The 144,179-nt window shown below is 44.9% G+C and overlaps 3 protein-coding genes across 3 annotated transcripts; 2 read left to right on the top strand and 1 right to left on the bottom strand.

The window, feature by feature from the left end:
- The first annotated feature begins 39,789 nt into the window (after positions 1-39,789).
- LOC144103414 (uncharacterized) lies at positions 39,790-41,692 on the top strand. The gene is made up of 2 exons (XM_077636136.1): positions 39,790-40,167; positions 41,125-41,692. The coding sequence occupies exons 1-2, from the start codon at positions 39,790-39,792 to the stop codon at positions 41,545-41,547; spliced, it is 801 nt and encodes a 266-aa protein (XP_077492262.1). The 3' UTR covers positions 41,548-41,692.
- A 24,370-nt stretch (positions 41,693-66,062) lies between these two features.
- On the bottom strand, positions 66,063-88,222 carry LOC144103413 (uncharacterized). The gene is made up of 6 exons (XM_077636135.1): positions 88,000-88,222; positions 79,110-79,421; positions 76,225-76,545; positions 72,643-72,954; positions 69,326-69,646; positions 66,063-66,376 (listed from the first exon to the last, which is right to left on the bottom strand). The coding sequence occupies exons 1-6, from the start codon at positions 88,220-88,222 to the stop codon at positions 66,063-66,065; spliced, it is 1,803 nt and encodes a 600-aa protein (XP_077492261.1).
- A 4,683-nt stretch (positions 88,223-92,905) lies between these two features.
- LOC144105267 (tenascin-like) lies at positions 92,906-118,273 on the top strand. Its single transcript, XM_077638413.1, has 9 exons — positions 92,906-93,430; positions 95,398-95,440; positions 99,896-100,219; positions 102,208-102,519; positions 104,738-105,058; positions 108,334-108,645; positions 111,608-111,928; positions 114,874-115,179; positions 118,124-118,273. Coding segments are annotated over exons 1-9 (2,169 nt in total). The 5' UTR covers positions 92,906-93,202; the 3' UTR covers positions 118,126-118,273.
- The last annotated feature ends 25,906 nt before the right edge of the window (positions 118,274-144,179 follow it).

The following is a 144,179-nucleotide window of genomic DNA, read 5'->3' as shown; positions in this document are numbered from 1 at the left end:
AGGCAGTCATAACGAATCAGCGAATTCCGCACAGCTGGAAACAGAGTAAAATGAATTTGATTTATAAAGGAAAATGCACTAAGACGAACATAAAATCCTTCCGACTGATTACGATAACATCAGTTACATACACGCTGGCGATGCAGGCGGTGAAAATAAAAATGCAGTCATGGGTAGAAAGTAATAGAATACTCGGGGAACATCAGAAAGGGTTCAGAAGTGGTAGGCGCTTAGATGATTTCCTGTTCGTGCTTACCCAGTGCATAGAAATAGCTAGGGCGGAAAACAGACCTCTGTATTTAGCCTTCTTGGACATAAGCGGTGCATACGACAACGTGAACAGGGAACTCCTGTGGAACATATTAAAAGGTGAAGGTGTCTGTCATGAGGTAATTAATTTTCGACAGGAAATATATCGAGAAAATGAAGTTGAAATAACATGTGAAGGAATTAAGAGTACAACAACTATCCAGATATACAAAGGATTAAGGCAAGATTGTCCTCTATCACCGCTGCTGTTCATGTTTTATATAAGTATGGAAAGAAGGCTACAAGGAAGCAATCTAGGTTATGATCTGTCATACACATTAGGCGGAAAGGTTGTTGAGCAGCGACTACCGGGTGTAATGTATGCGGACGATATTGTACTGTTAGCAGAAAGCCAGGAAGATTTGCAAACTTTGGTGAATTGCCGTGGAGACGAAGGAGACAGTCTAGGTTTCAGTTTTAGCGCAACTAAGTCAGGTGTGATGGTTTTCAACGGCACAACTGATCAGGAGCTTACAATACAAGGCCATGAAATACCCCGAGTGGCCGAATACAAATATCTCGGGGTATGGGTAAACAACACGAAAAAGCACGAACAGTCCCTCATAGCAAAAGGGCGAAGATATGCCGAGATAATGAAACATAGGGCATTGTGGGGGTACAACAGGTATGAAGTCCTCAGAGGTATTTGGAAAGGAATAATGGTGCCGGGGCTTACTATCGGGAATGCGGCTCTATGCTTAAGGGCTGCAGTTCAGTCGCGATTAGAAGTAAATCAGAGAACTGTCGGAAGATTAGCACTAGGTGCCCACGGGAAACCCGCAAACGAGGCAGTACAGGGGGATATGGGCTGGGCAACGTTCGATGCACGGGAAGCTCAGAGTAAAGTACTATACGAAGAACGCCTGAGGAAATTAGATGATAACAGGTGAGCATCTAAGGTATTTAAATACCTGTACAGAAAGAGCTTTGACACACAGCGGCGGAAATGAACTAAAAATCTGGTCAGTAAGTTTGCCAGAGACGAGGAAGGAGAAAGAAAGAGCATTAAACCACAGGTTAAAAACGTCGAAGGTAAAAATTGGTTAGATTCAATGGAAAAGAAGCATAGTGTAGAACTATATTGATGCTGGAAAGGGCAGATCAGGAAGGAAACGTTTTATGATAACTCAAGAGGCAGTGCCCTCCTCTTTGAAGCTAGGTCAGGGTGTCTTAGAACGCGCAGCTGCGGAAAAAAAATGAACGAAGAAGATGACGCATGTGCTGTGTGTGGTAAATCTGAAGAAACAATAGAACACCTAATCCTAAAATGCGATGGTATCCATCCCGATGTCGATGCAGGCACAGTCACTCTTCCTGAGGCCTTAGGGTTTAGAGATAACTTCACTTCACTTCACTTTATTACCTTAAAGACCCCACTTTGGGGGTGTTACATAAGGGGTGGGAGTACAAATATGGGTTGAATATGATTGCTTACATGATATTTATGAAATGCATATTTAAATTGTTCACAAAACTTGATTGGCAGGTGATGGCATCAACGTCGTGGGGAAGGCCATTCCAGCCTTTAGCAGTGCGAAGAAAAAAGGATGCGGAAAAAGTGACGGTGCGTGTGCGTTGGCATGACACTTGCAGCGGATGGCCGGTGCGATGAGATATGCGAGCGGGCGGTGTGATGTAGGGTGGTTGTTCGAGGGAACTGTAAAAAAACTTATGAAACAGACTAAGAGAAGCAATGCGACGACGATGGGCAAGAGTTGATAAACCTGATTGTCGTTTAAGTGACGATACACTGATGTCGTATGAATAGGCAGAATGAATGAACCTCGTGGCGCGATTTTGGACAGATTCTAGTGAACTGATGAGATATGCTTGTTGCGGGCTCCAGATAGCAGATGCGTATTCTAGTTTTGGTCGAATGAGTGATTGGTAGGCGAGAAGTTTAATACTTTGAGGGGCGTGCCGTAGATGACGTTTCAAAAAACCCAATGACCGGTTAGCTGATGCGACGATGTTAGTTACATGAGAGCGCCAGGAGAGATCCTGGCCAAAGGTGACACCTAGGTACTTGTATGAGTATACAGATTCTAGTGGAACGTTAGTAACGGAGTAAGAGAAAATATGGGGGTTACGCCGGCGGTGAAAAGATACGAGTTTACATTTATTAGGATTATGCGACATTAGCCAGTCATCGCACCAGGCATGCACTGTGTCAATGTCGTTTTGCAGCTGTGATTGGTCAAAGGTGTTGGAAATCGTGTGGTAAATAACGCAGTCGTCTGCAAACAGACGAACATTGCAAACCAGGTTTGAGGGTAAGTCGTTTATGTAGATTAAGAATAGGAGGGGAGCAAGTACAGAACCTTGGGGTACGCCTGATGTTACTGGAAGAGTGTTGGAACTCTGGCTGTTAACGAGAACAAACTGGGAGCGCTTAGAAAGGAATTCTTCGATCCACAATAATACGTTAGGATGCAGTTTTAGCATGTAAATAAATCTGCGGTGGAAATTAGAAAGAAGCGATTGGAGGATTGGTGGCACAAAAGCAGAGAGGTGACCTAAGTTTTAAAGTGTAGGAAGACGTTTTTTAAAGGAAATGGCTAATTGTATTAACAACTTACTGCAGAGTAAACCAAAATAGAGGAAAAAAACTGAGCATAGTGGCAACACCCACTGCCCCGTTTCAAAGGGGACGCGCCTACCTTCCATCCATCCATCCATCGGCACGCACTTGAGCATCCCTATCATGTTTGCTAACGACAGTACATAGTGGCCAGCAGAAGGCTGTGGGGGTACTTGACAGCAGGCTTTGGCTCTTCGAGATTGCTCTGACTGACTGGACGTTGCAGATAGCATGACGCTTAGGGAAGAACATAGATTTTTTGGCCACTAACAAGAGATAAAGCTTGCGGCGCAAAGCGTGTGGGGAAAACGTGGCTTAGGATTGACATCTGCTGGTTTGTTGATTGCTTTACAGATTAGATTTTAGGGTGGTTCCGTTTTGTTTTCATTGATGTTTTGTGAGCTTCGTGGTAGTGTATTTATACACCAACGCAGACAGTTCGTTTGAGTTACGAAGCCCCCGAAGCCGCTTGTCTCAGAAGCACCTGAGCACAGTGCACAGTGTCTACTGGGTCCAAACGTTTTTTTTTTTTATTTGCCTGTACAGTGGATCAAAGTCCTTCATCTGGCCTCTTTCAGAGGTACGCTTCATGCATGTGCAAAGTTTAGAAAACTGCGATGGTAACCTCCATCATTCGCTGAGTTGTTCCGCGCGGAGTAATCGACAAATCTGCTTGGTCACTGGCCTGCCGCGATAGATGGCAAGAATTTCCACGGTCCCCTAAGCTCTCGCGCTCCTTATATCGCATCGTATATAGCCACTTATCACATGAATGTTACAGCGCGCAGCCTACAGGTGCTCCCTAGACGTCGTTAATGTTAAGGCTTCCCCAAAGAAGTACAATGGGTCGCAGGTGCTTTGCTGCTCCATATCATCATATTCATAGCACAAGAGGCTAGTACGACTAGACAGGGCGCAGGGTTTTGTAACGCTGCGGGCCACAAATATGCGTTCTTTGTTATGTTACAATAAGAAACAGTTTTTTCTCGCTCATCGCAGTCAAAGGTAACAGTCATCGTTGATTCCTTTTTTTTTTTGCTCCGGGTTCAATCATAACTGAGATAGTGGTTGTACAATCTTCTCAAAATCTCGTACGGAGTGCTTAGATATTGACGATGAAATTTCAGTGTTGAACAGTCCGACAAAATGCAGAACTTAATACTCTGTGCACGCTGGCGTCGCAAAGCTCACCACCAAAACGTATACGCTATTTTAGGATTATTTTTTTAAATATATTAGCGCAACCCAATTTTCAGGCGTCCCGTGGATCGCCACACATCTTGCGATTTACGGAGCTTTTGACAAAAGAATTCAGAAATTTCGTGATGAGCAGACATTTTGAATGTAATGACTCAGAAACATCACGAGAACAGCACAAATGAAATATCTAAAAGTCAACCAGAAAAAATGTACTGTGTGCGCTTCGGAAGATAAGTCCGCTATATCTTTTCCGTAGCCGACTAGAAGATGCACAGTCTCACCCGCTCATCTTGATCTTAAAAAACTCCCTCCCGAAGCCGAATTTATTCACCCGAAAGCTGGCCTTAATTTTTCATGAAAACTCAACTTAGCGCTTTCGTCGCTACAATTATACGCCTGCATTAAAGCACGACTAATACTGTTTGCAGAGTCTCCCGAAGTATCCAAGCTCACCCTAGCAGCCGTTGGTGCGGACTCCTTCACTGTTACCTGGGAGCAACCAGATAGTCCTTTCGACTACTACCGGGTCGAATTGACGGCCGGCCCCAGTGGGGACAGTGGTACGCCTCAACTACATAGAGCTGGTTCGCGCGCAACTGGCAGAATTCTGCACCCAAACCAGACGCGCGTCACTTGTGACCATCTGCAAGCCTGCACCAACGTGACCTTCACGGTGAAGACTCACCGTAACGGACCGCATCAAAGCACATCTTCAGGCACCACACTCTGGGACATCTTCATCCCTGGCAAAGGTAAGCTTTGTTCCTATTGTGGCTACTTTCAAATCGATGCTAATTGTGGCACGAGACTAAACCAAGAGCGAATACTTTCAATTCAAAATATAAATCAAGAAATCAACAAGTGTCAGGAGTAAATGTATAGCGCATACGTTTAGAGCCAGAAACGAGCACGTTTTACGCTTTAAAAAAAACGAACTATGACATCCTGATAGAGAAGTAGTTAGTTGTACTATATATTGGTATGTACGTTAAAGAACCCCAGGTGGTCGAAATTTCCGGAGCCCTTCACTACGGCGTCCCTCATAGCCTGAGTCGCTTTGGGACGTTAAACATTCATAAAATCATAATTTGGTATTACTGGCCCAGCACAATCACGCGTTCTAAATGATAAACTGAAAATTTATTGGCTTGTGCTTGTGATAACAAGGAAGGAAACCAAAATTTTCGGTAATAAGCGTCTCATTTACGCGTATGTTGTGTATTGCAGTCTAACAATTCCGTGTTCCAAAATGACTGTAACAGCAATATAGTGAATGGTCAGACGTTTCTGTGATTAACTGCATATTCGTGGAGGCGGAGGAGAGAGATTTTAATGAAACAGGAGAGGTCTGCCTGGTTGTTGACCTGGCATGCTACTCCAGCATATTCGTGGTTAGTTCTGTTATGGTGATGATCGTGTTTGGTACCTAATGTGTTATTCCGGTCTGCTAAAACGGTGCCGAGAAAACCGGTAGTTCTAAAGCTACATCAAAAAATCATGAATGGTCTTTCTTCCTGGCTTATCCTGCTGAAACTGGGAACACTCCAAAGAACTATACCCCTGGGAGCTGTCACTAGTAGTAAATGCAAGTTTTTCTTTCTGGGAAGGTAAAAAATACGGAGACGTTAGTACTTCTCTCGACCGATATATCCATGTTATTCAGTTCCGTGCATGCATAATAAACCCCAGTACTTCACTCGCACTACGAGCCACATGTCCGGTGGGGTCACAAAGGTTCATAATGACTGGCTGCATGTTTCAAACCCAGAAGCTGTTATGGAGCTGTTCCGCCTATCGTACACTGCTGCTCAGATCAACGCAGCAAAAACTTCATTCTCGAGCAGAATTTGAACTGCGGATGACGCAAGTAGGGCAGCCTTGTTTCCCGTTGCCATAGACAGTTCGACCATGGCCGCAGCCTCAAAGCAGGTGCATAGACGCCGGCTCTCGCTGAACAAAATACCAGAAAACTGTGCGTTGATGCAGAATAAGAGTAAAGGAAAACAGTATTTATTTATTTATTTATTATTTTATTTATTTATTTGTTTGTTTGTTTATTTATTCAAATACCCTAAACGGCCTCCGGGGGAGGGGGTATTACATGGGGGGGGGGGCACACGAAGCACTTTGACAACACTTTGCTCGAAACAGAAAAGGGAGAGAAAAAATACAGACATCATTTTGAAGTACAGTAATAAACATTAACAACAACACTATAGCGCAAATAGAGAGCGTAAAAATTCAAGCAACTCGGATTAAGGATACAAAAACAACGCAGAAAGAAAAAAGAATGGAAAAGAAACATCTGGAAGAAGGTAGTAGAATTCGAGGGAGCACAAAAGAAGGATTACTAACTCTATAAAAGTAGAGTGGTGCACAGGTGCGTACTAGAAACTTATTACATGCAAATGCTGAAGCTCATTTTGACACATTGTTCTGTGCGCTCTAAGTATGAGAAGCGAATGCTTGAAATCCAGGTACTCTTCGTTTTTCAACATACGTTCTCCAGTCACCTGGTACGCTGGAAGAGTTAAAACCAGAAATAACTGAACTTTCCTGCCCAGGAACAGGACTAAAGGCGTCAGCGGCAGCAAGAGACTGCTGTGCATGAAGACAAACGCGAACAGAACAGTCTTTTGGGGCCTGTAACTTAAACAGGGACTTTTTTTTCTTTCAGTACCGGATTCACCCATGGACATTACGATAGTCGGTGAATCACCCTCTCGCAGCCTGCTCAAGTGGGCGGGTCCTAAGGAGTGGTCTGCCGTCCTTAGTACTTACGCAGTGATGGTCTGCACCTCCTTCAACGCGTGCGATGCAAAGGCTGGTGACATGGACTGCACGAACTACGAGACGCCAGTCATGAAGCTGCCGTTTGACAGCACCGCTGACACAGCCTACTGCGTTATGGTGACGGCGACGACCCGTTGCGGCGGCGACGTCATCCTGAGCAGACCAGCCGCGGCAGTTGTCAGGACTCCTGCGTTCCGTAAGTTTCCGCTTTCTCATTCTATTGCCTCCAGGAAACCTATGTAACGCAAACCATTGGCACTTTTTTAATGAACTCTATGTCGCTTATGTTCCATGGCATGTTTTACTCTCTCACTGAGCTGCGCCCTTAATTTCACTTACTCGTACGGCTCAGCAGTGTGTTCTAACCGGCGAACACCGCGATTAAGACCCTTTCTGATATCAATGAGTTTTTTCAAGAACACTGAACTCGCCGTTCAGTCCTGTAACTAGTACGTGGCCAGTTATCTTTAAAAGAAAATTGCTTTTGTGTTCTCAGCATACGATGCTATCGCTACCATGGGGCACGGCAAGGCCGCTTTGCAAAGCGTTTTCCTTTTTTTCCAGTCCTCGACTAGCAATTTTTCGTTCTAACATTCAACAGGAGGCTTCCTTGTTTTCACTAAACGTGATATCTTGGTGTACTGCAACGCTGTTTTCGTCCATTAAGACAACAACATTTTCACCGTTGTATATGTTCTCGGGGATAAGGCAATTTTTCTGAAGGCAAAATTTTATCTGCGTCTTAGAAGCAGGGAGCTGAGTTCCTGCGCCGTACTAGGTGTGACACTTTCCTGTAGAAACTCTCTGCGCTTCTTTCTTTCATTTACACTCTGTGGCATGCGGTCGTTCCCCTTCTTAGTATGAATGCAACTCATATCATTTAGTTTGTGCGACGTTCATGCTAGTGTTAGTGAAATATTTGCTCACACGCCTTCCTAAAATTTTGGTACAACAATCACTGAAATGTGGAGTCAAGTGGAATAAAATATCAATGTGCAAGGACAAAATGCAGTTGTTATAGATAAGTAGTTACTAAATGGTGAGTAACCAGAAAAACAGTTGTAGTCTACAACAAAAACAATAAATCAACAACGTAGTTCGTAGGTCTGCAGTCATGGTTTTATGTGGCAAACAGCTACAATTGGCTACTGAACAGTTTTGAGCATGAATTATTTGTCGCTTACAGTATATGTAGTAGGAAAACGTGAGTGCGACAAAACGACAGACGCAAATCACTTTCTATATCACGCTCGTCGTGTCGATTGAATCAGCCATATGTAAGTACGAACCGCTGGAAATTTAGTTTTTAGGGGTGTGCTCTTTCTGCATGTAGTTCGATAAAGGAATAAAAGTCTTAACATGTAGGCACAGAATTACAATCGTTGTTCTCAGAAATTTTTTATGGATTTCGGCTGTTCATAATTCAACATGCATTTTCAGATATTCTTTTCAAATTGGTTATCCAACGTCCGATGCATAAACTTTAGATGCAGAAGCTTGGTCCAACATGTGCGTTAAAATTCTGGCGTGTTGCAGTAATCTTACAGGCCAATCTGCTATCTCGAGTCTGGTAAACTGGTTTCAGCGCCTTACTTAACAATCCATAAACTTAATTGGGGCAGTGTATGTAAACTAAACAAAGACGGTATAGGAAAAATATGCGAAATATTTTGGAGCCAGATAATTTATATTTTATGGCGGAGGTACGAAAAATTTGAGGCGTTAACTATACATGTTTTATTGCTGTTAATGCGAGAGCAATCATATAGCAGTAGATTTCAAATGTCAAGTTAGTAAACTGTAATGAACAGAGACTTCTGCAGCTAAATAAAAGTAAAAAAAATATGTTTTTCAAAGCATGCTCAAGTATCAGTACCTGTCACGATATGGATATAAAACCTGATTTTTTAAGGTTAGATCTAGCCCGCAATTGTTCGCACCTTAACCCTCCGCTCTTCAGGAAACTTGTTATTGAATATTTTTACGGCTTTAAATCTGGAGAGCACTGTAGGTAAATAGATCACCTAATATTTTTATGCTGAAATACTTTACTTCTAGAGATGTTAAATAGATATTGGTTATTAATTCAAAAGGCTTTATTTAAACTTAAACAATGCTCAAATAAGAATCATAGCAAGTTGTTGGGTGATTTGGTCTGTCATCTCTAAGAAAGAAGCAACACAGAAAAAATACATGGACAACATACAATGGGACAAGAGTGCGCCTCTTCCGTGTTGTCTCGTCCTTGAGTTTGTTTGCGTAGTTTGTTTAGTTAAAAATGAAGGACGATGATTTTTGGGCTTAACCAGATGCAGCCTTAGCTGTCGAAGATCCCCCTCTTTTATTCCTACCAAGCCATTCTTGAGTTCCGCAAGCATGTTCAGCTTAAAGTTGATGAAGCAAGCACTGTTTACAGGTCCTCCTGATGTCTCTCAGGTAAAGGTGACGGCCGTGGGAAACGACTCTTTCACTGTGAGCTGGCAGCGACCCGAGGGCCAGTTCGACTACTACTGGATGGAAGTCACAGACAGCAACGCTGTTCTAGGCAGCTCTGAACATCGCCACGTGGGTTCGTGCGTCAGCGGCACATTGCTTCGGCCGCACCAGACGCAAGTCAGCTGCAGCCAGGTGAAGAGCTGCACCAACGCCAGCCTGACTATTTACACTCATGTGAATGGTCCACCAGAACAAACCTCCCACGGAGTCACCGTGGAGGGCATATTTATACCAGGGAAAGGTATGTCACACGATTGTCTAGACATGCTGTACAGGTGAACATGGATCACTGAACGTGCCAGGAACATGACTCATTCGGCATAGCCCTCGTTTACGTGTCGTTAGCTGTACTTCATGCGAGTGTGGTCGTTGTTATAATTATCTTTACTACTTCTCGGGGGCAAGCGAAAGGCTCTGATTTTTTTACCCCCTCCTCTAGTGTACGCGTATTATGGTGCTGCGTTTCTGCTCAACGTGTCGGCCGCAGCCAAAACGTTATCGACACGGCAGTCACGTGACCACGCCGTGCATGGGTAGAAGGCGCTTTGTTGTCTCCGTGTTAACTACAGCGTCCTTCTAGGCCATACCGCGGAAGCAATTCGCAAAGCACGCTGCAATAAACTGCGCGTTTTTTTCACTCTGAATCTTTTTCACATAACCGTTCCACTCTCGTTTGAAAAAAGGCGATTTGTATTCTCTTTTTTAAACAAATTTATGGTATTCATTCGTTTCTCATACAGCACCGAAAAAAGGACCTCAGTTATAAACTTCTTTCACTGCCTCTCGTTTTTCTGAACTCTAAGTGCACAGGAATTATCGGCAGACTTCTATGCGCCTTCGCCTAGCGGTCAAACATGGGCCGTTCTAAAAAGCTCCACTGATATTTTTACCGGTTGGGCACTCTCGCCAGCTTATATTTTAAAGCTCTTTATTTTCATCAACTGTGAGCATGCCGTCAAACTTTGCCCTCCGCAGGAGGCAAAGTAAACACTCACTCGTCTCAGCTGCTTATACTTTCTATTTCTAAGGACTAAATATTTACTCCATCTAGGGTCAGCAACGCACGCATGCGGTCGCATTTACTTCGTTCGAGCAAAAAACGCGCTACTCGTTGGCCCTAATGACTGCTTTCCTTCCGCGGGTAGTAATGTGGGCTAAGATGTCGAGGGCATAAAATAGTGCTAGTCAAAGCAAGAAAATATTTCGGCACTAGTGGTGTCAGCTGATTCCACAACACCATTCTTCAGCCATCGCCTCCATAGAGAAAGACTTAATTTTTACTGCTATTCATTGTTATAATTGTTCTCGCGATTCCACTGAGCTGTACATTCTAACGAAGAAGAAGCAACAGCAGCAATTCACGATTGGGGCTACACTTTTGCCGTCATCTTCCATAGAAACTTCTTTGTTTATTCAACTACACCTTGGCCAATCCCCCCGCGTGGGTATGTGGCATATACCTGGGGCGAAGAAGAAGAAGACGAAGAAAAAACATGGATGAGAAAGCCGAGCTTTGGAGAAACTTTTTAAATTGTATATCATTAGCTATTCGTTATTTTCCGCTGAAAGTTTTAAATGTATTGTGAAATTCCATCCTCAATCATAGCCGCCTCATAATATGACTGAACTCTTAGAGGCTTTGTTGTGCCACGTTTTTAACATAATAAATTTTAAACCACCAGGGCTTAACATTTTTCAGCAGAAGCCATTGATTTCTGATGGGTAACGTTTCTAGAACGTGTGCTCAATTTTTCTGCAGATGCACTTGTAGTGATGAGTTTGTTAGCACTGTTGACATCGACAGTAGTCATTGCAGGAATTAAATCAAACGGTAAATTGGCTTTTTGAAGCAACGTAAAATCACATTTTTTACTACCATGGAAAGCCAGTGTTTGGAGAGAGACAAGCAATTAAAATGCGAATATTGGTGAACCGCAACCGAAGGAAATGAATGGCGAAAATAAAAGGGCTCCTGATGTTGCGCTTGTATCTTCTCTTGCCACTATCTTCCTCATGCGAGCACCTGCTAGCCAGCAGCTGGAAGCGACTGGGGCATGCATGCTGCAGCATCATCGCTCATGAACCACGTGTGCCCCCCCCCCCCCCTTCCCACTGGACAATTCTGCTTGTTTGGCTAATAATAATTGGTTTTTTAGGGAAATGAAATGGCGCAGTATCTGTCTCATATACCGTTGGACACCTGAACCGCGCTGTAAGGGAAGGAATAAAGGAGAGAGTGAAAGAAGAAAGGAATAGGTGCCATAGTGGAGGGCTCCGGAATAATTTCGACCACCTGGGGATCTTTAACGTGCGCTTTCTTCATAATGCGTATATGACACGGTCCTAAGCGCGTTCTCTTTTCTTCTTGGGCAACAGCTGCCAGCCCTGCAAAGGGCTATGGATGAGACTGAATCTCTTCTCGCTTGTACTTAACCGTATTTGGTCAAAATGTAAATACTAGAGGTTATATTCCATTTCATGATCTCGTCAGCGGGGACACCTGGTTTGAAAACAGTCACGAGCCAGATGCATTCTGCCTCGTGCTTGCTGAGCACTTCACCGCAAAGCGTCACTGAAGCGCTTTATAAAACTTGACAGAAGAGCCCAGTACTGATGTGGGGACCACTCTCAGCTTCTATGCTGTGGCCTTCTGGCATGGTTAAGCAACTTTTTAACTTGTGCGGTTAACATGGTGCACTGTTAGCAGGTAAACTCACCTACTGACGAGAAATAATGCATTACGGAAAGGCGAACAGGAGAGAGCGGCATCTTTTGTGGGAAGACAAACAGCGATCAATCCCTTACTAAGTACAAGCACTACTTTTTAGTCATCCCGGCTCCTAAATCAGGCACCCTTCGGTTAACTTCTTTGTTTTGAATCGTAATTAAAGCTGCTCCTTTCGCATTCCATGCTTACTGAGCCCTGATGTCCTATTTTGACAGCGTTCCTCTCGATACATAATTTATTCCACCCCGAGCTTTAATTTTTCTTGCACAACTATGCTACCTTATACGTTTCAAAAACAAAGAGGAAAAAATTTGCTATGAAAATAATAATTCCAGGGTGAAAGGGTTAAACGCAGTTGAGGCACAGATGAAAGTCCACATCAAATTCATAATCCACACGAACCCACATCAACAGCAGTAGTTGCATAGTGGCCGCCGAAACACTACATCGGCTCCCGTTCGTTTATGTATATAGACAAGTGAGCAAGAAGTAAAGAAAAATTTGTATTAAAAATTGCGACACCGGGCTTCCACCTGCAATCACTGTCGGTTCGCCTGGCGAAGATACAAGAGGCCCAATTATTTGATGGACGCTAACATGCTGTACGCTTTCAGATTTCGTAGGTAGAGGCGGCTAGAGTTTGTCATCGATTATGGGGCTCTCTATTTCACGTGCATAAAGCACATACCGATGCTGTAATTCTTCGTTAATTAAACAAAAGGAATTATGAATCACGCGCGTGATTAATTTAACAGTACAGTACATTACTGCACTCGTTTTTACCGCAGATCTGCACACACCGAGGAACATCACTTTCACGTGGAAATCCACTACCCTGACGCGAGTGCAATGGAATCCCTCAGCAGCACCCTGGGCCCCTGCTCGTCTCTACATCGTTGAAATTTGCGACGCCTACAGCGTTTGCGATGCAAGCGAACAAGACAGGAGCTGCTCACACCACGCAACGTCGAAGACGTGGCTGGATTTCGAGAGCATCGCCGACACTGAGTACTGCGTCCTGGTGACGTCGGGTGCGCGATGTGGCAGTGGCATCGTGAGAAGCACTCCGGCATCAGCGACATTTATGACACCCACTTTTGGTAAATCTGACAGTTTGCGTTTGTCTTATTAACGAAATTAATATATTTAATTAATTTATATGCTCTTAGAAGGAGGAGAGGAAGGGGCCAAAAATTCTTGCCATTTGTTTTGGCTAGGTTGTCTTCACCTCTAGGTTTTGGCTAGGTTGTCTTCACCTCTGGGTTTTGGCTATAGGTTGTCTTCACCTCTGGGTTTTGGCTATAGGTTGTCTTCACCTCTGGGTTTTGGCTATAGGTTGTCTTCACCGCTGGGCTTTGGCTCAACCTGGTTGTCTTCATCGCTGGTCTCTAGATGGGTTGTCTTCACTGCTAGTCTTTAGCACGGTTGTCTTCACTGCTAGGCTTTAGCACAGTTGTCTTCACTGCTAGGCTTTAGCACAATTGTCCTCACTGCTAGGATTTGCTAGGTTTTGCTGCATGGAATATCGGGTCAGGAGATCCATGACCACCCTCAAGCACACCCAACGTTCGCCTTGTTGCGCTGTTTCACAGCTCGATATACTGAATGGTTGGGAGCAAAATTCTAGTTTGGTATATAGCGCAACTTCACTGTTAAATGGGTTTTTCAAGATTATAATCTGTGTTTGATATTGCCAATAATTCAAAAGATCTTGGTTTGATATATCGAGGCTTGGCTGTATGCCTAGGGTTTATTTAGGCTTTGCCATAAACTGGTAAAGATCTGTTTTTGATTCATTTCGGTTTTTGAGATTCTGACGAACGTTACTGGTTGGTACTATTGAGGTTCAAAGTGTTAATACAAGTACATGACAGATGCACTATTTTCACAAGTGTGCAATTTTAAAATACCACCACTAAGGCTGGATTCTCTACCTTACTGTTATTCTAATGCCTCCGATGCTTGTTTTTGTTCATGCTCTAAATTTGAGATCAAATTTTCTCACAAGTAGTGCACTCAGCTCATCTACCTGCTGTCACGCCCTGTATATGGGAAGCTGCCATAGAGATCTGTGATTTCTCGTTACCCACACCTAAAGGTGTGCCGTCCTAAGACCTATCTTATATTTTTTGTTGCCACCAAGGTGCTAACGTTTGGTTTGTAGAAGAGGTGTGTATTTTTAATGAGTGGTATTTTTAATGTACAAGAGCAGCAGTGTGAAAGACACCGGAAACAAAGGCACATTAAAAGCGTGGAAAGGTGCCTGAAGGTTGTGTGCCTAGAGGTTCCGCCATTGTCGTTTGCCATACGCGCCTTTGAACGAGAGAAGTTAATTCAGCGTTCATTAAGAGGAGTTAACCATCGTTGTTTAACCTGCTGAGCGTATATAAATGAATTATTCCTCTGCATGGCTGCATTCTAGTCCAAATTCATCGTGGCATGGCTGGACCTGTTCTAGCTGTTTTGTAAATAAGCCGAAAGAATGATTTGCTGTATCCTGGATTTGTGAAGAGTACTTGCTTGCTTCGGCAAGCAGCATGACAACCATAACAAATTTACATAATTTTCATGCTCCGCATCGCCCTTTGTGTACCAAAAAAAATTGTCAGGCTCTCGCTGTCGATATGCTCGTGCCATTCGAATTTGCTTAGCAGCAAACGAATCGTGCACTTGAAGCAGATGTACGACGCTTGCGCCACGTCCACTCTGCTCAGCGTCACCGAAAGATGAGACGTTAAGCGAGTGCGACGCGTGCCGTCAGATGGAGTGGCGATCGGACGAAAGCGAAACGAGGGTTCATACGTTGCAAAAAGAAACAACGTGCACTGCACACGCATTGTCTTTCTGTCAGCATGGTTTGCTCTGTGTATAATGTACATTTTTTTTCTTTGGCTCCCCAAGTGTGGTGAGCGTGTTCTGCTGGTTCGGAATTCCTTGCGCTAATCTGCTTTGTAAAAAAGCTGCTGCTTCATTACCATTTATTTTAAATGGCTTGTTGATATGTTAGGGTGCGAAAGGAATGTTTTTAAAATAAAGACTGTTCTTACCACTCAATATCTTGTGTGCTTTTCATTAGTTATGCAAGCACGATTGGAAAATTGTACATGTATCTACTATACTCGAGACTGCCTAAAACCAGTCCCCTGTTTTGCTCAGCTTGATTTTTCTTCTTGCGTAACTTACCTCACCAAACTTAGTGCATGCAGACTATTTTTTGGTGTGCACAATAATTCAGTGTTGTTTCATCCTGTAATGCCAGGTTGTTGAAAACATCGACTGGAAGTTAAGAACTTCCAGCATATCATTGCAAATTACCTTGTCATTCCAGGAATCGAAGATTAAAAAAGACATGATTGCTACATAATATATTTAGGTTATTGAATATCAAACTATTGCTCTACTCTCCCATAGTGGTCATAATCACCGGCCCATTGTGGTTGGCTCAGTAGTTAGGGTGCTGGGCTACTGAGCTGCAGTACCCAGGTTTGAACCCGGCCGCGGTGGGCGCGTTTTGATAGAGGCGAATCTGAAGAGGCACCAGTGTGCTGGGAGCTGTCAAAGCACTTGAAATATCCCCAGGTGGTCGAAATTATTCCGGAGCCCTCGGCACCTCTCTCCTTCCTTTCACTCTTCCCTTCCCACATGGTGCGGTAGACAAGCCAGACAGTTATCGCGCCTTTTAAATCCTAATAACCAATGAATCATGGAAATGCAGCTGCATTTTAGCATACATCATTCAGAAAGCCCCCCTCACGCTGAGATCTTGATAGCCGGAAGGGTGGGGCACCTATTGCAAATAATGTCATTCATGCAATACCTCGGAAAAGCTAATTATGAAAGTGCTTGGTAGAGTAGTAGATTTAATGATTCTTTGCTAGTAATAGGTTCCATTTACAGATGACTGACAGAGCCTGAAAATTGAAAATGCAGGACTTCATAGTTAATGATCGCACTAAACTGACGATTTAGGCCTCCTGAAATTGATTGCAGTGCATTGGCTAATGGCGGTAAAGAAGTGCATAGCTGTGACCGCGGCTCCTGCATATAATGTTCAGAGTCTCTGACCCAGATTGTTAACGAACCTACTCGAGTGCTAAGAAACTCTATCTTGCCATCCTGTCGGGCTCACTGAACTCATTAATTACTGTAGAAAGCATCTCTGATCACAAGATGCTTGTATTAAAGTTCCCAATTTTAACATAAATACTGAACTCTTCTAAATGATTCCAATTAGAGAGACAACCCCGAAATAGCTTTAGACAGTTTTTTCCACTGCAGCATCACAATGCATTAATAGCCTGTGGATAAAATTAACCGATGAACTTGTGCATTGCAAAACCAACTTTATTCTGAAAAGATATAAAACGATGAAACATAGAAGTCCATGGGTAACAGGTTCGATAATTCTTCTAGAAAGGAAATTTATTAGATGGAGAAAAAGCAATACCCCAGAGGTTCTTATACCGGCTCATCAACTGAAGTTTGAAATTAATACAGCGATGCATACATTTTTACTGACACATTGGGAACTTTTTGGCAACTCGGCCCCAAGTGTTCTTATGCTGTCTGACAGAGCCAAAAGACACCTATAAACTGGAAATTGCTGGAATGATCGTCGTGGATGAACACAAAGGAGCAGATTCATTCGCCCAATGTTTCCAACCTGTTTTAACGGGAACAAATGCCGTAATTAAGCATAAAAAAGTTCGAACCGGGCTATATATCTAATGTGTCTCTAAAGCGATATGCCGAGCAGATACACTTTTTCTGCACACAGTATTTGGTGAGTCAAAACGGCCGCACTTCGTGCTGAATGAATGAATGAAAAACTTCATTGGAAAGGAGGATTCTCGCGGTGTAGGTGGGTCCCTCGATCAGGTCACGGCCCCAGTGGCCTTTGCAGTTTTGCGAGCCCGGTCAATCAGCTTGAGCTGTTCTTCAGGCTTCGAGCAGGACAGCGCAGCCTACCACTGCTCCGGTGTTCGTGTGTTGTTTATCGGCGCTGCCTGCGTTTTCTGACAGGCCCATGTAATGTACGTAATAAAGCATTGAGTATTCCCCGCAGAGCGGGCATTTGCTGTCATATGCTGAGGGATAGATTTTGCTTAGTAAACTGAGATTGGGGTGTGTATTAGTGTGCAGTTGTCTCCAGGCAACCATCTGCTCTCTACTAAGGTTTTTGTTTGGAGGGGGTAGGTCCTCCTGAGGGCTCGTTGGTGTTCCAAGATGGCTCCATACCAACTAGAGGCTGCATCCAACGTTTATAGTCTATCTATAAGCGTTGGCCAACGTTTATAGTCTATCTATAAACGTTGGCTGCGTCCAGTTCCCCTTCCGTGTGTGCCTTCCGGTGGGCATGTGCTCGGGCATACGCCCACATTGTACTTCCTGCTGACTGGCTTAGTGTAAAGATGAACCGCATTTATAAAGAAGGAAACAAAATGCTAATTTACAGCCGCAGACAAGTACATCTTACAAGGGGTTGTTTCAAGCTTATGAAGCACATTTTTATGGCAATTTTGAAATAATTAGAAGAAAGCAGCAAAGAAAACAAGCAACACAGTTTCCAATAAGGCTTTTCAGCAGTAACGCAGTTCTTGGAAACAACACTTCACAAAAGTAATAAATTCCCGAAGAAGTTGATATGGTATATTGATCGCTGCAAACTTATGACTGCGTCGTGTACTGCAAATTAATTCACAAATTAAATCTCATCCGCATTTATTCCAAAGTATCTTAAAAACTCGCCTATATAATACAAGATTTTTTCCAGATTTTTTTATTCAGTTACCTGCAGCACCACAAGGGCATTATTGCGGGGAGGACATTGTACAAAAACATATGCTGAAAATTAGCTGGTAGCAACAAAGCGTACAGCAATTTAGCACTGAAAAGGCGCAAAACAGCAGGCTTGCAAGCGGCTTAATAAAAAAAAAATTACACTACAGCAGGAGAATAATGGCACTCTATCCAGTGAAACTTCGATGCGGCATAAAAGGAAAAAAGTGAAAGGGATATGTTTCTACGACAAATTGGGACGATAGGAGGCACTGAAACTCTGCACACGTGTAGCGGAAGTACGCGGAGAAAATGAATTGCGGCAAACATATCAGTGAGACTGCGCATTTCAAGAAGCTTCAACTCATGATCACATCGTTAAGAGCTGGTGAGATGTACAAGTGCTTGTTTATTCCTGTAAGACCAGAGTAAATTCGGAAAAAAAGGTTCTAATCTTTAGCCGATTCCAGCCGAAGTTTTCTTTCATTAATGTAATACAATTGCGGAAGTTATAGATTCCAGAAGCAAAATCTGGTAGCACGGTTTTGGATGCATTCCAAGTTATTTTAGCTGTAAGAGGTTTGAGGGTCCCATCCCGCGCAAGCGAGTATTGGGCGAACATTTTTTTTGTAAAGGTGTACTTTTACTCTTTTTGAGGCATTATAAAAATTTTATCTAATTAATGAGGTTAAGTGTTCTAGATGATTTTAAGGTCAATTATTCAATATGTCTCTTCCATGTTAGGTTTTCTGAGGCATAGACCCCAAGATATTTGTTACGTTAACTTACAAATTCCTTGAAAAGGCTCGATTCAACCTTTTCAAGTGGTAGTCCTTTCAAATTTTAGTCTGATTTCACCGGAAGACGTTTTCGGTTAAATGATACGAATTGACACTTAGCACTGTTCAGGGGCAGGAATAATTTCGACCGCCTGCGGATCTTTACCGTGCACTGACATCGCACTGCACACGGACGTTGTTTCGATGGAGGCGAAACGCGAAAGGCGTCCGTGTGCTGTGCGATGTCAGTGCACGGTAAAGATCACCAGGTGATCTAAATTATTCCAGAGATCTGCACTACGGCACCTCTTCCTTTCTTCCCTCACTCCCACCTTTATCCCTTCGCTTACGGCGTGGTTCAGGTGTCCGCTAAGATGTGAGACAGATACTGCGCCGTTTCCTTTCCCCAACATCCTATTTTCATTTAATTTTCACTGTTCACTGATATCATTTTTCACGCCAACCCTGAATTGTATATAAACATTCTGTAACATCACAGTCATTGTGAGTTTTCTGGTAAATGGCACAGTACTCTGCATATACCCGCATAATAATCGCACTTTGAACTAAAGGCCTTTTACAATATCATTGATCAATATTATAAATAATAAATGCCCCAGAACAGACCCACTTCAGACATGTAGATCCGTTGATCAAAACATGCTTTGTTCGCTTGAAGTAATTTCTATTCGAAGCGATTATCGTAGGGTGTATAAAGAGACAAGATAATTCATCTAATAGAAGGCATGAGGAATGGTATTAAAGGCATTCAGAAGGTCTAAAAATGTATGCAGCCTACCTGAAATCCAATGTCGAAAGAATAAAACAGGTCGCAGAATTCCACCAGTTAAGTAGCCCAAGATGAGCCAGGTCTAAATCCCTGTTGGGCATTTGAAAATAAAAAAAATAGTGTTTTGAAGGTGTTTCATCACAGCACTATAGATAATGCTTACAACTGTTTTGCAGCATATGCAGGTACGAGAGATGGACCGCTTTTATGATTAGGAACGACGTTTACTACTTTCCACTGCGCAGGTAATGATATTGCTACATAATGATTTGTTAAACAAAAGGACTAAGATACACTATATTTTGAGATCAAGCTTTTATTACCTGGGATGGGATACCATCGACCCTCAGCAGATTAATCTTTTAGATTAGAAAGCAGTTTGAGAACATCGTTATATGTGACAGGTACACCATGGGCATGTTCTAGTACGCTAATATATGCCAGGCGTCTCACTAGTGTATGCAACAAGAGGGATTTAAAATAGGAATTCAGACAGCAAGAATTCTCATAATCACTGAAAAGATTTTTCCCCATCAACTAATAAACTAGGGGTCACCTCTTTGCTCTTAATTTTATAAAAAAATTCCAAATTTTTTTACTTTGTTTCTTTAGCATTGTCAAGCAATGAAATTTAAATTTAAGTTGTTTATTGACCTTGATTTCTTCCTTAATTTTATAGCTTACGTAGCGAATTTCTTTAAAACACGTTGTTCGTGATTTCTTTACCATTCAGCATACAGGCGGTGTTTCTTGTTAATTAGCGCTAGAATTTTCTCATTCACTCATGGTTTATCGCTTCCTTTTCTGCATGTTAATAGTGTGACAGTGTGCTGCGAGTCTGGAGGGCTGCTATGTCCGGCTACATCTTTCCTTTGTGAGACCCCAGTGGCGCTTGAGTAAGAGACAGTGACCTCAGGAATCGTCGGGTGTCGGGGTCCAGTGTTCATTAGGGGTCCGAATGCCGACAGTGGCCCCGGGTACCACTGCTGTAGGCTATACTCCAGGGTTGGCCGATGAGTTGTCGTTGAAGGGGAAGTTGTGTGTGAGCTGCAGCGTGGAGTCACGCGGAGGGGCGAGAGCTACAGCACCACGCTAAAGGGAGCACGGCACAGCGAGGAAAGGTAGGGCAACAGGAAACGAATAAGGTGAAGAAATAATATAAATGTTTTGCAATTCGCTCCAAGTATGGGATCTTGAGGACAGCTTTAATGGCGGCTGCAAAGAAGCCTTCCTTGCTCGTATTTTGAACCTGCCGAAGTGTTACATCCATGTGCTCAGAATGCAAAAGCATGCAGTAGGGAAGAGCAGAACAGCTGGCTCTGTCAATTAAGGGCCCTCTCCTTTGTGGCGTCCCGTTCTGAATTGAATTGAATTGGCTGTTGGGGAACGGAAATTGAGCAGTATCTGTCTCACATATCGGCGGACACTTGAACCGCGCCGTAAGGGAAGGGATAAAGAAGGGACTGAGAGAAGAAGAGACGGTAGTGGAGGGCTCCGGAATAATTTAGACCACTTGGGGATCTTTAACGTGCACTGACACCGCACACCTCACGGGTGCCTTTGCGTTTCGCCTCCATCGAAAGAGCCACCGCGGTCGGGTTTGAGCCCGGGTATTCGCTCAGACCACAAAATATGTATAGCATCGCTTCGCAAGCAGCGAAACCGGTTAGTCGAAGTTCGGGCCGAGCTTGGCTCAAGTGTTTGCATGTTGCCTCACCATGCTGCATTGATGAATACTGGCTGCAAAAAAAAAATTGACTGACAACCTATGAACATCAGACGTGTGTTACAGGGTAACGACGCTAATTGAGATTCGTCAGTTTTTTCATGGCGTATACAACATTCAATGCAACACCAATTTCAAGCAAAAGTCGCGTTATCAAACGGGTTTCGCTACAGGATACTGCCTAGAATTTTCTAGGGCTACACAGGGGCAAACCATGGTTGAAAGTTACTGAGGTCGGTGACACGTTGGCTGTACACGTTGGTCCGAGATCGTTTGCTGATGAATGGTCTATGTTTGGCAAGTGTAAATGCCCAACCAAGGGCGAAAATGGCCGGCTGAGCTCGGCCCCAAATTCGACTAACCAGTTTCGCTGCTTGCGAAGCGACGCTATAAATAAAAAAATAATGGCCGATTTGCGTAGTTACGCCAAATGCGAATTAGGCGTGCTAGCAGTTCGGTTTTCTCTCCGGTTCTGGTGTTCAGATCCAGCGTTCACAGAAGGCAGTCGTTCGGATAACGGCAATGGCTTAATGTCCATATATGCGGAATTGGTCATTCTCTCCATTCATAGATCCCTGCGAGTCTTCCTACCACTCCTGGCACTGTGGCGCAGCGGCCAAGCGATGCACCACTGCCCTGCTATATGGCAGGTACGGCCATTGGTGGAACTTGGGTTGCTTGGGCTGGGCAGCGACCCAGGTTGGCCTTACTGAGCATCCTCTCACGATTAAATGAGCTGCCGCCTGACACGGTGGGCAGGTTGCTAAAGAAGGAGCACATTTGTGCGAAAGACGAACCTGCGCTTCAGCAGCAGGCTCATCTTCGTCTTTCGGTTATGGTTGAGCAGCCTGCCACAAAGCCGGCTCAGACAAACAGGTAGACAAACACGCAGACAACCAGCGGCTAAATACAGGGAATGTCTATTAAGTGCTAGCGCACTAAAACGCAAAAATGGGCACCTGAGACACACTTCAGAGCAGAAATATAAGAACTCGTGCGAATTTGGGAGAACTGAACGAAGAACTCACGCAAAACTTACAACGAAAAAAAAATCTAGCCACATCAGAGACAGTATTCAAATTACAAGAAAACGAAGCGACGTGGCTGCGATTGCACTCTGGCGCGCGACATTAGGTGGAGAACGAAGAAGAAGAGACGGAGGCTTTCCTTGCGGAAGCTTTTGGATCCAGCTCCATTATTCGAAGTCTAGAGAGCTTTTGCTTCAACAGAAGACACCTCTTCGCGTACACAATGGACCATGAGGAGCAGCAGAAGGTGGGAGTCATCCGCAAGCGCAAGAGGTCTTCTCTCGTCAAGGACAGGAAGCAGTCCGCGGCTAGCACAGGCACCTCTGGGCCCTCTGCAGTGCCCATGGCAGAGATGCAGGGCGTCGGCTCTTCTCTGCAGAAGCCAAGTCTGACCGGTGGTGCCGATGCCAACTTGCTTCCTATTGCTGGGCCGGGTGTCGCTTTGGCCAAGCCATCGAAGGCGTCCTCATCTCGCCGCTCCGCACGAAGCAAGAAGCGGCGAAAGCAGGGCTCGAGAACGTCGTCTTCGTCATCCTCTGCGTCGAGCCAGCGGTCGGAAAAAGAAGCTGTCGCAGATTCAAGCAAAGCAACGGCTCCCAACCCTCCTGAATTTAAACGAAGCTACGATCCACCCGGGTGAGTACGTCTCTGTGCGTAAGAATTATGAGAGTCGTTGAAATATAACGCGGGCTTTTGAGGTACCAGGCGACTTCTCGCATGTCTCGGCTGTAAAAAAAAAATTGCTCTTTGCCAACGTTGACGCTCTAAATATTGCGTGAACAGTTCCAGCAATTCTCAATGTTTTATTTGCGAAGTTCGCATTTTTAATGCGTGGTTGTAGTCAGTATCAGAGACGGTGGATTATGTTGTTTTTCTCTTCTGGTTTACGTCTTGACTGACGACATTGTTGGCCAAATTTGTACAGAGCGTATAATTTGTCGTTGCGTCGAAAGAACTTCGAGCTCTTTCTTTAAAGACAGCACTATCAACTTGGTGACTATTGGTATGGGCTGGCGAACTCTTGCCTTTCGCACTCTTACGTTGCTGGCCATTCAAGAGATGCGATAAGTAAGAAGGGCAGCTTATGACGTTCAAAGTACTGTAAACTGTGCAACCTACCAGCCCGTTTCCTATGTTATGGCGTTTTCTTAAGATTAGCAAAGGGTCAATGAAGCTGTGTTTTCTCCCCCTCGTATAATATTGAAGCGAAAATCTTCACTACGCTAGGTAAAGCCGTCTTCGCGTAGGCCTGATACTGACCTTGAACGACCTTTAGCCCAACCAAGGATAGCCGTGTATGACCATATATGGTACCGTTATAGTGTCGAACTCTTGACCTCTGACCTTTAGTTGACCTTTGACATTGGGTGACCTTTGGGTTGACCTTTGGCCTTAAGAACATTCGATGGGGTGATGTGAAGCCACGTGATGACATCCGATAGGGGTGTCGTAAGAACATGTGGTACCAAGTCGTAGCCACGTGATCGTGTGGGTATATATGGAACGGCTGTCGCGATTGTGTAGCGGAGCTGCCATGGACGCGCCTCAGACGCTCAGCAAGCGTCCTTACTTTGCGTTGAATTCCAGGGTTCGCGAAGTTAAGCAACTGCCAATTTTTGAACGGAAAGGGTAGATCCAACTGGCTATCCGACGTTTAAAGCGAATTTTTCATGGGGCTCCGGCATTGTTTACTACTACGGGCAAAGCGCTGAAAGGCCTAAACAACTGTCTAAGAATACTGACCTAAACAATTACGTTGTCACCTACTGCAGCCGCAAGGATTCACGTGAAGAGGTCGCTGTTGATGGCTGCCCCGAGAAGAAAACAACGGAAGCCGCATCGGCCGCCGGAACAGTTGGCTTCTCGTCAAGCTCTCACGAGCGTCAGACTTCGTCCTTGGCGACCGGTGCCTCCAGCTCATTGCTAGCGCAGTTGGCAAGCGCTGCTACCTCAGCGGTATTTCAACAGCCAAGTGAGAATAATAAGCCGCAGCACGACAAGACGGCCACTGAGCCGTCCACCGACTCAGCGGCTACTCACGCAGGGCAGCAAGATTATTCCTTCGCTCAGCCAGCTGATGCAATAGCGTCCAGTGGGAAAGCCACACAAGAGGCGGAGCAGGAAAGCAAGGACACCGGAAGGACCACCGCTGTCTCGGCTAGCTGCCATGGGCACGCTGGTTCCTCACCTGCAGAGCCGGCAGTCGTCACCGCTGTGGTAGAGTACCATTCCCAGGTCCTAGCAGAAATGCCTCTCGACAATAAGAGCACCCAAGCAGTGGAAGCAGTGCCACTAAACTCCGAAGACCTCCGAGCTTCTGCGTCGCCAACGCCAAAGGGCAACGACGCCTCTGCTTTGAAGCAGGGCCAGGATCCAGAGCAAACGGCGCATTTCGAAGATGGTGCCGTCAGAGAGGATCAGCAGCTTCAGCCATCAGCTCTTCCGGACGCGTCACAGCCACTGCCAGCGGACGAACTCGAAGTCAGTGGCGGGCGCGGGAAGCAGGACAGGAGAGGCCATAAGCACGAGAGGGCTGACGACAGCAAGCTCGTTTCCGGCGCCGGTAGCGAAGCGCAAGCTGAGGACGCTGAACGGCAGACTGGCCTCGGCTCAACAGTCAACTGGTCCTTCTATCGTGAGTCTATACTGCCTTTCTTAGGAGAGGCATTACTGTTAACGGCAGGTGAAATGCGCTGACTGACTTCTCCAGCGAGTGGCCTTTCACCACAACGCGCAGGGACGAGGTGATAAGCGCATCAGCGTTCCTTTTCCAATACTGCATGCCAAGCCCGTCCAAGATTTCGCATAAACTTTAGGCAACCCTTGTTCCGGAACTTGCAGTTTCATTTCAAGAATTCGCCAATAGAGTTCAAATGCGCATTGAAGAGAGGGACTGTTTACACATTACCGAATAATTTTACTGTAGTGTGCAAGAATTTATTTATGACAAAATACTGTACAGTAACCGGTCCCAACACGCGCCGTGAACTCCGGTATGAAGAGCCCAGCGAGAAATGTCGTTGCATATGGCTCCGTTTGAATATATATTAAGATATCAAATGTTGTTAAGAATTTTTCTGTCTATTCTATCAACAAACAACAACAAAATACAGAGTAATTGTACCCCGCGGTGCTGTAAGCAGAGTTCGTGGTCCGTTTTATAGAACGTTGCTTGTCTTGTCGTTCCCTCTGACGCCAGGTCTATGAGAAGTCTATGAGGTCTATGAAGGGTCTAAGAAGTCTACGGGTATGGGTATCTTTCTAACGCCTTTCACAGTGGCGCCTGCCGTACCGGATTTATAGTACCCATGTACAATATCTTGCTACTACACTCTTTAAAATAAAGGTAGTAAAAAGGTGGAAAGTGCACCAGTTACTGACTCTGACTGACTGACTGACTCTGATTGCGTTCTGCTACTTTTAACTAAATATTTACTGCCCTCTTCAAGGTAGTTAGCAAAAGTAGGCCCTTCCTACCATTTTACTATCTATAGTGAAGAAAGAGTTGCGAGCGTATACACATGCACCTTTATGTACGCTGCCTATATAAGGGACATTTATCCGAATAAAACCAGTTGATAGTTAGCGCTCTTTCCGTCTTCATCGTATTTCCTGCGTTCGGTCTTTATGTATGCGCAACTCGTTCTTAACAATAGCCATGCACCAATTCGTCCAGCAAGAGGTTGTTCTAAATTACTACCTATGGTCAGCAGCTAGTACCAGGTTAGCAGCCGTTCCTTTAACACTAAAATAAAGTCGTAGAAGATAACTAACACATACTGCGCGTGATTAAAATGGTTTTGTAATCAAACATTTGTATTGCATCGTGCTATTACGTGGACTAACCTGTTCATACAATCGCAACTTCATAATTCTGGCTAGTATCTTAGTTCAACGGTTTAGAGCCACTAGCCCGCAACTGAGAGTCAGATGTACGCTGTATTTAAAAGGGAGAAATATTTATTCATGCACGCGCAGTGCGCGTGTCGCACTCGTGTGATGGTCATTTGTGCTTTTATTGCATTCTGAAACTTTCAGTGTTGCCATACGCTTGTTTGATGTCATGGCCGCACATCATTTGTTCCTGTAATGCCATATATATTAAGCCTGATACCCCTGTCGCACGGGCTCGTAAGGCTTGTGCTGGTTTCTACTATACTGGAGCACGGTTGTGCTGATTTCTAGTTAGCAGTATGTTTCACTTATTGCGGATGGATGGAAAGTAGGAGCGTCCCCTTTGAAACGGGGTGATGGCAGTTGCCACCATGCTCAGCTTTTTTCCCTTCATTTTTGTTTAACTGTGTTGTAAGTTATTAAAATTCGTCTAAAATACGTCTTCTTACACTTTTAGCCTTATGTCACCTCTGTGCTTTTGAGCCACCAATCTTCCAATCGCGTTTTGCTAATTTCCACCGCAGTTTAATTTACATGACTATTGTTATCTCTAAACCCTAGGGCCTCAGGAAGAGTGACTGTGCCTACATCGACATCGGGATGGATACCATCACATTTTAGTATGAGGTGTTCCATTGTTTCTACTGATTTACCACACACAGCACATGTGTCATTTTCCGTGTTAAATTTCTTTTTGTAGCTGCGCGTTCTAAGACGCCCCGACCAAGCTGCCTTTTCCACTATTGATATAGTTCTACACTATGCTTCTTTTCCATTGAATCTATCCAATTTTTACCTTCCGCGTTTTTAACCTGTCATTTAATGCTCTGTCTTTCTCTGGCCTTGTGTCTGGCATACTTACTGGTTAGCTTCCTTGTTCTTTTCGTTATTGTGAGTCAACGCTCTTTCTTTATAGGTATTTAAATACCTTAGCTGCCATCCTGTCATCGTCCAATGCCTCAATCGTTCTTCGTGTAACATTTTACTCTGAGCTTCCCGTGCTTTGAACGATGCACAGCCCATATCTCCCTGCACTGCCTCGTTAGACTAACCTGTTCCTACAATCGCAGCTTCATAATTCAGGCTAGTATCTTAGTTCAACAGATTAGAGCCACTAGCCCGCAACTGAGAGTCAGATGTATGCTGTATTTAAAAAGGAGATTTACCCATGCACGCGCAATGCCGTGTCGCACTCGTGTGATGGTCATTTCTGCTTTTATTGCATTCTTAAACTTTCAGTGTTGCCATAGGGTTGTTTGATGTCACGGCCGCACATCATTTGTTCCCGTAATGCCATATGCCGTAATGCCGTTTTCTATTGTGCTGTCCTGCGTTGTTCCCTCATTTGGGGCGATTACCCTATCTTCTTTCCTAAATGACTCAGCTATAACTGATGCAATGTAGTTCACAGCGTCATTACCCTCTAAAAATTTTCCCTCGGCATCGTGAATCTGTTCCTGCTTTCTGTGATTCGCTTTACGCAGCCAGCTTATATGATACCAGAATTTTCTTGCACACCCCCCCCCCCCCTTAGTTGCATCGCGAACTTCTGCGAGCCAGCGATCAGAGGACTGCTTTATTTTAGCCCGGACGAGGACCTGCACTTGTTGTTTCTTTTGTCGACAAGATTCCCATTCTGGACTATTTCCTCTTCAGATCTCCATCTCCAAGAAGTTTTCGGACTGCTACAAGAGTCCCCCCCCCCCCCCCTCAGCCATACACGGAGTAGGCCGGGGCCAGACCATTGTGGCCCCACCAGCTGTGGCCTCGTTGTAGAGCACCCGCCTCGGCTTCGGGAGGTGGTTGGGTTCGAATCCCACTGCCGGCCGGTTACCCACCGGTTTTCTCAAAATGGGTACAAGCTGTAACTCGGCCTGGTGCTCGGCTTGCTAGGGAACATGGCTTGGCAAAGGAACCTGGTCATTCAAATCCTGTTTGTGGGCTTGGAAAAAAAGGGCCACAAGTGGGCTTCTACCGCACAAGGCGGATTTAACATTGTTGACGGCGGAACTTATCGCTGATCCATCAGAGCAACTGTCTCACAAAGTCGGACAGCCGGAAAAACCGAACTTGCCCAGGACCGCAGTGATACTCTGAAGCGCTTCTGACGAAGGACATTAGTGTTGAACTTGACGCTGGTTAGAGCGTACGAGCCTTGAGTCGAACTCTTCACTTGGGGGTGAAACACGAACCACCTTTGCAGGCTGAGTTTTTCGAAACTGGGTTTGCCCCCGAAGGGGCGCAGCGGGATTTGCGGAGCCTCCTCCAAGCACACACCCCTGAAGAAGCCGGGCGCCGGGCCGGGGGTGGCTTGTACCCATTTTTACCGGTGGGTGTCCGGCGGTGGGTTTCAAACCAACCACCTCTCGCAGCCGAAGCGGACGCCCAGACCACTAGGCCACGTGGCCATGCGCAGGAGGTCCCTGGAAAGCAACCTAGGATGCAGCTGGGCCAACTAGGTCACGTGATCTTGCGGCGTCATCACAACCTGCCCATCGAATAATGAGCGAACTGCCCTCCGTGGCAGGTGGCAGTTAAATTAATGGTTGGTCCCTCGGGAAGAGCAACCTTGGCCTCACCTGCACCTACCATTGCAGTGCAGTGGCGCATCGCTTAACCGCTGCACCACAGCGCCATGAGGGCTATGAGGACTTCCCGCGAGATGTGAAAGTAGAGAATGATCTGCATATGTGGGAATTAACACACAAACCGGCTTGGTGATCACTGCGCGAGAGCACTAGGCTATCGCCGCAGACGAACAAGCTTTGTGTTAAATTGCAACACACTGTCGCGCTGTGCATTGCACATCGTCGTCTTCACCCACTAATACTACTATCAAACTATGATTCGCGCTTTGTGGTATGTGGCGGTATTGACTGAGAGATGCGCGCTGTATGCGTTTGAGTGGACAACGTTGTGGCAGAAACAAGTCACTAGAGCAATACGCGGTGGCGCTGACAACATTTCTGCAGAAACGCGCCACTGGAGCATAGACCGCTTGCGTACATTAGGTAAATTGGCATTCACGGTGAAACAGACATACGTAACTGGCTCCCTTGGTAAGTGGACACCTCAATTGCAGTTTCATGTACATGGCGGTGGATGTCCAGCTGCAAAAAAAAAATGTGTTCCTTTTCTGTGTCTCCGTCCGTGGCGCTGGTTTTTTTCTTTCTGCAATCATGTACCGACTCGCCCAGCTCTCCACTCTACTGCAAAAAACTGTGGTCTCGCACAATATTTCGTGCTTCGCAGTGAGAAAACATCAGCCATTTTTTATATTTCGAAACTCTGTGGCGGCAAAAGAGCCTATTTTTTTCGTCTTAGGTACTGGACACTCGTTAATAGAACTCGCTTAATTAGATCGTTCAGTTCGTTAGTACTAGCATTTTGGTAGCGTAAATATAACCGTTAATGAGGTACCGTTAATTAGAATTTCGCAATAATGGAACAATTTTAGTAATTATGATCTCATGCTTACTGTCGATTTTCACGCTCAAGGGCGGGGGCGCCTAACTGATCCAATATGGCGGTGATATGGAGGGCTTCTTCTGAGAGCAGCCTGGGTACAAAGCGTTCTTTTTTGGTTCACGACAAACTCGCGGTTGTTTGTCGATTTATTTAATCGCATGCGAGCCGAACAACGTTTTTTTTTTTCTGGTGGGGGGGGGAGGGTTAAATAAACGAGAGGCGAGGAAAAAATCGCTTCATTGCATTGTTTAGCGAGTTTTAGTTTGTATGAAGATGTCTATTTTTGTTCCGTGGCTTTTGTTTTTGATTTTATTTGTTTTTTTTCTGCTATCATCTTTGTCGTTTGTTTTTAAACGATTGCATATGAACCCACTGCTAGGTCCATACATGGTACGCAGTATTTAAAATAAGTAAATAAATAAATAAATTTGCATGCGACTGGCTTGAAAGCGAAGCGGTAGTTTGCAGAGATGGGCATCCTAACGAGGGCGAGCCCTCATGAGCGCGTCCTCACCCTCACCTCATGAGGATTTCGCTCGGTGAGGTGAGGGTGGGGGAGGATGGGAGCATAAAAATTCGTGAGGTGATGGCGAGGAAGGGAACACATGATGAGGTGAGGGCGAGGGAGGTGGCACTCGTGGCTAACATTTTTTGACTTTGGAGCCCGTTATGAATTCCCGCTCTTGTTCTTGGGATGAAGGTTCCCTGGGAAGACGTACTTTATGCAGGCTGGAGGTACACGAGGCGAACACGAAACGTTGGGGTCGCACACCTTCTCCGTCGCCGCGATGTGCTACACCGCTGACAATGCTATGCCGAAAAAAACGCACTTCTAACTTAAAAAGCCTATATTTAAAAACTGTGTAAAGTTTTAGGTGAAGCACCCTGTATAGAGTGCTAACAACTTGCCGGGCCTCGCGGGTGGCCGCCGGTCCAACAGGAACCGTAGTCAACATTTTCATTAACAGCCCCGAGTCTGTCAGAAGATCGAGTGGGGAGTAAGACATGTAGAAATTATACCTAGTAAGGCGGTTGAATGTCCATGTTCTAAGTCTTGTTTTCAGGAACGAAGTCTGATTTCAGCTCACCGAGGTTTAGAAGAAAAGGCTGCGACGCAAAAAATCCTTCTATGAAATTCCACTGTCAAATCAGAGCCTGTTGGCGGCGTTGGTATGGAATTTTTTCATTCACACTGTGAGCAGTTCAGTACAGTCATATCATCTTTCTGTTTTCGCTGGAATTGCAGTATAGGAAAGCGGTGCCGCAATGAGGTGGGCAAAGCCAGCCACTGTAGTCTTAGCATGGAAATGAAACAGCAGCTGAATCATCGCCCGCTCGGCCTTGCATTGTACGATGTGCTAAAAAAGAAAAAGTTGCACTGCTCTCCAAATAACAGGAACATCGCTTGGTATATTTATTTCCCTGGTACGACCTGTGGCCGCGTAATCGCGCGCCTGATTTTATGAACCAAATTTCTTGCAGGCATGGAAGAGAATTGACACTCAGAGTTTGGATAACGCGTAGACGTGCAAGCAAAAAAATCACTGGCAGTTCAGTTTGGAGTTAACCACGAATTATCGCACTCTAGCACCGTTAGCCCTGGGTTTGCATGGTTTATCGTCACTTTCTATGATTTTGCTGGACCTGAACTAGCTTACTTTTGTTGATATATCAAATGATTTAAGTTTTCATGATATTGCAACATTTTCGACTTCTACTGCAGTAAAATTGGTCATTCTCTACATTCACAGATACTTGGGAGTCCTGATTGCGCTCCAGGCGCATGGTGCAGCGGTTAAGCTACGTGCCACTGCTCTGCGATTGGAGGCGCTGCCATTTGTGGTGCTTGTGAGACCTATGTTGTTCCTGACGAATCTCTCGCAACTAACCATTAACTTGAACTGGCACGGTGGGCAGTTTGCTCAGAATCCGATGGGCAGCTTGTGATGCCGTCACAACGACACATGACCATGGTAGGCCCACGCGCTAGAAGCAGGCTTCGCACAGACAGACAACCACTTTTCGGCGGATTGGAAGCGCTAGAGCACTAAAATAGCAACCGCAGGATTTGTTCATTCGAGACTCGATGAGTTACTGATTACCATTATTGAGCTCAGATGCTGCATTTTAGCGACCCGCATGATTTTGAAGTGACCTGAATAATGTTTTACTTTAAGCGACAGCATACGGGCCTCTGCCGCGGAAAGCCGGCACCACACTGGGGGATGGCTCTAAAGAATTAAAAAAAAAAACTTCATAGCCTGGGGAGTGGGAGGCTAAAGCGCGGCGGCCGCGGTTTAGCCTCCCACTCCCCAGCCTCTCACTTAGTTGCGCTGGCCGCTGCTTCAGACCACTACGCCATCACCGCAGCTTAAGCATGGTATTTATTACATTGAAAATATAGTCTATGTACATTAAATAACGTATTTACAAAAACTTCTAGGAAACGCCACGAAACACATCGTAAAAAGACAGAGCAACAGAGCACTAGACACGAGGTAAGGCTGAGCGAATCGCCAAGAGGAGGTGCCACTCTGGTTTAAAGTAGGTCGTTTCATACACTTTCCTCAGATGAAAATTCAGTTTGGAAAATCTTAACATCCTTCCTGAACGAACTGCCAAGCTCTCATGCTGTGCTTGCGATGTCGTGTTCTTCGTCACGTGCCCACGTTCCCGCGTGTTAAACTGCCAGTCTCTCATGCTGTAGTATGAAAGCGTCGTCTTCGTCACCTGTCATCCTTGCGCGTGGGAGTGTCATCAAACGATCATGCAGCAAACCGCGCGAAATGGCGGGAGATTAGATGCAGTGAAATTCAGAACACCCAGTGCAATATCATCGGTTATTGTTAATTAAGCGGCCTATCAACTTTCCTTGTGAGTCTATTCTGTACTTAGCACTTATTGTAATTGTCGTGGTAAATGCTGCTGCAGTGTTTCTAAATGTTCTTGGCGTACATTTGTTTTTTGTACACAGACACAACAGCGCACTGACTCATTTGAGCAGTGGATACAGATAACACTGAAATGTTATAAGTGCAGGGCACATGCATGCACGCAGTGCATGCCAGAAGTAAAGGCAGATTTATATTTTAGGGCTCAATTCGTAACTGTCTAGGTATTGTCTCACCTGCTAGCTCAAAACGACACTACACCCACACGTACACACACAAGAGTATAAGCATCGAGCCTCTCGCCCAATAGTTACTTGATGTCTTGTCTTATATGTTTATTACTCATTAATATTGCCAGAAGTTGCCGAGTACAAAAATAACTCGAGTTTTAAAGCGAACGTTAGTGAGGGTGAGGGAGGGCAAGCAAATTTTTGGAAGTGAGGGAGGGTCGGATAGCTTTTCAAAATGAGGGCGAGGGTGAGGGAGGGCCATGGATTCAAAATTGAGGGTGAGGGAGGAAAACTGAAAATGAGGGCATTTGCCCATTTCTGGTAGTCGCTCTACGTGCGCTTTGGAGAGAATTAAAAATCTATGAGATGGTCGATAAAGACTCCCATACAGCAGGCGAATGACAACATCAGAAGGTCAGGAGGTGAGTCATATATGGTCATTTGTAAACCTACTTCGAAAAAAATTGACCAGAAAAGTGAGCTTTTTCCTATTGCTTGAGTGAGCTATAGCGTATAAAGCTAAGTCTTTTGATGCTTTTTCCTGCTCATAAGTTTCATTGTCCATGCGCTACTTAAAACACGATATGGTTATGACCGCCTGTGGAGGTAGGAAACCCAAAACAATAAGGCTTGTTTACACGCGTACTGTCTCCTCGACGCAATAGCAGCTCCTTGTGCAGTCAGTTTGTTCGTAAGCAGTCAGTGGAAGGTATGGAGTGAAGGTAAAGCCGCTGTGACAAAATTCTACTCGCGCTTTTCGAAACGATCCTTGCCAGCCGTCGTTATGTCTGATTCCAGTGACAGCGTAACCATTAATAACAAAAACATTTTGTAGTACAGTAGCAGAGTTTTGAGTAGTTTACTAGAGAAAAGTGCTACTGAACTGCAGTCTACAGAAAAAGTACTAACCAAAAAGCAACTATACTGCAGGCAAATTAAAAAAAAAACTCTCGTTAAGACAAAACGAGATAACGTTTTGTGTGGTTTTTTGGACGATTATCTCGTTTATTTTTGGACTGGGGAAGGGGAAATTAAAACCCAAAAACTCAGAGTGAAATAAAATTGGCATAATTATATTGCCCTACCCCACCGCTCAGTGAATAAAAAAGCGCGCTATCAGAATACGCGCATGCCGTAATAAGGCCCTTAATGAAATCAGACAGTCCTGCACAAAACGCTTTTACTATATGCTTATCCAATAATATTTCATAGGAAACAACTGTGCGTGCTTTTCTAGTCGAGGCAAATCGACTTTATAGAAATACAGACTGAGTGCCTGATAAGAACTGCCCTGTCCTGGTCCTCGAAGGGATCCACTAACACGTGGAAACACCTTGTTGCCGTGGTCTCTATGTGGTAATGGCAGCAATGAACGCACACAATGGCGCTTAGGGGTTTTTCTATCTTGTTATAGTGTGCAGAACATCCACGTAACAGCGTCCCTTAAGGTTATTTTTTACACCACAACTGTTGACAGCATGTGTGACTATGCCAGCGGAGCAAACCACGTTGTTCCGCGCGCCGATCCACCTATTTAGCGGTCACGCCGCACAGTGGCGAGGGTGTCGTGAAAATCTGCAATACAGATTCCGCTCCATATGGAATGCCCTTTCAATAAAAGATGCTTCTCTGTCGTTACAGCTCGGTTATCTGTCAATATACGCTAACTTCATTTGTCCAGAGTGGTTGATTAGGTGAAACCTGGTTTGCGAATGCAACTGAGTGCCGTGCAGTTTGCCGTCTCTTAACGGTAGCTCCTGCGTCGCCGCAAAACACTGCAGCTCTGAACGTCACGTTCGTGACCGAGTTGGACAGCCGCGACGAACGACTCTTGTTTGGAGCCATGGTAACCCTGGTCTCCCTGCTCTGCTCTCTGCTGATCGCGGGTCTCATGCTGCTGATGTACGGAAAACGCGTTCCGTCACCGTTGGCCTGCGTCACTCCGGAGTGCATAGCGGCGCGCGACTACCTGGTGAGCCTCCTCAACACGAGCAAGGACGCGTGCAGCGACTTCTACGGCTACGTGTGCGACTCGTGGCTGGCGCGTGGACCGGAAGGCGGCAGCTTCCACGGGGACAGCGTCGCTGCTTCACTCGCAAGAATCAACGAGTCACTCTGGGGCCAGGCAGGAGAGAACGGTATGAGAGCCAGAACGCTGTGCGGAAGTTTTTGAGCATATAGATGGATTGCCTTTCGCCATAGTGGTCGCTGCGTTTCCCGTGTAGCTCTCGCCCAAAACTCAGAATTCAAAGACCTTGCAGAGATACTGGAAGTGGAATTCAGAGCCGAAGTGCGAAGTTTATAGTTGAAACGGTAACCGTCCGTAAGGTGGTTACCGCGAATGGAAGGGGGGTGTCCTGGAAGGGGTGAAATCCCAAAGCGGGGGACGGTTACAGTGGAAGAGGGCGGGTACAGCAAGAGTGTGGGAACGAGCAGTCGGTGCCTAATTTGCATGGGAACCAACTGGAAGGTCGTTTCCCTAGAAGGACAAGGAGGTTTGTGTGGAAAGGAGAGCGGTGACAGTGTAGGAAAGCGTACCATGGTATCCATCCGGAACATGATTACCCTGGAAAGAGGAGGGAAGGTATGGTGAGAGCGGAGGAATGTGGCACGGTCCATGTGCAGCAGCTGCTGAAAAAACGGACCGCTCGAAGAGATCATCGGCCGCGCTGCGCTTCTAGAGAGGCAGACTGGAGAGGAGACCTACACGAAAAACGACTATGAATCGAAAACTAAAAGCACTTCCCCAGAACTATGCAGATGTGAGATCACTCTCATATTCTCTACCCCAACATATCGCAAATTATCATTACGTTAACAGCTGTCGCTGAATCTCGGTTAACCAGTGGTGATGCTCCTGTCAATTTTTTTTGCAAGGTATATAGTACCAAAATAACCGATATTACAATTGGATCAGCTTATATTTCATTAAATGAAATGACCTGGCTGGCTTTCGCAAAGGGTGCTCAAATATGGACCACGTGCGCTCCACTAACAAGGTGGTAGAGAAGAGAGCAAAATGTAGCCATAATATATAATATATATATATATATATATATATATATTATATATATATATATATATATATATATATATATATATATATATATATATATAGCCTTCATAGACAAGGAGCTAGCAGTTGACTGAGTGGAAACCTCAGCAGCCATAGAGGCAATGACTAATAGGTGTCTAAAAGAGGCGTACTTAAAAGCTCTGGAAGATACCGCGGTTGCCTCGCGACCTCCCGCAGCGACCCTTCATAGGGAAGTGACAAAACTGCGGCCAGGAAAGGCGTTAGGAAAGGAGACACGGTCACCCCGGTACCATTGACTGCATGTTTACAGGAGGTATGCAGTGAACTGAATTGGGCAGAGTTAGGGATAAAAGGCAGTCTGGAATACCTTAATACTTGTCGATTAGGTGACGAGATCACCTTATTAACTCAGGCTCAGGTAAAGAATTTCAAAGCATGATCTAGAAAGCAGGCAGGCAAAGCAATTTTGTAGAAAGCAAAATAATGTTAAACAATCTCTCAACGGAGCAGCAGTTTACGGAAGGCAGCGAAGTGGAGAAAGTGATAAAGGAACTCATCTACACAGGGTAGGTAGTGAGTGAAGATCCGGGCCACGAGTCTGAAATAATTAGGAGAATAATGAATTTGATCGAGTGCTTTAAATAGGAATTCTCTCGTGTGATGAACAGCAGTTTACAAATGCCTCTGAAGAGGAAGCTATATAGCCCCTGTATCTTACTGGTTTAGCCTAAGGGGCAGAAAAGGGGAAGGGAAACAAAAAGGCCGAACTGAAACGCGTAAAAAAGGCAACGAGGTGCGAAAAAGAAAATGATATACGAAACGCTAAAAAAATCCGAAGGGAGAAGAGTGGATAAGGAAACAAAGGTGAGTATTGAAGTCCCAGTGGTAGTCAAGAAGAAATGGGCTTAGACACGGCAGGACGCCCAGGGTCGGTAGTAGGAGCGACGCTTGCGTCATGAGGCAGGCGGTCGACGCAGATCGACGGGACGGGACGGGTAGCGGACGGGACTCCAAGAGAAGGGAAGTGCAGCAGGAGGCTTCAGAAATTCAGGTGGGTGGTTAGATTATAAAATTTCTGGAATAAGGTGGCTGCAGCAGGCACAGAACAGGCATAATTGGAGGGGGCACGGGGGAGGCTTTTTTGCTGCTGGGGACTGATGATGATATTGATCAAGGAAGAGTGGTGATGGCAGAAAGAAGCCGCTCTAGGAGGCAGCTAATATAGAGAGGCGAATAGAAACGATATATGAATATTGCTTCATAGCAGCAGGTGGGCTAATCACTGTAGTTTTAATTCTCCTCTAGAACTTTCCATTCTACTACTAATACAGAATGTCCACAAATGGCAATCGGTTTTCTTTTGCACAGCCGTTACTTAGAATGTTAAATAAAGTTCACTTAGTTTTTGAAATGGCGTAACCTACTACTTATACAGAATGTCCACAAATGGCAATCGGTTTTCTTTTGCACAGCCGTTACTTAGTATGTTAAATAAAGTTCACTTAGTTATTGAAATGGCGTAACCTACTACTTATACAGAATGTCCACAAATGGCAATCGGTTTTCTTTTGCACAGCCGTTACTTAGAATGTTAAAAAAAGTTCACTTAGTTTTTGAAATGGCGTAACACATGGCTATATATTACTGCTTCATAGCTTTTTGTAACTTTATGATCGTGGGACTTTAAGTTAGTAGTTTGGTTTTTGAGCGACGGCTGTTCTGCAGAAGATTTCACGATATAACCGCTTTGCCTCTGTGGTCATATGTCATATGAGCGAAATGTCATTTTCACTTCTTGGCCAATTCATTGTGGTAGGTGGGGGCTTTAGGAGCGTTAGGACCTGGCAAATGGGTGCTCTACAGAAGGGGCCACCTTTGACCATAAGATGTAGATGGTCCTTGGAATCGACGTTTTTGGAATAACGACGTGGTGGTGGTTTAGTTTAATCATTCATGTACTTCCTCGCCTGTGGGGACGGTGAGATGTCTTACAGCTTTTAACAGCAGAGAAAACCTCTTCAACAGTTCATTCAGAAAGCACCCGCTTACAAAATTGGCGTTCCAAGGTGACATCTTTATTCCGATTTATTTGTTGCAAAGATTAGCACGGAATGGAACCACCTTTCCGCCTCCGTCGTGTCCATCACTGTGCCCGACGCTTTCAAGTCTGCTGTATATTCATCTTAATTGATATGCCTACTGCAGATGTATTTTTTTTTAGTCAGCCACTCCTCTCTGTAACGCCGCTAGGCCCTGAGAGTAAATAAATGAAATGGGGGGGGGGGGGGGGGGCATGTACACACCCTGAAGGGTTTCAGCTAACTTACCGTGCGGAAATGGTTAAGGGTTCCTTACACGCATTAGTTTCTGGAATTTCTGACGCAGATGAATTGGAAGACACCCGCTTGGTGCGTCTCGTTTACCGGGAGTGCCACCGTTACGCATCCGACAGGACAATGCTATCTTCAGTCAAGGAAGCTCTGCAGTCTGCACGGAGGCAGCTCAACTGGGCTAAAATGGCCGGCTGCCGTGACTACCCAGAACTTGCCAAACTTCTGGTACAGACATCTCTGCTGGTCGGGTTACACACAGTTCTGGTCCTAGAAATCCTCAGTGAAGATGGCCGCGCTGTCATGCGTCTTTCCCGCGGTAGGTCGCTGCACCAGAAGCTCACGAGCACGGGCGATCATCGCGGAAAGGTGGAGACAATTTTTCGAAGCGTAATGGACGAAGAAGCAAAAGACTTGCCCAAAATTCTCGAGATTGACGTCCTCGCCATGCGCGATCTGGGCGTTGCTGACTCCACAGGGACTGATCCAAGCCAGGAAGCGCGTGGGCTGCTGGAGGAGTTTCTCGATGGTCTTTCTCCTGTCGTTAAGGCTACCGACTGGCTAGCGGCAGTTAATGATGTTCTTATGCCGTTGAATATGTACATCATGCGGCTCTCGGACCTAGCCCTGGCGTCTGGCGTAGATAATATCCGCAGCGTGTTCAAGGACATTACCGCTAAAGGCAGCATTGGTGACGTCGCTCTGTATTTAGCATCTCATTTGGACGCCGAGGTGCTGTCTCTCGAACTGTCGAGAAAGCAGGCGTCATCCGACCACGTGAAGACCGCAGACTTCTGCCTGGAGCTGGCGCAGAGGTCCCATGGCATCATGTGGCCGCAACTCGTTTCCATGCTTCTGAAGCCACGCGAGGGCGCAGATGTCCTCGAGGTGATGTACAGCCAGCTTCAAGATGCATCTAAAGGCACCATCATGCTCACGTGGCTACCCAAGGCGGTGCGACCGTATGCCGAGGAAAAGGTGAAGAAAGTGGCGCTGTCGGTCGTTTCTGAATCCATCGCGGTGAGTGCCACATCGTCGCTCTAGTGAAGGCATGCTTTGTATTCATCCAGGGGCGAAGCTCCAAACAGAGTTTGGGGTAGAGAAGCTCTACTCAGATTTCACTGTTTTTGATCGCTTCATGCACGACATGTAAGATGCCCGTATTGTGGAAAGACTTGAAGCCGTGAAGTAGTTTAGAACTTCTCGCTGGTCTATTTAGTGCGTGGCGGTTTTTATTAGCGAGTGGCGCACATATAAATTACATACCTAGGAAAACGATGAGGACTGAAAGAGCGCTCTTTCCGTCTTCATCGTTTTCCTGCGTTCGTGTTTTATGTATTCGAAACATGGTTTTAAGAGTTGAAGCTATCATCCTTGTTGAAACATCTCTAAGTTAGCCACCATTCTGACCACAGTGACAGAATCCAGCTTCTAGCCAGGCGTGGTAACACGGGCAATAAGACGGCAATTTTTCTTTACAGAAGAAATATTCATGTGCGTAACTACCCGTCAGGATTTCCCAGGGGTTAAGCATTCGTCTTGAACGTTAAGCCACATATACCAGATACCATACCGTCGGTTGCCTGAATATGAAGGGTCCTCTGAAATTAGTTACGCCTAGAGAGGAATTCCTGACCGCTCACGCTTGGGGGAAGGAAGGATGGACGGCTTTAATAAAACATGCTTCGGTGGCAGCTTCAGTGCATCTGTTGGATAATAGAGAAGAGGTCAATGTTCACAGTGTCCTCATTGCTGCAGCCTAAGGCAGCCTGGATGGACGAGGAATACCAGGAAGTCATGGACACCAGCAATGAGAGTGACATGAATTTCATCGAGCTCTACCTCAAGGTACTGAGCCTGGCGCACAAAAAGCGCCTCCGGAGTCCTCCAACGTTAGCCCGCTTCGCCATCTCGCTGCTTGAGCGGCACAGCGAGTTGGCGTACTCGAGGACAACGCAGTCCGTGGTGGTGCCGACAGTGTACCAGAGCTCGCCGTATTTGTACGTGACTGGCGTGCCGTCTTACTTCAACTACGCCACAGTTGGGACACTTCTGGCGTCGAGCATCGCAGATATCTTTGGGCCGGCTGTCTCTTTTCCGCCTGAGGCGGTAAGGCTCCATTGCTTATCTACAAGGAAATAAAAAAAATTAAGCTCTGTTCTGACGACGTGTCGCAAAATAAGGCGTCTAAGACAGAGTGTGCGGTAGTGTTCCTGAGGTGGTAGTTCTTTTAAAGTACATGATTATGGTGAATTCCTGGAGACAGCACAGTGCAACCGGACAGTGCTCGCAATAAATACCGTAAAAGAGCACGAAATTTTCCTAACGTTTGCATCAGTATATATAACGGTCGGTTAGTGTATCTGTTGAAAAACCTAGAATGGGGTGGCCGAGTGTCAAATGGACGGGTGAAGCTAGAAGGTTTTATGTTATAGGGTTGCCGGACCTTGCGCAGGGCAGTTATTTGATGTTCATCGGCAGAGGCTTTCGTCGTGCAGTGTGTGTACTTAGGTTGAAGCTGCTGGTGCTGCTGAAAAGCTGGCTTAAGTAGTGATCCATTTCGTAGAGCCAACATTAATTAGTCTAATTAAACAAGCGTCCTATACGTGCCTCCGACAACTCCTTTATCACTGTTTACATACTTATTTACTCGCTGACATAACCCATTTGTTTGTACCATGCCGCAGCTAGCAGCTCAGAGTGCACGGATTTGACACAGAAGAGCACTGAAACACGCGTTAAAAGCAGATAGCTTAGTTGCAGTTACGAAATTCTGATTTATGGAAGGAGGAACCACATGTTTTGGCCGTTTCAAGGGTTTTTAAAAAAATTTTTCAAGGCATTTATCTCGTGTCTCTATATCTTTATAATGCATCGCATAGTGCCATATATGACCTGTAACAGCAAATATGCGATAGCAACTTACATAGTACGCTGTGCTACTTCCTTATAAGAGTTGAGTGCCACATATCTTATGCACCTTGTAAATAAGATCTTTATAATACCTCAGAGCAATATATTTGATACCCCTTAATACCTCGCAAGTTTTTCTTTTACACCTTCCAGGGGAACCGTGGGCTCAACGACGTCTGGTGGACACCGGAAGCGATCAGCGAGTACAACGGCACAGCCTTGTGCCTGCATGGACTGCTCGAGCGTCTGGGTCTGCAGCGCCAACTGAACGGCAGCACTGAGCTTCTACGGCGCGAACTGTTCCTCCGTGCCCAGGGACTACGGCTGGCGTACGATGGCCTGGTGGCCAGCTTCGGCACCGCGGTGGGCAGCCGCGGGTTTTTGAAGTTGTGGGCCGAGGCACAGGCGGCCTTCTTCGCCCGCTTCTGCCTGCTGTCGTGCGACGCCGACCAGACGCCGAAGCCCCTGTCACCTCGCGCCAACTGCCTACTGCCCCTACACAACATGCCGGAGTTCGGCGCAGTGTTCGAATGCGTCAGCCGGGAGGACTTCGTCGCGCACCAGTGCCTGTCGTAGCACTAGGTGGACCGTAGATTGCCGTTTTAATGCCACATGCCGCAGTCGTGGGCAGGACCATGTGCCGTGAAGTTTCATTTACATAGCAAATATCGCTCTCACTGATGATTACCAAGATATAAGCGGTGCGTTCCTCAGCGACATTGGCCCCCATCGATTGAGCGCACCGTAGCTCACATTTTGATCTGACTTTGCTGTGCAGTGTGAAGTCAAGCAAGTTCCGCGCAGCCTGAGTCATAACGTTGTTAAAAACGATTTCCTTTTTACGTAGTCTGCTGCTCTGGCATTAGTTGTTCGTTTATAATATTTTACCTATGCTGTGCTGTGCTACTAATTTTTTCCTTCTGCTATAAAGGGAAAGTATCAGGCTTGAAGTATAGGAAGCAAAAGTCATGAGAGATATTTTTCTTTTTCTAACGGTCCTCAACATTTTAAGGAGAATGTAACGTTTGCAACTTCCGCACATATATTTCACATCTATGCCTACATAGTGATGCCCTTTCGCATCGGGCAAGGGAATTTAACTTCATATTTTAAGCAAGCCGTGAAGCTCACACGCACAGTTTAACCTCATGTCATCAACTAGAGTGTTCTTTTGTCAGATCCTTCAACGAATTCAGTCATAACGCAATATCTTTTTATGTGGTTTTCTAGTACATTTTGTGCACGGGTACTCGTTCGTTTTTCTTCTCTGTGTGTGACTTTGTTGTTTCGAGAAGACCTCTAGTTGCAGAGCGGCTACTGGGTTTTTCCTACCGAGAGACTGAGAGTATGCGTGTTAATAGCATCGAAAAGCCTTTTTCTCGAGGATGAGTGTTTTGCTGCCGATGAAGTGGCAATGCCGACGCACAGAATAAAATTTATGGCGTCCAGGCCTCCAAAAGCAGTTTGCAGCGTTGTCTGCCTATACACTGATCTTGACTGTCCACTGGCACTGAAGGTGTGCGTCAGTAATCAAACGCTTCTCCCTTGCGTCGAATGATTTGTGAGGTTTTAGAAGGCCAGATATAGCCTCTCTGCGACGCATTGGCTGGCGCCAGAACAACTGTGCGCACTTTCGCAACAGCTGGAAGTGAAACCCGGCTGTGTCTGTAATGTTTCGCACCTTCCTGTGAAGTACATCGAATCTGGCGGAATGACGAGCTTCATGATATTGTCGGGGTCCGAGTGCAGGAGAATTAAAGCATCGGTCAAGTCGAGTGCTTCTGCGCATACAGAGTTGCTACATTTATATGCGGCCGCTTACTCTGGCACTGCGCAAGTGCGGCAGGCGGCGGGCCAGTTAACATGATTGTGTTCTGTCGGTGATTTAGCCCCTTAGGACGGATGTATTGATATTAAGAGATTTTAACCTTTGAAACGGGTTGGTGGCGGGCGCCATCATGGCTCGACTTTTTATTTTGTTTGTTTTTCCAACTTAACCATTTGATGTTCGCTGCCATACATGTTTGGTGGCGCGGGCGTTTCCCACATGGTCACTGCCTTATATGTACGACGGATATCGGGAGTTCGCAATATCTTAAAATGATGATAAAAGGTACTGAAGGCAATCACTTTCGCTCACTTGGACGCCCCTCTTAAGGCTTATAGAAACTATTTATAGAAACTGTTCTTGCCATGTTCAAAATGCGCAGGGTTTGCGATGAGGCGCTCGTCTAGTATCGGTTCCTCTGCGCGCATCCTGTACTGTTATGGAGAAGCGCGAAAGCTGAATTTTTTGTTGATTAGCGCTTTGTTCGGTTTATTTATAGCACGAGGCGTTTTTAATCACCACGCGGTTTACTTACATCGAGGTGATCAGATGCCCGCTGTCGTTTCATTATGGTTGCGCGCGCCGTCATGACAGTGGCCGCACTGCGCTCTGATGGTACGGGGCGGCATCGACGTTATCTTCTTCGGTAACTTTAGGCAGAATGGCGACTAGCGTGGTCGTGGCCTCCATGCCATGAATAAGCCTAAAAGGCGTCATCTGGGGCGTCTTCTGCACAGCGGCTTTTTAGGCGAAGTCGACGTAAGGCAGGATGACGTCCCAGGTCTTGTGCTCGGCATCTCATACATGGCGAGCATGTCAGCGATGGTTTTGTTTAGGCGCGCGCTCAGTCCGTTGGTCTTCGGATGGTAGGCAGTTGTCCTCCGGTGGTTGGTTTGGCTGTAGCGCAGGATGGCTTGCGTCACTGAGTTTAGCCGTGAACGCTATTCCTCTGTCCGTGATGACCACATTGGGGCCGCCGTGTCACAGAAAAATGCACTTCAGAAAAATTTGACGACTTCTGCTGCTGTTCCGTTCGGTAGGCTTTTGCCTCTGCGTAGCGGCTGAGGTAGTCGGTCGCTATGATGATCGACTTATTTCCAGACGGTGACATCGAAAAAGGGCCAAGCAGGTCCATGCCGATCTGCTGGAAGGGCTTTGAGGGAGGTTTAATAGGGCGCAGAAATACTGCTGGTAAGGTGGGAGGGTTCTTTCGTCGCTGACAATCTCGGCAGGTTTTGACATAATGTGCGACATCGGCAGACAGTCGGGGGCAGTAGTACTTGTCTTGAATGCGGCGGAGGATGCGAGAAAACCAGAGATATCCAGCTGTCGGCTCGTCATGCTAGCTAGCATTTGGTAGCCGCCTCGGTTAGCTCATTTGGTAGAGTGGCTGCTCCTGTGAAGCGGTGGTTCTGGGTTCGAATCCCGGACCAAAACGAATTTTTCTTGAACTACGAAGTTTCTGTGGAAGCTGTATAGCCTTTCATTGTAGCCGCATGTCTGTGCTTGGGTAGAAACCAATGGGTAATTCCTTATCACAAATCTTCTCTTCCTTATGGGATCCCCTTAAAACATTTCACCTTCACTGTTCCCACTTCGAGTTACTGATCAATTCGCTCTCTCCCTGCCATATGCTAGCCGTCTCTGTTAGCTCAGTTGTAGAGCGATTACTCCGTTGAAGCGGTGGTCCAGATTTCGAACTCCGGACCAGGAAGAGTTTTTCCTTAACTACGATGTTTTTACGAATGCTGTATAGTTTTCCTTTGCAGCCGTATGGCTGCGCTTGGGTGGATGCCGATGAGTAATTACTCCCTTATTGCTCGTTTCTTTCCCCAGTTTTATCTGCTACCTCCGCTACGCCTTCTTCTCACCTTGCCTGGATCTCTGTGCCTTGATACCATGGACTTCGTTTTTGTCTTTTTTTCTTCCCTGCTTTTCCTTCAAATCGTGTTTCTGGTTTAATTTTGAACGTTTATCTCCTTTGCTTTTGTCTTGCATAGGGCTTTAAGCCCAGAAAAGCGTTGCTGGACCTTGCTATTTCTTTTTTATTTTGTGGTTTCGAAGTATTTTTCCGAGAGTAGAGATAAAAGCATGAAAGGGACGTTCGCCTTTCTAGGAAGAAATACACGCAACCGGTTATTACTGCGATCTTGGTGTTCGCGTGGTCGACGTGACTGCACTCAGTGGAGAGAAAAATTATATCTGTCCTCATTCTTTTTCATTTTTACACGAGGCATGTTTTCTGAGAAAAAAATTCGTCCCTCGAAGGGTTTAAAATACCCTCCGGAAATTCACACGTTTTTAACTTTAACCAACATTTGTGATACATCACCTTTGGATCCTGAACTTTTTTAACATGGATGGATGACAGATGGGAGCGTCCCCTTTGAAACGACGTGGTGGTAGTTGCCATCATGATGGCTTTTTTCCTTTATACTTTTTGAACGATTTGGAAAATCAGTGTTTAAATTCCTCATTTTCTTTATTACATTTTTAATCTCACACTGGTAACCTTATATCACCTCCGTCGTTTTCAGCCACCATCTTCCAATCGCTTTTTCCTAACTTCAACCGCTGATTCAATCACATGACCATTGTTGCCTCTAAACCCTAAGGACTCGGGAGCGTGACTGTGCCTGCATCGACATCCGGATGGACATCCCTGCATTTGAGTATAAGAAGTTCAATTTTTTCTCACGATTTACCATAGTCTGCACACGTGTTATCTTCTTGGTTGAATTTATAACTCTTCGCGTCCTAAAACACCCTGGTCTAGCTGCAAAGTGAACGCTCTTAGTCATGTCCTAGATAACGTCCTGAAGATAAGTCGTACTCTCCGGCATCCCGGATAATTATCGACTTATAAGCGGCGTTGATCACCTTCTATGATCAAACCAATTCTAAGCGACGTTGAAAGAAGGGCTATGCGTGACAAAGTTCTATACGGCATGAAAAAAATAAAGGGCCGCATATAAACGGTGATAAGAGTGTGGCACGCTATTATGCGGCTGAAATCTGAAAGATGGTGTCCTGCTGATACAGCTCAACTTCCACCCCACCGCTGCTACCAGCTGATACGACTCCCTAGCTAGTAGCGTGCTTTATCAGGCATCGGGTACAGGAACATCGCCGCTGTGCCGATAGTCAAAGAACGTGGGTCGGAGACGGAGGTAGGAGAAGCGGGAGGAAACTATATTCACATATTTACAACATTTCTTGCAAACAAATACAAACAAATTAAGAACTGGGAAGATGTTTCAGGGAATCGCTGCTGGATGAGCGTTCTGGGTCTGAATCTCACTATAAAGTCACTTTTGCGAACTTTGGAAGCAATTTTCTTAAAAAATACGGTGCTTAACTATTTAACATTACTCTGTGCATCAATTGTAGTAACAGGTCAAATCAGGAAAAGTTAATGTAGCTGGGATGCTAACGATGGTTATTTAGAAATAACTTGTTAAAAAGCCTCACTTGTTACTTATTTTGCTGAAAGAAGAAAGAGCGGGAAATTTTTGCATTACTTCATTATTGAAGTCAGACGGATGAATAACGAAGGTGAAATATTCCAGAATAAGTTTGTGATTGTACCTTGTTTCATGTTTGATTTAAAAATTTTTCTTCAACCAACTTTTCCTCTTTTCGCCGAAAGTTGAAAGAACGCTCACGTGAGCAAAATTTTTTAAAAACACCTCGTAGGAACTCAAGTCACATAATCGCACACTAGCTCAATTTTGTGCGAAGGAATCTGCCGTGGACGCTTTTGCGGTCTGGGACGTTTCCCGTGCAGCGATGACGGCAGCTGTCGCCGCCGGAGACAGTCCGGCAGCAAGGCTGCCTCTGCTAATCCGAAAGCGATTGCCTTGCTTTCAGCGTGCACACGTTGATGAACAAGCTAGACGCGCCAGTCGCACACGGTAAGGGTGTTACAGCGCGAGCTAAATTCTGAATTCAAAGTATTTTGGGTACCTCTTCTGTTTGCGGAGGCTATATAACCGCTTTTGTAGAGGGATGTGTTTCGTCTTTCGACATAAAAGGCATCTTGAGGGGCGGCTGCCACTACGGAGACAACTGTGAGTGTGACGGTTTTCCCGGTCTACAGACGGTTATCACCTATCGCCTGCACTTTAACAGTACTCCTGGCACACTTAATACGAACAAAGCCCTAGTACACCATGCTCGTATCGGTAAGGCTCTTGCTATTTCTGCGTGCGGTGTACCACATGGTTTCTAAGCTTGTTTGCTGAGAGCGAGGCAAGTGTCAACGAGATATTAAAGAGAAATTGGTGCCTTTGCCTCTGGATTAAAGCTGTAGACTCCGGCCATGCACTTCAGCGTTAAAACGTGCGGCTTGCTGCTCTATCCGCGGGGTTAAGAATTCTCGGAACAAATAGTTCAGCTTTTCGCGGACACCCCCCTCTCCCAATAACATCTTTGCATGCTATCACTGCTATTTAGTCATGAGGGCCGTTGATAAATAACGATAAAGTATGGCCAAGGCTGCATGTCTCCTCTAATCTGCGCTTTGTGGGCAACATACAAGGGTGACTTCCCTCGCGTGCAGGTTACGTGAAACACTGAGCGCGAGGAGAAGTTAATGTTTTCGGGAATTTTTTTTTCTCAACTCTAAACTGTGTGATGGCTCCTCTTTGCCCTCTTTCGCTTTCTGCTTTGCAACGTTCTTTGGCTACTCGTTGGTGCTGATGCTGCTATTGCAACATGTCCTCGGGCAGTGCCAGGCCAGCAGATCCAAACAGCATGCAGTGCGCAAACAGAAGAACCACTGCAAGAGTTCCCGGCACCGAACAGTGGTAAGCATTAGATCTTTCTGTGCATACTTTTTTGCCTGTGTATTTTGTTCTGGGGTAGCCGTAGCCCAAAGGAAGACATGGCGTGTGGCCGTAGTCATATTGCTTCCTAGTGACGCATTCAAATAAAATTAAACTAGAATTAGCATACGCTAGATTGCACTGTACTTGCACTAGCCTTAACGCCAATGAAACAAATTAAATCGCTCATTCTCATTCTCGACATTATACAGGCGCAGAGGATGATCGTCTGGAATGCGATATTTGAAACATTAGGCCAAAGTTACCAGCCGCAAACGATTCTTCAAACCGCACCCCGACAGAGCTTGAAACAGCTAAGAGTCGGCTACACATCCCGGTTTAGAACATCACACTGCACGTCTGGCGTTTTTCCATGACTTCACAGCACTGCTGAAAATTCTAAGCACTGAAGGAATCCTTGATCTTCAAAACAGACCAGGGCAAAGAAAGATTTTTCGGTGCTCCTTGACAGAAGAAGCACTGGCAGGTCTTTAATTAGCAGGATTTAAAGAATTAAATAATTTGAAGATTTAAATAATCTGCATGGAATGGGAATAACTATTACGTAATAAATAGAAAGTTATAAACTGTTCAATCTGACGTTTCGCCAACCGTTTACAACTTCCTTGTTGGAATTTTTGGCCTTACTTCGTTGCTTGCGAAGTTGGTTAATTAATCTCGAGAAATTATGCTATTAAGCAGAATACAAAAAATGGCGTGGCTTGCTTCGTGCAATAGCCAACGACATGCATTTGGTCGCGTCGTCTTAGAGTCTCATGACGTATTTTAAACCGTGGCTTAAGTTAGCTGGGACACCTTCTATAGAACTTGGCGGCATTACATCATCCAATAACACAAATCGTTATCGAGAAAAAAAAAAACGTGAATATGCTTTTTGGCTCGAATATTAAAATCGCGTGGGCTTTGAAGGCCTTGATAACGAATTTCTGAAACAGTTTGATTCTGGCTCACAAATTTTTCAAGAGCTCTATCCGCTAAACAGTTTCGTTATTGTAAATGTATGAGAGATTGGGAAACACCGGTGGCCAGTTGTATAAAATAAATGTATTAGGCAGTACGCTACAATGTATCATGCGATCATTAATTTCATAACGTATGACCTTCTAGAGGACATGGAGCATCCGCCTTGTAGGCGGGAGGCACTGGGTACGATACCCAGTGCCGCTGGGTGTCCACCTGTGACAAAGTGGGTACAAGCTTTTCCCCGGCCTAGTGCTCGGCTTCTCTGAGGCGAAATGCTTGGAAAACTTGTCTCCCCGCCCCACTTTAAGTAGACCAACACACCTTCTGCCATGTCGTTCTTTGGCAAAAGCTGCCCTTGGCCCATTCAAAAAAGGAATCATCGTCATTATCATTGAGAATACTGTCACGCAGTGGTGAAGGCAGTCCAGGCGGTGAGGAAGACAGCGAGAAGTTGCATACATATATACACATATTCTTTATTTCTCTAAAAGAGAAAAAGGCGCCTGGGCAAAAAGCTACTTCAGAGTAGCTTGGCTAGGCCCGGGGCTCATTACAAGGCAACAGAGAGCATACAGAATTCATAAACATAATAAAGCACAGGGTGAATTTGGATAAGCCATGCAATTTCGAAGCACAATAGAGACGAAACATGCAAGGTTTTTTGTTACCAATTAAATCAAAGTGAACATGACACAATATGACAGGCAAGAATAAGAATACAGGAAATCACAAGCAGACGTCTAGAACACAACGCTACTAAGTAATTGTAAGTAATAGACATGAGTACGAAATAAGATGTTCACTATGAGATAATAAAGGTAGGGAGGCGAAATTTTCTGTTTTTAAGGAGACACAATGAGGATGTACAAGGATGTACAACAAACAATAGTTAAGAGAAAAACTGTCATTATCCTCCACACGACTGAGAAAATTTCTCATAGCATTTATTTTACAGCCGGAATTTTCACACCTTAAGGGTAACGGAGTGGATTCCAAGAGAAAATAAGCGTAGGAGGGGGCGGCAGAAGGTTAGGTGGGCGGATGAGATTAGGAAGTTTGCAGGCAAAGGGTGGATGCAGCTGGCAAAGGACAGGATTAATTTGACAGACATGTGAGAGGCCTTCGTCCTGCAGTGTGTGTAGTAAGGCTGATGATGATGATGAGGAACTATGAATTGCATCATTTGCCTCCCATAGTTTGTGCGAACCTGAGGTGCCGTCCATTTCTTTCTAAACGAAAACTGCTCATTGGGCTGTCCTGCGCCCACAATGGACCGAATGACTGGACGGTCGTTGAACAAAATGTCCGCCGCCCTCGGCCGTGCTCAATTTAAAGCCGATATAGCAAACTTTTGATATACGGCGTGCAAAGTTGCTACAAGAGTCAGGAAAAACGTAGAATAGGCTCCACCTGGATGCGATCAATCGAGATACATCTGGTCGCGCCTTGCATCGCAAACAAAGCGATAAAGCGGCGTGGTGGCAGATATGAGGAATGAACGAACAGTACAAAGAATCGCGGCATTACTCTCCTCTCAGAAGCATCGACCCGATGCTTTAACACAATTAAGGTGACTGGATACAAATAAAAGGGACTGTTCACTATCAACACTGCGTGTAAATACAGCGTCGTTTAGCGCGCATAATAGAGCCTTAGACGACATGGACAACTTCTTGTCGTATACGGCGTCGCTGGGACGCAGTCTAGTTCTTCAGGAACGATTTGATAGTCCAGTTTGTATAGCCGACGAAGAACCTTGTACAGGCCGAAATAGTGGCGCAAAAGTTTTTAACTCAATCCGCGGTGGCGAAGGGTCGTCCAAACCCAGACTCGGTTTACTGGCTTGAATTCCGCGTTGTCTTAAGTAGGTTGTAGCGTCCGGCGTCAGTCCGCTGCTCGTTTTGGTCGGTAATCGGGCAAGTCTTTGGGCTTCTTTTTGCACGCTGAAGGTAGGTGGCGACGTCGACGTTTTCTTCTTCGGTAACATTGGGCAGCATGCGTCTAATGTGGTCGTGGCCTCCCTGCCATGGACGAGCCTAAGCGGCGTCATCTGGGTGGTCTCCTGCACTGCGGTGTTGTAGGCAAGGACGACGTCTCAGGTCTTGTGTTCAGCATTGACATACATGGCGAGCATATCGGCGATGGTTTTGTTCAGGCTCTTGGTCAGTCCGTTGGTCTGCGGATGGTATGCAGTTGTCCTCCGGTGGCTGGTTTGGCTGTAGCGCAGGATGGTTTGCGTCACTGAGTTCCGACGTGAACGCTGTTCCTCTGTCCGTGATGAGCACATCGGGGGCACCGTGTCGCAAAAGAATGCACTCCACAAAAAAATTGGTGACTTCTGCTGCTGTTCCGTTCGGTAGGTCCTTTGCCTCGGCGTAGCGGGTCAGGTAGTCGGTCGCTATGATGACCCTCTTATTTCCAAACTTTGATTTTGAGAAAGGGTCAAGCAAGTCCATGTCGATCTGCTCAAAGGGCATTGAGGGGGGCTCAATCGGGTCTATAAACCCTGTTGGTCGGGTGGGAGGGGTGTTTCGGCGCTGACAATCGCGGCAGGTTTTCATATAATGTGCGACATCGGGGCCAGTAATACTTGTCTTGAATGCGGCGGAGGGCGCCGGAAAATCCGAGATATCCAGCAGTTGGCTCGTCGTGCAAACCCTGTAGAACTCCTTCGCGGAGACTTGCAAGTACAACGATGCAGGCTGCCTTGTTCGCTGCGAAGTTCTTCACGAGGACATCATTCTGTGCACAGAATGAAGACAATCCTCGTTTTAACGGGGTGGGTGGTGGAGAAACATTGCCTTCCAAGTACTCGATGAGGCATTTTAGGTCGGGGGCCGAGCGTTGATGCTGTGCAAAATAGCTGGGGCTCATGGGTCCCAGGAATGCGTCCTCATCGTCGTCCGGCGGCGGTGCACCTACAGGGGCCCGTGAAAGGAAGTCGGCGTCAGAGTGCTTGCGTCCGGACGGTTAAACGATGGTGACGTCAAACTCAAGTAGGCGCAGGCTGCATCGACAGAGGCGGCCGGAGGGATCCTTCAAACTGGCAAGCCAGCACAGTGCGTGGTGATCGCTGGTCACCTAGAACGGTCGTCCATAGAGGTAGGGGCGGAATTTCGACGTAGCCCAGATGATGGCAAGGCACTGGCTCTCAGTTGTCAAATTGTTAGTCTCGGCCTTGGAAAGGGAACGGCTAGCGTATGCGATTACTTTTTCTAGTCTGTCGCTTTTCTGAACTAGGACGGCGCCTAGGCTCACGCTGACTGCGTCGGTGTGCATTTCAGCCTCGGCGTTTTCATCAAACGAGGATCGGTGGGGACTGTAAACGACGCTGGGGTTCCTTGAACGCTTCAGCTTGTTGCGCTTCCCATTTAAATGACACGTCTGCTTTTGTCAGTTGGGTCAGAAGCTTGGCGATGCGCGAAAAGGTTTTTATTAATTGTCTGTGATACGCGCATAGTCCGAGAAACCTGCGCACAACTTTCTTAACTGCCGGCGGTGAAAACTGCGATAGCAGCTTTCTCTCCCGGTCTGGGCGTACTCCCTCCTTGCTAACGATGTGGCCAAGAAACAGCAGCTCTTTTTAGATAAAGTGGCACTTCTCTGCTTTCAAGGTTAGACCGGACGACTTGATTACCTCTAGTACTGTTCGAAGCCATGTAGGTGCTCTTCAAAGTTCGTGGCGAAGACAACGTCATCTAAATATACCAGACAAGTATGCAACTTCACGCTTGCCAGAACTGCATCCATTACTCGCTGAAGAGTTGCTGGTGGGGAACAGATACCAAGTGGCATCACCTTGAGCTCGAAGAGCCCGCCCGGTGTGATGAATGCGATCTTTTCGGGATCTTCTTTTTCTCGACCTCAATTTGCCAGTAGCCACTCTTGAGTTCCATCGGTGAGAAATTTTAGGCGTTGCAGAGCCGGTTCAGTGTGTCGTCGATGCGGGGAAGGAGGTAGACGTCCATTTCGTTGTGCTGTTCAAACGGCGGTAATCCACGCAGAATCGAAGTGCGCCGTCTTTCTTTCCCACTAGAACAACAGGTGCCGCCCATGGTCTGTTTGAAGGCTGGACTACGTCGTCGCGAAGAATTGATTCCACTTGGTCACGGATGGTTTATCGTTCTCACAGTGACACACGGTATGGCTTTGGTGGAGAGGTCGGGTTTGCTGGTCGCTTACAATGCAATGCTTGGCAATCGGCGTTGGTCGGACCTTTGGGGATAACGAGATGCACTCGCTGTAGTTTCGAAGCAGATTGTGGATCTGGTCTTGTCTGTTCTGGGGCAGGGCTGCGTTTATGTCGAAAACATGGTTGTAATCTTCCTTACGTGATTCTTCTGGTGCTCGATCAAAGAGGGCGAAGGCGTCGCGAACGTCGGATAGTTCGTCGAAGAAAGCAATCGTCGTTCTTTTGTTAACGCGCCGGTATTCTTTGCTGAAGTTCTTCAGCAGCACTTTAGCTTTGCCATTGCGAAAGTGTGCAGTGCCACTTGAGATGCGATTCCTCGCTCTAACAGCAACTCCGTGTTCCCTTTGATGAGAGTTTCCACGTTCTTAGTATCCGTGACATCTACGCTGACCATGACGCTTGATAGGGGTAGGACGCTCACTCGTTCATCCAGGATACTCAGGGCAACATGCTGCTCCATGCTTGTCATCGAAGGAATTGATTCGTCCGTCGATAGCTTGACGAGTTTGGATCGAAGGTCGATGATCGCCTGATGCTCATTTAGAAAATCCACGCCCAATATGACTTCGCGGGAACATTGCTGTAACGCTACAAAGGTAGCGCTGTGCATCGTCCCAATGGTGTAATGAGGTGGCCACTGGAGGTGTGCATTTTTCGCCCGTCACAAGCGGTCGTAACTTACCTCAGCTGCGCGGCGAATGTTCCATTCATCACCGAATAATCCGCTGCCGTGTCGACTAGAGCTGTAACTTTCCGGTCCTCGATAGCCGCTTCCAAGTCGGATGTCCTGGCTCTTGCGCTGCACGTCGTCCTCGGCGTCGGATCACGGCTTCGTCCAGCACGTGAATCGTGGGCAGGGCGTGTTGTCTGGGCTTTTCTTTGTGTCGACGACAATTCGAAGTTCGGTCGTGTCGTAGTCGAGCTGGTGTTTGTGTAGGGTGTCGCATGTTGGGTGCGGCGTCTTCATACGGCGTGGTCGGTGGAGGATCTTCGTCGGTTCGCTGTGAGCAACCTCATCTCCGAAAATTGTTTTCGTTAGTTTCCCCTACGGGGGCTAGGAGGCCTTCCGCGCAGAGCCGCTGCGTAGCTGCGGCGTGGCGACGCGAAACGCGAGGCTTACGGTGATGCTGAGCGAGAAAGGTGGTTAGGCACGCGCTCCTCTCGACGCAGGTAGTCGTCGAATCCTTGCGGGCGTTAGTCGAAGCGTGGTCAGGGTGCGTCAACGACACAACCACGAAGACCGATACGTCGGCACTGGCAGCGACGAAAATGCGGACGGTTTCACCGCAGTGTAAGCACAGCGGTCGGCTGTCGGAAGCCCTAGAGGCCAGTATTGCATATCCTGAGGCTCCAGCGTCGTTCGCAGGCTGGGCGGGGGCAGCGGGGTGATGGTCGGAAACAGCTGGTTCGCGTCGTAGAGGAGGACATAGAGTGTATCGCTGGTGCTGAGGATTGCGTACTGCAGCAGCGTAGGTCATTTGACTGGAGCTTCAGCTGGATGCGTCGATGACGGGGAGCCAAGCGTATGCTGCACTTCTTCGCGGACGATTTCCCCAAGGGTCGAAACTTGAGGCTGCTTGGGAGATGGTAATAGGCGGCGCAGCTCTTCCCGCACAATTTCCCGCATGGCACTGTGCAGAGTGCCTCCTAATGCTGTGCCATCCGAGAGGTTAGTCGAGGTCACTTGGAGCTGTCGAGGGTAATGGCGGGCTCATGCTTCCAAGGTTTTATGAATGATGGCCGCTTCGCTGGTGAATTCAGCGATGGTCTTAGATGGATTGAGGGTTACACCACCGAGGAACGCATCTTCAACACCACGCATAAGAAGCTCCGCCTTCTTCTCTTGCGTCATGTTAGGATTGGCACGACGAAAAATACGCTTCATGTGTGGTACGTATACTGTCGCTCTCTCATTCGGGTGCCGGATGCGTGACTCTAGAAGCAGCTGCGCTATTTCTTTAATGATGATGCTTGTGAATGCCTTGAGGAACTTTCGCTTGAATGATTCCCAGGTCACCAGAGAAGCTTCGTGGTTTTGGAATCAAATTGTGGCTCGGCTTTCTACTGCGAAAAAAAAATATAGCTCAGTCTAGACTTGTTATCCCAACTGTTGCATACGGTGACACGCTCAAACTTTTCAAGCCAATCTTCAGGGTCCTCGGCCGGTGTACTGCTGAACGTAGGCGGCAGTCGGGGCTGGTGCAAAATAATCGGGACCGGCGTCATAGCCATTGTTGGCGTCGGCTTCGAGGAGCCCTTCTTTGCTCGCGTGCGGTCCGGTAGTAGTCCGTATTCAGGTGAACACCTCTGGAGGCGACGGCTGCTGCTCACTTCATCTTCGGCTGGGACGGCTTCTGTGGCTCTCTTGCAATATACTTCTTCGAGACTGCTCGGGCTGCTTTGGCGGCTCCCGGGGGTGGGAGTGTCAATGACATGCGTTAGGACCTCCACCAGATGTCACGTAGCGGTGACAGAAGTCAAGACGGCGAGGAAGCCAGGGAGAAGTTCTAAAAGAAAACTGTTCATTGGGCTGACCTGCGCCCACAATAGGCCGAATGACTCGGAGGCGGCGAAAGCAACAAGCGAGCTCGGCGGTCGTAGAACAGTATACCCGCCGCTCTCGGCTGTGCTCAATTTAAAGCCGATAGCGAACTTTGGATATACGGCGTGCAAAGTTGCTACAAGAGTCAGGAAAAACGTAGAATCGCCTCCACCTGGATTCGATAAATCGATATATATCTGGTCGCGTCTTGCATCACAAAGCGAAAAAGCCATGTGCAGGCACATTTGGAGAACAAACAAACAAGCCAACAAACCAACAAGCCAACAAACCAACAAACAAACAAAACAAACAAACAAACAGTGCAAATGTTCGCGGCAATATGATTGATATATGTCTGAATCTCTTGACAGCTATGTGTTTTGTGAACATGAATTCGTAAAAGGCTTAAGTGACCATATGTGTGGTCAGTATATTTTCAGCCGGACGATATACAGTATCTCGTGTGCAACATTCGACTGCCAGGGCATCAGCCGCGCTGAACGAATATAGGACTTGTTTTATATGCGCACAATTGTCTTTCATACGTACCTGTACCCCCAAGTGCGCTGTTCAAAAATAAGGATGCCCTTTTCAGCCGGAGTGGCCGGTGCAAGTATGCGATTGCAGAGACAAACAACATCATCGATGCGTCACAAATGCATGTAATGGAGCTCATATCGCACTACCGATAAAGAGGTGTCCTACTTAGAATGCAGGCACAAGTGTGCACTCTTGTTTAGTTGATGTTGATTTTAATTTAGGCTTTGACACGCCGCGATGACTCAGTGAATAGAGCGCTCGACTACTGAGCGGGAGTTCCCGGGTTCGAACCCGACCTCGGCGGCCATGTCTCGATGGAGACGAAAAGCAAAAGTCGCCCGTGTGCTGCGCGATGTCAGTGCACGTTAAAGATCCCCAGTTGGTCGAAATTATTCCGCAGCCCTCCACTACAGCAACTCTTTCTCTATTCTTTCACTCCCACCTGCTCTTACGGCGTGGTTTGGGTGTCCACCGAGATATGTGAGAAAGTTACTGCGTCATTTCCTTTGCTCAAGAACCTGTTAGCAATTTTTTTGTCAATCAAATTCCTGCTTCAGTGTGTTCAGTACTAAAAGCGAAGAACTTATTACTGCACTGTTTTATTTATTACACAGAATTGTATTATTCAGGTATTTAAGTGAACTATTAATTGAGATGTAACTTCCAATGTGCGTGTGGCGTTTCGCTAAGTACGTTCCTCATTAGTTACAGCCACTAACTCTCAACAGGGCTACGACGATGTTTGAGTATATGTATCCTACTGTCGATCCTTCGCTTTGTGGACACAGTTTCGGGAAACGAGGCAATGACAGCTTTCGCTGCGATATTATCAAACATAGGCGTAAGAGTGAGCTGCCCTCCAAATTACTGCACATACCGCACTCAGTTGTTAGGTCGACATTACCGTGTAATGAGAAAATAGTAGCGCACCAGGAACTAAACTTGCCTCACCAGGTAGGGACTGAAATGTGGTAGAAAGTCATGTTGTGCATTCCCGCTTGTTTCTGCGCGATGTTTCTACGCTGCCATGTTTACGCAGAAGGCGAAACAAAAACGATGTAAGAACACGAAAATCAGAATTACAAAGAAGTTGCAACAATAAAGTACAAGTGGAAATAAAAGACACATAATTGCGGCTCAAAAAAAGTAGCAACTGTTACATTTGAATTTTACATTTGACTTTACATTTGAATTCTTTTTAATGCGCCTTATTTTTGTACCTAGCCATCTGTGCAAATTAAAATTGATGACACTGGAGCTGAAAGTTTCTAGCCATTTCCTGCATCGAACAGTGCTCCGGCAGTGTCTTTGTTCATCATTGGTTAATAAATGAGAAAGGCCGGATACATTAATACTTGAACTTATGAAATTTTACACATTTTTCACTAAGCCCAGTCTTTGTGCTACATTATTTTTTTCCAGGAAAATAAAAGCAAGAACATCAGAAATAAAATAGTTGATGCAAAGGACCTAAATAAAAGTAACTTTACCTTCTGAGGGCCGTTCAGCAAGAAGAATGTCAATGTTGGCCCCGCGATAATAAGACTTAGGAGAACCAAGGACATCAACACCAAAATAGAAGCACCGTGGCCAGAGTCTGTTTTCTTGGGCCGGTTTTGTTGCAAGCCCCATGGTTCGAGGCCAGAGTCATTCAACAGCTTCACCTCCGAGTTGCCGGACTGATATTGAACGTATGACGACGTTTCTTTGTTGTCCATTCCTTCTTCTTCTTCGCGTCTTCGGTCTTCGCGTCATCGGCTATTAAGTCAGTACTTTCACTGGTAACGTGTCGTGTAATCGGATCTGGCGTCCAATCTGGCATCTAATGGCAGCCTGCAGCCATCCTCTGCAGCCGGTAGCCTCAGTCTACAAATGCTGCGAGGTTCAGCCGTATGCACAGATAGAGTAGAAGTATACTGTGGAGAGAGAGAGAGAGAGAGAGTGACAGTAGGAAAAAGCTTCCGCTGGTATGAACTGGAGTGGCATGATCGTAACAATTGTCACACAGCAGCATTGGTCAGGTAAACCATCGAACTGTGCTGAAAAAATCAGTATGATGAGCGGAAGCAAGCCCAGACCCATAGTCCCGATAACAGTAGTGCACACACATACGTGGATGTCGCCGCATGCGTGCTCTTGGATTTGTGCAGTTATTCATTCTTATCTAGTGAATGTAACTGCGGCTTGTCCAGAAAGTAAGTAGCACACACTATAGCATTTCCCTTATTTTTATGTGAACTACCGAATTAAAACCAATTGCTATTTGTGAAGGTCGAAGAAGCATTGCACACATAAACTAAATTCAACTGTAATTGTGCTTGTTCTTCAATAGCTTGAGTGTGGCCGTGACGTCGCAGTGCATTGACCTGCTGCGCTGGCGTGTGCGTGAACTGTTGCTTAAATAAACCAACATAGTTCATGAAGCCCAATTCTCCACGTTACTAGCAAGTCACTGTATCTCTGATAACTGTTCCCTGCCTTTCATAAAAGGTTGCTTCCTTGGAGAGCCTCTTAGAAAAGGATTTTCCGCGGGAGGAGGGTCTCGGTTTGTTAGGCCTTGGTTGTTTCTAAAAGTTGAAATCGCCATCTCTTGCAATCATTTGGCTGTATTTATGCTTTGCGTTCACTTTTGTTTTTTTGTGCTGTCTAGTTGTGTATAAAAGATTTCGGCTTCGCAATAAAATCTCAGTTGTATGTTGACACCTGTCTACTCCGTTTTGTTAGTTTCCCGCGTAGCTTCTTCCACTCCCCTGCGTTTCTGCTCTTTCAAGCATGAACTTGACCATACTTCTCCAGAACTGACAGTGTTTAAATAGTCAACGGAAAATAACAATAAGAGATTCAGGCGCACCTTCGGGGTGGATTTGCATCCAGGAGAGATTCTCAACTCACATTCCAGACCGACATACACTTTAGCACGTGGTGGCACAAAACCGAAACTATAGCCGTGTGGGAGTCATTTGCTAACCCTGCGCTATCGTCTTCTTGCTTCTGCGCTATCGTCTCGCTAACGTCTGAGGCCTTCCTTCCTTCCTTTCTCCTTGCAGCGCGCTCGTGATGTTTGCAACTGTGCTCCCAGTCTAACATCCGTCGCATTGAGATTTGACATCCGCAATGGTTGCGATCTCAAGAAATAGAAAGCTAGGCGGCAGGAAATGGTTGTACGAATATATGATATGTGTGGCTCGCAATCGAAGAGCACACGAGCGAGGAACTTGGACAAAGGCACACTCAAATCTGGCGCAGTTCCTTTTGTGCCGTCTACGCGTTAACTTTCTATTTACAAAATTTTGCTTGGTATTAATCTGCTGGTTTGATTTCACGTTGTACGGCATTTCTGAGTTCAGACCAAGCGATCAGCTCCTTTTGGCTCTTCCTTCCTTGGAGCATAAGATAGAGGATTGATCTGTTTCAACACCCATTTGCCATGTGCGGTTTTGTGGTCAATACGAGTATGCTGACCTGCTCAATATTGTCACAATAGGGTTTATCTATTTCTCTTAGTGTTTAGAGTGACAAAACACAGTACTGATAGTTCGCGCTTACCTTGGTCTGGTAGGTATTATTTACATAGCTTACGTGATCTTTTTATTGCATGATTAGGGCTATCGGTGTTAATTGGTCCGTGGCTTTATTGGCGAATTCCGTGAAGAGAACATTCGCTAGTGAAAGTGGCTGTGACGAATGGAATCCAATGCACGTTTGCCAACAAAAGTTGATTTGGTCGAAAGGCTGACAGCGCAATGTATGATTTTCGTCATGAGATGAACATTTGCCGTATATCGAAGACAAGTGCTTCTCGGCAAGGACGGTTTAGTTGAATTTTGGTGCTTCAGAGGATAAATGCATCCTTTGCAAACATTACTTTTATAAAAATTGTACTTCCGTGTATTATGGTTTATGAATGAAAAAAAGGCAGGAAAAATCGTATTACGTCAATATTATTCATATGAGTGCAGCATAAACTACTACACGCGATATTCTCGTTTTATATTATGCGACAAAAATAAACTATTCAGAAAAAACACTTCGGGTAGAGTATAGGTAGCCACTACGAATGTAAGACACACACACGTATGCACATACAATCTAAGTGTGTCACAAAGTAGCATGAAACTTTTTTTAGAGCCTACAATCTTTGAACACAAGTCGAGATGAGTTTCTAAAAAAGATAATGGTTTTACTCTTTGTTGCTTAATCGTTTCCCACCTTTTATTTCTGAAGCGCGAATGTTACTGGTGTTCAACATAACACGATTACAAATAAAGTTTTCAAAACGTTTGTATGGTAAGGAAAGCATGTGTGCCGAATATTTTCAGCTGTGTTCAAGTCGTGTCTAAACTGAAGGACCATGGTTCTAGTGATTTATAATGAACTCCTTCGATTTTCTTAATCTGTCACAATGAAATCACAAATATTTTTTCAGCTTTCTACCAAAATTTTAGTTCACTGTGCGACTAAGTTTTCTAGTTCGCAGAAAATACTAAGCATAGTTTTGAGGTCATTTTGTTAACTAGAAACATGGCTATGTATGCAACTGGCCTGAAGAAACTTCTTAAGAACGTTTTTACCTAAATTGGCCAGGGGATGGCCTGGTGTTCTGTGAGAAGCATGATCTTAGGGTAATTTTTTTGCCACATTTTCTTTCATGTAAGCTAATTACGAAACTCTTACATAAAAAAATATTCACTAATTTTTCTTATGTTATCACACCACCTTTAGATAATTTTAGCAAACTTCTTGTTTTTTACCATTTTCTTAGTTCGATTTGCTTGAAAAATAGTTGTAATCGTGTTAGAGAAGTGATAAATGTTAACATATCTGATGCATCGAGTGTGGGTTCTCCCTTTGAATCGAATATTGTTTCCAATGCTTTTACGAATCTGACTACCACACCTACAGCGATTTTTCTCTTCATTTAATGGTACCATTTTACTCTATTTTTGATGTTGCCTCTTCTGTGAATTCTGGTGGAAATAAGGTGTGCTATATCAGAGATCAGTGTGCAGAATTTTAATCCTGTCATGTGGGACTGTAAACAGTTCTGGCCACCGTATCTTTTCTTATCAGCTTTTTGATGATGAGACATTTCGCCACTTTCGTGAATATGTCCATGGTGCGTGATTCATCTCCCATTCTCGCATCTTCCAATCCTGTCTCAGCGTATTAGTTCTTTATAAACATCTTTAAGGATATATATACATCAAGGGTGTCCTCGTTGGAGACAAAGCTATCCAAAGGAAAAGTTGTCGAAGTTTTTCTTATATATATATATATATATATATATATATATATATATATATATATATATATATATATATATATATATAGTGATAAAGCGTAACAACAAAATGTTCATACGCTTTATGTCTGCTAGTGTGCTAGTGATTCTTTAAAGTTGAAATCTAAACAAATAAATTAAAAGGGAAAAGCTGGAGTTACGGGATCGTTTACTTGTTTGTGCTTTCAGGCATCCCACCGGAGGCTTTCAGTTTTTTTTCTGGTTGAGTGAGTCAATCGCCTTTGAATACACAGCTGTTAATGAATTGTTTACGAATAATTTGAACCTTATATCACTTCCAGCTGAGATTGTGATGGCTTGAAAATAGGAGCTATCAAATTTATAGCAGACGTTATAGCATTCTATATAATTGTATCGATTTCTTCAGTCATATTTCGCTAAAGTATAAAAATTTCTATAGTATACGTTATTTTGAACGGTAGAAAAAAAATCTACCTAACTACACTGCCATTTGTGTTCTATTTATGGTTCTGAAAGGCCTGGAAAAAATAACCATAAGTGACCAACTTCTTTGATAACATTCACTTCTATGTGAATCGCAGTTCGTTTCCAAAAGAAAAAAATACGCTGAACCCGCCTTACTCTTGCAAAAATATATTAACAGATATTGTTTACGTGTGTAGAAAATCTAAATTTATTCGGACAATTTGCGGCATTTCTGAAAATGAACCCCTGCGCTCCCCACAAGCATATGGTGTTCAGGGATCTTGCCTTGGCGTGCTGTCTTGGTTACTCCAGCGGAAGGAAGTTGTTTTTGTTGATGACACTAACATCCTCTGAAAAGATCCTTCATCGCGCCGTTCTTGTAGGCAGTCTTCTCTGTCCTTTCCTTATGTCTATATTAATTATCTAATTAAAATGCTTGATGAACTCGACTGCATAAACAAAGAAAATTTTATTCTCAGCGCTTTGCATAAATGGTCCGCGGTGAATGGGCTAGTGATAAATAATCGGAAAAGATGTACTGTTTTTACCTGTAAGTCGCAATATGACATCGACCAACCACCTTATGATTGGTAACAATTGAATGAACTTAACTAAAGGGTTTAGGACTTGGCATTATGTTTGATTGCACCAATAGATGAAACTTGCATGTAAATGACAATGTTAAAGAACTATTCCAGTTAATTGGCTTTCTTTCAAGATGCAGGTCTGAATTTTCGAAGCTCCTAAAACTAAACATTAATCACGCGCTATTTCGCTTGCATTTAAATAACCGCCATCTGGCACGGGTAGCAACGTCACAAACAAACCTCAATAATTTTTTTTTGTTACAAAAAAGCGAATCTGAGAAATGTAGTAACTGCAGCTTTCAGATTCCTTGAAAAGAAACCTGTTTTTCCAAGATCTAGACGAAAAATGTTGTGTCATCAGGAACAGAACAAACTGAATATTCGGGACAGCGCCTTCTTGTACCCACCATTATAAAAAATTATAAACTACGCTACATGAATATACGCACCTTATGCCCTAAAGAGTTCAAAATGGATTTTGAAAGGAAAAATATGTAGATGTCTACATACATGAACGAATATTTTTTTCTTCTATTCACTGCAGCCGCAAAAATAATTTTGTATGATTTTGTTATAATTTCTGCAGCGTGTACTTTGTTTTTGGGCCTCACATAATTCTTGAGCTTATCAGTCTCGCACCTGGGCACATGCTCTACGACAAGTCTATGTGTTCGGTACTAAGACATTCTCAATCTGCTGATTTGCAGCTTTTCGTCTGGGACCCCTTTTCATTGCAACAGAACAGCAATAAAGGTTTTATTCTTGTACACGTTTTTACGATGAAGGCAGAAGTAAACTAATCACAGTTATTGTTCTGTCCAGGGATATTGCTTTATTCCGGAACCTCCTCAGTGTGAAAAAATCCGGAGTGCTTTGATCCACGGCACGCTGCTGAGGCTCCGGGTTCTTGAGATCGCCATCGCTCCCCTCTGCGAGAAAAAACAATGCAAAATGGAGATTGTGACAGAAAAAACAGACACTTCCAAACACCGCGCATAATCTGACTCTTGCTGCCTAGCATTCCGGATAACTCCGACAACAGAATAGTTCACCTCGGTTTTACCATTTGCTTACAGAAATCCAATAGCAGCAAAAAGTAGTGACACTGAGAGGAATTAAATTTCTTTTCTTCTTTCTCTGGTGTCGCAAAAGACCAAACATTTTGTCAAGAACAAAAAAAAACAATTGTTCTGAAATAGTGAATTGAAATTGTAGAAAGCAAGAAAAATAGTTCGAGAAGTTGTAGGTTTCTTGGAGCTTAGAAAATTCGTAGAATCAAAGGAAAAATAAACATTGTACGCAAATACGCATTTATAGCAACATCGGGCGCAACAACATGGCTGTCGCACGCGCAGGAGATCGCTGGGCTTCGCGGTCACATGAGCCCGTTGATCCTGTTTTTCGCAAAGCTAGGTATAACCTCTTGCACCTAGACATGGTGAGGAAGCAAGGTTCTTTAGTTAACGGCAGTTCAGGTTTTCTGAGAGCGAGCGTAGTATACAAGAAAAACATCCGTCGCCCACCCCGGATAACATCTATTAAGTGGCAGGGAGTTCGCTACCACCTAACTCGCCAGCTTTCTCAGCGCCTTTTGGGAAGCGAGGACCTCGCGGCACAGCTTGTGTCTGCTTCAAGACCTGTCGTTCAAGTCGAGCATTTAGTTTGGACGTTCGCAGGTTGCTAAGCCGGAGCTTCCTGCCGCCAGGCAAATACGAGAATAACTGGGGTCTTTATGGGAGACTTTGCCGCCAATGAAAAACACGCTATCATACAGAAATGAATCAGTGATGCTTTGTTCTTTTATAAAGCCGTGAAAATCATCCTAGCTCCTGGTGAATTTGCTCTTTCGAGTTGACGGTAAAAAAACCATCACTATAATCAACCATTCGTTTTCGAATTTTTCAAAGTTGGCACGTAGGCACATGACTCATCTAGCCTCCATATTGGTATGCCTATTCAGAAGTACCGCAGTTCCGGCCTTCCGTCTTGGCAAAGAAGTCGTAGTTATAGCTTTAGCATGCTAGACGTAACCTTTTCTCTCAACGCAGTCGCTCTAAGAAAGGTAGAAACTGTCACATACAGTGAATGATGAGCACGTCCACTCCGCCACTGTCCACTCATAGATAATGCTTCCCTTAGCCCGTGAATGAAAGTGAAAGCCCTTGCTTACGATGCCTCCATGTGGCGCTGACGGCTATGCCATCTAGCCTGAATAACTCCCTGAAAGATACAAGATGGTAACAAGCGTGGCTGCACCATTGCCCTGCAAATACTGCTTTCCTCCTCTGCTCCCAGCTTGCTACAAGTCTTGTCACCGACAGCCGAGATACCGTCACCGGTAGCAGAAAACTCCGTTAGGGGTTGTTTGACACGCACTGCTTCTTATCATCTGAGATGAACGTTAAGGAGGAACCCTCGAGCTGGTCGAGTTTCTTTTTTTTTACTTCTTTTTCCCTTCGGTTAGTCTGAAGTATGCAAAAGCGCTGCAGACCATTCTGGCAATAGGCAGTGCGGACAGGACACTTATTTCTAATTCACTTTTTAGCCATCTGTAACGTATGTTCAGCCGGTGCTCACTGGGCACAGTTTTATGGATGTTACCTCCTGTTATCGGTGCGCCGCCGATGACCTTAGCGCCAGAGCGGAGGGAGAATACAGCGCCGTACGCGATGGGGAACATGGTGCCGTACGGAAACAAACATTGACGAAACTCTAAGTCGGCCTCTGGCGCCTGCGTGCAGCGCTAGAGCCGGAGTCTTGGATGGGTCAACAGCAGCCTTTTCCTAATCCCCGGGTCGGTGAAGCCCTGGCAGCGCACGCGCAGTCCTCGTGCCGTGTGAGCCAAGAGGGAGGCCCTCACGTGCCCCGTAATCCTCGCGCACATGGTCAACTCGTCTCGAGCGCGGCGCAGGTGTCCAGACACCCTATCTAACGCTGAACCATGGCGCCATTGTTCGGCGCGGTGCTGATCCGGTTGTAAACAGCGAAGGCAGTGGACGGTAGTGGTCCTGGACGCTTCACCAGCAGCCCGAGCCAGGCTGCGGACGAATGCTTTTGTTTGACCGATACGAGACCTTGCTTTGCAACGAGGTTAATTCTCTAGAATGTGCTACGTCGGTACCGCATAGAATTTTATGCTACGTCTATTCCGTTGGTCGAAAGTTCAGGGCAATCCCCAATGTGCAGTAGATTTGTAATAAAGAGTAATTACTCGTTGGCATGAACTGAAATCTCGCGGTTTCGCTGCAAATAAATATTGCTCTGCATTCCGTTTGCGACCGCAGTAGAAACAAAATTTGGCGTCTTTTTCTAGCAGAAAAACAGATTTCAACAGAGCCGCCAAACGGGTTCGCATAAATAACCAGAAAACTGCTTATACCGTTGATTAAGTTATTTTGCTTGGAAATGAAAAGAAGATGAAAAAATGAAACTGTTTTATGTACAATCTTAAGTCCAACAGGAGAGTTATTTACTCAATATTATGTCCTCTATATCCTTCTGAACAGCTTTCTGAGACGCAGTAGGCTGAGAGTGATCCGCAGTTCAAGGCTACCTAGAAAACTAGCTCTCACAACGCTGTTTATTAACATACAGGAGCAGTGGAAACAAAAACTACTTCGTCCTCATATGAGCTATGTCGAGCGCTCGAGAATGAGTCCGTTTTTCATGCACTGCAAATACCTTATCTGCTGCATTTATTCATATTAAATACGATGTTGCAAAGCGCAACTAAGCCGTTGGGATAAGTTTATGAAGATGCACAAGCATCTTCATAAACTTCGTGGATCCGATAAGTGAAGTGTGAGTTTCTGGGAACACTACATTTATGAAGACGACTTTGCGTACTGTTGTTTGGTAGAATATTTACTCACATTTTGGGGTGTCGAAATAAAGAAATTTAAACTTCCACATGTTTTGGCCCTTGTGAACGTTGATCAACGTCACGGTGCAGCTGTAACGCGAGTCACTTTCAAGGACATCCAGGGTGACAACAGAGGTGAGTCCGTCGTGGTCATTGCAAGCGAAGTAATGCCGGAATGCTGATCCTCCTCCATATAGACGGTAACAATATCCTCTGCAGTCGTCCAGGAGACAGCTCTTGACGTCCGACACATGAATCACGATTTGCACCGAAGTGTTGCTAGCGGCTGTAACGTCAGCCCTGAAGTCTCCAGGGGCTACGTGAGGATGCGGAAAAGAAAGACAGGCCAAATATGGTTTTTAGTACTGAATACATTTTAGAACAATATACGAATCTAGGATCACGGTTTACAGCAGGTTAGATAGAACGCTACCAAAGTTAGAAAAGAAAATGGCAGGAGTAACGTGAAAGTTGCGTGCAGTCTTTGTTTTCTGCAAAAATTGATTTTAACGCTCTTTTTTTATGTGGACGTCTGTTGTGTTGCGTTTTGTCCTGTCAATGCATTGAAATTGTTTGCTTAAAGAACTTTAAGACCTCGATATCACCTTTGAGATGCGCCGGTCGTTTAACCTATTCTGGGCGATTCGAGCAAGAAACTTTCATGACGCTGCCGCAGTATGACCGTGATACATTTAATTCGTTTTATGTTTTTTCGGATAGTTTTAGAACCTCTGCAATTCAGTGAAAATTATATCTTCCTCAACAGTACACGACAATTTATCGATACACACCAGAATAAATTTGTGCTCAGAGTTGCTTTATGAGACAGAAGGCATTTACATTTAGAGAGAAATTATCTATAATTTGGAATAAACTTGAGCGATTCAAGCATTGATTGCTTTTGAAGATAAACACCATGAAAAAAAAATTCTGAGGGCACTTAAGTCTGCTTAAGTGCAGGAATGCGAGAGCATGGAACTTTCTAGAACGCAGGTTTTTATCCACGGCGCTTGTAGGCATTTCTTTATTTCAGTTGTTTTTATTTATTATTTTTGTTCATTTGTATTTTCAACTTCTTCATTTACTTTTATTTATTTGTTTAAAAATTTTATTCAGTTATTTCTATTTTCAAATTAACTTTTAATTCAGTTTAATTCTTTTTAGCTTAATTATTTTATTTTTTTACTAATTACTATTTAATGACAACACTACTAATAACTCATTACTTCGTAATTGCTAAGAGTATATGGGTTATGGCAATTATGCCATTGGTGATATCACAGTGTGACAGATTTCGCGGACGGACGGACAACGATGGGCCATTATAGGCTTTCGCCTTAAAACGGTATCTCCTTGCCTCCTAGCCTAACACAAGTAGCACGGCAGAAAGGAAACGCTTGAAAGGTGGCACTTTTCGAGACAGCATTAGTAAACTTGTGAGCAGAGGATAGCAACGACCGACACAGACGTGGGTTGACTGGGTTTTAGTCGGAGAAAAAGCATTTGTTCTGCAGTGGGCGCACTGCAGCCAATGGTATAGGTAACATGGAATAACGTCCACGTTACGCGCCGAAGGCCCTATTTGCTTGCGCATGTAGAAGAAACAAGGTTAACACAGCGGCTGTTGCACAAAAGCTCAGGAATTATCTCCTTTACAGGCCACATTAAGGAACTACATATATATTCCCCAAACCATCACTTCAGCAGAAATCACTGTTGTTTCATAAGCACTGGCTTCATGCACTCGGCAAAAATGTGCATCCTAAGTTGCCTTTCAAGAGCGTTAGCTCTTACTACTCGCATTCGAACGCTTCTTGTCCGTCTGAGATTTCAAGACGGCGGCCGGTCATGTGATCAAATTGCTGCAGCATCGCGTAAGGTGCGACCCCCTACGTTGATGCTCAGTGGGCAAGCACAAATCGGCACACTTCGGCGCACAAAGTTGTTAGTCGAGTTGATGCCGGGTGTGTGTGAGGGATTCGTACCGACGACCCATCGTCCCCGAAACCGTATTGAGGGGCGACCTCCGGAGGGCCGTGGCGGGCGAACTAGCGGTCGCAGAGTGATGCGGGTGGTACCAAACGAATTGTCGTTGTGTCGTGTACGCTTTGGTATCTGAATTTATTGAAAGCAAAAAAGGAAAAACACTTGGCTAACGCTCTTCTTTTGATTTCGCGTTCTCGAATCATTCTTTTTTTGCCAGTTGTTGTTATACAGTTTTAGAGCAATAAAAATCTAAACTTAGTGGCGTCATCACTTTTACTTTTACGTTGAACATTAGCCGCCAAGCCAAAACCATCAATACTAGCAGTATTCCAGCGGAAGTGCCTTTTATTTTTAATTGCCACGACAGCCCTCTTCAGGAACTCATCGGTACATTTGCTAGTATGAGTAAATTTTCTACCATTCGAAGCTAATCGAGGTTTGGTTCATTTTTAAGCAGTGCAGAAGAATATTTAAGTGTCTGAATAACTACAGTTCACTTAGACATTTAAATATAAAGATTCCTTTCGTGCAGCGTTAAAAACGAGAGCGAATACATGAGTTCTGTTTAGCTAAGATGATGATAGCTTGGGGAGACGCTAAGGGGTCGGGCATCTTGAGTGCCACCACGGTTAGTAATTAGCCGTAAAAGTGGTAGCCAATTTTTCACCCGCGCATTTTTTACTACAGTAGATTGGCTGAGGCGTTAAAGGCCCCGTTCACCCGATAATCCTTTTGCGTCTGCACAGCATCTGACGGCCAAAGGCATTCTCTGTGTCTCTCCAAGTAAGTCTGTGCTTTGCCTTGGTAGTAAGATATCACCATTACCTTCATCATCATAACTATGCCCCTGCGGTACAAAGGCGAGTTCCGTCTCTCCAAGCAACCCTGTCCCCTGTCTTAATAGTAGGCTTCAATGATATTGTTAATTCGCTGTCGCTCCTGCACTGAACGCAGTGGATACGCTATTGAAAAATAATACGGTACTTTTATGACTGCGTCTGCATTTGTGTTTCGTAAAAATATTAGGTTTATTTTTTGACCGCCTGTGATACATGATTTCTCTACGCCTAAGACTAAAACGAAGCAAAAGTATTCGTCCGTACAGAATAAATAAACGGTTACGCAAATAAATTGCCAATAATCCTTCCCTCCCACCAAAGTAGCAGTAATAAACTATCAAAACATGGCTTGTTTTGTGGATAGGGATTTTTTTTTAAAATTCGCGTCGTATCTGATACGCCGGGCATTAGCGGGTTCTGCTAGCTTCGACACGCCGTACCTGCGCCAGGAATGACTATTCCCCCGAGTGTGACTCCCGCAGAGGTCCGTGCAGGAGGCCCGTTGCTGTGGGTCCGAATGTTGAAGCTCACGTTGGTGCAGGCCTCTAGATGACCGCAGGTGATGCGCGTTTGTTCCGGGTGAAGGATGGTGCCGTTTCGGCAGGAGTCCACGTGAAAATGCTCGCTGCCGCCGCGGCTACCTTCGTCGTCGGTGACAGCGACCCAGTAGTAGTCGAAGTGGCCTTTCGGGCGCTCCCAGGAAACGGTGAAGGAGTCGACCCCAATGTCTTCTAAGGTCATGTTGGTAACGTCTGGTGGACCTGCAGCAAACGTTGGTGTTCGAATACATTGCTTCCGCAACCTGAAAACACTGGTACACGGTTCGTTATCTCTTTAACTCCATAGTTTAAAATTAATAACTCTCTCGTTTTCTGGGTGTAGTCCTATGTGAATGTAGGACAGGGAAACAGACACGTGCACTTTTTTACTGCGCATGGATCCGTGTTCTGGAATACCAACAAAAAGAAAATAATAACGCAGAACGAAAATGAGAACGAAAAAAAGAAGAAAAGCAAACCACTCATATTAGATAAAAAAATGTTCTTACGCAGAGAGAATGGATAAAATGAAGGAAAGTTGGTTAAAAAGTGAGCACGCCAGTCGTATTAGGCCACTATGGTGGCTCAGTGGTTAGGGCGCTCGGCTACTGATCCGGAGTTCCCGGGTTCGAACCCGACCGCGGTGGCTGCATTTTTATGGAGGCAAAACGCTAAGGCGCCCGTGTGCTGTGCTATGTCAGTGCACGTTAATGATCCCCAGGTGGTCGAATTTATTCCGGAGCCCTCCACTACGGCACTTCTTCCTTCCTTTCGTCTTTCACTCCCTCCTTTATCTCTTCCCCTACGGCGCAGTTCAGGTGCCCAGCGATATACGAGACAGATACTGCGCCATTTCCTTTCCCCCAAAACCAGTTATTATTATTATTATTATTATTATTATTATTATTATTATTATTATTATTATTATTATTATTATTATTATTATTATTATTATTATTATTATTATTAAGAACCCGTAAAAAAGGCTGTAATGCTGTGAGACAAGTAAGAGGGAAAAGCAAAAGAAAAGATGCGCAGAGAGTGCCAGCAGTCATACGAAATAAAAAGGAACAATTGCGACACCAACGAAAAACAAGAGGACAAGACGTTGGAAAATAAAGGAGACGTTCATCAGTACTACAGATTTAGACACAATGAGAACACGGGAACCGAAGCGGTGGAGCAAAAATGCAAAAACGTTAACGAGACTATACCATATATCCTTAAGCAGTGACCCCTGAAATACAGAAAAATTATCTAACCTTTAAAGAAAAAAATTATAATAGAAAAAATGAAAAGGCACATATAAGTATGTACATACACCGCGTGAAACTAAATAGAAGAAAAGAGAAGCAACAAAAGAAACGAAAGAAAGAAATAAAAGCATGACAGAATTCCAAATGTACGAATTTTAAAGGAAACAAATGAAGAGTGCAGGTACAAAGTTTCCAATAAAGCATTAAAAGTGCCGAAGTGGAAAACTGGAATGATAGGGGGAGGGGGGGGGTTGAAGATCGCGCAGACACTCACTAAAGGGCGTGCATTTCACCCAAATATTACTTCCTTCTAGAACTCATGCCTTGGCGATTAAAAACGCTCCAGAGAGGATTTATGCAAGGACTCTAGTCTTGCTTATGCATCGTGCCCCAGCTGGGTATATCGTGTGGGTCGGAGTGACTCAGAACTCCACACCGCAGTCATGACGCACCTCGGGGAGAGCAGAATGGGCATGCCCAAAAACATTCATGCTCGACAGAGGACCACGTAGCCGGTCTCTGTGCAGAGCGTGGTAGGGGCTCTGCAGGACCCTTGCTCCCACAGCAGCCGAGCTCAAACACAAGATCAATGATTTTCCACTGGTGCTTGTAAGCAGCAGAGACGGAGGCTGGCTGCAACACATTGTGCAGTACAGCAGGTAAAACATGTTCAAAATGCTTTCCTTGCAAAACAAATAAATATAAGACAGGAAAAAAGAACTAAAACCAGCAAAGGCAATAAAATGCACTGCATCGAGGCAAATAAAATAAGAAGAAAGGCAAAAAGAAACACATACATGCATAAAACACATTTTCCAAAATAAAACTTATCACCCGCCACGGTGGCTCAGGGGTTGACGTGCTCGGCCACTGATCCGGAGTTCCCGGGTTCGAACACAACCGCGACGGGTGCGTTTCGATGGAGGCGAAACGTAAAGGCATCCGTGTGTTGCGCGATGTCAATGCACGGTAAAGATCTCCAGGTGGTCCAAATTATTCCGGAGCCCTCCACTACGGCCCCTCTTTCTTCCTTTCTTCTCTGAGTTCCTCCTTTATCCAGACCCTTAGGGCGCGGTTCAGGTGTCCGCCGCGATGTGAGACAGATTCTGCGCCATTTCCTTTCCTCAACAACACATAGAATAGAATAATAAAACTTATGAAAAGATTATTTAGAGAGCCAGGAAAAATTAACGGGCGCAGTTTTAAAACGAGAAGGAAAATAACCACAGAAGCAGAATTACTCGCAAGGTAGTAAGAATGCGTAAAAATAAAAGTAAAAGCATAAATAACAGGAACGAGGAAAATCAAATCAAATACTATAATCAATAATAGCACGCGTGATGTGTGGCTCGGTCTGATTTAAAACAGCACAAGCAGCAGCATTTCTCATCAGAGTAAGTAGACGTTGTTATGAGCAAAGAAATTTTAAACAAGAAACGATAGTAACAGGTAGGAAGCATTCTCGGAAGCAGTGACGCACGTCTTCACACACTTCATGTGAACCATTCAAATAGAGGGATAGGCCAAAGTTTTTGATATAGAAGGAAAATCTACCATGTCTGTGAATAAAGTTGTAAGAGGATTTCTGGGTGGGCAGTTGGCAAAAATGCTTATGATGTCTGGGACCAAACTGAATAATTTCGCGCTGGAACTATTTTCACACCAAAAGGTGCTTAATAAAATAAGTGAATAACGATGTAGGCTTGAACGTAGTCAACGTCGCGAAATGACACAAGCGCGTAGACAGAGATACTGGGCGGTACGAGCAGCCTGGTCAGCTGACTTGTTCCCACAATTTACAGAATGACACCGCATATGAAATAAGTCTAATGGGGAAAGAAATCAGAAACGCGAGAGATCTGTTTTAATGGCAAGAATTTTTGGCCCCTTCCTCTCCTCCTTCTAAGAGCATATGTGTCTATTAATTTCGTTAATAAGACAAACGCAAACTGTCAGATTTACCAAAAGTGGGTGTCATAAATGTCGCTGATGCCGGAGTGCCTCTCACGATGCCACTGCCACATCGCGCACCCGACGTCACCAGGACGCAGTACTCAGTGTCGGCGATGCTCTCAAAATCCAGCCACGTCTTCAACGTTTCGTGGTGTGAGCAGCTCCTGTCTTGTTCGCTTGCATCGCAAACGCCGTACGCGTCGCAAATTTCAACGATGTAGAGACGAGCAGGGGCCCAGGGTGCTGCTGAGGGATTCCATTGCACTCGCGTCAGGGTAGTGGATTTCCACGTGAAAGTGATGTTCCTCGGTGTGTGCAGATCTACGGTAAAAACGAGCGCAGTAATGTACTGTAATCTTAAATTAATCACGCGCGTGATTCATAATTCCTTTTGTTTAATTAACGAAGAATTACAGCATCGGTATGTGCTTTATGCACGTGAAATAGAGAGCCCCATAATCGATGACAAACTCTAGCCGCCTCTACCTACGAAATCTGAAAGCGTACAGCATGTTAGCGTCCAACAAATAATTGGGCCTCTTGTATCTTCGCCAGGCGAACCGACAGTGATTGCAGGTGGAAGCCCGGTGTCGCAATTTTTAATACAAATTTTTCTTTACTTCTTGCTCACTTGTCTATATACATAAACGAACGGGAGCCGATGTAGTGTTTCGGCGGCCATTATGCAACTACTGCTGTTGATGTGGGTTCGTGTGGATTCTGAATTTGACGTGGACTTTCATCTGTGCCTCAACTGCGTTTAACCCTTTCACCCTGGAATTATTATTTTCATAGCAAATTTTTTCCTCTTTGTTTTTGAAATGTATAAGGTAGCATAGTTGTGCAAGAAAAATTAAAGCTCGGGGTGGAATAAATTATGGATCGAGAGGAACGCCGTCAAAATTGGACATCAGGGCTCAGTAAGCATGGAATGAGAAAGGAGCAGCTTTAATTACGATTCACAACAAAGAAGTTAACCGAAGGGTGCCTGATTTAGGAGCCGGGATGACTAAAAAGTAGTGCTTGTACTTAGTAAGGGATTGATCGCTGTTTGTCTTCCCACAAAAGATGCCGCTCTCTCCTGTTCGCCTTTCCGTAATGCATTATTTCTCGTCAGTAGGTGAGTTTACCTGCTAACAGTGCACCATGTTAACCGCACAAGTTAAAAAGTTGCTTAACCATGCCAGAAGGCCACAGCATAGAAGCTGAGAGTGATCCCCACATCAGTACTGGGCTCTTCTGTCAAGTTTTATAAAGCGCTTCAGTGACGCTTTGCGGTGAAGTGCTCAGCAAGCACGAGGCAGAATGCATCTGGCTCGTGACTGTTTTCAAACCAGGTGTCCCCGCTGACGAGATCATGAAATGGAATATAACCTCTAGTATTTGCATTTTGACCAAATACGGTTAAGTACAAGCGAGAAGAAATTCAGTCTCATCCATAGCCCTTTGCAGGGCTGGCAGCTGTTGCCCAAGAAGAAAAGAGAACGCGCTTAGGACCGTGTCATATACGCATTATGAAGAAATTGCACGTTAAAGATCCCCAGGTGGTCGAAATTATTCCGGAGCCCTCCACTATGGCACCTATTCCTTTCTTCTTTCACTCTCTCCTTTATTCCTTCCCTTACAGCGCGGTTCAGGTGTCCAACGGTATATGAGACAGATACTGCGCCATTTCATTTCCCTAAAAAACCAATTATTATTAGCCAAACAAGCAGAATTGTCCAGTGGGAAGGGGGGGGGGCACACGTGGTTCATGAGCGATGATGCTGCAGCATGCATGCCCCAGTCGCTTCCAGCTGCTGGCTAGCAGGTGCTCGCATGAGGAAGATAGTGGCAAGAGAAGATACAAGCGCAACATCAGGAGCCCTTTTATTTTCGCCATTCATTTCCTTCGGTTGCGGTTCACCAATATTCGCATTTTAATTGCTTGTCTCTCTCCAAACACTGGCTTTCCATGGTAGTAAAAATGTGATTTTACGTTGCTTCAAAAAGCCAATTTACCGTTTGATTTAATTCCTGCAATGACTACTGTCGATGTCAACAGTGCTAACAAACTCATCACTACAAGTGCATCTGCAGAAAAATTGAGCACACGTTCTAGAAACGTTACCCATCAGAAATCAATGGCTTCTGCTGAAAAATGTTAAGCCCTGGTGGTTTAAAATTTATTATGTTAAAAACGTGGCACAACAAAGCCTCTAAGAGTTCAGTCATATTATGAGGCGGCTATGATTGAGGATGGAATTTCACAATACATTAAAAACTTTCAGCGGAAAATAACGAATAGCTAATGATATACAATTTAAAAAGTTTCTCCAAAGCTCGGCTTTCTCATCCATGTTTTTTCTTCGTCTTCTTCTTCTTCGCCCCAGTATATGCCACATACCCACGCGGGGGGATTGGCCAAGGTGTAGTTGAATAAACAAAAAAGTTTCCATGGAAGATGACGGCAAAAGTGTAGCCCCAATCGTGAATTGCTGCTGTTGCTTCTTCTTCGTTAGAATGTACAGCTCAGTGGAATCGCGAGAACAATTATAACAATGAATAGCAGTAAAAATTAAGTCTTTCTCTATGGAGGCGATGGCTGAAGAATGGTGTTGTGGAATCAGCTGACACCACTAGTGCCGAAATATTTTCTTGCTTTGACTAGCACTATTTTATGCCCTCGACATCTTAGCCCACATTACTACCCGCGGAAGGAAAGCAGTCATTAGGGCCAACGAGTAGCGCGTTTTTTGCTCGAACGAAGTAAATGCGACCGCATGCGTGCGTTGCTGACCCTAGATGAAGTAAATATTTAGTCCTTGGAAATAGAAAGTATAAGCAGCTGAGACGAGTTAGTGTTTACTTTGCCTCCTGCGGAGGGCAAAGTTTGACGGCATGCTCACAGTTGATGAAAATAAAGAGCTTTAAAATATAAGCTGGCGAGAATACCCAACCGGTGAAAAATATCAGTGGAGCTTTTTAGAACGGCCCATGTTTGACCGCTAGGCGAAGGCGCATAGAAGTCTGCCGATAATTCCTGTGCACTTAGAGTTCAGAAAAACGAGAGGCAGTGAAAGAAGTTTATTACAGATGTCCTTTTTTCGGTGCTGTATGAGAAACGAATGAATACGATAAATTTGTTTAACAAAGAGAATACAAATCGCCTTTTTTCAAACGAGAGTGGAACGGTTATGTGAAAAAGATTCAGAGTGAAAAAAACGCGCAGTTTATTGCAGCGTGCTTTGCGAATTGCTTCCGCGGTATGGCCTAGAAGGACGCTGTAGTTAACACGGAGACAACAAAGCGCCTTCTACCCATGCACGGCGTGGTCACGTGACTGCCGTGTCGATAACGTTTTGGCTGCGGCCAACACGTTGAGCAGAAACGCAGCACCATAATACGCGTACACTAGAGGAGGGGGTAAAAAAATCAGAGCCTTTCGCTTGCCCCCGAGAAGTAGTAAAGATAATTATAACAACGACCACCCTCGCATGAAGTACAGCTAACGACACGTAAACGAGGGCTATGCCAAATGAGTCATGTTCCTGGCACGTTCAGTGATCCATGTTCACCTGTACAGCATGTCTAGACAATCGTGTGACATACCTTTCCCTGGTATAAATATGCCCTCCACGGTGACTCCGTGGGAGGTTTGTTCTGGTGGACCATTCACATGAGTGTAAATAGTCAGGCTGGCGTTGGTGCAGCTCTTCACCTGGCTGCAGCGGACTTGCGTCTGGTGCGGCCGAAGCAATGTGCCGCTGACGCACGAACCCACGTGGCGATGTTCAGAGCTGCCTAGAACAGCGTTGCTGTCTGTGACTTCCATCCAGTAGTAGTCGAACTGGCCCTCGGGTCGCTGCCAGCTCACAGTGAAAGAGTCGTTTCCCACGACCGTCACCTTTACCTTAGAGACATCAGGAGGACCTGTAAACATTGCTTGCTTCATCAATTTTAAGCTGAACGTGCTTGCGGAACTCAAGAATTGCTTGGTAGGAATAAAAGAGGGGGATCTTCGACAGCTAAGGCTGCATCTGGTTAAGCCCAAAAATCATCGTTCTCCATTTTTAACTAAACAAACTACGCAAACAAACTCAAGGACGAGACAACACGGAAGAGGCGCACTCTTGTCCCATTGTATGTTGTCCATGTAATTTTTCTGTGTTGCTTCTTTCTTAGAGATGACCGACCAAATCACCCAACAACTTGCTATGATTCTTATTTGAGTATTGTTTAAGTTTAAATAAAGCCTTTTGAATTAATAACCAATATCTATTTAACATCTCTAGAAGTAAAGTATTTCAGCATAAAAATATTAGTTGATCTATTTACCTAGAGTGCTCTCCAGATTTAAAGCCGTAAAAATATTCAATAACAAGTTTCCTGAAGAGCAGAGGGTTATGGTGCGAACAATTGCGGGCTAGATCTAACCTTAAAAAATCAGTTTTTATATCCATATTGTGACAGGTACTGATACTTGAGCATGCTTTGAAAACATGTTTTTTTTTACTTTTATTTAGCTGCAGAAGTCCCTGTTCATTACAGTTTACTAACTTGACATTTGAAATCCACTGCTATATGATTGCTCTCGCATTAACAGCAATAAAACATGAGATTAAACCTGAGATTAAAATTTTTGCATAACATTTTCTATTCCAAGACTGGCATAGACGGATCAAAATATTTGAAGCCGCCTTTCTATGTCTCGAAGCGAAGGGACCACAATTTAAAGCTTCATGAATTTCCTTTTAAAGGTGACGTACTCCGTTATTCGTTTTTTCTGCGAACAGTTCGCGAATGGAATGCTTTGCCGCCACATATTGTTAATGTTCTACCTAATGATGCCTTTTTTCCCGCGTTAAGTGCATGATTTTTTGTTTTTTGAATGTGAAAGTGCCCCCCTGCTGTAATGCTGAAAGGCGATGCAGGTACCAAATAAATAAAAAAGTAAATAAATATAGTTAACGCCTCGAATTTTTCGTACCTCCGCCATAAAATATAAATTATCTGGCTCCAAAATATTTCGCATATTTTTCCTATACCGTCTTTGTTTAGTTTACATACACTGCCCCAATTAAGTTTATGGATTGTTAAGTAAGGCGCTGAAACCAGTTTACCAGACTCGAGATAGCAGATCGGCCTGTAAGATTACTGCAACACGCCAGAATTTTAACGCACATGTTGGACCAAGCTTCTGCATCTAAAGTTTATGCATCGGACGTTGGATAACCAATTTGAAAAGAATATCTGAAAATGCATGTTGAATTATGAACAGCCGAAATCCATAAAAAATTTCTGAGAACAACGATTGTAATTCTGTGCCTACATGTTAAGACTTTTATTCCTTTATCGAACTACATGCAGAAAGAGCACACCTCTAAAAACTAAATTTCCAGCGGTTCGTACTTACATATGGCTGATTCAATCGACACGACGAGCGTGATATAGAAAGTGATTTGCGTCTGTCGTTTTGTCGCACTCACGTTTTCCTACTACATATACTGTAAGCGACAAATAATTCATGCTCAAAACTGTTCAGTAGCCAATTGTAGCTGTGTGCCACATAAAACCATGACTGCAGACCTACGAACTACGTTGTTGATTTATTGTTTTTGTTGTAGACTACAACTGTTTTTTTGGTTACTCACCAATTAGTAACTACTTATCTATAACAACTCCATTTTGTCCTTGCACATTGATATTTCATTCCACTTGACTCCACATTTCAGTGATTGTTATACCAAAATTTTAGGAAGGCGTGTGAGCAAATATTTCACTAACACAAGCATGAACGTCGCACATACTAAATGATATGAGTTGCATTCATACTAAGAAGGGGAACGGCCGCATGCCACAGAGTGTAAATGAAAGAAAGAAGCGCAGAGAGTTTCTACAGGAAAGTGTCACACCTAGTACGGCGCAGGAACTCAGCTCCCTGCTTCTAAGACGCAGATAAAATTTTGCCTTCAGAAAAATTGCCTTATCCCCGAGAACATATACAACGGTGAAAATGTTGTTGTCTTAATGGACGAAAACAGCGTTGCAGTACACCAAGATATCACGTTTAGTGAAAACAAGGAAGCCTCCTGTTGAATGTTAGAACGAAAAATTGCTAGTCGAGGACTGGAAAAAAAGGAAAACGCTTTGCAAAGCGGCCTTGCCGTGCCCCATGGTAGCGATAGCATCGTATGCTGAGAACACAAAAGCAATTTTCTTTTAAAGATAACTGGCCACGTACTAGTTACAGGACTGAACGGCGAGTTCAGTGTTCTTGAAAAAACTCATTGATATCAGAAAGGGTCTTAATCGCGGTGTTCGCCGGTTAGAACACACTGCTGAGCCGTACGAGTAAGTGAAATTAAGGGCGCAGCTCAGTGAGAGAGTAAAGCATGCCATGGAACATAAGCGACATAGAGTTCATTAAAAAAGTGCCAATGGTTTGCGTTACATAGGTTTCCTGGAGGCAATAGAATGAGAAAGCGGAAACTTACGGAACGCAGGAGTCCTGACAACTGCCGCGGCTGGTCTGCTCAGGATGACGTCGCCGCCGCAACGGGTCGTCGCCGTCACCATAACGCAGTACGCTGTGTCAGCGGTGCTGTCAAACGGCAGCTTCATGACTGGCGTCTCGTAGTTCGTGCAGTCCATGTCACCAGCCTCTGCATCGCACGCGTTGAAGGAGGTGCAGACCATCACTGCGTAAGTACTAAGGACGGCAGACCACTCCTTAGGACCCGCCCACTTGAGCAGGCTGCGAGAGGGTGATTCACCGACTATCGTGATGTCCATGGGTGAATCCGGTTCTGAAAGAAAAAAAAGTCCCTGTTTAAGTTACAGGCCACAAAATACTGTTCTGTTCGCGTTTGTCTTCATGCACAGCAGTCTCTTGCTGCCGCTGACGCCTTTAGTCCTGTTCCTGGGCAGGAAAGTTCAGTTATTTCTGGTTTTAACTCTTCCAGCGTACCAGGTGACTGGAGAACGTATGTTGAAAAACGAAGAGTACCTGGATTTCAAGCATTCGCTTCTCATACTTAGAGCGCACAGAACAATGTGTCAAAATGAGCTTCAGCATTTGCATGTAATAAGTTTCTAGTACGCACCTGTGCACCACTCTACTTTTATAGAGTTAGTAATCCTTCTTTTGTGCTCCCTCGAATTCTACTACCTTCTTCCAGATGTTTCTTTTCCATTCTTTTTCTTTCTGCGTTGTTTGTATCCTTAATCCGAGTTGCTTGAATTTTTACGCTTTCTATTTGCGCTATAGTGTTGTTGTTATTGTTTATTACTGTACTTCAAAATGATGTCTGTATTTTTTCTCTCCCTTTTCTGTTTCGAGCAAAGTGTTGTCAAAGTGCTTCGTGTGCCCCCCCCCCCCCATGTAATACCCCCTCCCCGGAGGCCGTTTAGGGTATTTGAATAAATAAAATAATAAATAAATAAATAAATACTGTTTTCCTTTACTCTTATTCTGCATCAACGCACAGTTTTCTGGTATTTTGTTCAGCGAGAGCCGGCGTCTATGCACCTGCTTTGAGGCTGCGGCCATGGTCGAACTGTCTATGGCAACGGGAAACAAGGCTGCCCTACTTGCGTCATCCGCAGTTCAAATTCTGCTCGAGAATGAAGTTTTTGCTGCGTTGATCTGAGCAGCAGTGTACGATAGGCGGAACAGCTCCATAACAGCTTCTGGGTTTGAAACATGCAGCCAGTCATTATGAACCTGTGTGACCCCACCGGACATATGGCTCGTAGTGCGAGTGAAGTACTGGGGTTTATTATGCATGCACGGAACTCAATAACATGGATATATCGGTTGAGAGAAGTACTAACGTCTCCGTATTTCTCACCTTCCCAGAAAGAAAAACTTGCATTTACTACTAGTGACAGCTCCCAGGGGTATAGTTCTTTGGAGTGTTCCCAGTTTCAGCAGGATAAGCCAGGAAGAAAGACCATTCATGATTTTTTGATGTAGCTTTAGAACTACCGGTTTTCTCGGCACCGTTTTAGCAGACCGGAATAACACATTAGGTACAAAACACGATCATCACCATAACAGAACTAACCACGAATATGCTGGAGTAGCATGCCAGGTCAACAACCAGGCATACCTCTCCTGTTTCATTAAAATCTCTCTCCTCCGCCTCCACGAATATGCAGTTAATCACAGAAACGTCTGACCATTCACTATATTGCTGTTACAGTCATTTTGGAACACGGAATTGTTAGACTGCAATACACAACATACGCGTAAATGAGACGCTTATTACCGAAAATTTCGGTTTCCTTCCTTGTTATCACAAGCACAAGCCAATAAATTTTCAGTTTATCATTTAGAACGCGTGATTGTGCTGGGCCAGTAATACCAAATTATGACTTTATGAATGTTTAACGTCCCAAAGCGACTCAGGCTATGAGGGACGCCGTAGTGAAGGGCTCTGGAAATTTCGACCACCTGGGGTTCTTTAACGTACATACCAAATTATAGTACAACTAACTACTTCTCTATCAGGATGTCATAGTTGGTTTTTTTTAAAGCGTAAAACGTGCTCGTTTCTGGCTCTAAACGTATGCGCTATACATTTACTCCTGACACTTGTTGATTTCTTGATTTATATTTCGAATTGAAAGTATTCGCTCTTGGTTTAGTCTCGTGCCACAATTTAGTCTCGTGGTTTAGTCTCGTGCCACGTCACCGTCTGCCAGGTGACGTAGCAGGAGGGTGTTCCCCCTGTAGTGGAATTTCCGCCTGAATGCAAAGCCAACACGTTGTACATTGTTAAATCAGTATTACTACAAGAATTGTGTTTTTCTAGATCGAAAGAATTTACAACCTTGAAAAAGCAGCCATTATAGCTTGAATGAAGAACTTGACAAAATTATTGTGATGTTTTAGAAACTTTGCCATGATAGAATTGAATCAGTCCACTGGGCACACTTTCTTGAGGAGCTGAGAACATTCTAGCAAAGATACAATTCGCAAAACTTATCCCTAAGAAAAGTGGCAAAAAATGGTGTACACTGGCACGAAACGTTTCCTCAAGAAGAAAAACCGCCGGCACGCGAAACCTAGCCGTACATATTTGCTTGTATATGTGCCTGTGTCTTCTTTTTTCTCGTCATTGTATTTAATCAGCTACCACTAAATAGCTCACATTGAAGTCTTGCTAAATATACTGACAACGTTTCAACTGAGCACAACGTTTCTTCAAAATTGTGTGAGAGAAATCAATGATTAAAAAGGGAAAAAATTCACTACAGACTTATTGAAATATCAGAGATGCATTACAAAGCGATATTTTATAAATGTGAGGTTAACGCAACGGTTATGCCAAAGGAACTGCACCAGACTTTGCTATTTTTTTATCTGAGTTCCTCGTGTATGTGTTCCTGGTTTGTGAGTCACAAATATTACATATCCCCTCGGTGCTTGCCTGCGCCCTCTCTTTCTCTTTCGCACAATCACAGCCGTTGCGGATGTCATATTGTTATGCCAGCGGAAATTCCACAGGAAGCGGAGTTTCTAATAAACGATAACAGCGCCGCGCCAGAGACTGACTGTTACCCGGCTATGGTTTCGGTTTTCCAGTATCGCATGCGAAAGATTCAGTTGCTTTAGGTTATGAGTTGAGTTGTTTTCCTGCTTGCAAATTCAACCTGAAGGTGTACCTGCATCCCTGACTACTATTAGTGCGTCGACTATTATGACATAATTGAGGCAAGTTGGTGTAAGTGCATGTTTGCAACAGCAAAAAAAGGGGAGCAGTTGGGCAAAAACAAACAAGCCGGGACAGACGCTGAACCGCAATTGATACATTTTTACAAGGCGTACACTTTACACAAAACTAAGCGAAACAAAAAAAGTAAATTGAAGAAAAGCGTCAAACCACAGCAGAATCACTGTAAGTGGCGGTGATTGCAAAGATCACCAAAAAGCAAGTTGACACGTTACAGAGACACTCCTTATAAAGAAGTACGCTTTGCAAAGATCTCTCCGAGAAGAAACGTCTTTTTCAAACGCGGCAAAATATATGTGGCTAATGCACGAGCTCCCGCTATTGATGACATGAAAGCCTTCTACAATCTCATGGTTGTGGCTCGTTGCCTATGCGACATACGATTGTGGGTGAGGCTTAAAATAAGGGCGCAGAGTTATAAGAGCAACCGTAGGTTGCTAGATCTCCGAAACAGTAGGGCTTTATGAAGAATGTGAAGTCTTTCCCTTCATCGATCAAGCAGTCGGTGGTCTGGCCGATGTAAACACTGCGACATCATGACATGAGCAGGGCTCTAGCTCAAGACCTTCATTCACTGGATTGGTCCCTGCGCCTGCTCGGCATCGGTGGCCTGGGCATCCTTACTGAGAGGGTTAACACAGAATATTAAGATTATTAAGATGTCACAAAAACAAGCAAATGAGCAGCAAAATGACATATATCGAGCAACCTTTCCAGGCTGGTGTTCGAAGCAGGTTGGGTGCTCTGTGAGCGCAGCGGGATATACGGAGCCTCTCCCAGGACTGCACCCATGAATAAACCGGTTGCCAGATCGTGGTGCGCCCGTAATCATCTCGTAGGTATCCGACAGTGGGCTTCGAACCTGCCACCTGCTGCTGTCAAGGCGGATGACCAAACGATGATATATTCCATGCATTTAAATCACCTCAGTGCTTGCATATAAGTCACGGGTGCTCATAAACGATCAGTTAGTTTTTACTCAGTACCTTTCATAAATATAGGTGAAATGCTGTGGAGTGTGATTCTCGTTTTTGCGTACAAACAAAGTTATGTTTCACTGGAAGAGATCGAATAACAGAGCTAAGGCAGGAACTCATATGCTTCGACCCTCAGGTATCTGTCTGTGCTGTTCCTATGAAGACATTCTCTCAGATAAAATCAAATCACACCTCTATTTCCACCATGTACACTACAGATCGCGGGCAGTGAAGAAGGCAGCCAGTAGGCGGCTTGACGAGTCCGCAGCCCTATATTAACGAGAACAGAAAACTGGGCAAGTTGGAATGGATTCATCTCTTATTTCTTCCACTAAGTCCTGTGTTTCGCACTCCTTAAAAATGAGTAATATATTAAGTGCCGTTTCAGCAACAGCAATCAAAATCTTAGCTAATAAACAAATCAAAACACTTGACCAGTGGAGAAAAAGTAACCTTGGCCAGAGAAAACAGATATTAGAATTAGTGAAATCCGTTTCCCAGGTCGCATACATAGATTCGGCAGCGGTGGTAGCAGAGAGTAGCTCGCATCCTAACTGCTCCTTGCAACCGGTCGCAAGTTAAATGTTTTTCATATGTCTTTCTAACTTCGGTTATTACCATGCTACCGCCGTTGCCGAAAGTGTCGCGCATTGCGCTTTTCGTTTTTGTTATTGTTATTGGCCGGTAATTGATAAAGCATGACTGGCCCCGATAAAAAATGCCTACCATGTTCTAAACCGATTCCTGTAAAATTCTGTGTTATGTAATGCTCTTAATGTTGCAAGATGTATCACATAGGACAATGTTCCGGTGTGACCGAGTCGGCAGCTGACAGAAAGCGTGAAATTTTTTCCGTGATTTGGAAATCTGGTGCAAGCTATTCGTCGCACCTGAGAGGAGCCAGAAGCAGCCAAGAATGTGAAGATATCAATATTCATGTCATTTTGAGTGCTGTCTATGCAAGACAAGACATGCTTGAAAATCTTGCATAAAAATACTACATTGGCCAGTGGATTACCAGGATGTCAGAGAAATATCGTGAGGTTTAGTAAACAATGGGTACTCAGCACTCACAGATCAAGAAACTACGAATAGGGTGGCTGTCCTTGAGAGCTGCAGTTCCAAAGAGGAGGTGCAACCGCTGAAGGTCACTGTGAACTATTCAGACCGAAAGAGTAAACGGTAAAAGTGGAATTCCATGGCATCTATTAATAGCATGATGAGAACTAACCACAGAAAATTAACGGTGGCCTCCATTTAGCTGAGCTCCCCGAGTTCCGTGAAAGGGACGTGCATACTTCCCACAGGATTCTTGAGAAACCAGTAAATGTTCCAGCTCTGATGGTACAGTTCAACTAGCTGCAATGCAGATTGCGATGGTTTTCGGAAGAAAAAGCACTCAGGGCGTCTATACCTGAGGTATCAATCACAGAGAATCGAACAGAATACAAAAGGACACTCCTTTATATTACCAAGAAACGGGCTGATTAGAATGGCTATCAACACACGTGGCACCGAAATAACAACATGATTTAAGAAAGGTGATTGCAGAACTGGCACACGTGATCCGATGTGATGATTAGATGACAGTTCATGGCTTATGGGGGTTTAACGCAACAAAGCGATTCAGGCTACGAGGGATGTCATATTGAAGGGCTTCGGAAATTTCGACTACCTGGGCTTCCTTACGTGCACTGACATAGCACAGTATAGGGGCCTCTAGAACTATGCCTCCATCAAAATGCGACCACCGTGGCCGGGATCGAACCTGCGTCTTTCGGGGCAGCAGCCGAGCGCCTTAACCACTGAGCTAACGTGGCGGCTGAAGAAAGTTTGAGGAAACACTGAAAGTAAACCGCTGCTGTTCACCTAATTTTGCATTTCAATACGAATGACACAAACTTCACTCCGATTGATGTAAATAATGATATTGAAAGCTTGCCTGGGTATATTTCCGCTTTGAGTTTAATGCTCAGCCTGTTCGAGATAAACATAATGCCTTATGTACTTCTCCAAAATCTCAAAATTCATGTTTACTGAGGATATGCGCATTGAGACGTAGATCGAAGAGAATATTCACTTTTTGTATGCGAATATTTATTTCGTTGTTTCTAAATAAAACAGAGAACGCGCAGGTGTGTGTATGTTCGTGCTTGATAGGGTACAGTGTGAAAGGTTGGCAAAATCAGCTCAATCACAACTGGTTACGAGCGGCTATCTGCAAGATCCTACTGAATATTGTGTATCGGGGCCCAGGTGGTTGTGTTGATAGCTTTTTGCTGCGTAAGGCGCAAGGATTTCAGTTTGACTGGGAATTTAGTTGCACTATATTTATTTGGATGGTGGTTTAAGTATTGTCATGCGTGAAAATATGACCAAAACCTCCCGGCTTGATCCTAATGAAATCATTTTGTCTTCTAAACGTTGTGGAACTGCTTACACACATACCCATGACGACAGAAAAAGTTTTAGATCTGCTTATTAGAGAGAAAACAAGAAATCTGCTCTCAACTGGAGTTATTATGAGCATAACTAGTTTTAACCACTTGTTTTTATAGTCTGTAATGTGCATCATGGCCTCAAATCAAGCAGCAAGACTGGAAACGTAAAATGGAGTTTATCAACTCAACGACGTTAGATACTTTCCGGCACAAAATATTGAACGTTAGCTGGGAACCAGTTATTGCTGCTTCGACAGATGGCAAGGCCTATAGTTTTCTGCAAATATTTTCCTGTGTATATCACAACTGTTTTTGGTACAGAGATGTAAGCGAAATAAATCTAGCTCGCCAAAACCGCATTAGTTGCCGTATTCTTCGTATGGGAAACAGATTAAATGCCCTCTATCAGAGATTTTACTGTAGCGCACGTAGTTTCAAAGCGTGGGGAACATTTAAGAAATACCCAAATAAGTATAATGCAACATTGTGAAAAATGAGAAATAATTATCACATTAACATGTTTGATGGTCTGATCACTGAAAAGGAAGTTTGGAATACGCTTAATCGATTCGTACCGATATTCGACAAATACAATTCACTACGTAAATTCTATTGCAATAGCGCGGGCTAAGTTTAATAGCTATTTCTTCAGTGAACACGACCGTAGCATATTAGATTATATCAATAACCATACGAGTAACAGTGTCTTTGTCACAAGCTGTGATGATAATGAGGCACTTAGAATAAATAAAAGTCTGAGCTTTACAAGCAGTAAAGGCGCTTTTCGACTGAAGTCGAAACCAGTTATGTATGTATTGGATATTATTTCTCTGGTAATAACTTACATGTATAATTTCGTTCCAAATGGCGGCGTTTTCCGCTGAGATATGAAGAAAGCGAAAGTAGTAGTCCTATATAAAGGCTGCTCCAAAACCAATCTTAGCTGCTATAGGCCGGTGTCAATTATGTCATTTTTTTACAAGAGTCTAGAAAAAATATTATATTCACGACGTTCTAATTTCCTCGACAAATATAATGCAAAAGCAGCTGTTCAACTATTTAGATTTAGACTCAAGTTCTCTACTGAAATAGCCCTCCTCAAGCAAAAGGAAAAAATTCTAAATAACCTAGAATGTAAAATAACAACTCTAAAAATATACATATATTTGTCCAAAAGCATTTGACATTCAATCACAAAAATCTCTTTTTGAAACTGCCTCTAAACAGTGTTCGTTACAAAGCACTGGCCTTGCTCACTAGCTATATGGCTGACCGACATCAGTAGGTTTCCGTAGATAATCATCGGTCAACGTTTTACGAAATAAAGAATGGTACACCGCAAGAAAGTTTTCTTGGTCTACTATTGTCCAAAGTATATGATGATGATTTAGCGCAGATTGGTTCCTAAACGTATTGTGTAATTTGTGCTGACGAAACAATTCAATTTCTGTCAGGTACCTACGCCAACGATATAGTTGACAGGACACACTAGGATTTCAGAAAATTTAGCTCTTGGTCTGCAAAAAATTCTTCACTGAAGAACTCATGTACAAGCAAAGCAATATTTTTCAGAGCAAAGATTCTGAAACTCGCGGCTGATACAGACCTAGTATTGCATGGTGTTATATTGTTGCAAAAACACTAGGCTTCACTTAAGTGAATTTCTATTATGGGATGGTTGTATAGAGAAAATGGAGAGTAAACTGGCTCTTCCTGTCGCTGCACTCTCAAGGTTCAAGCGCATGTTACCAATTAAAACGAAACTTCCGACCTACCATACAAATATTCAGAATGTTTTCATTCCAAAAAATGCGCTGAGGACAATAACAGGTGCTCCGTATCTAGCAAATGCAAGGCCATTATTTTTCAAAATACCGCATTATGAATGTAAGGATCATTCATCAATACCAGCTAGGTGATTCAGTTATACAAATTTCGGCTACACTGTCGCACAACATTTTTAATGCGCCTTGCTAACCTGCGTGAAAATACCATTCTCCATATTACAAGACACTATGAACATTCAAATAGAAACTTTTGACAGAAGCCTGTCTGGCTGAGGAAATTTAATTAATTTAGTAGAAAGATGACTGACACCAACCAATATATCTTTTTTAACGCGACGTTTCGAGACCGGCTCGGTCATTCTTCATGGTGTGACTGCGGGCGTGGCGCAGCTTGGCTTTTCAAGCCCTCGTGTTGAAGACTTCCGTGTCAGTCGCCGCAAACCATGGATGTAAGGAGAGGTAAGTGTCCACAGGGAGCGATTAACATTATTCCGTGCCTGTTGAATGTGCCACGATTCGAGTAGTAGCCTCCGGCGCAGGTCAGCTTCGGCTTCCAGTACAATAGTGCCGTCCAAGTCAATGCGGTGGTCGCATGCCTCGCAGTGTTCGGCCACAGCGCTGCGCCGACGGTGCATTTGTCGGACGTCCGCTTTGTGATGCCTCATCCTTTCGGCGAAGTTCTTCGTTTTTTCTGTGTAGGACGCCGAGCAGATTGAGCAGGGGATTTTTTTATACAACGCCTTGGGCCCTTTCTTTAAGGCGATGGTCTTTCGAGCGGGAGAGAAGCCGTTTTATGGTGGTAGTCGGTTTGTGTGTTGTTAGCACCCCTTCTTTACAGAGAATGCGAGCCAGCGTCTCGAGCACGCCTTTCACGTATGAGATGCAAACGCGTTTCTTTTGTGGCACATGCTTGGGAAAAGAATGGAGCTGTTTTCCTTTTTCTTTTTTGTTTTTGGATTATTCGTCGGATGAATGAAATGGGGTAGCCATTTTTTGGAGATCGGAGACTACTCGCTTCTTGTTTCTTTTTCCTTCATGTGGAGAGCATACGGTGTCGGCTCTCTTCCATAAAGGTTTAATGACAGATGCCTTGTGGGGAGCGGGGTGGTTCGCTTTCAAATGGAGGTACCATCCCGTGCGGGCTGGCTTCCTGTATACCCAGAACTGCAAGCCTTAGTCGTGCCTTGTGAGCACAACCTCGAGAAAAGGCAAACTGCCCAGCTGCTCACATTCAACTTTAAATTGTATGGCCGGTTACATTGCCCTTGTCTGCGCACAAATTGCATGTTTCAGGCATTAAGTACGTATTAGCGTCATACTTTAACAAACACACATTCAATATTATATCTCTGTGTCACACATCTCCCCGGAGAACACTCGGACCGAAAGAATGGGCTAGGAGAAAGGTGTACCCACAGAGACGCACATTTAATACACCCTACGTGACACACACACTAGAACACAAAACTAACAAAACTAACACAAAACACAAAGAATAAGAATACACACGACCCGGGAACGCTGCTACCAGCGTCTACTACTAGCGTTCTACTGTTAGCGGTCGGCGTTCGTGCTCACGGCTCGTCCGGTGCGGCTGCAACGTTGTATGGGTCCAGTAGCCAGCGTCGAGATAGCGTTTGACGTGTTGCGGCTGGCGTCGCTGGCTGCGTCACTGGCTGCGTCGTACAAGCTCCCGGTCCAAGCGTCCGTGGAGGTGATGCCGGTGTTGTTGGCGTTGAGGGCACCACGCGGATGGGTGGCAACAGCGCTGGAGACACCCTTGGCCGTAGCAGCTGGTAGCGTCCTCAGTTAATTCCTCGGAACAGGCTCAGAAACGGCAGGAAGTCCATGATGCGAAGCCGTAGAACGCGAGCTCACAGGAGCAGTAGCCGGCGTCGCTCTCTTCCAGCCGATGTGTCCCTGACCTGCCGGAGCCTCCGCTTCTCTGTTCTTCCCCCCATGCCTCGCTCTCCGTCGCCCTTTTATAGCCTTGGCGTTAGTCCTCGTAAGCCTTGTTGTCGTCTTCTTCTTCTCTCCACCAATCATCTCTTTCCGCTTCACCGAATGCTTCTTTATCTTCTTTAGTTTTCGGTTAAACCACGTCATCCTTATCGCCAACCTCGTCGCCTTCTTCAAGCCTCTTTCGTTCACAATTTTATTTTAGACTCCCAATTACAGCCCCGCTGCGGTGGCTCAGTGGTTAGGGCGCTCGACTACTGATCCGGAGTTCCCGGGTTCGAACCCGACCGCGGCGGCTGCGTTTTTATGGAGGAAAAACGATAAGGCGCCCGTGTGCTGTGCGATGTCAGTGCACGCTAAAGATCCCCAGGTGGTCGAAAGTATTCCGGAGCCCTCCACTACGGCACCTATTCTTCCTTTCTTCTTTCACTCCCACCTTTATCCCTTCTCTTACGGCGCGGTTCAGGTGTCCAAAGATATACGAGACAGATACTGCGCCATTTCCTTTCCCCAAAAAACCAATTATTATTATTATTCCCAATTATATGTGACAATTAGCTTCGCTTCATGTAGCTGCAGCAGAAATATGTCCCTGCAAATGAATTATTAATAATATTATTAATAATAATTGGTTTTGGGGGAAAGGAAATGGCGCAGTATTTGTCTCATATATCGTTGGACACCTGAACCGCGCCGTAAGGGAAGGGATAAAGGAGGGAGTGAAAGAAGAAAAGAAGAAAGAGGTGCCGTAGTGGAGGGCTCCGGAATAATTTTGACCACCTGGGGATCTTTAACGTGCACTGACATCGCACAGCACACGGGCGCCTTAGCGTTCTTCCTCCATAAAAACGCAGCCGCCGCGGTCGGGTTCGAGCCCGGGAACTCCGGATTAGTAGCCGAGCGCCCTAACCACTGAGCCACCGCGGCGGGTCTGCAAATGAATTCCGACCTGAAATTAAGGACACACTGATATGACCAAGCAGTTTAATGTTTTCTTTTACGTTTGTGTAGACTGCACAGAAACCATGCTGGTGAGTTTATGTGATGACAATGTGTGTAGTGCTTATTATTCTCTTCTCTTCCTTTTTTATTTATTTTTTACTGTATCCTACCATCGCCGTGTCGAACTGCTACTAAAAGTGGTATCTTTGTCAAGCCGCGTGTGCGGCTTTTTCCCGGTCTCCTCAGCTATTGTACATGACTGGAAAACAACTGAACTGAACTGAAGTTCACCAGTGGAATATGCAAATCAGTCAAAATTAGTCGATTCATAATAGTTCAGAATTGATGGCAAGGAATAACATAGGCATTCCACACCAGAAGTCACTCGGCATGCAGCCGCTTCCCAACATTCTCTGTGTCTGGTAGCGCAATATTGCTCATTCCTTTCTAAAAACTCCAAAGCATGCAGGTTGTGTATAGTATGTCTGACTTTCAATCTCAGTCTTGTACTGAAATGATTGACCGCGGCGGCTCCGTTTTTATGAAGGAAAAGCGCTAAGGCGCCCGTGTGCTCTGCGATATCGATGTCAATGCACGTTAAAGATCCCCAGGTGGTCGAAATTATACGGAGCCCTCCGCTACAGCACCTCTTTCTTCCTTTCTTCTTTCACACCCTCCTTTATCCTTTCCCTTACGGCGCGATTCTGGTGTCCAACGATATATGAGACAGATACTGCGCCATTTGCTTTCCCATAAAACTAATTATTATCATTATTAGTGAAATGATAGTAGTATAATCTGTGAGCCGTAATAACAGGAGCATTATGCAAAAAATGTTTAGTTGCTGCATTAGAACCATCAATATACGCATAGCGTAGATATCGTTTTTGCATAACGTAAATTTTCTGTGACTGAAAATATAGTTGAACCCGAAACAAGTTCACTGTAGTTCACATGCGAATACAAAATACCATTATAAAACAAAATTTTAATTCCTGCTGCAACAATTTATCTAAGCCGACCAACTGCACCAGTTATTCGAGCTATACTTGCAGAAAAGTTTAAAAGAGAATCCCAAGTTATTTAAGCAGCAAATATCATGCCAAGACAATTAAAACGATCAACATTGCAATTAATATGCAGATTACATAGCAGGGGGCCTACTACACTGCCTTGCAGGACAGCACAAGCCAGCTACAAGATTTTGGTCATCGAGTTATTAATTTGAACAACTTGTCACTGGTGTGATAACGATGTCCGTAATAATAGCAACGCACACCCAAGTATGCCGTAAATATCCAACTTATACAGTAAAATTTTATGATTCACCAAGTCTAAATCCTTTGAAAAGTCACAAATAAGCGAATCACCATTTCCTTACTTTAAAATTGTGCTAAAATGTATTCTTTATAATGAAGGAAGGCTGATTCTCCGGTCTTTCTTCGGCTGATAATACTTATTTGTTCCACAACCAGCTGCTTATTTTAACGTTCTTGCTACATCCATACTTGTTATGGCGATATCACTCTACGAGTATGCATGCATTCGGTTTGGAAGAGCCTGAAGGAAGCCATTGTGTTCGCGGAAAGAGTACTACCTTTACTAGCGTTTATCACAACGTCTCTTTGAACAAAAAACATTTTGTATATAATTGGACTCTTTTTTTTTTGGGGGGGGGGGGGGGGTGAATGGCGCAGTATCTGCCTCATATAACGTTGGACACCTTAACCACGCCGTAAGGGAAGGGATATAGGAGGGAGTGATAAAAGAAAGAAAGAAAGAAAGAAAGAGGTGCCGTAGTGGAGGGCTCTAGAATAATTTCGACCACCTGAGGATTTTTAACGTGCACTGATAGCGCACAGAACACGGGCGCCTTAGTGTTCTGCCTCCATATAAACGCAGCCGCCGCGGTGGGGTTCGAGCCCGGGAAATCCGGATCAGTAATCGAGCGCCCTAACCACCGAGCCACCGAGGCGGGGTGAGAAAGAAAAAAAGAAAACATTTTGTAATCATTGACATTTGGCAGAGTTCTGTTGGTTGTCTAAAGACATAACATCGTACCAGACACGAAGAGGAGACGTTTTTATTTTGCACTAAAAGGCTTAAAAGCGAAAGCGCGTCGCACGAGATAAAAAAAGGCGCTCATAGTTACCTTCTGTTTCAATAAACGTTCTTAAGGCGCATATAAACAAACAGCAACAATAAACCCATGTCAGTGCCGTTGCCAGGCGCGTTTCCTTTCGGCGGAGCTGATGTCATCGGGAGCTTCCTGCTCTATTTCGTTGGGATAGTTTCTCCTCTCTCTCTCTCTCTTTATATGCATACGGCTGAACCTCGCAACACTGGCAAGCCGGGAGCTCCAGATGATAGCTTAACATTAGGGCGAGAAGGCGGCGTCAAGCACGTCACACTAAACTGGCTATAAAGTTCGCGACACACGATACATCGTCACCACTGAACGCAGCCCTCCGTGCGTAGTTGGTTAGTACGTAACGAATACGTTCAGAGCCAGGGGCTTATTCCTTCGATGTTTACTTGGACTATAAGGGTATCATGGTTTGAGTTTTACTTTTGACTTCGTCTGAATTCCGGGTATCGATATTATTGCCGTCCAAACAGTGCAACGATTCGCTTCCCTGATGGTCCTCATTTTCTGCTAGAATTGATAGGAAAACGCAAGAGTGAAGCTTAAACCGCTTAAATCTTGTTCCTGTACACACATCCGAACAGCTCTTTAGATCGCAATGGAAAGCGAAGAAACATCGACGCATGTTGAATATCTCTCCGAGAATGCCGAGGTGAGACTGGTCAAAGGTATCGGCACTGAATCATGGAATCTGCTGCGAGGACGACACCAAGGAACAGGCACTCGACGGTGTAAGCCGGTTTTGGTCTTCGTACTCATAACTCTCCTCGGACTCATCATTGCTGGGCCTGCTTTGACCTTCTTCTTTCTGCGGGGCACTCAGAAGGTAAGGTCGCTTTTCTTTTCTTTTTCTTCGCATTTATCAGCTCTGCTTTCACGGGTCCGCTCTTCCGCTCTTCAAAAAAAAAAAACTAATGTGTGACAAACATTGTCCCGAGCAAGAGATTTTTTAAAACGAAACATTTCATCTTTGTTGGCTGTGGTTTTTCTTTCCTTATAAATAGTGATGCAGAAAGCAATTCTCGAAGCTCGGCTCAACTCTACAAGCGACACATTTTAGTAATGAGGAGCCGACCCAGAATGGCAAAAATTGATTTTTTGCATTTTGTCATTTATTAACATTTTCTGTATCTGAAAAATTTAAACTAGTCTAAGCAGCCATACCCTCTACGAATGGTTAGCTATGAGAAAGAGACCCATGAACTAGCCCCAGAAATCTCGACACACACCTTCACTCTGCACGGCTAGCGCCCCTTGCCATTTAGCGCTGAACAACGCAGCCCGCTATGGAAAGAAAAATTATAGGTGTAGCGTTAAGGGGCAGGAAGACGGCAGAGTGGGTGATTGATCAAATTAATGACATCTTAGTCGAAATGAAGAGGAAGAAAAGGGCTTGCACAGGGCATATAATGCGAAGGCAAGATAACCGCTGGTCCCTATAAGGGCAACGGAGGGGATTCCAAGGGAAGGTATGTGTAGCAGGGGGCGGCAGAAGGTTAGGTTTGCGGATGAGATTAAGAAGTTTGCAGGCATATGGTGGGCGCAGCTGAAAAAAAAACAGGGTTAATTGCAGGAAAATGGGAGAGGCCTTCGCCCTGCAGTGGGCATAGTTGGCTGATGATGATGATCATGATAGTTTATTATGTATGGCCGCGGGGAGGAAAGAGCTGGCTTGAGCGCAAAAAGCATTGTAAAGCATTATTTTGCGGTTATACATCAAAATTACAATTTTGATGTATAACCTTTGAGTTACGCAGTTTTCTCTACTAGCGGCCAACAGATGGCGTTAGTTGCTTACATCGAGAAAAAACGGGCACCGAAAGAACAGCTGGGCGAGTCCTCCAAGTGACCAGTTTATAATCTCTGGGAGTGCAGTTGCAAATGTTTGTCTTCCTTATAGCACTTTTTCTATATTATTGTAACATCTTTTGAACTGACATTTGCTAAATTTGGGCACAATCTAAATCTCACGAAGATAAACGCAGAACTTTATGCTCCAAAATCTCCAATATCAGTGGCCTGGGCATTTCACAATAAAATGAAATGGGGCATTTAGTGCCCGATTTAAAATAACCGTTCCAGAGACATTCCGGCTTCCATCTCCCCTCTATAATTTTGAACTGCACATCATTCAGCGCCATTCACTTCGCAGCGCACTTAATGCACCTCACACGCACTCTAGGACAACCGTTCTTTGACCACTGATATCATCGTTAACAAAAATAGTAACTACATTTCAGAGCCTCTTTGCGCGCGGGGCGCGCTGCCCTCTCCATTCACACTACTTCGCACCGAGTGTAAGATTGTTCACAGTCTGTACGTATCAATCCCATGCTTAGCGGCTCTCGCTTTAAAATTTCCGGCTTTTCGCTCCACACAGGTCAAGAAGCTCAACTCTCCCGCTTTACTCTTATCTGAGGCCAATTCAATCTTAATGCCTCATGCTGCGGTAACTGCTATAGAAAATTATGTTAACCACGCTAGACTGACGCGACCTTTCACAAGAAATATTCCCCGCGATTCAGGCAGTGATCGCTTGGTACTAACACAGCAAATTCCGAAGTGACATTTTTCAAGTCTGTATGAAATCCAAAGAGGGAAACCGAGGCTCCTACTCTAAGGAGCTAATACTCATTAAATTTTGTTGGCTTGGGGTGCTGAGTGTCTGCACTCAAATTTTCTGAAACCGATGATGAACGCATTAATTTGCCTAAGCGTTATTATGAATATTCTAAATTACGAAGATTACATATTGTTTTCCTAAAGCTGAAATATGTCATTTGTGCTTTTCAGAATGTTTATTTTTCGTCCCCCTACAAGCAGAATCAATATGACGGTGAGTGCACGTTTCATCTGTTCCTGAGGCATATATCAAAGTCGATCTTGCCCCGCTAACAGGATTCATTCCGTGGTATTACCACAGAACTAATAAATTTGAGGTCATTCTGATGTTGTACTACTTGATGCAGTCTTATACCTGAACCGCTACCTTTTGATAATATCCACTTCACTGGATTGACGCGACTCCTAATTTCTCCACGAAAATGATGTCTCTTGTGGTGTCCAGGGGCTGCATGATTTTTGTTTCTTACTTTTCGATAAGCCATGTTGTTTTGTCCGTGGGGCAGGTCGCTTCACTCTATTAATTAGATACACTGGCGAGGGAGACGTTGGCATTATGTAAGACTCCTGCGGGGACAGAGGCTCAGGCTGCTGTGCACTGAAGTTCAATTTAGCGTAGGTAGGTTGGTTCCCACTGTGTACGTCGGCACCCAAAAAATTTATGACAACGGGGTTGCGCACTAGGGCTTGGTTATGGAGTACCCCGCCCGAAAACTTCACATAAATGCTGAAGTGCGTGCTTTCTACAGACAATAAAGACACCAAGTGTTGGCCGCTGGGCCCGTGATCCCGCAATATGGCGGCAGGGCACTTCCTATCACCAACTGCCGTTAACACGTCGGGCAGCATGTTCTCGGCACCACACACCTGCGCTCTGTGGCGCTAATATCAGTCTAAGGCACCATATAATTCTGGAACCATATAAGCTGGCTGGGCAAAGCGAATCACAGAAAGCAGGAACAGATTCACGATGCCGAAGGAAAATGTTTAGAGGGAGATGACGCTGTGAACTACATTTCATCAGTTATAGCTGAATCATTTAAGAAAGACGATAAAGTAATCACCCCAAATCAGAGAGCAACACAGGAACGCACAATAGAAAACCGCGTGGAAATGACGAATGTTAACTGGAAAAAGGCGGAAGCAAATATTCCAAGATGTACGTCAGCAAGGATCGACGAAATCCCAATCAAGCTAATTAATGAACTTGGCCCAAGAGGCAAGGAAACGCTGATAAAAGTGTTGGAGGCAGTCATAACGAATCAGCAAATTCCGCACAGCTGGAAACAGGGTAAAATGAATTTGATTTATAAAGGAAAATGCACTAAGACGAACATAAAATCCTTCCGACTGATTACGATAACATCAGTTACATACACGCTGGCGATGCAGGCGGTGAAAATAAAATTGCAGTCATGGGTAGAAAGTAATAGAATACTCGGGGAACATCAGAAAGGGTTCAGAAGTGGTAGGCGCTTAGATGATTTCCTGTTCGTGCTTACCCAGTGCATAGAAATAGCTAGGGCGGAAAACAGACCTCTGTATTTAGCCTTCTTGGACATAAGCGGTGCATACGACAACGTGAACAGGGAACTCCTGTGGAACATATTAAAAGGTGAAGGTGTCTGTCATGAGGTAATTAATTTTCGACAGGAAATATATCGAGAAAATGAAGTTGAAATAACATGTGAAGGAATTAAGAGTACAACAACTATCCAGATATACAAAGGATTAAGGCAAGATTGTCCTCTATCACCGCTGCTGTTCATGTTTTATATAAGTATGGAAAGAAGGCTACAAGGAAGCAATCTAGGTTATGATCTGTCATACACATTAGGCGGAAAGGTTGTTGAGCAGCGACTACCGGGTGTAATGTATGCGGACGATATTGTACTGTTAGCAGAAAGCCAGGAAGATTTGCAAACTTTGGTGAATTGCCGTGGAGACGAAGGAGACAGTCTAGGTTTCAGTTTTAGCGCAACTAAGTCAGGTGTGATGGTTTTCAACGGCACAACTGATCAGGAGCTTACAATACAAGGCCATGAAATACCCCGAGTGGCCGAATACAAATATCTCGGGGTATGGGTAAACAACACGAAAAAGCACGAACAGTCCCTCATAGCAAAAGGGCGAAGATATGCCGAGATAATGAAACATAGAGCATTGTGGGGGTACAACAGGTATGAAGTCCTCAGAGGTATTTGGAAAGGAATAATGGTGCCGGGGCTTACTATCGGGAATGCGGCTCTATGCTTAAGGGCTGCAGTTCAGTCGCGATTAGAAGTAAATCAGAGAACTGTCGGAAGATTAGCACTAGGTGCCCACGGGAAACCCGCAAACGAGGCAGTACAGGGGGATATGGGCTGGGCAACGTTCGATGCACGGGAAGCTCAGAGTAAAGTACTATACGAAGAACGCCTGAGGAAATTAGATGATAACAGGTGAGCATCTAAGGTATTTAAATACCTGTACAGAAAGAGCTTTGACACACAGCGACGGAAACGAACTAAAAATCTGGTCAGTAAGTTTGCCAGAGACGAGGAAGGAGAAAGAAAGAGCATTAAACCACACGTTAAAAACGTCGAAGGTAAAAATTGGTTAGATTCAATGTAAAAGAAGCATAGTGTAGAACTATATTGATGCTGGAAAGGGCAGATAAGAAGGAAACGTTTTATGATAACTATAGAGGCAGTGCCCTCCTCTTTGAAGCTAGGTCAGGGTGTCTTAGAACGCGCAGCTGCGGAAAAAAAATTAACGAAGAAGATGACGCATGTGCTGTGTGTGGTAAATCTGAAGAAACAATAGAACACCTCATCCTAAAATGCGATGGTATCCATCCCGATGTCGATGCAGGCACAGTCACTCTTCCTGAGGCCTTAGGGTTTAGAGATAACATTAGTCATGTAAATAAATCTGCGGTGGAAATTAGCAAGAAGCGATTGGAGGATTGGTGGCACAAAAGCAGAGAGGTGACCTAAGTTTTAAAGTGTAGGAAGACGTTTTTTAAAGGAAATGGCGAATTGTATTAACAACTTACTGCAGAGTAAACCAAAATAGAGGAAAAAAACTGAGCATAGTGGCAACAACCACTGCCCCGTTTCAAAGGGGACGCGCCTACCTTCCATCCATCCATCCATCGGCACGCACTTGAGCATTCCTATCATGTTTGCTAACGACAGTACATCGTGGCCAGCAGAAGGCTGTGGGGGTACTTGACAGCAGGCTTTGGCTCTTCGAGATTGCTCTGACTGACTGGACGTTGCTGATAGCATGACGCTTTGGGAAGAACATAGATTTTTTGGCCACTAACAAGAGATAAAGCTTGCGGCGCAAGGCGTGTGGGGAAAACGTGGCTTAGGATTGACATCTGCTGGTTTGTTGATTGCTTTACAGATTAGATTTTAGGGTGGTTCCGTTTTGTTTTCATTGATGTTTTGTGAGCTTCGTGGTAGTGCATTTATACAGCAACGCAGACAGTTCGTTTGAGTTACGAAGCCCCCGAAGCCGCTTGTCTCAGAAGCACCTGAGCACAGTGCACAGTGTCTACTGGGTCCAAACGGTTTTTTTTTTATTTAGATGTACAGTGGATCAAAGTCCTTCATCTGGCCTCTTTCAGAGGTACGCTTCATGCATGTGCAAAGTTTAGAAAACTGCGATGGTAACCTCGATCATTCCTGAGTTGTTCCGCGCGGAGTAATCGACAAATCTGCTTGGTCACTGGCCTGCCGCGATAGATGGCAAGAATTTCCACGGTTCCCTAAGCTCTCGCGCTCCTTATATCGCATCGTATATAGCCACTTATCACATGAATGTTACAGCGCGCGGCCTACAGGTGCTCCCTAGACGTCGTTAATGTTAAGGCTTCCCCAAAGAAGTACAATGGGTCGCAGGTGCTTTGCTGCTCCATATCATCATATTCATAGCACAAGAGGCTAGTACGACTAGACAGGGCGCAGGGTTTTGTAACGCTGCGGGCCACAAATATGCGTTCTCTGTTATGTTACAATAAGAAACAGTTTTTTCTCGCTCATCGCAGTCAAAGGTAACAGTCATCGTTGATTCCTTTTTTTTTTTTTTTGCTCCGGGTTCAATCATAACTGAGACAGCGGTGGTACAATCTTCTCAAAATCTCGTACGGAGTGCTTAGATATTGACGATGAAATTTCAGTGTTGAACAGTCCGACAAAATGCAGAACTTAATACTCTGTGCACGCTGGCGTCACAAAGCTCACCACCAAAACGTATACACTATTTTAGGATTATTTTTTTAAATATATTAGCGCAACCCAATTTTCAGGCGTCCCGTGGATCGCCACACATCTTGCGATTTACGGAGCTTTTGACAAAAGAATTCAGAAATTTCGTGATGAGCAGACATTTTGAATGTAATGACTCAGAAACATCACGAGAACAGCACAAATGAAATATCTAAAAGTCAACCAGAAAAAATGTACTGTGTGCGCTTCGGAAGATAAGTCCGCTATATCTTTTCCGTAGCCGACTAGAAGATGCACAGTCTCACCCGCTCATCTTGATCTTAAAAAACTCCCTCCCGAAGCCGAATTTATTCACCCGAAAGCTGGCCTTAATTTTTCATGAAAACTCAACTTAGCGCTTTCGTCGCTACAATTATACGCCTGCATTAAAGCACGACTAAAACTGTTTGCAGAGTCTCCCGAAGTATCCAAGCTCACCCTAGCAGCCGTTGGTGCGGACTCCTTCACTGTTACCTGGGAGCAACCAGATAGTCCTTTCGACTACTACCGGGTCGAGGTGATGGCCGGCCCCAGTGGGGACAGTGGTACGCCTCAACTACATAGAGCTGGTTCGTGCGCAACTGGCAGAATTCTGCACCCAAACCAGACGCGCGTCACTTGTGACCATCTGCAAGCCTGCACCAACGTGACCTTCACGGTGAAGACTCACCGTAACGGACCGCATCAAAGCACATCTTCAGGCACCACACTCTGGGACATCTTCATCCCTGGCAAAGGTAAGCTTTGTTCCTATTGTGGCTACTTTCAAATCGATGCTAATTGTGGCACGAGACTAAACCAAGAGCGAATACTTTCAATTCAAAATATAAATCAAGAAATCAACAAGTGTCAGGAGTAAATGTATAGCGCATACGTTTAGAGCCAGAAACGAGCACGTTTTACGCTTTAAAAAAAAAACGAACTATGACATCCTGATAGAGAAGTAGTTAGTTGTACTATATATTGGTATGTACGTTAAAGAACCCCAGGTGGTCGAAATTTCCGGAGCCCTTCACTACGGCGTCCCTCATAGCCTGAGTCGCTTTGGGACGTTAAACATTCATAAAATCATAATTTGGTATTACTCGCCCAGCACAATCACGCGTTCTAAATGATAAACTGAAAATTTATTGGCTTGTGCTTGTGATAACAAGGAAGGAAACCAAAATTTTCGGTAATAAGCGTCTCATTTACGCGTATGTTGTGTATTGCAGTCTAACAATTCCGTGTTCCAAAATGACTGTAACAGCAATATAGTGAATGGTCAGACGTTTCTGTGATTAACTGCATATTCGTGGAGGCGGAGGAGAGAGATTTTAATGAAACAGGAGAGGTCTGCCTGGTTGTTGACCTGGCATGCTACTCCAGCATATTCGTGGTTAGTTCTGTTATGGTGATGATCGTGTTTGGTACCTAATGTGTTATTCCGGTCTGCTAAAACGGTGCCGAGAAAACCGGTAGTTCTAAAGCTACATCAAAAAATCATGAATGGTCTTTCTTCCTGGCTTATCCTGCTGAAACTGGGAACACTCCAAAGAACTATACCCCTGGGAGCTGTCACTAGTAGTAAATGCAAGTTTTTCTTTCTGGGAAGGTGAGAAATACGGAGACGTTAGTACTTCTCTCAACCGATATATCCATGTTATTGAGTTCCGTGCATGCATAATAAACTCCAGTACTTCGCTCGCACTACGAGCCATATGTCCGGTGGGGTCACACAGGTTCATAATGACTGGCTGCATGTTTCAAACCCAGAAGCTGTTATGGAGCTGTTCCGCCTATCGTACACTGCTGCTCAGATCAACGCAGCAAAAACTTCATTCTCGAGCAGAATTTGAACTGCGGATGACGCAAGTAGGGCAGCCTTGTTTCCCGTTGCCATAGACAGTTCGACCATGGCCGCAGCCTCAAAGCAGGTGCATAGACGCCGGCTCTCGCTGAACAAAATACCAGAAAACTGTGCGTTGATGCAGAATAAGAGTAAAGGAAAACAGTATTTATTTATTTATTTATTTATTTATTTATTTATTTATTTATTTATTTATTTATTTATTATTTTATTTATTCATTCATTTATTTATTTATTTATTTGTTTATTTATTCAAATACCCTAAACGGCCTCCGGGGAGGGGGTATTACATGGGGGGGGGGGGGGGGGGGGGCACAGGAAGCACTTTGACAACACTTTGCTCGAAACAGAAAAGGGAGAGAAAAAATACAGACATCATTTTGAAGTACAGTAATAAACAATAACAACAACACTATAGCGCAAATAGAAAGCGTAAAAATTCAAGCAACTCGGATTAAGGATACAAACACAACGCAGAAAGAAAAAAGAATGGAAAAGAAACATCTGGAAGAAGGTAGTAGAATTCGAGGGAGCACAAAAGAAGGATTACTAACTCTATAAAAGTAGAGTGGTGCACAGGTGCGTACTAGAAACTTATTACATGCAAATGCTGAAGCTCATTTTGACACATTGTTTTGTGCGCTCTAAGTATGAGAAGCGAATGCTTGAAATCCAGGTACTCTTCGTTTTTCAACATACGTTCTCCAGTCACCTGGTACGCTGGAAGAGTTAAAACCAGAAATAACTGAACTTTCCTGCCCAGGAACAGGACTAAAGGCGTCAGCGGCAGCAAGAGACTGCTGTGCATGAAGACAAACGCGAACAGAACAGTATTTTGTGGCCTGTAACTTAAACAGGGACTTTTTTTTCTTTCAGAACCGGATTCACCCATGGACATCACGATAGTCGGTGAATCACCCTCTCGCAGCCTGCTCAAGTGGGCGGGTCCTAAGGAGTGGTCTGCCGTCCTTAGTACTTACGCAGTGATGGTCTGCACCTCCTTCAACGCGTGCGATGCAGAGGCTGGTGACATGGACTGCACGAACTACGAGACGCCAGTCATGAAGCTGCCGTTTGACAGCACCGCTGACACAGCCTACTGCGTTATGGTGACGGCGACGACCCGTTGCGGCGGCGACGTCATCCTGAGCAGACCAGCCGCGGCAGTTGTCAGGACTCCTGCGTTCCGTAAGTTTCCGCTTTCTCATTCTATTGCCTCCAGGAAACCTATGTAACGCAAACCATTGGCACTTTTTTAATGAACTCTATGTCGCTTATGTTCCATGGCATGTTTTACTCTCTCACTGAGCTGCGCCCTTAATTTCACTTACTCGTACGGCTCAGCAGTGTGTTCTAACCGGCGAACACCGCGATTATGACCCTTTCTGATATCAATGAGTTTTTTCAAGAACACTGAACTCGCCGTTCAGTCCTGTAACTAGTACGTGGCCAGTTATCTTTAAAAGAAAATTGCTTTTGTGTTCTCAGCATACGATGCTATCGCTACCATGGGGCACGGCAAGGCCGCTTTGCAAAGCGTTTTCCTTTTTTTCCAGTCCTCGACTAGCAATTTTTCGTTCTAACATTCAACAGGAGGCTTCCTTGTTTTCACTAAAAGTGATATCTTGGTGTACTGCAACGCTGTTTTCGTCCATTAAGACAACAACATTTTCACCGTTGTATATGTTCTCGGGGATAAGGCAATTTTTCTGAAGGCAAAATTTTATCTGCGTCTTAGAAGCAGGGAGCTGAGTTCCTGCGCCGTACTAGGGGTGACACTTTCCTGTAGAAACTCTCTGCGCTTCTTTCTTTCATTTACACTCTGTGGCATGCGGCTGTTCCCCTTCTTAGTATGAATGCAACTCATATCATTTAGTATGTGCGACGTTCATGCTTGTGTTAGTGAAATATTTGCTCACACGCCTTCCTAAAATTTTGGTACAACAATCACTGAAATGTGGAGTCAAGTGGAATGAAATATCAATGTGCAAGGACAAAATGCAGTTGTTATAGATAAGTATTTACTAAATAGTGAGTAACCAAAAAAACAGTTGTAGTCTACAACAAAAACAATAAATCAACAACGTAGTTCGTAGGTCTGCAGTCATGGTTTTATGTGGCACACAGCTACAATTGGCTACTGAACAGTTTTGAGCATGAATTATTTGTCGCTTACAGTATATGTAGTAGGAAAACGTGAGTGCGACAAAACGACAGACGCAAATCACTTTCTATATCACGCTCGTCGTGTCGATTGAATCAGCCATATGTCAGTACGAACCGCTGGAAATTTAGTTTTTAGGGGTGTGCTCTTTCTGCATGTAGTTCGATAAAGGAATAAAAGTCTTAACATGTAGGCACAGAATTACAATCGTTGTTCTCAGAAATTTTTTATGGATTTCGGCTGTTCATAATTCAACATGCATTTTCAGATATTCTTTTCAAATTGGTTATCCAACGTCCGATGCATAAACTTTAGATGCAGAAGCTTGGTCCAACATGTGCGTTAAAATTTTGGCGTGTTGCAGTAATCTTACAGGCCGATCTGCTATCTTGAGTCTGGTAAACTGGTTTCAGCGCCTTACTTAACAATCCATAAACTTAATTGGGGCAGTGTATGTAATCTAAACAAAGACGGTATAGGAAAAATATGCGAAATATTTTGGAGCCAGATAATTTATATTTTATGGCGGAGGTACGAAAAATTCGAGGCGTTAACTATACATGTTTTATTGCTGTTAATGCGAGAGCAATCATATAGCAGTAGATTTCAAATGTTAAGTTAGTAAACTGTAATGAACAGGGACTTCTGCAGCTAAATAAAAGTAAAAAAAATGTTTTTCAAAGCATGCTCAAGTATCAGTACCTGTCACGATATGGATATAAATACTGATTTTTTAAGGTTAGATCTAGCCCGCAATTGTTCGCACCATAACCCTCCGCTCTTCAGGAAACTTGTTATTGAATATTATTACGGCTTTAAATCTGGAGAGCACTCTAGGTAAATAGATCAACTATTATTTTTATGCTGAAATACTTTACTTCTAGAGATGTTAAATAGATATTGGTTAATAGTTCAAAAGGCTTTATATAAACTTAAACAATGCTCAAATAAGAATCATAGCAAGTTGTTGGGTGATTTGGTCTGTCATCTCTAAGAAAGAAGCAACACAGAAAAAATACATGGACAACATACAATGGGACAAGAGTGCGCCTCTTCCGTGTTGTCTCGTCCTTGAGTTTGTTTGCGTAGTTTGTTTAGTCAAAAATGGAGAACGATGATTTTTGGGCTTAACCAGATGCAGCCTTAGCTGTCGAAGATCCCCCTCTTTTATTCCTACCAAGCCATTCTTGAGATCCGCAAGCACGTTCAGCTAAAAGTTGATGAAGCAAGCAATGTTTACAGGTCCTCCTGATGTCTCTAAGGTAAAGGTGACGGTCGTGGGAAACGACTCTTTCACTGTGAGCTGGCAGCGACCCGAGGGCCAGTTCGACTACTACTGGATGGAAGTCACAGACAGCAACGCTGTTCTAGGCAGCTCTGAACATCGCCACGTGGGTTCGTGCGTCAGCGGCACATTGCTTCAGCCGCACCAGACGCAAGTCCGCTGCAGCCAGGTGAAGAGCTGCACCAACGCCAGCCTGACTATTTACACTCATGTGAATGGTCCACCAGAACAAACCTCCCACGGAGTCACCGTGGAGGGCATATTTATACCAGGGAAAGGTATGTCACACGATTGTCTAGACATGCTGTACAGGTGAACATGGATCACTGAACGTGCCAGGAACATGACTCATTTGGCATAGCCCTCGTTTACGTGTCGTTAGCTGTACTTCATGCGAGGGTGGTCGTTGTTATAATTATCTTTACTACTTCTCGGGGGCAAGCGAAAGGCTCTGAATTTTTTACCCCCTCCTCTAGTGTACGCGTATTATGGTGCTGCGTTTCTGCTCAACGTGTCGGCCGCAGCCAAAACGTTATCGACACGGCAGTCACGTGACCACGCCGTGCATGGGTAGAAGGCGCTTTGTTGTCTCCGTGTTAACTACAACGTCCTTCTAGGCCATACCGCGGAAGCAATTCGCAAAGCACGCTGCAATAAACTGCTCGTTTTTTTCACTCTGAATTTTTTTCACATAACCGTTCCACTCTCGTTTGAAAAAAGGCGTTTTGTATTCTCTTTGTTAAACAAATTTATCGTATTCATTCGTTTCTCATACAGCACCGAAAAAAGGACATCAGTAATAAAGTTCTCTCTCTGCCTCTCGTTTTTCTGAACTCTAAGTGCACAGGAATTATCGGCAGACTTCTATGCGCCTTCGCCTAGCGGTCAAACATGGGCCGTTCTAAAAAGCTCCACTGATATTTTTCACCGGTTGGGTACTCTCGCCAGCTTATATTTTAAAGCTCTTTATTTTCATCAACTGTGAGCATGCCGTCAAACTTTGCCCTCCGCAGGAGGCAAAGTAAACACTAACTCGTCTCAGCTGCTTATACTTTCTATTTCCAAGGACTAAATATTTACTTCATCTAGGGTCAGCAACGCACGCATGCGGTCGCATTTACTTCGTTCGAGCAAAAAACGCGCTACTCGTTGGCCCTAATGACTGCTTTCCTTCCGCGGGTAGTAATGTGGGCTAAGATGTCGAGGGCATAAAATAGTGCTAGTCAAAGCAAGAAAATATTTCGGCACTAGTGGTGTCAGCTGATTCCACAACACCATTCTTCAGCCATCGCCTCCATAGAGAAAGACTTAATTTTTACTGCTATTCATTGTTATAATTGTTCTCGCGATTCCACTGAGCTGTACATTCTAACGAAGAAGAAGCAACAGCAGCAATTCACGATTGAGGCTACACTTTTGCCGTCATCTTCCATGGAAACTTTTTTGTTTATTCAACTACACCTTGGCCAATCCCCCAGCGTGGGTATGTGGCATATACCTGGGGCGAAGAAGAAGAAGACGAAGAAAAAACATGGATGAGAAAGCCGAGCTTTGGAGAAACTTTTTAAATTGTATATCATTAGCTATTCGTTATTTTCCGCTGAAAGTTTTAAATGTATTGTGAAATTCCATCCTCAATCATAGCCGCCTCATAATATGACTGAACTCTTAGAGGCTTTGTTGTGCCACGTTTTTAACATAATAAATTTTAAACCACCAGGGCTTAACATTTTTCAGCAGAAGCCATTGATTTCTGATGGGTAACGTTTCTAGAACGTGTGCTCAATTTTTCTGCAGATGCACTTGTAGTGATGAGTTTGTTAGCACTGTTGACATCGACAGTAGTCATTGCAGGAATTAAATCAAACGGTAAATTGGCTTTTTGAAGCAACGTAAAATCACATTTTTTACTACCATGGAAAGCCAGTGTTTGGAGAGAGACAAGCAATTAAAATGCGAATATTGGTGAACCGCAACCGAAGGAAATGAATGGCGAAAATAAAAGGGCTCCTGATGTTGCGCTTGTATCTTCTATTGCCACTATCTTCCTCATGCGAGCACCTGCTAGCCAGCAGCTGGAAGCGACTGGGGCATGCATGCTGCAGCATCATCGCTCATGAACCACGTGTGCCCCCCCCCCCCCTTCCCACTGGACAATTCTGCTTGTTTGGCTAATAATAATTGGTTTTTTAGGGAAATGAAATGGCGCAGTATCTGTCTCATATACCGTTGGACACCTGAACCGCGCTGTAAGGGAAGGAATAAAGGAGAGAGTTAAAGAAGAAAGGAATAGGTGCCATAGTGGAGGGCTCCGGAATAATTTCGACCACCTGGGGATCTTTAACGTGCGCTTTCTTCATAATGCGTATATGACACGGTCCTAAGCGCGTTCTCTTTTCTTCTTGGGCAACAGCTGCCAGCCCTGCAAAGGGCTATGGATGAGACTGAATTTCTTCTCGCTTGTACTTAACCGTATTTGGTCAAAATGCAAATACTAGAGGTTATATTCCATTTCATGATCTCGTCAGCGGGGACACCTGGTTTGAAAACAGTCACGAGCCAGATGCATTCTGCCTCGTGCTTGCTGAGCACTTCACCGCAAAGCGTCACTGAAGCGCTTTATAAAACTTGACAGAAGAGCCCAGTACTGATGTGGGGATCACTCTCAGCTTCTATGCTGTGGCCTTCTGGCATGGTTAAGCAACTTTTTAACTTGTGCGGTTAACATGGTGCACTGTTAGCAGGTAAACTCACCTACTGACGAGAAATAATGCATTACGGAAAGGCGAACAGGAGAGAGCGGCATCTTTTGTGGGAAGACAAACAGCGATCAATCCCTTACTAAGTACAAGCACTACTTTTTAGTCATCCCGGCTCCTAAATCAGGCACCCTTCGGTTAACTTCTTTGTTGTGAATCGTAATTAAAGCTGCTCCTTTCGCATTCCATGCTTACTGAGCCCTGATGTCCTATTTTGACGGCGTTCCTCTCGATCCATAATTTATTCCACCCCGAGCTTTAATTTTTCTTGCACAACTATGCTACCTTATACATTTCAAAAACAAAGAGGAAAAAATTTCCTATGAAAATAATAATTCCAGGGTGAAAGGGTTAAACGCAGTTGAGGCACAGATGAAAGTCCACGTCAAATTCAGAATCCACACGAACCCACATCAACAGCAGTAGTTGCATAATGGCCGCCGAAACACTACATCGGCTCCCGTTCGTTTATGTATATAGACAAGTGAGCAAGAAGTAAAGAAAAATTTGTATTAAAAATTGCGACACCGGGCTTCCACCTGCAATCACTGTCGGTTCGCCTGGCGAAGATACAAGAGGCCCAATTATTTGTTGGACGCTAACATGCTGTACGCTTTCAGATTTCGTAGGTAGAGGCGGCTAGAGTTTGTCATCGATTATGGGGCTCTCTATTTCACGTGCATAAAGCACATACCGATGCTGTAATTCTTCGTTAATTAAACAAAAGGAATTATGAATCACGCGCGTGATTAATTTAACAGTACAGTACATTACTGCGCTCGTTTTTACCGCAGATCTGCACACACCGAGGAACATCACTTTCACGTGGAAATCCACTACCCTGACGCGAGTGCAATGGAATCCCTCAGCAGCACCCTGGGCCCCTGCTCGTCTCTACATCGTTGAAATTTGCGACGCCTACGGCGTTTGCGATGCAAGCGAACAAGACAGGAGCTGCTCACACCACGAAACGTCGAAGACGTGGCTGGATTTCGAGAGCATCGCCGACACTGAGTACTGCGTCCTGGTCACGTCGGGTGCGCGATGTGGCAGTGGCATCGTGAGAAGCACTCCGGCATCAGCGACATTTATGACACCCACTTTTGGTAAATCTGACAGTTTGCGTTTGTCTTATTAACGAAATTAATAGACACATATGCTCTTAGAAGGAGGAGAGGAAGGGGCCAAAAATTCTTGCCATTAAAACAGATCTCTCGCGTTTCTGATTTCTTTCCCCATTAGCCTTATTTCATATGCGGTGTCATTCTGTAACTTATGGGAACAAGTCAGCTGACCAGGCTGCTCGTACCGCCCAGTATCTCTGTCTACGCGCTTGTGTCATTTCGCGACGTTGACTACGTTCAAGCCTACATCGTTATTCACTTATTTTATTAAGCACCTTTGGTGTGAAAATAGTTCCAGCGCGAAATTATTCAGTTTGGTCCCAGACATCATAAGCATTTTTGCCAACTGCCCACCCAGAAATCCTCTTACAACTTTATTCACAGACATGGTAGATTTTCCTTCTATATCAAAAACTTTGGCCTATCCCTCTATTTGAATGTTTCACATGAGGTGTGTGAAGACGTGCGTCACTGCTTCCGAGAATGCTTCCTACCTGTTACTATCGTTTCCTGTTTAAAATTTCTTTGCTCATAACAACGTCTACTTACTCTGATGAGAAATGCTGCTGCTTGTGCTGTTTTAAATCAGACCGAGCCACACATCACGCGTGCTATTATTGATTATAGTATTTGATTTGATTTTCCTCGTTCCTGTTATTTATGCTTTTACTTTTATTTTTACGCATTCTTACTACCTTGCGAGTAATTCTGCATCTGTGGTTATTTTCCTTCTCGTTTTAAAACTGCACCCGTTAATTTTTCCTGGCTCTCTAAATAATCTTTTCATAAGTTTTATTATTCTATTCTATGTGTTGTTGAGGAAAGGAAATGGCGCAGAATCTGTCTCACATCGCGGCGGACACCTGAACCGCGCCCTAAGGGTCTGGATAAAGGAGGAACTCAGAGAAGAAAGGAAGAAAGAGGGGCCGTAGTGGAGGGCTCCGGAATAATTTGGACCACCTGGAGATCTTTACCGTGCATTGACATCGCGCAGCACACGGATGCCTTTACGTTTCGCCTCCATCGAAACGCACCCGTCGCGGTGGTGTTCGAACCCGGGAACTCCGGATCAGTGGCCGAGCACGTCAACCCCTGAGCCACCGTGGCGGTTGATAAGTTTTATTTTGGGAAATGTGTTTTATGCATGTATGTGTTTCTTTTTGCCTTTCTCCTTATTTTATTTGTCTCGATGCAGTGCATTTTATTGCCTTTGCTGGTTTTAGTTCTTTTTTCCTGTCTTATATTTATTTGTTTTGCAAGGAAAGCATTTTGAACATGTTTTACCTGCTGTACTGCACAATGTGTTGCAGCCAGCCTCCGTCTCTGCTGCTTACAAGCACCAGTGGAAAATCATTGATCTTGTGTTTGAGCTCGGCTGCTGTGGGAGCAAGGGTCCTGCAGAGCCCCTACCACGCTCTGCACAGAGACCGGCTACGTGGTCCTCTGTCGAGCATGAATGTTTTTGGGCATGCCCATTCTGCTCTCCCCGAGGTGCGTCATGACTGCGGTGTGGAGTTCTGAGTCACTCCGACCCACACGATATACCCAGCTGGGGCACGATGCATAAGCAAGACTAGAGTCCTTGCATAAATCCTCTCTGGAGCGTTTTTAATCGCCAAGGCATGAGTTCTAGAAGGAAGTAATATTTGGGTGAAATGCACGCCCTTTAGTGAGTGTCTGCGCGATCTTCAACCCCCCCCTCCCCCTATCATTCCAGTTTTCCACTTCGGCACTTTTAATGCTTTATTGGAAACTTTGTACCTGCACTCTTCATTTGTTTCCTTTAAAATTCGTACATTTGGAATTCTGTCATGCTTTTATTTCTTTCTTTCGTTTCTTTTGTTGCTTCTCTTTTCTTCTATTTAGTTTCACGCGGTGTATGTACATACTTATATGTGCCTTTTCATTTTTTCTATTATAATTTTTTTCTTTAAAGGTTAGATAATTTTTCTGTATTTCAGGGGTCACTGCTTAAGGATATATGGTATAGTCTCGTTAACGTTTTTGCATTTTTGCTCCACCGCTTCGGTTCCCGTGTTCTCATTGTGTCTAAATCTGTAGTACTGATGAACGTCTCCTTTATTTTCCAACGTCTTGTCCTCTTGTTTTTCGTTGGTGTCGCAATTGTTCCTTTTTATTTCGTATGACTGCTGGCACTCTCTGCGCATCTTTTCTTTTGCTTTTCCCTCTTACTTGTCTCACAGCATTACAGCCTTTTTTACGGGTTCTTAATAATATTAATAATAATAATAATAATAATAATAATAATAATAATAATAATAATAATAATAACTGGTTTTGGGGGAAAGGAAATGGCGCAGTATCTGTCTCGTATATCGCTGGGCACCTGAACTGCGCCGTAGGGGAAGAGATAAAGGAGGGAGTGAAAGAAGAAAGGAAGGAAGAGGTACCGTAGTGGAGGGCTCCGGAATAAATTCGACCACCTGGGGATCATTAACGTGCACTGACATCGCACAGCACACGGGCGCCTTAGCTTTTTGCCTCCATAAAAATGCAGCCACCGCGGTCGGGTTCGAACCCGGGAACTCCGGATCAGTAGCCGAGCGCCCTAACCACTGAGCCACCATCGTGGCCTAATGCGACTGGCGTGCTCACTTTTTAACCAACTTTCCTTCATTTTATCCATTCTCTCTGCATAAGAACATTTTTTTATCTAATATGAGTGGTTTGCTTTTCTTCTTTTTTTCGTTCTCATTTTCGTTCTGCGTTATTATTTTCTTTTTGTTGGTATTCCAGAACACGGATCCATGCGCAGTAAAAAAGTGCACGTGTCTGCTTCCCCTGTCCTACATTCACATAGGACTACACCCAGAAAACGAGAGAGTTATTAATTTTAAACTATGGAGTTAAAGAGATAACGAACCGTGTACCAGTGTTTTCAGGTTGCGGAAGCAATGTATTCGAACACCAACGTTTGCTGCAGTTCCACCAGACGTTACCAACATGACCTTAGAAGACATTGGGGTCGACTCCTTCACCGTTTCCTGGGAGCGCCCGAAAGGCCACTTCGACTACTACTGGGTCGCTGTCACCGACGACAAAGGTAGCCGCGGTGGCAGCGAGCATTTTCACGTGGACTCCTGCCGAAACGGCACCATCCTTCACCCGGAACAAACGCGCATCACCTGCGGTCATCTAGAGGCCTGCACCAACGTGAGCTTCAACATTCAGACCCACAGCAACGGGCCTCCTGCACGGACCTCTGCGGGAGTCACACTCGGGGGAATAGTCATTGCTGGCGCAGGTACGGCGTGTCGAAGCTAGCAGAACCCGCTAATGCCCGGCGTATCAGATACGACGCGAATTTAAAAAAAAAATCCCTATCCACAAAACAAGCCATGTTTTGATAGTTTATTACTGCTACTTTGGTGGGAGGGAAGGATTATTGGCAATTTATTTGCGTAACCGTTTATTTATTCTGTACGGACGAATACTTTTGCTTCGTTTTAGTCTTAGGCGTAGAGAAATCTTGTATCACAGGCGGTCAGAAAATAAACCTAATATTTTTACGAAACACAAATGCAGACGCAGTCATAAAAGTACCGTATTATTTTTCAATAGCGTATACACTGCGTTCAGTGCAGGAGCGACAGCGCATTAACAATATCATTGAAACCTACTATTAAGACAGGGGATAGGGTTGCTTGGAGAGATACGGAACTCGCCTTTGTACCGCAGGGGCATAGTTATGATGATGAAGGTAATGGTGATATCTTACTACCAAGGCAAAGCACAGACTTACTTGGAGAGACACAGAGAATGCCTTTGGCCGTCAGATGCTGTGCAGACGCAAAAGGATTATCGGGTGAACGGGGCCTTTAACGCCTCAGCCAATCTACTGTCGTAAAAAAATGCACGGGTGAAAAATTCGCTACCACTTTTACGGCTAATTACTAACCGTGGTGGCACTCAAGATGCCCGACCCCTTAGCGTCTCCCCAAGCTATCATCATCTTAGCTAAACAGAACTCATGTATTCGCTCTCGTTTTTAACGCTGCACGAAAGGAATCACTATATTTAAATGTCTAAGTGAACTGTAGTTATTCAGACACTTAAATATTCTTCTGCACTGCTTAAAAATGAACCAAACCTCGATTAGCTTCGAATGGTAGAACATTTACTCATACTGGCAAATGTACCGATGAGTTCCTGAAGAGGGCTGTCGTGGCAATTAAAAATAAAAGGCACTTCCGGTGGAATACTGCTAGTATTGATGGTTTTGGCTTGGCGGCTAATGTTCAACGTAAAAGTAAAAGTGATGACGCCACTAAGTTTAGATTTTTATTGCTCTAAAACTGTATAACAACAACTGGCAAAAAAAGAATGATTCGAAAACGCGAAATCAAAAGAAGAGCGTTAGCCAATTTTTCCTTTTCTGCTTTCAATAAATTCGGATACCAAAGCGTACACGACACAACGACAATTCGTTTGGTACCACCCGCATCACTCTGCGACCGCTAGTTCGCCCGCCACGGCCCTCCGGAGGCCGCCCCTCAATACGGTTTCGGGGACGATGGGTCGTCGGTACGAATCCCTCACACACACCCGGCATCAACTCGACTAACAACTTTGTGCGCCGAATTGTGCCGATTTGTGCTTGCCCACTGAGCATCAACGTAGGGGGTCGCACCTTACGCGATGCTGCAGCAATTTGATCACATGACCGGCCGCCGTCCTGAAATCTCAGACGGACAAGAAGCGTTCGAATGCGAGTAGTAAGAGCTAACGCTCTGGAAAAGCAACTTAGGATACACATTTTGGCCGAGTGCATGAAGCCAGTGCTTATGAAAAAACAGTGATTTCTGCTGAAGTGATGGTTTGGGGAATATATATGTAGTTCCTTAATGTGGCCTGTAAAGGAGATAATTCCTGAGCTTTTGTGCAACAGCCGCTGTGTTAACCTTGTTTCTTCTACATGCGCAAGCAAATAGGGCCTTCGGCGCGTAACGTGGACGTTATTCCATGTTACCTATACCATTGGCTGAAGTGCGCCCACTGCAGAACAAATGCTTTTTCTCCGACTAAAACCCAGTCAACCCACGTCTGTGTCGGTCGTTGCTATCCTCTGCTCACAAGTTTACTAATGCTGTCTCGAAAAGTGCCACCTTTCAAGCGTTTCCTTTCTGCCGTGCTACTTGTGTTAGGCTAGGAGGCAAGGAGATACCGTTTTAAGGCGAAAGCCTATAATGGACCATCGTTGTCCGTCCGTCCGCGAAATCTCACACTGTGACATCACCAATGGCATAATTGCCATAACCCATATACTCTTAGCAATTACGAAGTAATGAGTGATTAGTAGTGTTGTCATTAAATAGTAATTAGTAAAAAATAAAATAATTAAGCTAAAAAGAAATAAAACTGAATTAAAAGTTAATTTGAAAATAGAAATAACTGAATAAAATTTTTAAACAAATAAATAAAAGTAAATGAAAAAGTTGAAAATACAAATGAACAAAAATAATAAATAAAAACAACTGAAATAAAGAAATGCCTACAAGCGCCGTGGATAAAAACCTGCGTTCTAGAAAGTTCCATGCTCTCGCATTCCTGCACTTAAGCAGACTTAAGTGCCCTCAGAATTTTTTTTTCATGGTGTTTATCTTCAAAAGCAATCAATGCTTGAATTGCGCAAGTTTATTCCAAATTATAGATAATTTCTCAAAAGTAAATGCCTTCTGTCTCATAAAGCAACTCTGAGCACAAATTTATTCTGGTGTGTATCGATAAATTGTCGTGTACTGTTGAGGAAGATATAATTTTCACTGAATTGCAGAGGTTCTAAAACTATTCGAAAGAACATAAAACGAATTAAATGTATCACGGTCATACTGCGGCAGCGTCATGAATGTTTCTTGCTCGAATCGCTCAGAATAGGTTAAACGACCGGCGCATCTCAAAGGTGATATCGAGGTCTTAAAGTTCTTTAATCAAATAATTTCAATGCATTGACAGGACAAAGCGCAACACAACAGACGTCCACATAAAAAAAAGAGCGTTAAAATCAATTTTTGCAGAAAACAAAGACTGCACGCAACTTTCACGTTACTCCTGCCATTTTCTTTTCTAAATTTGGTAACGTTCTATCTAACCTGCTGTAAACCGTGATCCTAGATTCGTATATTGTTCTAAAATGTATTCAGTACTAAAAACCATATTTGGCCTGTCTTTCTTTTCCGCATCCCCACGTAGCCCCTGGAGACTTCAGGGCTGACGTTACAGCCACTAGCAACACTTCGGTGCAAATCGTGATTCATGTGTCGGACGTCAAGAGCTGTCTCCTGGACGACTGCCGCGGAGATTGTTTCCGTCTATATGGAGGAGGATCAGCATCCTGGCATGACTTCGCTTGCAATGACCACGACGGACTCACCTCTGTTGTCACCCTGGATGGCCTTGAAAGTGACTCGCATTACAGCTGCAGCGTGACGTTGATCAACGTTCACAAGGGCCAAGACATGAGGAAGCTTAAATTCCTTGATTTCGACACCCCAAAATGTGAGTAAATATTCTACCAAACAACAGTACGCAAAGTCGTCTTCATAAATGTAGTGTTCCCAGAAACTCACACTTCAGTTATCGGATCCACGAAGTTTATGAAGATGCTTGTGCATCTTCATAAACTTATCCCAACGGCTTAGTTGCGCTTTGCAACATCGTATTTAATATGAATAAATGCAGCAGATAAGGTATTTGCAGTGCATGAAAAACGGACTCATTCTCGAGCGCTCGACATAGCTCATATGAGGACGAAGTAGTTTTTGTTTCCACTGCTCCTGTATGTAAATAAACAGCGTTGTGATAGCTAGTTTTCTAGGTAGCCTTGAACTGCGGATCACTCTCAGCCTACTGCGTCTCGGAAAGCTGTTCAGAAGGATATAGAGGACATAATTTTGTGTAAATAACTCTCCTGTTGGACTTAAGATTGTACATAAAACAGTTTCATTTTTTCATCTTCTTTTCATTTCCAAGCAAAATAACTTAATCAACGGTATAAGCAGTTTTCTGGTTATTTATGCGAACCCGTTTGGCGGCTCTGTTGAAATCTGTTTTCCTGCTAGAAAAAGACGCCAAATTTTGTTTCTACTGCGGTCGCAAACGGAATGCACAGCAATATTTGTTTGTAGCGAAACCGCGAGATTTCAGTTCATGCCAACGAGTAATTACTCTTTATTACAAATCTACTGCATATTGGGGATTGCCCTGAACTTCCGACCAACGGAATAGACGTAGCATAAAATTCTATGCGGTACCGACGTAGCACATTCTAGAGAATTAACCTCGTTGCAAAGCAAGGTCTCGTATCGGTCAAACAAAAGCATTCGTCCGCAGCCTCGCTCGGGCTGCTGGTGAAGCGTCCAGGACCACTACCGTCCACTGCCTTCGCTGTTTACAACCGGATCAGCACCGCGCCGAACAATGGCGCCATGGTTCAGCGCGAGATAGGGTGTCTGGACACCTGCGCCGCGCTCGAGACGAGTTGACCATGGGCGCGAGGATTACGGGGCACGTGAGGGCCTCCCTCTTGGCTCACACGGCACGAGGACTGCGCGTGCGCTGCCAGGGCTTCACCGACCCCGGGATTAGGAAAAGGCTGCTGTTGACCCATCCAAGACTCCGGCTCTAGCGCTGCACGCAGGCGCCAGAGGCCGACTTAGAGTTTCGTCAAAGTTTGTTTCCGTACGGCACCATGTTCCCCATCGCGTACGGCGCTGTATTCTCCCTCCGTTCTGGCGCTAAGGTCATCGGCGGCGCACCGATAACAGGAGATAACATCCATAAAACTGTGCCCAGTGAGCACCGGCTGAACATACGTTACAGATGGCTAAAAAGTGAATTAGAAATAACAGTGTCCTGTCCGCACTGCCTATTGACAGAATGGTCTGCAGCGCTTTTGCATACTTCAGACTAACCGAAGGGAAAAAGAAGTAAAAAAAAAAGAAACTCGACCAGCTCGAGGGTTCCTCCTTAACGTTCATCTCAGATGATAAGAAGCAGTGCGTGTCAAACAACCCCTAACGGAGTTTTCTGCTACCGGTGACGGTATCTCGGCTGTCGGTGACAAGACTTGTAGCAAGCTGGGAGCAGAGGAGGAAAGCAGTATTTGCAGGGCAATGGTGCAGCCACGCTTGTTACCATCTTGTATCTTTCAGGGAGTTATTCAGGCTAGATGGCATAGCCGTCAGCGCCACATGGAGGCATCGTAAGCAAGGGCTTTCACTTTCATTCACGGGCTAAGGGAAACATTATCTATGAGTGGACAGTGGCGGAGTGGACGTGCTCATCATTCACTTTATGTGACAATTTCTACCTTTCTTAGAGCGACTGCGTTGATAGAAAGGTTACGTCTAGCATGCTAAAGCTATAACTACGACTTCTTTGCCAAGACGGAAGGCCGGAACTGCGGTACTTCTGAATAGGCATACCAATATGGAGGCTAGATGAGTCATGTGCCTACGTGCCAACTTTGAAAAATTCGAAAACGAATGGTTGATTATAGTGATGGTTTGTTTACCGTCAGCTCGAAAGAGCAAATTCACCAGGAGCTAGGATGATTTTCACGGCTTTATAAAAGAACAAAGCATCACTGATTCATTTCTGTATGATGGCGTGTTTTTCATTGGCGGCAAAGTCTCCCATAAATACCCCAGTTATTCTCGTATTTGCCTGGCGGCAGGAAGCTCCGGCTTAGCAACCTGCGAACGTCCAAACTAAATGCTCGACTTGAACGACAGGTCTTGAAGCAGACACAACCTGTGCCACGAGGTCCTCGCTTCCCAAAAGGCGCTGAGAAAGCTGGCGAGTTAGGTGGTAGCGAACTCCCTGCCACTTAATAGATGTTATCCGGGGTGGGCGACGGATGTTTTTCTTGTATACTACGCTCGCTCTCAGAAAACCTGAACTGCCGTTAACTAAAGAACCTTGCTTCCTCACCATGTCTAGGTGCAAGAGGTTATACCTAGCTTTGCGGAAAACAGGATCAACGCGCTCATGTGACCGCGAAGCCCAGCGATCTCCTGCGCGTGCGACAGCCATGTTGTTGCGCCCGATGTTGCTATAAATGCGTATTTGCGTACAATGTTTATTTTTCCTTTGATTCTACGAATTTTCTAAGCTCCAAGAAACCTACAACTTCTCGAACTATTTTTCTTGCTTTCTACAATTTCAATTCAATATTTCAGAACAATTGTTTTTTTTGTTCTTGACAAAATGTTTGGTCTTTTGCGACACCAGAGAAAGAAGAAAAGAAATTTAATTCCTCTCAGTGTCACTACTTTTTGCTGCTATTGGATTTCTGTAAGCAAATGGTAAAACCGAGGTGAACTATTCTGTTGTCGGAGTTATCCGGAATGCTAGGCAGCAAGAGTCAGATTATGCGCGGTGTTTGGAAGTGTCTGTTTTTTCTGTCACAATCTCCATTTCGCATTGTTTTTTCCCGCAGAGGGGAGCGATGGCGATCTCAAGAACCCGGAGCCTCAGCAGCGTGCCGTGGATCAAAGCACTCCGGATTTTTTCACACTGAGGAGGTTCCGGAATAAAGCAATATCCCTGAACAGAACAATAACTGTGATTTGTTTACTTCTGCCTTTATCGTAAAAACGTGTACAAGAATAAAACCTTTATTGCTGTTCTGTTGCAATGAAAAGGGGTCCCAGACGAAAAGCTGCAAATCAGCAGATTGAGAATGTTTTAGTACCGAACACATAGACTTGTCGTAGAGCATGTGCCCAGGTGCGAGACTGATAAGCTCAAGAATTATGTGAGGCCCAAAAACAAAGTACACGCTGCAGAAATTATAACAAAATCATACAAAATTATTTTTGCGGCTGCAGTGAATGGAAGAAAAAAATATTCGTTCATGTATGTAGACATCTACATATTTTTCCTTTCAAAATCCATTTTGAACTCTTTAGGGCATAAGGTGCGTATATTCATGTAGCGTCGTTTATAATTTTTTATAATGGTGGGTACAAGAAGGCGCTGTCCCGAATATTCAGTTTGTTCTGTTCCTGATGACACAACATTTTTCGTCTAGATCTTGGAAAAAAAAGTTTTTTTCAAGGAATCTGAAAGCTGCAGTTACTACATTTCTCAGATTCGCTTTTTTGTAACAAAAAAAATTATTGAGGTTTGTTTGTGATGTTGCTACCCGTGCCAGATGGCGGTTATTTAAATGCAAGCGAAATAGCGCGTGATTAATGTTTAGTTTTAGGAGCTTCAAAAATTCAGACCGGCATCTTGAAAGAAAGCCAATTAATTGGAATAGTTCTTTAACATTGTCATTTACATGCAAGTTTCATCTATTGGTGCAATCAAACATAATGCCAAATCCTAAACCCTTTAGTTAAGTTCATTCAATTGTTACCAATCATAAGGTGGTTGGTCGATATCATATTGCGACTTACAGGTAAAAACAGTACATCTTTTCCGATTATTTATCACTAGCCCATTCACCGCGGACCATTTATGCAAAGCGCTGAGAATAACATTTTCTTTGTTTATGCAGTCGAGTTCATCAAGCATTTTAATTAGATAATTAATATAGACATAAGGAAAGGACAGAGAAGACTGCCTACAAGAACGGCGCGATGAAGGATCTTTTCAGAGGATGTTAGTGTCATCAACAAAAACAACTTCCTTCCGCTGGAGTAACCAAGACAGCACGCCAAGGCAAGATCCCTGAACACCATATGCTTGTGGGGAGCGCAGGGGTTCATTTTCAGAAATGCCGCAAATTGTCCGAATAAATTTAGATTTTCTACACACGTAAACAAAATCTGTTAATATATTTTTGCAAGAGTAAGGCGGGTTCAGCGTATTTTTTTCTTTTGGGAACGAACTGCAATTCACATAGTAGTGAATGTTATCAAAGAAGTTGGTCACTCATGGTTATTTTTTCCAGGCCTTTCAGAACCATAAATAGAACACAAATGGCAGTGTAGTTAGGTAGATTTTTTTTCTACCTTTCAAAATAACGTATACTATAGAAATTTTCATACTTTAGCGAAATATGACTGAAGAAATCGATACAATTATATAGAATGCTATAACGTCTGCTATAAATTTGATAGCTCCTATTTTCAAGCCATCACAATCTCAGCTGGAAGTGATATAAGGTTCAAATTATTCGTAAACAATTCATTAACAGCTGTGTATTCAAAGGCGATTGACTCACTCAACCAGAAAAAAAACTGAAAGCCTCCGGTGGGATGCCTGAAAGCACAAACAAGTAAACGATCCCGTAACTCCAGCTTTTCCCTTTTAATTTATTTGTTTAGATTTCAACTTTAAAGAATCACTAGCACACTAGCAGACATAAAGCGTATGAACATTTTGTTGTTACGCTTTATCACTATATATATATATATATATATATATATATATATATATATATATATATATATATATATATATATATATATATATATAAGAAAAACTTCGACTTTTCCTTTGGATAGCTTTGTCTCCAACGAGGACACCCTTGATGTATATATATCCTTAAAGTTGTTTATAAAGAACTAATCCGCTGAGACAGGAACGGAAGATGCGAGAATGGGAGATGAATCACGCACCATGGACATATTCACGAAAGTGGCGAAATGTCTCATCATCAAAAAGCTGATAAGAAAAGATACGGTGGCCAGAACTGTTTACAGTCCCACATGACAGGATTAAAATTCTGCACACTGATCTCTGATATAGCACACCTTATTTCCACCAGAATTCACAGAAGAGGCAACATCAAAAATAGAGTAAAATGGTACCATTAAATGAAGAGAAAAATCGCTGTAGGTGTGGTAGTCAGATTCGTAAAAGCATTGGAAACAATATTCGATTCAAAGTGAGAACCCACACTCGATGCATCAGATATGTTAACATTTATCAGTTCTCTAACACAAATTACAACTATTTTTCAAGCAAATCGAACTAAGAAAATGGTAAAAAACAAGAAGTTTGCTAAAATTATCTAAAGGTGGTGTGATAACATAAGAAAAATTAGTGAATAATTTTTTTATGTAAGAGTTTCGTAATTAGCTTACATGAAAGAAAATGTGCAAAAAAATTACCCTAAGATCATGCTTCTCACAGAACACCAGGCCATCCCTCACGACGGCCAATTTAGGTAAAAACGTTCTTAAGAAGTTTCTTCAGGCCAGTTGCATACATAGCCATGTTTCTAGTTAACAAAATGACCTCAAAACTATGCTTAGTATTTTCTGCGAACTAGAAAACTTAGTCGCACAGTGAACTAAAATTTTGGTAGAAAGCTGAAAAAATATTTGTGATTTCAATGTGACAGATTAAGAAAATCGAAGGAGTTCATTATAAATCACTAGAACCATGGTCCTTGAGTTTAGACACGACTTGAACACAGCTGAAAATATTCGGCACACATGCTTTCCTTACCATACAAACGTTTTGAAAACTTTTTTTGTAATCGTGTTATGTTGAACACCAGTAACATTCGCGCTTCAGAATTAAAAGGTGGGAAACGATTAAGCAACAAAGAGTAAAACCATTATCTTTTTTAGAAACTAAGCTCGACTTGTGTTCAAAGATTGTAGGCTCTAAAAAAAGTTTCATGCTACTTTGTGACACACTTAGATTGTATGTGCATACGTGTGTGTGTCTTACATTCGTAGTGGCTACCTATACTCTACCCGAAGTGTTTTTTCTGAATAGTTTATTTTTGTCGCATAATATAAAACGAGAATATCGCGTGTAGTAGTTTATGCTGCACTCATATGAATAATAATGACGTAATACGATTTTTCCTGCCTTTTTTTCATTCATAAACCATAAAACACGGAAGTACAATTTTTATAAAAGTAATGTTTGCAAAGGATGCATTTATCCTCTGAAGCACCAAAATTCAACTAAACCGTCCTTGCCGAGAAGCACTTGTCTTCGATATACGGCAAATGTTCATCTCATGACGAAAATGATACATTGCGCTGTCAGCCTTTCGACCAAATCAACTTTTGTTGGCAAACGTGCATTGGATTCCATTCGTCACAGCCACTTTCGCTAGCGAATGTTCTCTTCACGGAATTCGCCAATAAAGCCACGGACCAATTAACACCGATAGCCCTAATCATGCAATAAAAAGAACACGTAAGCTATGTAAACAATACCTACCAGACCAAGGTAAGCGCGAACTATCAGTACTGTGTTTTGTCACTCTAAACACTAAGAGAAATAGATAAACCCTATTGTGACAACATTGAGCAGGTCAGCATACTCGTATTGACCACAAAACCGCACATGGCAAATGGGTGTTGAAACAGATCAATCCTCTATCTTATGCTCCAAGGAAGGAAGAGCCAAAAGGAGCTGATCGCTTGGTCTGAACTCAGAAATGCCTTTCAACGTGAAATTAAACCAGCAGATTAATACCAAGCAAAATTTTGTAAATAGAAAGTTAACGCGTAGACGGCACAAAAAGAACTGCGCCAGACTTGAGTGTGCCTTTGTCCAAGTTCCTCGTTTGTGTGCTCTTCGATTGCGAGCCACACATATCATATCTTCGTACAACCATTTCCTGCCGCATAGCTTTCTATTTCTTGAGATCGCAACCATTGCGGATGTCAAATCTCAAGGCGACGGATGTTAGACTGGGAGCACAGTTGCAAACATCACGAGCGCGCTGCAAGGAGGAAGGAAGGAAGGAAGGCCTCAGACGTTAGCGAGACGATAGCGCAGAAGCAAGAAGACGATAGCGCAGGGTTAGCAAATGACTCCCACACGGCTATAGTTTCGGTTTTGTGCCACCACGTGCTAAAGTGTATGTCGGTCTGGAATGTGAGTTGAGAATCTCTCCTGGATGCAAATCCACCCCGAAGGTGCGCCTGAATCTCTTATTGTTATTTTCCGTTGACTATTTAAACACTGTCAGTTCTGGAGAAGTATGGTCAAGTTCATGCTTGAAAGAGCAGAAACGCAGGGGAGTGGAAGAAGCTACGCGGGAAACTAACAAAACGGAGTAGACAGGTGTCAACATACAACTGAGATTTTACTGCGAAGCCGAAATCTTTTATACACAACTAGACAGCACAAGAAAACAAAAGTGAACGCAAAGCATAAATACAGCCAAATGATTGCAAGAGGCGGCGATTTCAACTTTTAGAAACAACCAAGACCTAACAAACCGAGACCCTCCTCCCGCGGAAAATCCTTTTCTAAGAGGCTCTCCAAGGAAGCAACCTTTTATGAAAGGCAGGGAACAGTTATCAGAGATACAGTGACTTGCTAGTAACCTGGAGAATTGGGCTTCATGAACTATGTTGGTTTTTTTAAGCAACAGTTCACGCACACGCCAGCGCAGCAGGTCAATGCACTGCGACGTCACGGCCACACTAGAGCTATTGAAGAACAAGCACAATTACAGTTGAATTTAGTTTATGTGTGCAATGCTTCTTCGACCTTCACAAATAGCAATTGGTTTTAATTCGGTAGTTCACATAAAAATAAGGGAAATGCTATAGTGTGTGCTACTTACTTTCTGGACAAGCCGCAGTTACATTCACTAGATAAGAATGAATAACTGCACAAATCCAAGAGCACGCATGCGGCGACACCCACGTATGTGTGTGCACTACTGTTATCGGGACTATGGGTCTGGGCTTGCTTCCGCTCATCATACTGATTTTTTTCAGCACAGTTCGATGGTTTACCTGACCAATGCTGCTCTGTGACAATTGTTACGATCATGCCACTCCAGTTCATACCAGCGGAAGCTTTTTCCTACTGTCACTCTCTCTCTCTCTCCACAGTATACTTCTACTCTATCTGTGCATACGGCTGAACCTCGCAGCATTTGTAGACTGAGGCTACCGGCTGCAGAGGATGGCTGCAGGCTGCCATTAGATGCCAGATTGGACGCCAGATCCGATTACACGACACGTTACCAGTGAAAGTACTGACTTAATAGCCGATGACGCGAAGACCGAAGACGCGAAGAAGAAGAAGGAATGGACAACAAAGAAACGTCGTCATACGTTCAATATCAGTCCGGCAACTCGGAGGTGAAGCTGTTCAATGACTCTGGCCTCGAACCATGGGGCTTGCAACAAAACCGGCCCAAGAAAACAGACTCTGGCACTGTGCTTCTATTTTGGTGTTGATGTCCTTGGTTCTCCTAAGTCTGATTATCGCGGGGCCAACATTGACTTTATTCTTGCTGAACGGCCCTCAAAAGGTAAAGTTACTTTTATTTAGGTCATTTGCATCAACTATTTTATTTCTGATGTTCTTGCTTTTATTTTCCTGGAAAAAAATAATGTAGCACAAAGACTGGGCTTGGTGAAAAATGTGTAAAATTTCATAAGTTCAAGTATTAATGTATCCGGCCTTTCTCATTTAATAACCAATGATGAACAAAGACACTGCCGGAGCACTGTTCGATGCAGGAAATGGCTAGAAACTTTCAGCTCCAGTGTCATCAATTTTAATTTGCACGGATGGCTAGGTACAAAAATAAGGCGCATTAAAAAGAATTCAAATGTAAAGTCAAATGTAAAATTCAAATGTAACAGTTGCTTTTTTTTTGAGCCGCAATTATGTGTCTTTTATTTCCACTTGTACTTTGTTGTTGCAACTTCTTTGTAATTCTGATTTTCGTGTTCTTACATAGTTTTTGTTTCGCCTTCTGCGTAAACATGGCTGCGTAGAAACATCGCGTAGAAACAAGCGGGAATGCACAACATGGACTTTCTACCACATTTCAGTCCCTACCTGGTGAGGCAAGTTTAGTTCCTGGTGCGCTACTATTTTCTCATTACACGGTAATGTCGACCTAACAACTGAGTGCGGTATGTGCAGTAATTTGGAGGGCAGCTCACTCTTACGCCTATGTTTGATAATATCGCAGCGAAAGCTGTCATTGCCTCGTTTCCCGAAACTGTGTCCACAAAGCGAAGGATCGACAGTAGGATACATATACTCAAACATCGTCGTAGCCCTGTTGAGAGTTAGTGGCTGTAACTAATGAGGAACGTACTTAGCGAAACGCCACACGCACATTGGAAGTTACATCTCAATGAATAGTTCACTTAAATACCTGAATAATACAATTCTGTGTAATAAATAAAACAGTGCAGTAATAAGTTCTTCGTTTTTAGTACTGAACACACTGAAGCAGGAATTTGATTGACAAAAAAAATTGCTAACAGGTTCTTGAGCAAAGGAAATGACGCAGTAACTGTCTCACATATCTCGGTGGACACCCAAACCACGCCGTAAGAGCAGGTGGGAGTGAAAGAATAGAGAAAGAGTTGCTGTAGTGGAGGGCTGCGGAATAATTTCGACCACCTGGGGATCTTTAACGTGCACTGACATCGCGCAGCACACGGGCGACTTTTGCTTTTCGTCTCCATCGAAACATGGCCGCCGAGGTCGGGTTCGAACCCGGGAACTCCCGCTCAGTAGTCGAGCGCTCTACTCACTGAGTCATCGCGGCGTGTCAAAGCCTATATTAAAATCAACATCAACTAAACAAGAGTGCACACTTGTGCCTGCATTCTAAGTAGGACACCTCTTTATCGGTAGTGCGATATGAGCTCCATTACATGCATTTGTGACGCATCGATGATGTTGTTTGTCTCTGCAATCGCATACTTGCACCGGCCACTCCGGCTGAAAAGGGCATCCTTATTTTTGAACAGCGCACTTGGGGGTACAGGTACGTATGAAAGACAATTGTGCGCATATAAAACAAGTCCTATATTCGTTCAGCGCGGCTGATGCCCTGGCAGTCGAATGTTGCACACGAGATACTGTATATCGTCCGGCTGAAAATATACTGACCACACATATGGTCACTTACGCCTTTTACTAATTCATGTTCACAAAACACATAGCTGTCAAGAGATTCAGACATATTTATATCAATCATATTGCCGCGAACATTTGCACTGTTTGTTTGTTTGTTTTGTTTGTTTGTTGGTTTTTGGCTTGTTGGTTTGTTGGCTTGTTTGTTTGTTCTCCAAATGTGCCTGCACATGGCTTTTTCGCTTTGTGATGCAAGACGCGACCAGATATATATCGATTTATCGAATCCAGGTGGAGGCGATTCTACGTTTTTCCTGACTCTTGTAGCACCATTGCACGCCGTATATCCAAAGTTCGCTATCGGCTTTAAATTGAGCACAGCCGAGAGCAGCGGGTATACTGTTCTACGACCGCCGAGCTCGCTTGTTGCTTTCGCCGCCTCCGAGTCATTCGGCCTATTGTGGGCGCAGGTCAGCCCAATGAACAGTTTTCTTTTAGAACTTCTCCCTGACTTCCTCGCCGTCTTGACTTCCGTCACCGCTACGTGACATCTGGTGGAGGTCCTAACGCATGTCATTGACACTCCCACCCCCGGGAGCCGCCAAAGCAGCCCGAGCAGTCTCGAAGAAGTATATTGCAAGAGAGCCACAGAAGCCGTCCCAGCCGAAGATGAAGTGAGCGGCAGCCGTCGCCTCCAGAGGTGTTCACCTGAATACGGACTACTACCGGACCGCACGCGAGCAAAGAAGGGCTCCTCGAAGCCGACGCCAACAATGGCTATGACGCCGGTCCCGATTATTTTGCACCAGCCCCGACTGCCGCCTACGTTCAGCAGTACACCGGCCGAGGACCCTGAAGATTGGCTTGAAAAGTTTGAGCGTGTCACCGTATGCAACAGTTGGGATAACAAGTCTAGACTGAGCTATATTTTTTTTTTCGCAGTAGAAAGCCGAGCCACAATTTGATTCCAAAACCACGAAGCTTCTCTGGTGACCTGGGAATCATTCAAGCGAAAGTTCCTCAAGGCATTCACAAGCATCATCATTAAAGAAACAGCGCAGCTGCTTCTAGAGTCACGCATCCGGCACCCGAATGAGAGAGCGACAGTATACGCACCACACATGAAGCGTATTTTTCGTCGTGCCAATCCTAACATGACGCAAGAGAAGAAGGCAGAGCGTCTTATGCGTGGTGTTGAAGATGCGTTCCTCGGTGGTAACCCTCAATCCATCTAAGACCATCGCTGAATTCACCAGCGAAGCGGCCATCATTCATAAAACCTTGGAAGCATGAGCCCGCCATTACCCTCGACAGCTCCAAGTGACCTCGACTAACCTCTCGGATGGCACAGCATTAGGAGGCACTCTGCACAGTGCCATGCGGGAAATTGTGCGGGAAGAGCTGCGCCGCCTATTACCATCTCCCAAGCAGCCTCAAGTTTCGACCCTTGGGGAAATCGTCCGCGAAGAAGTGCAGCATACGCTTGGCTCCCCGTCATCGACGCATCCAGCTGAAGCTCCAGTCAAATGACCTACGCTGCTGCAGTACGCAATCCTCAGCACCAGCGATACACTCTATGTCCTCCTCTACGACGCGAACCAGCTGTTTCCGACCATCACCCCGCTGCCCCCGCCCAGCCTGCGAACGACGCTGGAGCCTCAGGAAATGCAATACTGGCCTCTAGGGCTTCCGACAGCCGACCGCTGTGCTTACACTGCGGTGAAACCGTCCGCATTTTCGTCACTGCCAGTGCCGACGTATCAGTCTTCATGGTTGTGTCGTTGACGCACCCTGACCACGCTTCGACTAACGCCCGCAAGAATTCGACGACTACCTGCGTCGAGAGGAGCGCGTGCCTAACCACCTTTCTCGCTCAGCATCACCGTAAGCCTCGCGTTTCGCGTCGCCACGCCGCAGCTACGCAGCGGCTCTGCGCGGAAGGCCTCCTAGCCCCCGTAGGGGAAACTAACGAAAACAATTTTCGGAGATGACGTTGCTCACAGCGAAACGACGAAGATCCTCCACCGACCACGCCGTATGAAGACGCCGTACCCAACATGCGACCCCCCTACACAAACACCAGCTCGACTACGACACGACCGAACTTCGAATTGTCGTCGACACAAAGAAAAGCCCAGACAACACGCCCTGCCCACGATTCACGTGCTGGACGAAGCCGTGATCCGACGCCGAGGACGACGTGCAGCGCAAGAGCCAGGACATCCGACTTGGAAGCGGCTATCGACGACCGGAAAGTTACAGCTCTAGTCGACACGGCAGCGGATTATTCGGTGATGAATGGAACATTCGCCGCGCAGCTGAGGTAAGTTACGACCGCTTGTGACGGGCGAAAAATGCACACCTCCAGTGGCCACCTCATTACACCTTTGGGACGATGCACAGCGCTACCTTTGTAGCGTTACAGCAATGTTCCCGCGAAGTCATATTGGGCGTGGATTTTCTAAATGAGCATCAGGCGATCATCGACCTTCGATCCAAACTCGTCAAGCTATCGACGGACTAATCAATTCCTTCGATGACAAGCATGGAGCAGCATGTTGCCCTGAGTATCCTGGATGAACAAGTAAGCGTCCTACCCCTATCAAGCGTCATGGTCAGCGTAGATGTCACGGATACTAAGAACGTGGAAACTCTCATCAAAGGGAACACGGAGTTGCTGTTAGAGCGAGGAATCGCATCTCAAGTGGCACTGCACACTTTCGCAATGGCAAAGCTAAAGTGCTGCTGAAGAACTTCAGCAAAGAATACCGGCGCGTTAACAAAACAACGACGATTGCTTTCTTCGACGAACTATCCGACGTTCGCGACGCCTTCGCCCTCTTTGGTCGAGCACCAGAAGAATCACGTAAGGAAGATTACAACCAAGTCTTCGACATAAACGCAGCCCTGCCCCAGAACCGACAAGACCAGATCCACAATCTGCTTCGAAACTACAGCGAGTGCATCTCGTTATCCCCAAAGGTCCGACCAACGCCGATTGCCAAGCATTGCATTGTAAGCGACCAGCAAACCCGACCTCTCCACCAAAGCCATACCGTGTGTCACTGTGAGAACGATAAACCATCCGTGACCAAGTGGAATCAATTCTTCGCGACGACGTAGTCCAGCCTTCAAACAGACCATGGGCGGCACCGGTTGTTCTAATGGGAAAGAAAGACGGCGCACTTCAATTCTGCGTGGATTACCGCCGTTTGAACAGCACAACGAAATGGACGTCTACCTCCTTCCTCGCATCGACGACACACTGAACCGGCTCTGCAACGCCTAAAATTTCTCACCGATGGAACTCAAGAGTGGCTACTGGCAAATTGAGGTCGAGAAAAAGAAGATCCCGAAAAGATCGCATTCATCACACCGGGCGGGCTCTTCGAGCTCAAGGTGATGCCACTTGGTATCTGTTCCCCACCAGCAACTCTTCAGCGAGTAATGGATGCAGTTCTGGCAAGCGTGAAGTTGCATACTTGTCTGGTATATTTAGATGACGTTGTCTTCGCCACGAACTTTGAAGAGCACCTACATGGCTTCGAACAGTACTAGAGGTAATCAAGTCGTCCGGTCTAACCTTGAAAGCAGAGAAGTGCCACTTTACCTAAAAAGAGCTGCTGTTTCTTGGCCACATCGTTAGCAAGGAGGGAGTACGCCCAGACCGGGAGAGAAAGCTGCTATCGCAGTTTTCACCGCCGGCAGTTAAGAAAGTTGTGCGCAGGTTTCTCGGACTATGCGCGTATCACAGACAATTAATAAAAACCTTTTCGCGCATCGCCCAGCTTCTGACCCAACTGACAAAAGCAGACGTGTCATTTAAATGGGAAGCGCAACAAGCTGAAGCGTTCAAGGAACCCCAGCGTCGTTTACAGTCCCCACCGATACTCGTTTGATGAAAACGCCGAGGCTGAAATGCACACCGACGCAGTCAGCGTGAGCCTAGGCGCCATCCTAGTTCAGAAAAGCGACAGACTAGAAAAAGTAATCGCATACGCTAGCCGTTCCCTTTCCAAGGCCGAGGCTAACAATTTGACAACTGAGAGCCAGTGCCTTGCCATCATCTGGGCTACGTCAAAATTCCGCCCCTACCTCTACGGACGACCGTTCTAGGTGACCAGCGATCACCACGCACTGTGCTGGCTTGCCAGTTTGAAGGATCCCTCCGGCCGCCTCTGTCGATGCAGCCTGCGCCTACAGGAGTTTGACGTCACCATCGTTTAACAGTCCGGACGCAAGCACTCTGACGCCGACTTCCTTTCACGGGCCCCTGTAGGTGCACCGCCGCCGGACGACGATGAGGACGCATTCCTGGGACCCATGAGCTCCAGCTATTTTGCACAGCATCAACGCTCGGCCCCCGACCTAAAATGCCTCATCGAGTACTTGGAAGGCAATGTTTCTTCACCGCCCACCCCGTTAAAACGAGGATTGTCTTCATTCTGTGCACAGAATGATGTCCTCGTGAAGAACTTCGCAGCGAACAAGGCAGCCTGCATCGTTGTACTTGCAAGTCTCCGCGAATGAGTTCTACAGGGTTTGCACGACGAGCCAACTGCTGGATATCTCGGATTTTCTGGCGCCCTGCGCCGCATTCAAGACAAGTATTACTGGCCCCGATGTCGCACATTATATGAAAACCTGCCGCGATTGTCAGCGCCGAAACACCCCTCCCACCCGACCAGCAGGGTTTATAGACCCGATTGAGCCCCCCTCAATGCCCTTTCAGCAGATCGGCATGGACTTGCTTGACCCTTTCTCAAAATCAAAGTTTGGAAATAAGAGGGTCATCATAGCGACCGACTACCTGACCCGCTACGCCGAGGCAAAGGACCTACCGAACGGAACAGCAGCAGAAGTCACCAATTTTTTTGTGGAGTGCATTCTTTTGCGACACGGTGCCCCCGATGTGCTCATCACGGACAGAGGCAACAGTGACGCAAACCATCCTGCGCTACAGCCAAACCAGCCACCGGAGGACAACTGCATACCATCCGCAGACCAACGGACTGACCAAGAGCCTGAACAAAACCATCGCCGATATGCTCGCCATGTATGTCAATGCTGAACACAAGACCTGGGACGTCGTCCTTGCCTACAACACCGCAGTGCAGGAGACCACCCAGATGACGCCGCTTAGGCTCGTCCATGGCAGGGAGGCCACGACCACATTAGACGCATGCTGCCCAATGTTACCGAAGAAGAAAACGTCGACGTCGCCACCTACCTTCAGCGTGCAAAAAGAAGCCCAAAGACTTGCCCGATTACCGACCAAGACGAGCAGCGGACTGACGCCGGACGCTACAACCTACTTAAGACAACGCGGAATTCAAGCCAGTAAACCGAGTCTGGATTTGGACGACCCTTCGCCACCGCGGATTGAGTTAAAAACTTTTGCGCCACTATTTCGGCCTGTACAAGGTTCTTAGTCGGCTATACAACCTGGACTATCAAATCGTCCCTGAAGAACTAGACTGCGTCCCAGCGACGCCGTATACGACAAGAAGTTGTCCATGTCGTCTAAGGCTCTATTATGCGCGCTAAACGACGCTGTATTTCCACTCAGTGTTGATAGCGAACAGTCCCTTTTATTTGTATCCAGTCACCTTAATTGTGTTAAAGCATCGGGTCGATGCTTCTGAGAGGAGAGTAATGCCGCGATTCTTTGTACTGTTCGTTCATTCCTCAAATCTGCCACCACGCCGCTTTATCGCTTTGTTTGCGATGCAAGGCGCGACCAGATGTATCTCGATTAATCGCATCCAGGTGGAGCCTATTCTACGTTTTTCCTGACTCTTGTAGCAACTTTGCACGCCGTATATCAAAAGTTTGCTATATCGGCTTTAAATTGAGCACGGCCGAGGGCGGCGGACATTTCGTTCAACGACCGCCCAGTCATTCGGTCCATTGTGGGCGCAGGACAGCCCAATGAGCAGTTTTCGTTTAGAAAGAAATGGACGGCACCTCATGTTCGCACAAACTATGGGAGGCAAATGATGCAATTCATAGTTCCTCATCATCATCATCAGCCTTACTACACACACTGCAGGGCGAAGGCCTCTCACATGTCTGTCCAATTAATCCTGTCCTTTGCCAGCTGCATCCACCCTTTGCCTGCAAACTTCCTAATCTCATCCGCCCACCTAACCTTCTGCCGCCCCCTCCTACGCTTATTTTCTCTTGGAATCCACTCCGTTACCCTTAAGGTGTGAAAATTCCGGCTGTAAAATAAATGCTATGAGAAATTTTCTCAGTCGTGTGGAGGATAATGACAGTTTTTCTCTTAACTATTGTTTGTTGTACATCCTTGTACATCCTCATTGTGTCTCCTTAAAAACAGAAAATTTCGCCTCCCTACCTTTATTATCTCATAGTGAACATCTTATTTCGTACTCATGTCTATTACTTACAATTACTTAGTAGCGTTGTGTTCTAGACGTCTGCTTGTGATTTTCTGTATTCTTATTCTTGCCTGTCATATTGTGTCATGTTCACTTTGATTTAATCGGTAACAAAAAACCTTGCATGTTTCGTCTCTATTGTGCTTCGAAATTGCATGGCTTATCCAAATTCACCCTGTGCTTTATTATGTTTATGAATTCTGTATGCTCTCTGTTGCCTTGTAATGAGCCCCGGGCCTAGCCAAGCTACTCTGAAGTAGCTTTTTGCCCAGGCGCCTTTTTCTCTTTTAGAGAAATAAAGAATATGTGTATATATGTATGCAACTTCTCGCTGTCTTCCTCACCGCCTGGACTGCCTTCACCACTGCGTGACAGTATTCTCAATGATAATGACGATGATTCCTTTTTTGAATGGGCCAAGGGCAGCTTTTGCCAAAGAACGACATGGCAGAAGGTGTGTTGGTCTACTTAAAGTGGGGCAGGGAGACAAATTTTCCAAGCATTTCGCCTCAGAGAAGCCGAGCACTAGGCCGGGGAAAAGCTTGTACCCACTTTGTCACAGGTGGACACCCAGCGGCACTGGGTATCGTACCCAGTGCCTCCCACCTACAAGGCGGATGCTCCATATCCTCTAGAAGGTCCTACGCTATGAAATTAATGACCGCATGATACATTGTAGCGTACTGCCTAATACATTTATTTTATACAACTGGCCACCGGTGTTTCCCAATCTCTCATACATTTACAGTAACGAAACTGTTTAGCGGATAGAGCTCTTGAAAACTTTGTGAGCCAGAATCAAACTGTTTCAGAAATTCGTTATCAAGGCCTTCAAAGCCCACGCGATTTTAATATTCGAGCCAAAAAGCATATTCACGTTTTTTTTTCTTGATAACGATTTGTGTTATTGGATGATGTAATGCCGCCAAGTTCTATAGAAGGTGTCCCAGCTAACTTAAGCCACGGTTTAAAATACGTCACGACACTCTAAGACGACGCGACCAAATGCATGTCGTTGGCTATTGCACGAAGCAAGCCACGCCATTTTTTGTATTCTGCTTAATAGCATAATTTCTCGAGATTAATTAACCAACTTCGCAAGCAACGAAGTAAGGCCAAAAATTCCAACAAGGAAGTTGTAAACGGTTGGCGAAACGTCAGATTGAACAGTTTCTAACTTTCTATTTATTACGTAATAGTTATTCCCGTTCCATGCAGATTATTTAAATCTTCAAATTATTTAAATCTTTAAATCCTGCTAATTAAAGACCTGCCAGTGCTTCTTCTGTCAAGGAGCACCGAAAAATCTTTCTTTGCCCTGGTCTGTTTTGAAGATCATTCCTTCAGTGCTTAGAATTTTCAGCAGTGCTGTGAAGTCATGGGAAAACGCCAGACGTGCGGTGTGATGTTCTAAACCGGGATGTGTAGCCGACTCTTAGCTGTTTCAAGCTCTGTCGGGGTGCGGTTTGAAGAATCGTTTGCGGCTGGTGACTTTGGCCTAATGTTTGAAATATCGCATTGGTGTGGTTTGAAGAATCGTTTGCGGCTGGTAACTTTGGCCTAATGTTTGAAATATCGCATTCCAGACGATCATCCTCTGCGCCTGTATAATGTCGAGATTGAGAATGAGCGATTTAATTTGTTTCATTGGCGTTAAGGCTAGTGCAAGTACAGTGCAATCTAGCGTATGCTAATTCTAGTTTAATTTTATTTGGATGCGTCACTAGGAAGCAATATGACTACGGCCACACGCCATGTCTTCCTTTGGGCTACGGCTACCCCAGAACAAAATACACAGGCAAAAAAGTATGCACAGAAAGATCTAATGCTTACCACTGTTCGGTGCCGGGAACTCTTGCAGTGGTTCTTCTGTTTGCGCACTGCATGCTGTTTAGATCTGCTGGCCTGGCACTGCCCGAGGACATGTTGCAATAGCAGCATCAGCACCAACGAGTAGCCAAAGAACGTTGCAAAGCAGAAAGCGAAAGAGGGCAAAGAGGAGCCATCACACAGTTTAGAGTTGAGAAAAAAAAATTCCCGAAAACATTCACTTCTCCTCGCGCTCAGTGTTTCACGTAACCTGCACGCGAGGGAAGTCACCCTTGTATGTTGCCCACAAAGCGCAGATTAAAAGAGACATGCAGCCTTGGCCATACTTTATCGTTATTTATAAACGGCCCTCATGACTAAATAGCAGTGATAGCATGCAAAGATGTTATTGGGAGAGGGGGGTGTCCGCGAAAAGCTGAAATATTTGTTCCGAGAATTCTTAACCCCGCGGATAGAGCAGCAAGCCGCACGTTTTAACGCTGAAGTGCATGGCCGGAGTCTACAGCTTTAATCCGGAGGCAAAGGCACCAATTTCTCTTTAATACCTCGTTGACACTTGCCTCGCTCTCAGCAAACAAGCTTAGAAACCATGTGGTACACCGCACGCAGAAATAGCAAGAGCCTTACCGATACGAGCATGGTGTACTAGGGCTTTGTTCGTATTAAGTGTGCCAGGAGTACTGGTAAAGTGCAGGCGATAGGTGATAACCGTCTGTAGACCGGGAAAACCGTCACACTCACAGTTGTCTCCGTAGTGGCAGCCGCCCCTCAAGATGCCTTTTAAGTCGAAAGACGAAACACATCCCTCTGCAAAAGCGGTTATATAGCCTCCGCAAACCGAAGAGGTACCCAAAATACTTTGAATTCAGAATTTAGCTCGCGCTGTAACACCCTTACCGTGTGCGACTGGCGCGTCTACCTTGTTCATCAACGTGTGCACGCTGAAAGCAAGGCAATCGCTTTCGGATTAGCAGAGGCAGCCTTGCTGCCGGACTGTCTCCGGCGGCGACAGCTGCCGTCATCGCTGCACGGGAAACGTCCCAGACCGCAAAAGCGTCCACGGCAGATTCCTTCGCACAAAATTGAGCTAGTGTGCGATTATGTGACTTGAGTTCCTACGAGGTGTTTTTAAAAAATTTTGCTCACGTGAGCGTTCTTTCAACTTTCGGCGAAAAGAGGAAAAGTTGGTTGAAGAAAAATTTTTAAATCAATCGTGAAACAAGGTACAATCACAAACTTATTCTGGAATATTTCACCTTCGTTATTCATCCGTCTGACTTCAATAATGAAGTAATGCAAAAATTTCCCGCACTTTCTTCTTTCAGCAAAATAAGTAACAAGTGAGGCTTTTTAACAAGTTATTTCTAAATAACCATCGTTAGAATCCCAGCTACATTAACTTTTCCTGATTTGACCTGTTACTACAATTGATGCACAGAGCAATGTTAAATTGTTAAGCACCGTATTTTTTAAGAAAATTGCTTCCAAAGTTCGCAAAAGTGACTTTATAGTGAGATTCAGACCCAGAACGCTCATCCAGCAGCGATTCCCTGAAACATCTTCCCAGTTCTTAATTTGTTTGTATTTGTTTGCAAGAAATGTTGCAAATATGTGAATATAGTTTCCTCCCGCTTCTCCTACCTCCGTCTCCGACCCACGTTCCTTGACTACCGGCACAGCGGCGATGTTCCTGTACCCGATGCCTGATAAAGCACGCTACTAGCTAGGGAGTCGTATCAGCTGGTGGCAGCGGTGGGGTGGAAGTTGAGCTGTATCAGCAGGACACCATCTTTCAGATTTCAGCCGCATAATAGCGTGCCGCACTCTTATCACCGTTTATATGCGGCCCTTTATTTTTTTCATGCCGTATTGAACTTTGTCACGCATAGCCCTTCTTTCAACGCCGCTTAGAATTGGTTTGATCATAGAAGGTGATCAACGCCGCTTATAAGTCGATAATTATCCGGGATGCCGGAGAGTACGACTTATCTTCAGGACGTTATCTAGGACATGACTAAGAGCGTTTGCTTTGCAGCTAGACCAGGGTGTTTTAGGACGCGAAGAATTATAAATTCAACCAAGAAGATAACACGTGTGCAGACTATGGTAAATCGTGAGAAAAAATTGAACTTCTTATACTCGAATGCAGGGATGTCCATCCGGATGTCGATGCAGGCACAGTCACGCTCCCGAGTCCTTAGGGTTTAGAGGCAACAATGGTCATGTGATTGAATCAGCGGTTGAAGTTAGGAAAAAGCGATTGGAAGATGGTGGCTGAAAACGACGTAGGTGATATAAGGTTACCAGTGTGAGATTAAAAATGTAATTAAAGAAAATGAGGAATTTAAACACTGATTTTCCAAATCGTTCAAAAAGTATAAAGGAAAAAAGCCATCATGATGGCAACTACCACCACGTCGTTTCAAAGGGGACGCTCCCATCTATCATCCATCCATGTTAAAGAAGTTCAGGATCCAAAGGTGATGTATCACAAATGTTGGTTAAAGTTAAAAACGTGGGAATTTCCGGAGGGTACTTTAAACCCTTCGAGGGACGAATTTTTTTCTCAGAAAACATGCCTCGTGTAAAAATGAAAAAGAATGAGGACAGATATAATTTTTCTCTCCACTGAGTGCAGTCACGTCGACCACGCGAACACCAAGATCGCAGTAATAACCGGTTGCGTGTATTTCTTCCTAGAAAGGCGAACGTCCCTTTCATGCTTTATCTCTACTCTCGGAAAAATATTTCGAAACACAAAAGAAAAAAGAAATAGCAAGGTCCAGCAACGCTTTTCTGGGCTTAAAGCCCTATGCAAGACAAAAGCAAAGGAGATAAACGTTCAAAATTAAACCAGAAACACGATTTGAAGGAAAAGCAGGGAAGAAAAAAAGACAAAAACGAAGTCCATGGTATCAAGGCACAGAGATCCAGGCAAGGTGAGAAGAAGGCGTAGCGGAGGTAGCAGATGAAACTGGGGAAAGAAACGAGCAATAAGGGAGTAATTACTCATCGGCATCCACCCAAGCGCAGCCATACGGCTGCAAAGGAAAACTATAGAGCATTCGTAAAAACATCGTAGTTAAGGAAAAACTCTTCCTGGTCCGGAGTTCGAAATCTGGACCACCGCTTCAACGGAGTAATCGCTCTACAACTGAGCTAACAGAGACGGCTAGCATATGGCAGGGAGAGAGCGAATTGATCAGTAACTCGAAGTGGGAACAGTGAAGGTGAAATGTTTTAAGGGGATCCCATAAGGAAGAGAAGATTTGTGATAAGGAATTACCCATTGGTTTCTACCCAAGCACATACATGCGGCTACAATGGAAGGCTATACAGCTTCCACAGAAACTTCGTAGTTCAAGAAAAATTCGTTTTGGTCCAGGATTCGAACCCAGAACCACCGCTTCACAGCAGCAGCCGCTCTACCAAATGAGCTAACCGAGGCGGCTACCAAATGCTAGCTAGCATGACGAGCCGACAGCTGGATATCTCTGGTTTTCTCGCATCCTCCGCCGCATTCAAGACAAGTACTACTGCCCCCGACTGTCTGCCGATGTCGCACATTATGTCAAAACCTGCAGAGATTGTCAGCGACGAAAGAACCCTCCCACCTTACCAGCAGTATTTCTGCGCCCTATTAAACCTCCCTCAAAGCCCTTCCAGCAGATCGGCATGGACCTGCTTGGCCCTTTTTCGATGTCACCGTCTGGAAATAAGTCGATCATCATAGCGACCGACTACCTCAGCCGCTACGCAGAGGCAAAAGCCTACCGAACGGAACTGCAGCAGAAGTCGTCAAATTTTTCTGAAGTGCATTTTTCTGTGACACGGCGGCCTCAATGTGGTCATCACGGACAGAGGAATAGCGTTCACGGCTAAACTCAGTGACGCAAGCCATCCTGCGCTACAGCCAAACCAACCACCGGAGGACAACTGCCTACCATCCGAAGACCAACGGACTGAGCGCGCGCCTTAACAAAACCATCGCTGACATGCTCGCCATGTATGAGATGCCGAGCACAAGACCTGGGACGTCATCCTGCCTTACGTCGACTTCGCCTAGAAGGCCGCTGTGCAGAAGACCCCCCAGATGACGCCTTTTAGGCTTATTCATGGCATGGAGGCCACGACCACGCTAGACGCCATTCTGCCTAAAGTTACCGAAGAAGATAACGTCGATGCCGCCCCGTACCATCAGAGCGCAGTGCGGTCACTGTCATGACGGCGCGCGCAACCATAATGAAACGACAGCGGGCATCTGATCACCTCGATGTAAGTAAACCGCGTGGTGATTAAAAACGCCTCGTGCTATAAATAAACCGAACAAAGCGCTAATCAACAAAAAATTCAGCTTTTGCGCTTCTCCATAACAGTACAGGATGCGCGCAGAGGAACCGATACTAGACGAGCGCCTTATCGTAAACCCTGCGCATTTTGAACATGGCAAAAACAACGCCTTTATTTCACGGAATAGTTTCTATAAGCCTTAAGAGGGGCGTCCAAGTGAGCGAAAGTGATTGCCTTCAGTACCTTTTATCATCATTTTAAGATATTGCGAACTCCCAATATCCGTCGTACATATACGGCAGTGTCCATGTGGGAAACGCCCGCGCCACCACACATGTATGGCAGCGAACATCAAATGGTTAAGTTGGAAAAACAAACAAAACAAAATGTCGAGCCATGATGGCGCCCGCCACCAACCCGTTTCAAAGGTTAAAATCTCTTCATATCAATACATCCATCCTAAGGGGCTAAATCCCCGCCGCCTGCCGCACTTGCGCAGTGCCAGAGTAAGCGGCCGCATATAAATGTAGCAACTCTGCATGCGCAGAAGCACTCGATGCTTTAATTCTCCTGCACTCGGACCCCGACAATATCATGAAGCTCGTCATTCCGCCAGATTTGATGTACTTCACAGGAAGGTGCGAAACATTACAGACACAGCCGGGTTTCACTTCCAGCTGCTGCGAAAATGCGCACAGTTGTTCTGGCGCCAGCCAATGCGTCGCAGAGAGGCTATATCTGGCCTTCTAAAACCTAACAAATCATTCGACGCAAGGGAGAAGCGTTTGATTACTGACGCACACCTTCAGTGCCAGTGGACAGTCAAGATCAGTGTATAGGCAGACAACGCTGCAAACTGCTTTTGGAGGCCTGGACGCCATAAATTTTATTCTGTGCGTCGGCTTTGCCACTTCATCGGCAGCAAAACACTCATCCTCGAGAAAAAGGCTTTTCGATGCTATTAACACGCATACTCTCAGTCTCTCGGTAGGAAAATCCAGTAGCCGCTCGGCAACTAGAGGTCTTCTCGAAACAACAAAGTCACACACAGAGAAGAAAAACAAACGAGTACCCGTGCACAAAATTACTAGAAAACCACATAAAAAGATATTGCGTTATGACTGAATTCGTTGAAGGATCTGACAAAAGAACACTCTAGTTGATGACATGAGGTTAAACTGTGCGTGTGAGCTTCACGGCTTGCTTAAAATATGAAGTTAAATTCTCTTGCCCGATGCGAAAGGGCATCACTATGTAGGCATAGATGTGAAATATATGTGCGGAAGTTGCAAACGTTACATTCTCCTTAAAATGTTGAGGACCGTTAGAAAAAAAAATATCTCTCATGACTTTTGCTTCCTATACTTCAAGCCTGATACTTTCCCAATATAGCAGAAGGAAAAAATTAGTAGCACAGCACAGCATAGGTAAAATATTATAAACAAACAACTAATGCCAGAGCCCCAGACTACGTAAAAAGGAAATCGTTTTTAACAACGTTATGACTCAGGCTGCGCGGAACTTGCTTGACTTCACACTGCACCGCAAAGTCAGATCAAAATGTGAGCTACGGTGCGCTCAATCGATGGAGGCCAATGTCGCTGAGGAACGCAGCGCTTATATCTTGGTAATCATCAGTGAGAGCGATATTTGCTATGTAAATAAAACTTCACGGCACATGGTCCTGCCCACGACTGTGGCATGTGGCATTAAAACGGCAATCTACGGTCCACCTAGTGCTACGACAGGCACTGGTGCGCGACGAAGTCCTCCCGGCTGACGCATTCGAACACTGCGCCGAACTCCGGCATGTTGTGTAGGGGCAGTAGGCAGTTGGCGCGGGGTGACAGGGGCTTCGGCGTCTGGTCGGCGTCGCACGACAGCAGGCAGAAGCGGGCGAAGAAGGCCGCCTGTGCCTCGGCCCACAACTTCAAAAACCCGCGGCTGCCCACCGCGGTGCCGAAACTGGCCACCAGGCCATCGTACGCCAACCGTAGTCCCTGGGCACGGAGGAACAGTTCGCGCCGTAGAAGCTCAGTGCTGCCGTTCAGTTGGCGCTGCAGACCCAGACGCTCGAGCAGTCCATGCAGGCACAAGGCTGTGCCGTTGTACTCGCTGATCGCTTCCGGTGTCCACCAGACGTCGTTGAGCCGACGGTTCCCCTGGAAGGTGTAAAAGAAAAACTTGCGAGGTATTAAGGGGTATCAAATATATTGCACTGAGGTATTATAAAGATCTTATTTACAAGGTGCATAAGATATGTGGCACTCAACTGTTATAAGGAAGTAGCACAACGCACTATGTAAGTTGCTATCGCATATTTGCTGTTACAGGTCATATATGGCACTATGCGATGCATTATAAAGATATATAGAGAGACACGAGATAAATGCCTTGAAAAAAATATTTTAAAAACCCTTGAAACGGTCAAAACATGTGGTCCCTCCTTCCATAAATCAGAATTTCGTAACTGCAACTAAGCTATCTGCTTTTAACGCGTTTCAGTGCTCTTCTGTGTCAAATCCGTGCACTCTGAGCTGCTAGCTGCGGCATGGTACAAACAAATGGGTTATGTCAGCGAGTAAATAAGTATGTAAACAGTGATAAAGGAGTTGTCGGAGGCACGTATAGGACGCTTGTTTAATCGCACTAATTATTGTTGGCTCTACGAAATGGATCACTACTTAAGCCAGCTTTTCAGCAGCACCAGCAGCTTCAACCTAACTACACACACTGCACGACGAAAGCCTCTGCCGATGAACATCAAATAACTGCCCTGCGCAAGGTCCGGCAACCCTATAACAGAAAACTTTCTAGCTTCACCCGTCCATTTGAATCTCGGCCACCCCATTCTAGGTTTTTCAACAGATACACTAACCGACCGTTATATATACTGATGCAAACGTTAGGAAAATTTCGTGCTCTTTGACGTTATTTATTGCGAGCACTGTCCGGTTGCACTGTGCTGTCTCCAGGAATTCACCATAATCATGTACTTTAAAAGAACTACCACCTCAGGAACACTACCGCACACTCTGTCTTAGACGCCTTATTTTGCGACACGTCGTCAGAACAGAGCTTAATTTTTTTTATTTCCTTGTAGATAAGCAATGGAGCCTTACCGCCTCAGGCGGAAAAGAGACAGCCGGCCCAAAGATATCTGCGATGCTCGACGCCAGAAGTGTCCCAACTGTGGCGTAGTTGAAGTAAGACGGCACGCCAGTCACGTACAAATACGGCGAGCTCTGGTACACTGTCGGCACCACCACGGACTGCGTTGTCCTCGAGTACGCCAACTCGCTGTGCCGCTCAAGCAGCGAGATGGCGAAGCGGGCTAACGTTGGAGGACTCCGGAGGCGCTTTTTGTGCGCCAGGCTCAGTACCTTGAGGTAGAGCTCGATGAAATTCATGTCACTCTCATTGCTGGTGTCCATGACTTCCTGGTATTCCTCGTCCATCCAGGCTGCCTTAGGCTGCAGCAATGAGGACACTGTGAACATTGACCTCTTCTCTATTATCCAACGGATGCACTGAAGCTGCCACCGAAGCATGTTTTATTAAAGCCGTCCATCCTTCCTTCCCCCAAGCGTGAGCGGTCAGGAATTCCTCTCTAGGCGTAACTAATTTCAGAGGACCCTTCATATTCATGCAACCGACGGTATGGTATGTGGTATATGGGGCTTAACGTTCAAGACGAATGCTTAACCCCTGGGAAATCCTGACGGGTAGTTACGCACACGAATATTTCTTCTGTAAAGAAAAATTGCCGTCTTATGTCCCGTGTTACCACGCCTGGCTAGAAGCTGGATTCTGTCACTGTGGTCAGAATGGTGGCTATCTTAGAGATGTTGCAACAAGGATGATAGCTTCAACTCTTAAGACCATGTTGCGAATACATAAAACACGAACGCAGGAAAACGATGAAGACGGAAAGAGCGCTCTTTCAGTCCTCATCGTTTTCCTAGGTATGTATTTTATATGTGCGCCACTCGCTAATAAAAACCGCCACGCACTAAATAGACCAGCGAGAAGTTCTAAACTACTTCACGGCTTCAAGTCTTTCCACAATACGGGCATCTTACATGTCGTGCATGAAGCGATCAAAAACATTGAAATCTGAGTAGAGCTTCTCTACCCCAAACTCTCTGTTTGGAGCTTCGCCCCTGGATGAATACAAAGCATGCCTTCACTAGAGCGACGATGTGGCACTCACCGCGATGGATTCAGAAACGACCGACAGCGCCACTTTCTTCACCTTTTCCTCGGCATACGGTCGCACCGCCTTGGGTAGCCACGTGAGCATGATGGTGCCTTTAGATGCATCTTGAAGCTGGCTGTACATCACCTCGAGGACATCTGCGCCCTCGCGTGGCTTCAGAAGCATGGAAACGAGTTGCGGCCACATGATGCCATGGGACCTCTGCGCCAGCTCCAGGCAGAAGTCTGCGGTCTTCACGTGGTCGGATGACGCCTGCTTTCTCGACAGTTCGAGAGACAGCACCTCGGCGTCCAAATGAGATGCTAAATACAGAGCGACGTCACCAATGCTGCCTTTAGCGGTAATGTCCTTGAACACGCTGCGGATATTATCTACGCCAGACGCCAGGGCTAGGTCCGAGAGCCGCATGATGTACATATTCAACGGCATAAGAACATCATTAACTGCCGCTAGCCAGTCGGTCGCCTTAACGACAGGAGAAAGACCATCGAGAAACTCCTCCAGCAGCCCATGCGCTTCCTGGCTTGGATCAGTCCCTGTGGAGTCAGCAACGCCCAGATCGCGCATGGCGAGGGCGTCAATCTCGAGAATTTTGGGCAAGTCTTTTGCTTCTTCGTCCATTACGCTTCGAAAAATTGTCTCCACCTTTCCGCGATGATCGCCCGTGCTCGTGAGCTTCTGGTGCAGCGACCTACCGCGGGAAAGACGCATGACAGCGCGGCCATCCTCACTGAGGATTTCTAGGACCAGAACTGTGTGTAACCCGACCAGCAGAGATGTCTGTACCAGAAGTTTGACAAGTTCTGGGTAGTCACGGCAGCCGGCCATTTTAGCCCAGTTGAGCTGCCTCCGTGCAGACTGCAGAGCTTCCTTGACTGAAGATAGCATTGTCCTGTCGGATGCGTAACGGTGGCACTCCCGGTAGACGAGACGCACCAAGCGGGTGTCTTCCAATTCATCTGCGTCAGAAATTCCAGAAACTAATGCGTGTAAGGAACCCTTAACCATTTCCGCACGGTAAGTTAGCTGAAACCCTTCAGGGTGTGCACATGCCCCCCCCCCCCCCCCCCCCATTTCATTTATTTACTCTCAGGGCCTAGCGGCGTTACAGAGAAGAGTGGCTGACTAACAAAAAATACATCTGCAGTAGGCATATCAATTAAGATGAATATACAGCAGACTTGAAAGCGTCGGGCACAGTGATGGACACGACGGAGGCGGAAAGGTGGTTCCATTTCGTGCTAATCTTTGCAACAAATAAATCGGAATAAAGATGTGAGCCGCCGCGGTGGCTGAGTGGTTACGGCGCTCGGCTGCTGGCCCGAAAGACGCGGGTTCGATCCCGGCCGCGGCGGTCGAATTTCGATGGAGGCGAAATTCTAGAGGCCCGTGTGCTGTGCGATGTCAGCGCACGTTAAAGAACCCCAGGTGGTCGAAATTTCCGGGAGCCCTTCACTACGGCGTCTCTCATAGCCTGAGTCGCTTTGGGACGTTAAACCCCCATAAACGAAACGAACGGAATAAAGATGTCACCTTGGAACGCCAATTTTGTAAGCGGGTGCTTTCTGAATGAACTGTTGAAGAGGTTGTCTCTGCTGTTAAAAGCTGTAAGACATCTCACCGTCCCCACAGGCGAGGAAGTACATGAATGATTAAACTAAACCACCACCACGTCGTTATTCCAAAAACGTCGATTCCAAGGACCATCTACATCTTATGGCCAAAGGTGGCCCCTTCTGTAAAGCACCCATTTGCCAGGTCGTAACGCTCCTAAAGCCCCCACCTACCACAATGATATGGCCAAGAAGTGAAAATGACATTTCGCTCATATGACATATGACCACAGAGGCAAAGCGGTTATATCGTGAAATCTTCTGCAGAACAGCCGTCGCTCAGAAACCAAACTACTAACTTAAAGTCCCACGATCATAAAGTTACAAAAAGCTATGAAGCAGTAATATATAGCCATGTGTTACGCCATTTTA

This window comes from Amblyomma americanum, chromosome 9 (assembly GCF_052857255.1).
Source record: "Amblyomma americanum isolate KBUSLIRL-KWMA chromosome 9, ASM5285725v1, whole genome shotgun sequence".
Taxonomy (NCBI): Eukaryota; Metazoa; Arthropoda; class Arachnida; order Ixodida; family Ixodidae; genus Amblyomma; species Amblyomma americanum.
This window is presented reverse-complemented; position numbering and strand designations above follow the sequence as displayed.

Excerpts from the sequence above, each read along its gene's own strand:
- LOC144103413 (XM_077636135.1), bottom strand. The coding sequence starts at position 88,222 with ATGAGGCATCACAAAGCGGACGTCCGACAAATGCACCGTCGGCGCAGC. Across the intron at positions 79,422-87,999 it reads TACCTCTCCTTACATCCATG|AACCGGATTCACCCATGGAC; the intron begins GTTTGCGGCGAC and ends TTTTTCTTTCAG. Across the intron at positions 76,546-79,109 it reads TGTCAGGACTCCTGCGTTCC|GTCCTCCTGATGTCTCTAAG; the intron begins GTAAGTTTCCGC and ends CAATGTTTACAG.
- LOC144105267 (XM_077638413.1), top strand. The coding sequence starts at position 93,203 with ATGGAAAGCGAAGAAACATCGACGCATGTTGAATATCTCTCCGAGAAT. Across the intron at positions 93,431-95,397 it reads TTCTGCGGGGCACTCAGAAG|AATGTTTATTTTTCGTCCCC; the intron begins GTAAGGTCGCTT and ends TGTGCTTTTCAG. Across the intron at positions 102,520-104,737 it reads TGTCAGGACTCCTGCGTTCC|GTCCTCCTGATGTCTCTAAG; the intron begins GTAAGTTTCCGC and ends CAATGTTTACAG.
- LOC144103414 (XM_077636136.1), top strand. The coding sequence starts at position 39,790 with ATGTTCACAGTGTCCTCATTGCTGCAGCCTAAGGCAGCCTGGATGGAC. Across the intron at positions 40,168-41,124 it reads TCTCTTTTCCGCCTGAGGCG|GGGAACCGTGGGCTCAACGA; the intron begins GTAAGGCTCCAT and ends TACACCTTCCAG.